Source organism: Cupressus sempervirens, chromosome 11, assembly GCF_028749045.1.
Source record: "Cupressus sempervirens isolate cs-2001-9-10 chromosome 11, ASM2874904v1, whole genome shotgun sequence".
Classification (NCBI taxonomy): Eukaryota; Viridiplantae; Streptophyta; class Pinopsida; order Cupressales; family Cupressaceae; genus Cupressus; species Cupressus sempervirens.
The window spans coordinates 337,076,533-337,220,711 of NC_143128.1; the positions used below are offsets into that span (position 1 = coordinate 337,076,533).

At 34.2% G+C, this 144,179-nt stretch overlaps 1 pseudogene; it reads right to left on the minus strand.

Moving 5' to 3' along the window:
• Nucleotides 1–55,632: 55,632 nt before the first annotated feature.
• On the minus strand, nt 55,633–118,677 carry LOC149529460 (uncharacterized; annotated as a pseudogene).
• Nucleotides 118,678–144,179: the final 25,502 nt, after the last annotated feature.

Consider the following 144,179-nt stretch of genomic DNA (forward strand, 5'->3'; position numbering starts at 1 on the left):
AATTAGAAGGGGAGTACTTGATTGGGAAAGGTACATTGAGGAAAGTGAGAGGTAATAAATTATAAGATGTTATTGTAATACATTATTTCTTAATCTTCAAAATAAATTGGTTGTAAGTTGTCTATTTTTTTTGTAGAGGTGCTCAAGAGTGGGATGCACTACATTTGTATATTGCAAACAATCTTGATTGGATGACGGTATGGATTGAACGATGTCAACATTCTAGTCACACATTAACATGGGAAGGTGTATCTTCATTGGTTAAAGAAGCTCATTGTAATGGAGATTCCAATGTTACACAAAGGGAAATAGATTTAGCACATGGTTTAAGAGATTTTCAGGTATGTACAAATTTATTAATCACTCGTATGTTTATCAACTCACGATACAATAATTTTGACATGTTTCACATATTATTGTAGGCTAAACACCACAAGACTATGTTTTGTAATGGTCAGAAATTTTGAGTCAAAGTGTTGGACGACACAAAGAAAACTTGTGATTTAGGAATAATTGTAGTCTTCCAAGTGACTAATATTTCATCTAGAAATGACTTACATCTTCGAGAGTCTAAAAATTGATACTATGGCATTTTGGATGATATACTTGAGTGTGACTTTAGTTCCTTCAAATTAGCACTCTTCGTTGTCAAATGGTATAGGCTACAACTTAATCCAAATGATCCTGATAAAACTATTATTGAACATGATAATGGATTTACAATGGTTAATACAAGGTCATTTGATCCAGTTGGGGATGACCCCTATGTTCTTCCAAGCCAATGTGAGCAGGTATTTTTCTCAGAGGTTCCACATAAACCGGGTTGGTCATTTGTTGTTAGACATGAACCAAGAGGAAGGCCAATAAAGTATAATGCGATGGAAGAAGAAGATACTAAAGAAGTAGAAGATGATGTAGATGGTGATCATGATCAACAGTTATTGGATGATGTTCCTAACATAAATTCTCATGAAGAAGGAGAAGAAGATGATGATGATGATGTTGCTATTGATGATGATGATGAAGATGATGTTGATGTTGATAATGATGATGTTGACGACAACACCGACGATGATGGCGAGGATGATGATGATGATGACGAAGACGATGATGATAAGGATGATGATGATGATGATGATGATGATGATGATGACAAGGATGATGATGATGAAATTTAGAGGTATTCCATCAATCCTTAATCTATCTAATAATCATTTCTTGATAGAAATATATTTGTCTTATATATATGGTTACATAGTTTATTCATTATCTATTTAAAAGCTACAAGTTTCAACTACAAATAGAATACTGCTAATCTGAATTAACTAGTAATATAAATTAATAAAATAAAACTATTTAAAACACATATTGATGTGTGAATGTATTGAGCCTTATTTTCTTTCAGGTCAAAAGCATTTGTAAGTGTGTAGTTTAGAAAAGGAAATTCATTAAATATCTATAAAAGGGAGTTGTACTTAGAATAAAATTCATAGGGAAAACATAATATAAGTGCTTACCCAATTTGTTGGTTAATAATTCTACCTCTATAGGTGATGCATAGACCCTAGGTAGACTTGTAATCATTCATAACAAGAGGGACTTCCATAGTGTTCTCACAACACCAACCAACCATCTTTATAATATCCCTCTCCTTGATCCAAGCCAACTCCATAACCTATCAGAGTGCACACCAAATCCTTATGCCACCTTAGGTTCTACATCTTTGGAATAATCCCATGAATGTCCCTTAATCCATCCAATGGATTCATCCAAGCAATCTAATCAACAAACTATCAAATGCTCACAATGCCTCAATAGGTGCCAAACTTGACTTCAACTTAACTAGGTGTTTCCTCCACCTCTACACACATCAAAAAACTTCATATAGCATGTCCGCAAGGTGACTAAGCCCTTAACTCATTAGCTGATACAAAAACCCAGTTTTAACCCTTCACTAGGCCTACTTCCCTACTAGGCTTATAATGTGAGCCCAATTTAAGTGTTATATTGTGTACCTTTTAGTGTTTTAAATTTTTATGTGATGCTTATGATGGATTTGATTATGATTATGATGTGATTATGCTCATGATAATTGAATTACATTTGCAAGAAATTGAACCCCTTTCAGGAGCATCCGACACAGTCTCATGGATCGATAGGTATAAGTCAATACTCCTTATAGACAGTCTATTTAATACACTTGTCAATAGTAAGATTGATGTCTTTTAAGATCCCTCCCATTTGTAGGTACCAAGAAATAGGTATTTGTCAGAAATGTCTTCCTCAAGGGAGGGAAATATAGGAATAGAAGAGGAAAGTGAGACATGCAGTTTATCTAGAACAAGAAGATTAACTAGAGGTCAAAGGACTAGAAGGAAATTCAATAAATGCATGAAATTTTTCCTTGCTTAAGGGGGGTCATGTTCTTATGATGATGAGATGGAAGGTGACATCAAGGTTCCCTTGAGGTACCAACATCTACAGAAACATTGGGTACCCAAGGAACGTCCTCCAATAAACACCGATTTTTGTGTTAACGAGAGAATATATCGCATAGCACCATCATCATTACATGGTTTAGGCCAATTTTCTATGGATGACATAAATGTGTCTTACAATAAATTTTTTGAATTGATGGAGTATGTTGGACCATGTTATGATTACAAAAGTTGGATGCATATTGCTCAATAAAAAAAAATTATGCGTAGGTATGCCCTCTCGGAAAATTATATACAACAACAAGACAATAATCAAAGTAAAAGTGTGGCTATATACATTGATGGAAGGCCAAAAGAAACAAGGAATATTGTGGGTTTTATAAATAGTACATGACCTGGGTCAACTATAAAGCAACCCAATTGCATATTTGAGGTGCACGAGGGAAATCATGTATTCATCTGTGCGATAAAATCAATACGTGCAGGGGAAGAGCTTCTTATTGATTACAATTTGAACTGCATAGATACAAATGAGGCTACTATCATGGGGGTGGTACATACTATTAAACCAACTTCTAATCAGTGACTCCAACATACCATTTAGTCAATAAATTTTTGGCTAACATTTTTATACTTGATCTTTGACATAGGGGCACAATATGGAGCAATCGCCTAGAGGGGATGCTGGCGATGTTCTCGGCTCATCTAAACATGAGCAAGTAAAACTCATTGTAACTGCACAAACTAGATAGAAGAAAAATGTTATTTTTTTAATGTTGTTTTCTTCATTATTTTGGATTAATTTTGATAATACTAATACTATTGTTGTCACAGAGGGCCAGTGGTCAGAGGGACGGAAAGGAACTTGTAGTCCCTTAGCAACCCTGCCCTGAGGAGGACCCTTTCTATATTGATTTAGCAGAGATCGATGACCCGATTAGTTTGATTAAAAAGTTGCTAAAGAAAATTGGTAGAGAAATTATATGTTTGGCAACCATAAAGCCTACTACTCAGGAAATAAAAGATAGGGGATCTGAATTGTTGCACACCTCTGAAACCTTAAAAGTAAGTATTAATGAAATTTTTAATTATAACAAGAGTTCAATAATAGTTTTTATGTTATGCTATTTTATGGCATTAATTAAAATATGGATGCGTTGTCTTTACAGAGTTTTTTGCATGATTTCGAGCCCCATTCCCATGATGAGGGTGCTGCAGGTGGTTCAGGTAGATCGCATGTTCCATTCCCCACTTGTGTTTTCCACTAAATATATATAGGAATGATCATAATCATTGACAATACATGCTCGAATAATCCTTTTTTTTAATGCTCTAACAATCTTTTCCATGCTAGTCCACGTATTCTATATTAATGCATTCTCTAACAATTTTATTCTTCAGCTTCAAATCAATTGAATCCTATGATGACGCTATCTCCATCTAGGAAAACCACAAATCTCTTTCCAACTGCTGAGTCGATAACATGTAGCTTACAGGCATTGACTGTTGCATCATCTACTAGTACACAAATCCCTCTTTTTCTCTCTTATGACAGCAACAAACAATTTTTTTTTTACAATTTTTTAACATCAATTATCATTTGTTCTTTTATACTTCATGACAAAGACTTATGAAACTTATGAAACTTTTTGCAATAGGAGCTGCAACATCATTTCCTAGATGTTCCTACGTTCCTAGTATGGGAACGGTGAAGGATGTCATATTGATTGTCAGCAATGATGAAGGCATTCCATTGAAAGTAGCCAAAGTTCTAGGTACTTTAAAGTTATTATTATTCTATAGTGATATAATAGTAATTTATTTTTTGATCATGACCCCTCCACAAAATGGAATTATGGAAAGGAGGAACACATCTATAATGGATTGTTCTAAAACTGATGATGGAGAAGAACATTGCTTTGAAACACTAGAGAGAACCTATCAGTACACCTATCTATACCTTGAATTGAGTACAAGTGAAGAAAGATACAAATTCCACACCTTTTGAATTATGGTATGGATACTCACCCAATGCCAAATATTTTAAGGTTTTTGGAAGCAAGTGTTACATTATTAAGGACAACAAAAATGGTAAAATTGATGATAAAAGTGGAGGTATATTCCTAGGCTATTCCACAAGAAGTAAATATTATAAGTTTTTAAGTACTAACACTAACAAAGTTGTGGAAAGCGCAAATGTAAATATTGATGAATATATAGAAGTGCATGAAGATGAACCAAATAAGGAACCTAGAAATTATAGAACCTTATGTACTAGTGCGAAGACATGTTTGCTAATGTTGATAATTCTACAAATCAAGTTGCTAATCAACAAGAATCACTGATTGTTGAGTCATATACAATGGATTTTGAGATGCACTCAAGAGATGAGTTACAATTAGAAGACAAGGTACATTATGATACTATGATAATTTTACATGAAAGTAATGCTAAGTTACCTAATAGAGAAGTGCATAGTGAATTTGAAATGGAAAGACCCAATGTAGAAAGGAGAGTAGAACCAAGGTTGTCAAAGTATGTTAGAAGACATCACCCTGCTGGATAAATTATTGGAGATAAAGAAGATAGGCCAATGGAAAGGAATAGATTGAGAAATGACACATGTTTATTAAGCATGCATGAGCCTAAGTTAGTGAAGGATACATTAGAAAATGAAGACTAGAGTAAAGACATGAAAGAAGAGATTGATCAAATTGAAAAGAATAGAATATGAACTCTAGTACCCAAACCAAAGAATAAGAATGTTGTTGGAACCAAGTGGGTGTACAAAAAAAAAAACTAGATGAGAATGGTGAAGTTACATGGAATAAGGCACAATTAGTTTTCAAAGGATATGCACAAGAAGAAGGAATTGACTATGGAGAGACATTTTCACCAATTGCAAGATTGGATGGAGTAAGAACTTTGCTTGCTTACTCTGCATACAAAGGATTTAAGGCTTATCAAATGGATGTTAAGTCAAAATTTTTGAATGGTATACTAGAAGAGGAGGTTTATATAGAAAAACTTGAAGGATTTGTTGATCCAAACAAAAAGAATATGGTCTATAGATTACACAAATCTTTATATGGTTTAAAGAAATCTCCTAAAGCATGGTATGCAAGGCTTCACAACTATCTTGTGAAGATCGGTTTTGAGAAGATTGATGACAACAACAATCTATACTTGAAGACAAAAGGAGGTAAAGAAAATTTAATAGCTGAAATATTTGTTAATGATATCATATTTGGAGGAAAAAATACATTGTGTAAGACATTTGGAAATGAAATGAAGAAAGAGTTTGAGATGTCTATGTTTGGAGAGATAAATTTCTTTTTGGATTGCAATTGTATTAGATAAAATATGGTATTTATATCAATCAGTCCACGTATGTGAAGGAAATCTTGAAATTTTTTGGTTGGAGGATTCAAAACTAGTTAGTACTTCTATGGTGATAGGATACAAACTATCAAAAAATGATGATTTTGCTAAAGTAAATCAAACATTGTATAGGTTTATGATTGACAAAAAACAATATGTAGTTGATAGAAGACCTGACATTGCATTATCTATTGGGATTTTTGCAAGGTTTTATGCAAATCATAAGGAAAGTAATTTAATGACTAGTAAAAGGATCATGGGATACCTAAAAGGAATAAAAGAATATGGTCTAGACTACAAGAAAAATGACAAGTTTGAATTAAGAGCCTATACATATGTTGAGTGGGCTATAAACATTAATGACAAAAAGAGTACAAGTGGTGGGGCATTTTTCTTAGGAAAAATATTGGTCACCTGGACCAGGAAGAAATAAAATTGTATTTCATAATCTACTATCAAAGCTAAATATGTGGCTACTGTAGTGAATTACACATATGTGGTATGGATCAAATAGCTACTCAAAGAAATAATGGAGGAAATTACTGAACCTGGTACTCTACTATGACAATACAAGTACTATAGATATATCTAAGAACCCTTTGATGCATACAAAGACAAAACACATTGCAATCAAGCATCATTAGTTGAGAGAGATGGTTCAAGACATAGAAGTGAGAATGGAATATGTGAATACAAAAGAACATAATAGTTGATATATTCACAAAGGCTTTACCTAAGGATGCATACGAATATCTTAGTGGTAAACTAGGGGTGGTACCCCTATCCAAAGCTATTTAAGAAGCAAGAGTAATGCCCTACATCAACTGAGTTGGATGAAATATTTTACAAATTGATGTAGTGGATCTTACTTTAGGACTTTCTTGAAGTAAAGAAGGAGTTGAAAACAAAAGATTTACAATCATATGCAAGGTGGCAGAGGGAGAACCTAGATTGATTATATCTGCATATATAGATGAAATGTCTTTGGCATTATTGTCAAGGAGGGAGATATAAGAGAAAAAGGGAGAATATAATAGAGAATATAATAGAGAGTTATACCTAAAACTTGAAGAATGCATTAAGGGAGATATCAGAGAGATCAGATCTGAGAAGGAAGGAAAAAGATTGTCAAAGAGGGATAAGATTATATGAGGGAAAATTCTGAGATCAAAACATGCAAAGGAAGGCACACATACTAATAGAGGGTGAGATTTCAATAAAAGGTATAAAGTTTCTTTTTGGTATTGTTGTTGGTATTGGTTTTCCATCAATGCCAAAGAGGGACATTCTTGAAAGGAGATTGTTGAAGTGAAGAAGATTGGTGAAACCTATGATGGAACAATCATTATTTTGTCACTCATGTCAAACCTACTACTGGTTGGTGAGACAATTTCTTACTTTGGTCTAAATACTATGATTTATTTGATTGATGAAGAGGATTTGAAAAAAAAGGATAACAAGAGAACCTAGAGAAAGGTTGAGTTATTTGGTGTATAAAAGGAACACTAATACCAAGCAAGACATTGATGATATAGTGTACTATTTATCTACTTAAGGCTATAATGAAAGGATACTTGAGAAAAGACTAGAATAAAGCTAAGTAAAGAAATGTGTCTACCAAGCTTGACTAAGTAAATAATGGAAGCCAAGAAAAGTCAATGCAAGCTAAACAAAAAATTAGGTTAAGCTGAGTAGTAAGTTTACTATGTGCCAAGCAAGAGAAATATAGTTGGTATAGAGTGAAGAAATTTAGTATGTTTTAAGTTCCAACAAAGACTTAGTGGATGCCAAGCAACCTAGTGTTGGTCGAGCATTAGAAGATAGTGTTTGTCAAGCAAGCAAAGTGTTATTGTTGAGTCCCAATAAAATATGCTAGATCAAAGATTTAATGAATCTTATCTGAAAAATTTGATTTCTTGAATTGTGTGAAACATGTGGAAGATTACAATGATGAGCTGGTTGCATAGAATTCATGATAAACTATTTTGAGAAAAATTTGAAAAGGATTGAAGAGGAAGTTTCTAGAAGGGGATAGAATGGAAAAGTAGGTAGATTCATTGAATCTTACCTAACCCTAGAATGTATGATTGTGGTTAAGTGAAAAATGACCTAAATCCTCTATATAAGAAGATAGCAAGCCTGAAGCAACAATTGTCATGTGCGAGAACCTAAGATAAGAAGTCTAAGGTGTTGCTTCATATCGTGCCCTAATAGAAGAGTCTACAGTTGGCATACAAAGAAATAAGGCTTAAGGTGATGAAGGCTTGAAGGGTGAACAAGCTATCAGAGACAAAGAGGATGAATTACAAGTAGAATGGAGGATTGTATGTGAGATCTATAATTTTTAAGTGAGTTGTAATTGCTATCAGATCAAGTCCTGATGTTACTCTCTAACAATTGTATTAGTCTAGATAAATCCTTTGGACTAAGGTTGACCTAACATGACCATTAGTAAATCCTTTAATAGGGTGAAATTCTAGTAGAATGTTCTAAAGTCCTCTAACAAGGCTCACTCCTAACGGGGTGATTGAAATCCTTTAACTAGGTCACATTTAGAAATGTGCATTGTAATCTTTAATAGGGTTGGCTACTCATAGGGCTCACTTCAAAGGAGTGAAAATTGCTAGTATGTTACTGGTGGTTTTTTCCAAATTGGGCTTCCATGTAAAATCCTTGTGTCAAAATGTGTGATTGATTTTGTGGTATTGCATGTTTACATTTTTGTAAAGTTATTTTGACATAGGAAAACAATATGCATATGTTTAAGAAATTGAATGATCAATGCATGCATATGAATAAGTTGCAATACTATTTTTTTTTTTTTACATTTGCACCTTGGATAACTAATTCACCCCCCTCTCAGTTATTCTAAAGTATTTCAACAATACCTTTACGTAATCTCCTCATACACTCCATATTTTTGCCTTTGTTGTCTCTCATTTTTCAATCATTCCTCTCTTGTTCTTTCCCATGATTGTAGATGCAAATTACCCTACAAAAAATAACATGAATAAAAAAAAAAAAAAAAAAAAAAAAAAAAAAAAAAATCGTGATTATTTTATGCTCAATCACAAGATACTAACATAAATAAGATGTTGGCACATGGAAAATATCAAATTTAGCATTTTCAAGCACAAAAAACCTTATACTTGCATACCTAGTATAAGAAATGCATGTGAAACAATAGTAGAATATGGTAGACCACACTAAAACATCATAATAACCATTGATATGTTGTTTTATTTTTTGAAGTTGATGAAAGATCAACCCCATAGCTCCCAACAATCACCTACATGCAAACACCTATAATAGAAGAGAGAAGCAAAAAGCTGTGGAAGTTGAAATTACTAGATCCATAGATGAGACATTCTTGATGAGAAACAAATGAAATTACTATTATCAAATGTGAATAGGATAATAATTACAAAGAGAGATCATCCTTATAAAGGAGACTAAAACCCTCAAAAGGTCTAGCCTAGGTTGCATCATAATAATTAATAAAAGAATGAATTATTAGATGCCTAAAGTTTAGCTTAAGTAGACTAGAGTTAGTTAGGAAATATCTAATTACTCTAACACCACTCCTTAAGATAAAATTAGGGAGTAGCTAAAAACCTAGAAACTACTGTAGAAGGTAGATGTGGGTCTAGGAAAGAAAGCTTGACGAGGTACCCAAGCACACTTAAATCTCTGAAAAGAGGAGAAATAGAGAAAATCTTATGTAAAAAACCCTACTCCAAAAAAAGATGGAAAAAATGTTAAAAGAAACTAGTGAAGGACTAAAGAAGCCTCCAAACTAGGGAATGTACCAAAAAATGGGAACAAAAGATAATCAAGAAGAACACTGGTGAAGCATGTAGAAGTTGCAAAGCTTTGTCAAAAGTAACTGTTGATCTAAAGAAACTCCACTAAAATAGAACTTGACCAGGTAGAGAAGACTATAATCTGCATCAAATCAATAGACACACAAGGAAAAATAAATAAACTTTAAGATACAAATGACATGAAACACCAAAGTCTAAAGAGATGATCAATCAAACATGGAAGGCTGCAACCAAAGTAGGAATGAAGATAAGAGTGTCTATATGGTAAATGATCCATCTCACTGAAATGCATAGGTACCCAACCATTGCATTCACCTAGTACATAGGAACAAAAATTGAATACATAGATCACTCCATCAAACCAAGGAAGCATGAGAAATAATAGAAGAATCCCCCTAATGTAGACAAGGGTAAGGTGATAGACAACTAGAAAAGTGGGCCAAAAGAACTACATGTCAAGGAACCATGATCAAGATGCAAAACAGAGTACATATATGTGTACTAAGGTGATCAATCTTAGACATTGCATGAGGCTAATGTTAAAACATCAAACCCCCATGAACTTTAATCATATTAGTGCATGTACAATAAGGCACAAGATATGGTGAATCCAAAGAATACAATAATTTACACGAGTGTCCTCAGATGAGATTGCTCGAATCAAAAGGAAAAATAAGGAAAAACTACTGAAAGGAAAAATATAGATGGAGTATGGCACTTTATCTTAGTGCATATGCAAGAATGTATAAAAATAATGTCTAGATAGACTAGAAGAGACATAAGACTAATATAATAGATAGTACAAGTCATGCTAAATCATCTGAAGCAATGATATCGATCCTCATACATAAAATAACCAAGATATCCACTAGAATGCAAAAATGCAAAAGACTAAATAGAAGGATCCTGAAGAAAAATTTGGAAAAACAACCAACATGACTAGAATGATCCCAAAAATACCTTTCTAACAATATAAAGATTTTGCAAATTAGAGATTGGATGCTCAAGATAGTTCTCTCAGAGTGCAAAATTGTACTCATGACTTTGATAGCAAAAAAGCCATTAAAAACAGATTAAAACTAAAAACTAACTATATAACTATGATGCCCTTGGAACTAGCCTTCTGACAATATCTCATTTTTGGAGAATGGAGTCCGTATACCCAAGATATGAGCAAAAATGCGAAGGTAGGTCCAAAAAGAGCCTGAAGAGGTGGTAGAAGTGCTGATGTAATGCTAATGTTAGCAAATGACGGGCATAAATTTGATAGTCAAACAATTGCTCAGGCAAAAAAATGGCTATAAAATGATTGTTGGAAGAAAAAAATTTCAACTGTCGAAAAAATGACAAAGATGTCAAAATGTTGCCAGTAAAAGAGCCGGTGCTAGAGAAAAATATCCAATGGCCAAGAACATCATGAGTTTGAATAACTTGCTAATAAAATGTTAGAGAAAAAGGTTAATTTAATTTAATTAAGTTACAGTTTCTCCCTTCTTAAGATTTCACTTTATGTGTTTTTTGCATTCTCTATTTAATAATTAATTAGTAATTATTAAATAGCTTTTACCTTTAGTTTACCCTTTGTAGATTTTTAGGTTACCCTTTCGGGTTTTAATCTCCTTTTATAAGGATTGATCTTTTGTAATAATCTTCATCTCTTTCATTTGTAAGAATACATTTGCATAATTTTTAGAGAAAAACCCTTGCCTCCTCTCATCTTTTTCTTCTATGACAAGTTTTTTTACATGCAGGTGTTTGAGAGCTTTGTGGATTTGTATTGATCAAATCCTTCATGATATCAAAGCTAGATCTACTATAGCTTGTTTGTTATTTGGAGAAAAAGGGAGAATGATGGTTTAACAAATCAGATCTAGAGTTTTTGGGTATTTCTTAAGAAAATAGGGTGGTCACTAATTTTTGGAGTAGTTTGAGGCTAAACAGACTTCACGAATGGATCTAGCAGGCATCAAAACCCTTGTTCTATATAAAGTTTGTTCATTTTGGACAATGTTGATTCAGGAGAAAAATTTAATTTTTTCTAGAAGGCCATACAACCTCTTGCACACACTCTGAGGTATTTTTTTGTAAAAAAATCTTTTTTTTTTGCCGCAGCAATTAAAAAATGGCTAGCAGTCACCAAAACTACTAGTGGTTGTGGTAACCACCAGCGATAAACTGCTAGTGGCCCCACAAACCGCTATGGCTCCTGTAACCCTCAGTAGTTATTTCTAGCCACCACTACTTATCTGGCCACTATAGCTAGTGCAGCCACCTCCATCCCACCACTGCCACTGTGGCTCCACCACCCAAAGTGCTATCAAGTTGTCACTCCTTCGGTGGTGCAATTTTTTTGAAAGTTTTTATTTATTAAAAAAATAAATCTTCTTTAATGCATTTCTAGAAGCCCTATTAGTTTTTTCAAAATATCTCAAGAATACATATATCATTTTTCAATCTAAAAATACTGCCAAAAAGTTGGTTCTAAGATGGAGACAATGACGTAGGAGTTTTCTAGTTTTGATGCAATTTGGTTGCCTATTTAGGAAATCAAAGCTAGGTGTTTAGTTTTTCCACTCTAGAGGGCATACCTTGAGTATCTAAACTCCATTTTTCAAAAATGTAATATTTTTGGAAAGATAGTTTAGTACTCTTTCTAGAAATACTAGTTTATCTTCCAGATTCTTCTCCATGCTCTTTCTATTATGTTTTTTCACTTTATTTCACTATGGTGGATATCTTGGGTGTTTCAAGTTTGGGGATCATTTTCATGGCATGGAATCTCTTCTTTTGAGTTGTATTATCTTTTGTAAAAGATCTTTTCCCCTTTTGATCATTCTTCATATCATTTGTAAGCATGTTTATGTAAACACACTAAGATAAAGTTTCACTCCTTGTATTTTCGAGATCTTTTCATCATTTTGACTTATTATACTCACACTACATTATAAAATGAAATGGGGGGATAGTTGTTTTCCTTTTAGTGCCCTCTTCTTTTGTTAAGTGAGTGTCCCTTCCATGATATTAGCCCCATGATGTGTCGATGACACATGCCTTTATAGGTGTTTGTACCTCTTCCTCACTATTGATGTTCTTGGTTCTTTCTATTTTGTAAGAGATATTGGACCACTTTCTCAGTTGCCTCTCACCTCACCATTGTCTACATTAAAGGGGTTCTTCTATCATTTCTCATGGTTCATTGGTTTGATTGATCAACTCTTCAAGCTTTGTGTTTTATGCCATCTGTATTTTTGAGTTTAGTTGTTTGCCTTTGTTTGCCTCCTAATTCCATGTAGATTATAGTATTATCTACCTGACCAGGTTCTATTTTAGAGGAGGTTCTATAGATTAGTGTTTTTTTTTTTTTTTACAGAGTTTGTGACTTCTTCATGCTTCATTGATGTTTCTTCATGATCGCTCTTTGTTCCTATTTTCTGTAACATTTTTGTAGTTGGAGGCTTCTACAGTCCTTCACTAGGTTTTCAACTATTTCTTTCTGGAGTAGAGTTTTTCCCACTAGGTTTTCTCTATTTCTCTATTTCATAGAGATTTGGTTGTTATTGGGTACCTCATTAGGCCTTGTTGTCAAGAGCCAAGTTTTCTTTCAGCATTGCATTGTAGTTTCCTTGCTCTTTTTGCATTGTTGCTCATCTTAAGGGGGGGTGTTAGAGGAAAAGGTTAATTTAATTTCATTAATTAAATTAAATTTTCTCCCTTGTTAAGATTTTTATTTATGCACTTTTTTCATTCTCTATTTAATAATTAATTAGTAATTATTAAACTTTTACCTTTTAGGTTACCCTTTGTAACTTTTTAGGTTGCCCTTTCAAGTTTCAATCTCCTTTTATAAGGATTGATCTTTTGTAATAATCTTCATCTCTTTCATTTTTGAGAATAAATTTACATAATTTTTAGAGAAAAACCCTTTCCTCCTCTTGTCTTTCTCTTCTATGATAGGTTTTTTACATGCAGGTGTTCGAGGGCTTTGTGGATTTGTATTGATCAAATCCTTCATAAAAAGGAGAAACCAAAAAATCACGTTCCAGTGATAGTTGACAAATCAAAAACCATATATAAAAGGAAAATCAAATGCCTTCTTCATTTTCAAATCCAAATGATGACCAAATCTACATATTCACCAAAACATAGAGAGTCATTAGTAGTTTGAAGGGCCCAAAGTGGGCATGAGAGACATAGATGGCTATAGGAACCATTACTTCCTTCACCACAAAAAAAGAGTTTCCCTCCAAAATAAAGTGTAGACAATAGGAGGCATAAAACACAAACCATCTCTCAAATGGAAAATTACCAATTTTGCAAAACTATGAGAATAACAAATACTACTAATGAAGGGGCATCTATTGCCTCCTAAAAATTTGTGGCCATTGACATGCCACATGAAATACTTTGGAGATAGTTGCTCAAAAAAGGTCGAGGTTTGCAAAAATACCATCATCATTAGTGAAAAACTACTAATAATGCTAGAAAAGGCATGGAAATACCAAGTACCACCTGATAATAGTTCCAAGCCATGGAGCTAGGTAGGCCATTTGGTAGATGATAAATCTTCATGCACTAGAATCCTACAATCCTGCGTGACATGAGGAGTTGTTCATCTGAGAAGGAAGTAGGTAGAATACTATAGACTATTCTATCCAACCCCATTCCACTCAAGCCACCCATGTCACTAGTGCTCAGGTCACTTGATTCATACAAAGAAAGCCCATTCCTCACATATCTATCATAAGTAGGCCCGATTGGATCAGTTTCCCTCAACAAATGGCAACACCTCTCATCAAGGCAAGGATCATCTTGAGGAAGACACCTAGAATACCACAAGCTCCAAAAATATTTCCTAACACAAGGCAATGAGACATCCATGTTAGTAAGTTTTTCAAAAATCTCTTGCATCCACCACTATAGGTGATGTCAGCATGAGACCCAAGCATCAATGATTCACCAAAAAAGATAGACACATGGCTAGGAAAATGAGGTGATGGGCCCACACAACTTGGGATTGTAAAGTCCCATACTCATTAATGGGTGTAAAAATTTCCATAAAAATTCAATTCTTCCCTTGAAATCATGGGTGTAATAGGAATGATCACCAAAAAAATGAAGCCTCATGATCAAAAGACAACAAAATGCCTCCACTGTCGCCCAAAGTTTTGCCTTCAAATTTTTTCCAACATAAGAAAAATGTTTTATCATCCTTGGAATGTGTGTGGTACCTAAGAAAATGGAGGCTTGACATGCACCATCACCAAAAAAATATTCTGCCAAAGTTTGGTATAACAACCCCTAACCACCCGTTCATGCCCATAAAATCCACAAATGAAAAATGGCTAATTAGGAAGAGGATCAAGAAATCTGTTGACATGAAGGACAAAAAAGTGGGCCTATACATAAAAAAATCTGATTTGAGCTGATAGTTGGGCTTGTTAGGTGCGAGGGGCACGCTATCATAGGCCAAGCATACAAATGAATCTCCTTCATGGGTTCTCCAATCACTTTGAACCCTCAAAAGAGATGTAGTATGATGGAGATTTGGAGTGGGTTAGAGGGATTAAACTTTTTTAAATAAAAATTAAAAAAAATCACTTCCTCATTTTGCGTGCCTAGGCTAAAATGACTAGGTGTAAAATTTTTTTGCCTTAAATTTTAAAATTGTCCAAACTAGACATATTTTATATGAAAATGGGGTTTTTAAAGTGTTTTGAGCTCAACGATGATGTTTGATTGGGCTCAAACTACTTTGAAAAATAGGTCCTCTTAAAATCTAATACAAAATCATGGTCTCTTTGAACTCCTCACACCCCGCTCTTCCAAGATTCCCTTTAGCAAATCCATCAATATTAGATTTCAACAAATCCAAAGAAGGAGATCTCCATTTCACATGTTGTCTCTAGTCATCTTGTTTAGTATTAGTTCCTTTATCATTCATAGGATTTCTTATTTGAATTTCATCATTATTTTTATTCTGGGATCTAAAATTCTCTTTAATGGCTCTAATAATATTTTGACCCACAACCCACTTAGGAGTTTCTTTATTTCTAAAAATTCTCTTGTTCCTTTCTTTCCAAACACCCCAACAAAGATGGGAAAGAGAAATCTTCTAGAGAAAACCAATTTTAGCTCCTTTAATAGGACAAATCCAATGCGACTGAAAGCAGTCATCAATAGTGTTAGGTTGAACCCACCAAATATTTCAATATTGGAGGAGGGAACCCCAAACGTTCTGGCTATATTTGCAATTCATAAAAATCTTTCAAATCCATCTTACAAAGATAACATCTATTCTCTAACTAAATGCCTCTTTTTGGCAAATTTTCTAGGGTTAAATTTTTTATTTTGAAGCATAGGCCAAAAGAAAATATTAATTTTAGGGATTAGACCCTTAATCCAAGCTCTAGCCCACAAGAGGTAGTTGACCTTATTCTCAGATCTAAACATAGAAGAGACCTTGAAATAATCAACTTGTTCAATCCCCCATACCATTTAATCATCCTGATTAGGATAAAGGCTACAAGAATTAAGAGAAATTTGAATGTTGGAAAAACTTTGATTAACCTCAGCAATATTTACCCAACTATTGATAGACCAATAATTCTCCATAAATTCTCGAAATTGTTATAAGCATGAACATGGATCTTGCATGCCTAGGGCATAAAATTTCTAATGGCGAGCTGCATATACAAGTATGAGACCAAGAACATCTTAAGTACATGATACACACTTGGATTTCACCAAAGGCCATCAAATTCCCATGGTGAAATCCTAATATATGGAAAATTATTGGTGAAACCCTAGGTATGACAAGATTTCTAAACAACTTCTACAAAAATGTTGATATCTTGAGTTAGGAGATTGATCAAGACCTCAAATCAAGTGAATTTGGAAGATGATTCATGCACCTTTTTGAAAATTTAGGTTAAAAACCCTAGTACATCCATAAAATTTTTTACATGTTATTACAACATCATTTTGGCAGGAAATTTGAGTTATTTTTATTGTTTTAAATGTAAAAGTACATGATTGTACCTACCACCCACCTGAAAGGGATTATGTAGGATTTACCAATGGTCATAATAGAATTTTAAACCATTTTTGGCTATTGGGAATCAAAATACAAGATTTTGTAATTTTCTTGTAAAAGTTGCTTGACAACTTTTGAGCGATTTTGCATTTTATGCAACTTTTGCAAATTGTGAACAAAATATGTTTAAACCTTAACTAAATGATCCAACTAGGATCAAAACATGCCAAAAAAATGAAAAAATGAAATATCCTAATATTTTAAGTGATTTGACCATGGTTGACCATAGTTGACCAAGGGCTTATAATTGTGCCAATCTTGGAACTAGGCCTTACAAGTAGGTCCAAATGCTTAAAAGTTAAAACTAACCTATCCTATAGGTTCTTAGGAATTTTTAGATTCTTTATTTGATGTAGGTACTCTTGCACCACCAAAAAACCAAGGAAGCATAAGAAACAAGAAAATAATCCCCCCTAATGCATAAAAGGGTGAGTGATAGGCAATTGGAAATGTGGGCCAATAGAAGTGCATGTTAACAAACCAAAATCAAGATCGAAAAATAATACATATGTGTGTACTATGGTAATAAATCTTAGACACATGATGAGGCTAATGTCACAGAAGGGGAACTCATTGCACAAAGGAAAGACATCAACCCCCATGGCACTTTAATTAGAGTAGTGCATGTACAATAAGGCACAAGCTATAATGAAGCCCAAGAATACAATAATCTGTATGAGTGTCTTTAGATGACATTGCTTGAATTAAAAGGAAAAAACAAAGTAAAACAACATAAACAAAAATATAGATGCAATATGGAACTTTATCTTAGTATTTTTGCAAGAATGCATACAAATGATGTCTATAAAGACTAAAAGAGACATAAGGTTGATACAATAGATAGTACAACCCATGACGATTCATTTGGAACAATAAAATTGATCCCCAAGCATGAAACAACCAAGATATCCAAAATAACACAAAATACAAAAAATTAAATAGAATGTTCATAGTGAAGAATCTAGAAAAAAACCATCATCATTGGAAAGAGCTTTCCAATGATATAAAGAATTCCCAAATCAAAGATTAGATGCTCAAGATTTCCTCATAGAGTGAAAAATAAAAATCCTTACTTTGACAAAAAAAGCTATCAGAAAACATCAAAACAAAAAAATTACCATAGTCACGGGCTTGGAACCAACTTTCAGTAATATCTTGTTTGCCAAAAATAGAGTCTAGATGAGCTAGATATGGAAGAAAAGCCACAGATAGGTCCAACAGAACTAGAAGGGCTTGTGGGGTATATTGATGCACTATTGACATCAACAGGTGATGAGGCCAAATTTGATGATCAAATAGTCATCATGGCACAAAAATATTAGAAAAATGACTAGCTCATCACAAAAAGTCAATCTACCAAAAAATAACAAAGATGACTAGAAAAAATCTCTAGAAAAAATAAATAGCTAGAATAATAAAAAAATTAAGTGAGAAAGTGGAAGCCAAAATCGGGAAAATAAACCCAGTGGCTGAAAAACACTATCTATTAAAACTACCTTCCATAAACCATGGTCCAATAGTAGATACCACTCTCCTCAATACCAAAACCACTGCCAGTGCCTTAAAACCACCCAAAAGGTGATAAACCTCTAACCAATAATCTCACCTTTAATAATCCACAAAATTTATAAATATGGATCAAGAAATATGGAAGAGGTCAAAATAGGGTGCACAAAAACTAACATAGTAATGAAGGAAGGTGGCCTAAGATGTGTCCTAGTAGCACCAGATGACACACAAATCATGGAACATGAAACCATATGAAGGAAAAGCTCTAAAAATGCTCGAAACAAAAGCATAAATCACTAAAAGGATTAAGTGTGCTATATGATTCACCATTAATTTCTCCAAGTTACCATAAGATGTGGACCATGTTGACCTCATGATAGGGAGTACGAGAGCTCACATGGTGCATATCTAGGAAGTTGACCAAGGATCTATCACAAAAAAAAAGTTTCAACTGCTAATATGGGCTTTGAGGATGAGGATAATAAGTAGGAAGTTCTAATGCATGCCCAAAAAACATACTTTAGCCCCCCAAAAATACTTCCAATGTGTCTTTCAAGATTTGTGCATGGAACCAAAAACCATTATTAATGTCAACCAAGATTGAAGCCTTTGACTTGGGTGCCAAAGTGGGGCTTCTATTGTACCAAAAGAATGATCTATTATTTCTTGATACAACCACTCCAATTATAGTACATAGGAGGCTATTAAGCCCTTATTACAAATCTACAGGGAAGTGCTAATTAAATTTTCAACAATCTCCCCCTCAGCATTATTTGAGGGTCTGATAATTCAAACCCATCACAAAGCTCTAATACCACTTATTAGAGTGGGGTTTTACTTACACCAAAAGACTAACCTATCAATTCTTGATACAACCACTCAACTTATACTACACATGAGGTGATTAAGCCCTTGTCAAAAATCTCGAGGGGAGAGCTGGATAAATATCTAACATGGGGTTCCATAGCACAAATCTCTTTGCATGGGCATAGAAACCAAGGGGTGCACCCTTAAAGGTGCTAATGTTTCCCATGTGTAGGATGATCCTATTAGTGGTTGGAGGCCAAGGTGTGCATAGGCATCCTTGTGATTTGACAACATCCTTTCAAGCACTTTCACCTTGGCATGTGCTCTTTCTTTCTTTCTTTTTTAAAAATGGGTGATTGCAATTTGTATGTACTTTTTGAAAGATATTTTTGTTTCAAACAACAATTTTTTTTAAAAAAAGAATGCTACCAAATTTTATTTTTTGAAAAAACAATTGACACATTATAAGTCATTCCCAAGTCAAATGACTTGGGTGCAAAATATTTTTTTGCCTTTGATTTCAATAGCATCCAAAATGGACATATTTTACATAGAAATAGGGGTTTTTGAGCACTTTGAGATCAATAGTGATGTTAGTTTGGACTCAAAGTGCTCCAATAAATAGTTCCCTCCTAGGTCCTATACAAAACACTTCTAAAAATTGAAATCCTCTTAAAGAGAAAACATAGATCTAAAACCAAGCCAAACCTCTATGAAATAGATAAGGGAATGAAGATTTGAAGCTTTGATACCATGTTGAAGTTGATGAAAGATCAACCCCATAGCTCCCAATAATGACCTACATACAAATACCTATCATAGAAAGAGAGGAGAAAAAAGCTATGGAGGCTGGAATTCCTAGGTCTATAGATGAGATATTCTTGATGAGAAAAAATAGAAATTTCTATTAATCAAAAGTGAATGAATCAATAAATTACAAAGAGATATCAATCCTTATAAAAGGATATGCAAAACCCTTAAAATAAAAATATTTGCTACATGATAATAATTAATAAAATAATTAATTATTTGATGCATAAAGTTTAGCTTAAGTAGAATAGAGTTAATTAGAAAATATCCAATTACTTTAAAACTTATCATTCATGTGTTTTGACCAATTCATAAATTCAACTGTCTCAAATTTCAATTCCTTTACAAATTGTTGTTTTGTTGACACTCAGTTATCACTATATTCTTCAGCTTGATCAACATTGTGTAGCTCGGTCCCTACTATTTTCTATCTTGCTCAACTTATACTAGCTCCCTCAACCTTCTCTATGCTCAGTCACTACTTTAGTTTTCTCTTCATCTTTCAAGACCATAACTATCACTTGGCTAGTACTATTCTCTCGACTATCTCTTAAGTACCTTAATCTTCTTCTTTAACTTCTTTATTGATATAGTGAACTATCACTTGGTCAAGCTTAGTGTTATACCCAACAACTCTTCTATACTCCAACTCAAGTGATATAAAACTTTACACTATTAGAAAATGTGTTACAAGTAAGGTTTGACATTAATGACACCATAAAAATTGTTCTAATTATAGTTTCCAATACATCCTATCCTTGGAGAATTCATCAATGTATTGCCTTCTAAGATATTTGGTATGACTTCTCCTGGACTAGTTGATTTCCATATTGAGCTTGTACCTAGAGTCTTTTTAGTTTTGAGAGCTCTATATAGAATGGCCACTAATGATCTCAATGAGCTCAAGATTTATCTTGAGAAGATTCTGGATAAGGATCATATTTGTCTTAGCATTTCTCCTTGGGCCACACTAGTTATCTTCATAAACAAGAAAGATTTATCTCTTTGGTTGTGTATTAACTATAAACAATAGAAAAAGTTAAAGATAAAGAACATATATCCACTCCCCAGGATTGATAAATTTTTTGATTAACTACAAGGTTCCATTGATTTAAAATTAAGGTACCACTAGTTGAGAAGTGTGGAGAGTTACATCCACAAGACAACATTCAAATGAGGCATGGTCACTATAAGTTTGGGGCCCATTTGGTTGCTGGAATATGATCTAGGAATTCGAATCTAAAATCCTTGATTTGAGATTCTAGAACTTGAAATCCATATTATAGTTTCTAGAATTTATCTAGGGACTATTTGGTTCAAATCCAATTTTTTTTGATATTCAAATTTTGTTATTCCAAGATTGTTTGATTCAAAATACAAATATATGGTTAAAAAAATGAATATAAAAGTTAGAAAGAGAAAGGAGATTCATATCTCCAATTTGTTCAAGGACCTGTTCATGGTGTTTCCAACTCCACACATGCTGAAAATGTCGATGTTCATTGCAAAATAAAAATTCAAGAAAAAGTTAAAAGAAATGAAAGAAATTAGATATGTGTGGTACTAGTTATTTTATTTAATCCAAACATATGAGCATGTGTAACAATAGCTGAAAATTCCCCACCAATAAAAAAAATTGTATTTGTATGAATTTCTGCAATAATATTTCTAATTTATTCAATTGGAACCTGCTAATTTTTATAAAATAACATTCAAAGGGTGCCCAAAGTAAATGCAAAGGGTATCATTTCTCAAAAATCCTCCTTCTTTTGGTTACACCTCAATTAAAATTTCAAAAATATGTGCAAAAATAGGTGCTCCCAAATGGGAATCTAGATGTCAAACCCAATTAAATTGCACTTTAGTTGAAATACTTATTTTCAAAAAATGGGAATTAAAACGAGAATTCCAACAAGTATTTTGAGGGGAAAAAAATTCTTGTTTTGGGGGTCAAATGAGGATACCAAATCCTCATTTCCTTGAATTCCAATTCCCATTTTGTAGATCAAAATTGTGGATTAGAGATTTTTGTGAATTCCAAATTATGATTCTCACTCAAATCCGTGATCCAAATGGACCCTTCTAATAGTACCATTTGGTGTCATAAATGCTCCATCTTTGTTTGTAAGCCTCATGAATGGGGTATTATATACTTACCATGATATCTTTGTGATAGTGTTCCTTGATGATATTTTTATTTACTCATGAGATGAGAAAGAGCATAAGGAGCACTCAAGATAGGTTTTACATACTAGTACATCTGAGACCATTTTTTGACCATTATTGGTCAAAATTTTGACCCACTTTTTGACCAAAATTCGACCAAAGTTGACCAACCCATTGGTCAAAATGTTTCTGGTTGAAATTTTGACCAACCTTCTGGTTGGTCAAAATTTTGACCAATACTTTGGTCGAAAAACGTCCATAGCCATTGTGCAAGTTTTGTCAAGAATTGGTCAAAATTTTGACCAAACAAGGTAGAAATTTTGACCAAAGAAGGTAGAAAATCTTGACCAAGAAAGGTAGAAATTTTGACCAATGAAGGTTTCAAATTTTGACAATTGAAGGTGGAAATTTTGACCAATGAAGGTTAAAAATTTTGACCATTGAAGGTAGAAATTTTGACCAATGAAGGTAAAAAATTTTGACCATTGAAGGTAGAAATTTTGACCAATGAAGGTAGAAATTTTGACCAATGAAGGTAGAAATTTCTACCAATGCGTGTGTGTAAATTTTTTTTAGGCATTCTATAAAATAGTTCACATGCTTTGCGTATGATATGAGATTTTGCATGCATCCTGCACTCTCTTATCCGGCTGATGATGGATTATAGAGAGTGATCTTAAACGATGACGCTAAAACACACACAATCAAATCCAAAATGAACTTGCATTACAAATGGATTGTGGAAATCTGATATTGTTGATTTTGCATGCATGTCTACCAGGACAATCATAATATGATTGTCCTGGTAGACATGCATGCAAAATCAACAATATCAGATTTCCACAATCCATTTGTAATGCAAGTTCATTTTGGATTTGATTGTGTGTGTTTTAGCGTCATCGTTTAAGATCACTCTCTATGTGTAAATTTTTTTTAGGCATTCTATAAAATAGTTCACATGCTTTGCGTATGATATGAGATTTTGCATGCATCCTGCACTCTCTTATCCGGCTGATGATGGATTATAGAGAGTGATCTTAAATGATGATGCTAAAACACACACAATCAAATCCAAAATGAACTTGCATTACAAATGGATTGTGGAAATCTGATATTGTTGATTTTGCATGCATGTCTACCAGGACAATCATATTATGATTGTCCTGGTAGACATGCATGCAAAATCAACAATATCAGATTTCCACAATCCATTTGTAATGCAAGTTCATTTTGGATTTGATTGTGTGTGTTTTAGCGTCATCGTTTAAGATCACTCTCTATAATCCATCATCAGCCGGATAAGAGAGTGCAGGATGCATGCAAAATCTCATATCATACGCAAGGCATGTGAACTATTTTATAGAATGCCTAAAAAAAATCGACAGTAACTAATATGCTTCTTCATTAATATGCCCGATACAATAAGAAAACTTGGCAACTGTGCACAACAAGTTATACACTAAAAGGAAATCATTTAGGAGATATAGAATTTGAACAACCATATGTTAAGATTCTACAATTTGTATCACTTGCCCGAGTCTGACAGTTGAGAATAAGTTCATCATCCTCCCTATAGTATGTTCCAATGGCCTACACATCCACAAAAGTTCCAGCGTCTCAAATTTGTAGAATATGAATTGTCACTCTCCAGGTCAGCTCGCCAAGTCACTCCCACCCAGTCACCTCAGTGAGTTGACTCTTTTAGTCAGCTCACCAAGTCTAGTGTTCAAGTACGCACGCCAGGTCGACTCGCCAAGCCAGCCCACCAAGTCATGTCACCAAGTTGACTGTTCGAGTAGGCTCACAAAGTTGACTCTTTAAGTTTGCTCATCAAGTCACCCCACCAAAGCACCTCATCAAGGTTAGTCTTTAAGTCCACTCACCAAGTCAGCTCGCCAAGTCGCCGCACCAAGTTGACTCACCATCTCGCCTCACCAAGTGGACTTGTTAAGTCAGCTCACCAACTTGCCCCACCAAGTCAACTGTTCAAGTATACTCACCAAGTTGACTCTTTGAGTTCGATCATCAAGTCACCCCACCAAAGTGCCTCATCAAGGTCAATCTTTAGGTCCACTCATCGAGCTTTCTCACCAAGTTAGCTCACCATGTCGCATCTCTAAGTGGCCTCGCTAAGTCAGCTTGCCAACTTGCCCCACCAAGTTGCCACTTTAAGCCCACTCACCATGTTAGATCGTCAGGCTGGCTCCCCAAGTCAGCTTGCCAAGCTGACAATTGAAGTACGCTTACCAAGTCGACTCTCTAAGTTCACTCACCAAGTCCGCCCCCTAGGCCAACTCTCCAGGTCAGCTCACCAAGTCACCCCCAATTGCCCCACCAACTCACCACTTTAAGTCAACTCGCCATGTTAGCTCACCAGGCCGACTCCCCTAGTCAGCTCGCCAAGCTAACAATTCAAGTACGCTCACCAAGTTGACTCTTTATGTTCGCTCACCAAGTCTGCCCCCTAGGTCAACTCACCAAGTCACAAACTTATGTTATCTTGTGTAAACATGGTTGTTAAGTTTTGTTTTGCCAAGTCTTGTACTTGTGCTTATCTAGCATTTTAGGAGATGTTCATACTCTTGACTAACTTATTTGGGCTCTAATGACCAAAAAAAACAATTCCAAACTCCTTTTTCCAATCACTTTCCAAACTAGCTGTATATTTCTTTGCAGCCCTTTTTGTAATTAGCCCTCCTATGTAGGTTTTTGATCATTATCTTGCAAACTTTCTTAACAACCTACAAGACAAACAACAATTTAGGATACCCATTTGGACTATGTAAAGGGTTTTGGTGGTTTAGACCTTTGATACTGCCTGTACAACACATTTCCCAAAAATAAGGGTTTTGTGGCTTTACAAAGATCTTTGCAGTATCCTGCAATGCTTTTGACCACTAATGTCAATAAGTCATAATATTAGTAACAATTATGAAGCTATCTATTACTGATACTAACTCAAATAAAAACCACTGCACCAGAGAAGACCTATGAAGTATACTTAAGAGTGCCCTTAGCTATTTTTAATACATTTGAGGACACAAATGAATAGAAAAGAAGCATAAAATAGATATCTTCGCTGCTACTCATAATAAACAGAAGACATACTCAACCATGGTTACATGATATAATCACAATGTTACACCCATTAATAAATAGTATGAAATTCTTGCTATAACAATAATCAATATAGTCTTAATCAAAAACAATAATTAATGTTACCTCAAAATAACCAATATTTAAGAGAATTATATGAGAGCTTCTAAAAGAAGAATGATTTTTCACCACCCACACCACCCAATTAGCAAAAGGAAATTCGATGTAATAATGTGATCAAATGTATATAGAATGGAAATATCTCCAGACTAAAGGCATGCTTATAGGTTACAAAAAAAAGAACCTAATGCCCACACTTATTCTCAATATGGTAGAATGAGTTGCAATCAACTCTATTGCTCTGATAATAAAACTTCCTAGAATAGACTAAATTACTCAGAAGTTTCATAGACATCAGATTCGGTAGCTGTATAACTATTATTTAAAAGGAAAAGCTTATAATGCTCCAACAACAAAATTTACAATATCTTTGTATTGATTGGTATCCATGTACATTTAAATGAAGCAAAAAAAATGAAATTGGTACATATAAGAACTTCTAAAGATGAAATTTATACATCAAGCACCAATATAATTCTAACAACCAATTCCAATGGCACACCCCCAACATCACTTGAGGAAAGGCAACACAAAATTAAGTACACATACATCACAGACTTAGGAATTAAATTGTAATACAATAGTCCCATAGAAGAACAACCATGCACTAAGTTGTGTCAACGAACCTAGAAATTCCTTGTGGCAGTGGCAACGCAACAAATACAACATTCAGTTGATTTGAGAATCCATTTGCTGAAGGGTTCACTGGCTGGCCTTGACTCTAATTTGTCTGATACTGTGGTACACGTTGTCACCTTTTCTGCTCCTGATTCTTGGGCTTGTCACCTGAAGGTGAACTTCCTAGTAGTCTTTGAGAAGCACTAGGTGAAGGTTGAGCCTTTATTGCTTTATAATAATAATTTTTTTGCCTGTTCTGAGGATATCTGTTTGGGTAGGAACCATTTGTCACTGTTGCCCACTGCTGAAGTTTCTGGAAAACTTCTTCTACAGGAGGAGTGGAGGAGGCATCTTTTGGTGCCTATATCGACAATCAGCTCCATTCGGATAGATACCATGTTTATACCTATTAAACAGTAAAATTAAACATTCATTTAGTACTATTACCATTTAGGTTCCAAATATATGACAGAAAAATCTTAATCACTAGCATGAATGTAAGAAATATTCTTGATCAATGATTGGAATCATAGCACAATCAAAGACGAAAATGGTAATTCAATATATTGTAGACAATTATTTCTTAATCAATCCTTTCTTGTAATTATCTCTGACAAAATAGGATAAGCCATATTCTTCAACAAGACACTAGCAGAAAACTGATAAATCATTAGCAACTCCATAGGACTAAATTACACCATGCTTGTTGTAGAGAAGATAAATCAACATTCAAATCACAATGGAAATATTCATACCTTTAGTGACTTAAAAAAGTGAATATAGCAATTCCAGACCTATGCTCTTGTCAACTAAATCATAGTTTGCAAAGCTATATATATATATATATATATATATATATATATATATATATATATATATATATATATATGAAAATTTGGTATAGTTGCAGATGCATGTACTGAACAAACTTTTAAAACATGGCAAACTAAACATAATTAAAAATGAGAAAGCTGGCAAATGCCTCCAAAGCAATAAAAAATGATATGTCCAAAATCGATAGAATTTAGAAATTGTCAACTGAAATGCTCATATTTAACCAAATCCAAGACCTCAAGCCAGTGGATATCATAATGCATGAGTGTCCAACAAAACAGTTCACAGCCCATCACTGAATAGATACTAAACATAATCCTAAGTAAAACTCACCAGTGAGCTAGAAGATGGGGGTGTCATAGATGCTGTAGGAGGCCTTTGTGCAGGAAGAGGCATCCTCATATTGTTCATCTGTTATAAGAAAATGACCTAGCAGTGAGGAATGAAATAGGAAAAATAGTCACATGGATAACAAACATGCACAAACAACAAAAAAAATAGATCGACATGCAATAATCAATGAGTCTCAAACATAACAGGGTCTTGAGAAATGTGATTGCTACAACAAAACACCCATCATCGCAACGAAACTTGTTTCAAACTGAAAAAATTGCTCAAATACAAATTACATAATTAAAATTTCAAAATTAACTTACTCCAACTGCTGTCACAAAATGATAGAGTGCACATTTTACAAAAGGTGCTCCAAATGGATACATAAGTGTTGTGCAACAATTCTCGCAGTTCACATGTGCAACCTGATTTGCTATTTCAAATGCACGTTGTCCACTGCCAAATTATTATAAAAATCAATAGGACATTTCAGAATAACATATTACATGTATTTTCCATCTTGAGTTTCATTAAAATGATTGCAAGAAAAAAGGTCTTTACCCATCAAGCTATAGATGACTTTCACCTAGCTAATCTCACTGACATAGATAATGACAACACAAAAATGTTAAAAAGAAATGATTAAAAAAGAACAAGAATATTTAATGCGATACAAAATTGTTTGATGATATAAAAGTGTGAATTTTACTTTGTGGGGGAGAAATAATAAAAAATATTTCATTCCCACTTGAACCATCCTTAGTGAGGAGCTGATTCAAAAGATGAGACATCTCTCAAACAATCTAAGAAGACATTTTCAGATAGCTTAATCGATCCTATTTCACTAACATAGTTGAAACTTGAAAAACTTGGACTTGAGAATAACTTGGTAGGTCAAATATTTAAAAACATAGGACTCTGCAAAAAACTCAGCAATTTTCTTGAAAATTTTCATATACAGAAATGTTATTCCTCAAAAACACACATTACTAAATTCTTTTTGCGTACTACAATTTTTCATCATATATAAAGCAAAAATAGAATTTAATATATATCATTGACCAAAAAATAGCTATAAATGAGTTAAGAATTATAAGGCCACTTTCATTAGCCATATCAAATGTAGAAGTTGTCTCATCTAAAGAGATTATTAGCAAGTTGTGCAATAATAACATCTTAGCAGGCATGCTCAAGAGTTCTATCCATATTCCCTGTTGGCCCCTTGTAATCAAAAAATTTATTTGGATTTGGGAGTGGGGACCCCAATATGGGATCAAGGAACAGTGCACCTTGTAGGGGTCTAAGGGCAATGGGTGAAATATTCCTTCTAATAGTTCTTACTTGGAATATTAAAAATTCATAAAACTATCTCAAACAAAACCCATTTTTCACAGTCATGAAGGATTTATGCATCATGCAGACATTTCTTAATGATAATACCCTTGTTGGCAAAATAGTCAATTACTTCTACTAGCTGGAAATATTCTGGCAGAATTACTAAATTTTTTAAGTGACTAATACAAGGGGTAAACATAGAGATATAAGATGTGAAAGCTGCAACATACCAACCTGCACCTACTTATTTATCATTCAGTGAACTCCAAGAATCCACTGGCAATGCCCAACTGGCTATAAAAATAGTGAGTTTACCTGTAGTAGGAATAGGTCGAACATGCAGCAATTTCTTTTCAAATTGATTCTTCAATAGTGCCTTGAAAATTGGGAATTGTTTGACCTATTCTGTCTGGAAATTGTTATTGCAATCCTTTCCCAAATATTCATAGATAGATGATTTTCCCAACTCCAATTTCTATCTTAAAGAAAAGAAAAAAATTAAAGGAAAAATGCCAAAAAGAAGTGATTTCTATTGGCAACTAAGATAATTCCCAATGTTTCATTCATAGATTTTAATTATCAACTTGGGTTTGCGTCAATCCTTAGTTTTCCAAGGGTTTTGTCCTAGAAAAGCAGTATCTAAACTTGCAAAGCAAAATTTATAGATAGATAGATGATTTTCCCAACTCCAATTGCTAACTTAAAAGAAAAAAAAAAACATTTGAGGCAAAAAGCTGTGGTTTCCATCTTGGATGACAAGAAGATGTGATTTCTATTGGCAACTAAGATAATTCCCAAAGTTTTATTCAAAGATTTTAATTATCAAAACAACACTTCCTAGTTGCCATAACATTTTAATGAAAGGCATGGTCCCACCAATCAACATAATGAGCAATTAAAATAATAATTGCCGGGACTTAAGCTTTTCAGGCTATTATTTGAATATTCATTCATTCCCTTACTATTCAATTAATTTTCTAACCTTGGGGAATTAAGAGTCCAAATTTGTAATTTAAGCTCTTTCCCTTGTACTTAATTGTTCATTTTATAGTCCTATAATTCCTTGGCTCCATATCAGGGACATTACAAAGGGCAACCAAGCCCAAATGAAGGTCTCAGAAACCTCTACCACCAATAAAAATCTTGTTTCTTTTCATTGCAAGAAAAACTCCCAAATTTTTGCATTTACTCTGGAGTTTTGTAGTAAAAAAAATGTCAAATGTTTTTCAACAAATTCTTGGAAAGTTTTTGCAAGAGTAATTAGACTCTCATTTTGATTTGGGAGTACTCCCAAGTCGAGAAAAATTGGTGAGTTGTTCAATAGAGATCTGAACTATCTAGTCAATGAAGCACAATTCTTCCAAAGCCAAGCTTAGAATATGAGCAATCAATAACGGTAAGGCAGTGCTTCCTTAATATCACCTATCTCTATGTTGTTTGCCATGTTTTTGCTGTTTCACCACCTTTGACCGCCTAGGAAGATCTAAGAAAGAATATTTTTGTTAGAATATCTATTGCAATTCTTCTACTAGTACAAGTAAAGTGAGTTTTATGCTCTCACCTATAATAATTGTCTAGCAAATTATAGTTACAATGATGTGGCTCCAAGAATGGAAAGGGAGAAGTTTCTAACCCATGTTATCAAGAGCATAAAATATCATATCATAAATGAAGAACATAAGGAAGGTGCAAATGATCATCTCAAAAATCCAATTGCAATAGATAATGTTGAATATGAGGAGCTGCAACAACTTGATTTGGTAAACAATGTAGAGGTTGTACATGTCTTGGGAAAGACCATACTAAGACTGCCAATATGAAGATATTTTTTTTGGAATACTTATTTATGAATATCATTTTCTTCATGACAACTATCAATCCACTATTTCTACCTGGAAGGTACCACCAGATCATCTACTTCAAGTTGGAATTGTATATGAAATCAAGAGTTTAGTGCAAAATATTATGTAATACTAAAATAAATGGTTTGAAGATGGACACGATAGATATTTCAAATTGTATCTTTGAGTCTTCAAGTAATAATTTTCTACTAATAAAGTTTATTTCTTAGAAAAAAAAACTACAACATGCAAAAATAGAAAGATGATCTTACCTCTTTAATACTCTAAAGCCTACTCCCTTTGTATCTTGGAATCCCTTGTGTGTATGAATCAGTAAATCCCCATACCACCTCTATCCTTTAGTTGGATACAATGAAGCTAAGAAGTAGGGGGATGACCTTTCTTCTTGCCCCCTTTGGCCTGAATAAAATACCTAAACAATTAAGTCCGTTCATTGTAGCAATTTTTGGAGGGCAATCAAAATGATGAAATGTAGACATGGCTGGCAAAGAGAATTTTATTGGTGACTTGGATGTAGCCAGTCATGGAAAGAAATCAAAGTCTAGCTCACAAGTTTGCCTCTGAACTTGGTCATGAATCATTTCCAAAAATCTTCAAGAGAGACTCTAATAACAAAGGGTATACCAAGCTATCTGGTAATCAAGCCATGCTTACGCAGCATTTTAAGGTATCTAATGGGGATGTGAGTTAGGGTAGATCATAATAAATTCAGTTTAATGAATTATAAGCTTGGATCCTGAGATAGTGCAGAAACGTTGTCGAATATCTAAGGTATGTATTACTTCATCAGCTAAATTTTAAATAAACGTGTTGTAATTAGAACATTGGGAATTAGGCACTGTAGCATTACCAAGGAATGAGATATGATGGATAGGTTTCGAAGAGAGAGCATGTTTGAAAAGATAGCCAAGGGCATCAGCTACTAAAAAAAAAAGGAATAACCTGGGAAGCAATATTGGCAGATAGAGTTTTTGTGAGTGGCATTGGAGGGGCAAGGTTTTGTTGACAAAAAATCTGGCATTATCATCAATGAGCGTGATCTAAAATTTTGATAGTAAAATTTGAAGTGTGTTGTCATTCTCAAGAGCTTCTTTCAATGCAAATCTTGTGGTTCATAAAAAGTCTATTTTCAACTATTGATGATTGACAATAACAGTAATGTTCCTTGACAAAAAAATTGGGCATTAGCTTCAATGGAGGGATAAGGTCCCATTGACAAAAATACTTGGCATTAGCATCAATGAAGAGGCAAAATGATAAAGGGGGCAGAAAAACCAAAGCAAATAAATGATAACCAATTAAAAGAGAACAGGAGATTATAAAAAGAAAAATCAAAGAACAGGAAAAGTGGTAAAATACTAAAACATGATATGGTGGGGAAATAATAAGGAGATTTCTATGTTGCAAATAATACACTAGAACAAAATGTAAAAATAAATAATGGAAACATAAACTAACAAGATTGAGATTACAAAATGGATATAAAGACTAAGATTACATGATGGAGATATAGATGATTTCTCCTTTTAGTTCAATATACATGCACAATAAATGATTTCTTCTCTTCATATCCTCTTCATAACATTTTTTACAACATTTACCATTCTTTTAACATATTTTATATTCCCACTCTTCCTCAATTGGTTATCAACTGTTTCCTTAGGTTTTTGTGGTTCCACCACTCATTTAGCATCTTGTGTATACATATGGCTTTTTTTGGCAACCTTTTTATCATAGTCTTTTCATAATGATAGATTACAAAGTGTGAGGCAAAAGTTGATAGTAAATTTTCAAGTGCATGGTTACTTTCCATCTATTACCATTTTTGGTTTTCTTAATAGAGGGCTTTCCATACCCAAGTCATTTTTGCAACCTCATTCAGAAGCACAAGTCTAAGATAATCTCTATAGCTAAGAGTGAGAGATTGAACAAAAGCAATTCTGCCAACGATGTCCTTTTAAGCTTTAGAGCCTAAGAGTTAAGGATTCAAATGTACCCATTTCACAAAAGTTTACCTTTTAGACTAAGGGCCTAAGAGTAAAGGATTGAAAAGTACCCATTCTGCCAAAGTTTCCTAGGGCATGATCCCAGCCTCATTGCTTATTGCATTGAGGGCCTCATATGTGATATTTGACCTCTACTGAGCCCATTCCCAACCATTCGACTACAGGGTGGACTAGAATATTTATAATCATGTAGCAATATTAGCTTCGGCACATAGAAGTTAAAATCCATGGCATTAAAACAAAAAGCAGAAGTATCCTTAAATGGTAGATTAGAGTCGTAAAGGTGCCTTTTAGTATCTTAGTCTTTTGGATTTAGTTTTTAAATTTTTTTCCTGTCTCCTGCTCATTTTTCCTAGCTGAATCTTACTATCAAGACTCAAAAAGTCTGCTCATAACCCAAACTCCAATATAATTGAATCAAAGTTATGATTACCATAATACCTGCTTGGTGTGCCACCAACAATATTTACTCTTCCCTTCAACATGGAAACCTGGATATATTTTAGAAGATTGATGTCAATTGATAACTAAAAGCAATAATATAAGACATTTAGGCAAATTGACAATCGATTGCAACATCTTGTAAAAGTTCAACCCACAGATAAAACTAAGTAGATCAGATATTTATATCTGATCCAAAACACAATTTGCAAAAGGAAATGTTATCACCAATAAAAGGAAACACACGTGCATATGCATGTGCTTGAACTTTGTATATACACTCAAAGACTTAGGTCTACATTTAAACAAGAAATTCAAAAGCCTTCTGAAAAAATCAATCTTATCTCAATTTAGATTATGAAAATGAAAGCACAACTTTTACTTCTTTACAATGACTGATACATATCAGATCTATCCATTCAGAATGGAAGGCAAATAAGACTTTTCAATGAGGTAATATCAAATAATTTCTAAGTATTCAAACAAGAAAATGAACTACCTTACTCTATGATTTGAAATAGTGAATATCAAATGAGCCATATAGAACAATCAATGAAAATGTTCTAAGTGGTCAAGCAAACTGTCAAAACTGCATAAAGATCAATGGTATGTAATAACCCCAACTGGGTATGGCTTCAATAAGCACCAATTTCCTTTCCAATTTAGTTGTTTGACATTTCATCAAAAACTTTGACAATGACTAACCCTCACTGTTATGCAGTTTCTTATGGGATTTTTAAGTGATTCTTCTAGTTTGAATTTTAGATAATATGTTGGAAAGAAATGATAGTACTAAAACTTCATCAAACTAAGCCAATTCTAAATATGAGAATCAAATTTGTAATGCTGAATGTACCAATGAAACTCATAAAATTGAAATGCGAATAACTGATATCAGGAACAGTGTAATAATCCCTGCTTGCTCTGATCAAGGAGATCAAGTTTGGGCTAGAAGTATTTTGTCAAATAGTTAGCATGTAACCTAGGTCTTAAGCTTGGATACTACTGTAAGAAATCACTCATGGGAACATAGTAACAAGACCAAAGGAATCTGAAAACAATATGAAAACTCAAGAGATAATAGTTCTAAATTTTTATTATTCTCCATTACAGCAGAGCTCGTACAACATTTAATCTATCCGAAACCATGAAGGAGCAATCACTTACTGTATCCCAAGAAACTAATCTATGTTTACATTACTAACACAAGTTACCAACAGAAACAAATGATAAAGAGAACTTGGTATAAATCACAGATAACAGAGGAACTATGCTACTATTTACGACATGTCTTTAATGATCTCAGTTCGGGGCTCCTAACTCCTAGTTACTCCAATGTGCACTAGCTACTATTAATCTATCACAGTGTGGTGTCTTTGACCTGTGAACTCTTTGCAACTGAAGCTATCTATGCAGTGTGTCTCTTGGAGAATCTTGGAGTGTCAGCCAACTAGTACTCTCTTTCTTTCTCCTTCACACACCACCCTTTTAATGCTACAAGGCTCTGATGTTGCACATGACTAATGAAAAGTTTCTTTGTGGAAAATTCTTCTTGTCCTTGGAATGATTTTGAAGAAAGTTTCTTTATTTCCACTGTAGTTCCATCATGAAGTACCCCCTACATTGAGCAAATACATGAAGAAAATAATTAAAACATCAAACAATCCTAACAATAGAAGCTACAAAATTAAAACATCAAACAATACTAACATAAGGCAGAGATAAAAGATAGTGGAACCACATTGAGGTTGAGGATTGGGGAGAAGGATTCGAGATACAAATAAACAATAGAGAACATAACTTGTAGTGAGTCACCATAAACATGGCAGTGAAATTAGACAAATGTAGCGCTCAGCTTGGTAACAATCAAAGACTACTGACAAAGAGGCAACTAAATTGGTCCAAGCACTAGAAAAACACAAGGAGTTGTCTCCAACCAAATTTGCGGACAATTAACCACTAATTTTTAGTCAATAAGGATTAACTCCTTAATTCCTCTCACCAAGTTAGCTCTCCAGGTCATCTCACCAAGTTGACTCACCATCTTGTCTCACCAAGTTGGCCTCTCTATGTAGGCTCACCAATCTACCCCACCAAGTCACCTCTTTAAGGCCCCTGACAATGTCCCAAAGTAATGGTCTATTCCCAAAGTATTGGTCTATTCCTTCTAATAAAATCAACTTTGCCGCTTGGTATTAGGAGATGATTTCATAAAATTTATCTATAAACCAAAACTGTGATAACATGACAAAATAATTAGCTCCTCCGACTGGTTTGGAAAATTTAATTTAAACTCCTTATAGAAAAATAAATTTTATAATCAAAATCTACAAATCATGTGTATTTGTTCATTGAGATTTTCCAATTAGAATATGCTCAAGAATGAGCATTTACAACTATTAAAAATATCACTAGCCCATGTTAAGCATAATGATCACGGTATTCAAAAAATTGTTAAAGGTGGGGCTGTGTAATAGACTACTTGGGTTGGGAATTCATTAAAGATGATAAATTTGCAATAATGCATTAAACATTGGAACCTTTGATTATTTTCTTCTTTGGAAGGTGAAAAGATCTAGCAAGTGACCTTAACATAAACCTGCAACAAGATTATCCATTGGCACATTTTATCAACATTGGTTAGGATGAAACATAAAATAGGGTTTGAGTTACTTTATTGGGTTTTGCTCTGACTTACATGAAAGTGCGTCTATTTGAAATCTCATCTTCATCTGCAAGCTTGAAATACCCAAAACTCCCAATGTATCCATGCTTTCTATAATTATTATAAACTTTGGTATATATAGAAGTGGTGATGTGACCAGGTTGATAAGGATTCAATGGCCATAACTCTGCTCTTCTTCCTATTTTTCTCACAGTCTTGAGCACCATCTTCTGATCCATAGACCCAACAACTATTATCTTGTGCATGCTCATCTCTATGTCCACAGTTTGCACAACTGCAGAGTTTTATGATAGAATTATCAGCTAAAGTTTGAATGATTTAACATATCTTATTTAATACCCTCCTTCCTTAGTTTCTCCATATTGATATTTTCTTTAGCAACAGTTCAAACAACAACAATTTTCATTCCACACATTGTAGCACTTGCAGGACTCATTCCATGAGCTGAGACAGTAATGATAAAAGTTTTAATGATAATCATATAACCTTTACAATATCAAGGAATGGAGCATCCTCAACATTAACAGTGCCCAATTTATTTAATCCACTAATAAATGCTCCCGCCAAACCATGTACACATTCTACATTTTTTTTCAATCCTTCCAGACCATGATAGATTGCATACATAGAAGATATATTGTAATTAATGCCTGTATCATGTAGATATTTCTAGTGGCATTATCTTGCCTGATGTGTTGCTCCCTTGTCTACATTTCCATCCTTAGCACAGGATTCCTATGGGAATCCACATTAACTCCAATAATCCTCCTAGACATCATTCATTTTTACTCTTAAGATGTAACCAAGCAATATAAATTAGGGGCCCCCATAGTCCAGGGGGACACCAAATCTTTGAGAAGACCCAAAGATGATATCCACCCCAAATTGTTTTGTGCTGGTCTCATTTTTAGCTTGTCACATGTTTCCCCAGTAAGACTCTGTGTTGCCTCCCATTATGACTCTAGTGCCCATCGGATAATGCATTGGTTTTTGGGAGATCCTGGGTTCATTCTTTACTTCCTTCGTAGTCCTTGACCCCAGTTAGAATCAGTTGTTGCCTTGTTTTTTTAAGACACCAAAAATTAAAAATTTTCAAGTAATTTTCCCTCTGTATGGGGAAGTTTATAAAAAATCTTAACTTTCACACTTATCCAACCTCAAACCTTAACTTTCACATGTTTGGAGCATTGATCAAATTGGTACACTTGAGATCATTGCTTGGCAATCCTTGGCGAAGGAAGGCTCATTCCTTTAATTGTGAACTTATTGGTTGGTTGCAAACCAGCCACACCACTCTATAGTTTTCCATAATAGTAGAGAGTTGGCAAGTTCTTCTTGGCCAAGGCAGGGAGAGTTCATAGTCTCAGACTTGTCCAGGCTTCTTCCAGCCACTTCTGAGGCAATCTAGACTGAGGCGTTACTCAAAATTCATGCTAAGACTATAGACCACTCCTATGCTTTGAATAGAGTGTTGAAATTGGTCATATTAGAATGTATTTCACAAATTCATGTTATGGGCAGCAGTAGTCATGGATCATTTTAGACCTACCACATGCGAAGTGTCCATTTTATGTTAGTTTGAGCTTCACTTGGTTTCAAGAATACTATAATATTCTCTACTTAACAAGGCCAACCACATGAAGGTGGAAGCTCATCTGGCCTCACCTCCCTCCCCCTAACATCAATTTAAAGTACCCATTATCATCTAATTACATACTTCATTTATTGATTCATCCATTTATGAACTATAACATTCAATCAATACAATCACATAACATTCATTAATATGATATAAAATTCATTAATACACAATACTAATCAAGACTTCATTAAGACATAACAATATTCATTAACATAAAATAAAAATCAGTATTAATATGCATCATTCATACATAATTACTTAAAATAAAGTTCTTTCATTATCCAACAAGGTTTATCAAACAAGATTTTTAAAACATCATTTCTTCTTTTTGTTTTTCTGAGCTCTCTTAAGAAAAGCGCTCATAGGAGCATCCATATCTACATCATTCTCCTCCTCTTCTGGCATGTGTAATGTCAAATTACGATGGCTCCTTCTCTTTGCAGGAGAAGGAGGTTGTTGCACTAAAGGGGGCTATGTTGCAAGAACAAGTGAATGGGATAAATTGGCATACTCTTTTTCTTTTTTTAACTATTACTAGTCTATAATTAGGTGCTAGTACAACATAACATGCATTTTTCTTACTTGACAATGCCACATCATGTACATTAACATTTTGATCCACTACCATGTCAACATGTTGAACACTTGGAACATGTTCCACTCCTTCGGCATGATGTTGAACATGCTCTGAAATATTCAAAAAAAGGATACACGTCAAATTGCAATTGAAGATGTTAAATTTTATTCATAATTGCATAGTTAATTTCCAATAGCAAATTAATACCTCCACCACTATAATGCACATTATGGCCTTCGTCACGAGCAGGTTCTATGGTAGGATGTGAAGGCTGCAATAAAATGTTATGCACATTGTTATGTAGTCAATTTACATTCAAAACTAATACCAAAAAAGAAAAGGATCAACTATTTAATTTCATTTACTTTTCATCTAACCAATTTACCTATGAGATATCATTTAGTGAATTGGATTCTTGGGCAAGGCTTACAAATTCTTCACGTAGGTGTGCAGCCACAACTTTATAGCCTTCCTTCAAGGCAAGTTCTCTATCTTCATCTGTGACCTCCACATTGAATTCCGTGCCTTGTATTTTTTGCTTAATATCATCAGTTTTGTATGTATGGTTTCACTAGAAAAAATTGTTTGCAACATTATATTTAAAAAAATTATTTCATATCATTGCTTCTACTTACAACTCGAGACTGGAGATTCATATAGCCACCAGAGCCAAGTTTGTGTTGGCCAAACTTTTCTAGTCTCACTTTTGTAGCCACAGATGTGTCCTGCAATCTATGAACAATTTCAAACATCTTAGATTATATATTTACAAATATGAATAATTAGTGCATGATTACAATGTACTTAATACTATAATGACATACCTCTTTTTGCCCTGTGTTGCTTCATTATCTCTATCTTCACATAGCCTTTTCTCCTTTGCATCTTCTATTTCATTCCACTCCATTGGTGGAATCATAGCAGGATGATCGTACTTTGGGTTATCCTTAAGAGCCCTTCTATATTGATCCCTCACAGTCTTTATATGCTTTGCTACTCTTTTCAGAAGTAGGCCATTGTCAAAAATGTTTTTTCCAAATTTATCGTCAAAAGATGCAATGAGCTGATTTTTTAATTCCACAGCTTGTAAATTCCACCTATTTAAAAACAAATAGATTGTTAGATTAATAACTTTAATATATTACAATAAATGGAAGGAAAGAAAAATTATGTAGCAATGATATGAAACTACGTACCTTTTATGTATGGTGGGTCCAAATAGTCTCAATGTCATATGAAAAAGATGGTCAAAGAAAACATTATTACCTACAAAAACATAAAGGATTTATCAGTCCAAAATGAGTAATATAAAAATAAATTAAATTTACTCTTTAAATAAAAACAATTTTAAAGCACCTGGAAGCTTTCATTCTTTTAATGGAAACATAGTTTTCTTATTCAGCAATAATGTCCCTTCATATGAACCGGTACTAATCACACGAACTGCTCCAGGAAATGGATCAGCTTCAGCAGTACTACTCTCTACTAGTCTATCAACTGAAACATCATGACAATTAAAGCAGGCACCAAATGAATTAAAGCACACTTATGGATATAATCAAATTGAAGAAATTGACTAGCAAAAATGTTTTTTCCTCACATTCCATTAAGGATTGCATGTCCTAGACTGCATGTCCTATTTTAACAATCAGATTTTGCAATAGCTTATAAGGATTTTATGAGTAGTTAGTTTAGAAGAATTCATCTCTCATGAATGGAACATATAGCAATCATTGCATCTAAGCAGGGTCTTCACATGAATGCAAAATATGTATGTATTTATGTATGCATGGTGTGTGTATGCATGTGTTTGTGTGTATGTAGGCTTCTATAGACATCATTTAAGCACTGATATGCTACTTCATTGTTCATCAACTTGTACAAATACATTACAAAATATAGCAAAACAAGGTTTTACCAATTCTAGTGGGCATAGATGAGGATGTCTGCATGCCCCTTGTTGCTGACGATGCACTAGGCAATAGTGGACCGACAACTGAAGGAGGAGTCTATACTTCATCATGAGTTGAAGAATACAATATTTTTAGTGAAGACATTTGCAATGGATAAAGATCAAATGGAATACTAGCTACAAATGTCCACAAAAAAAAAGTAAGTGTTATAATGTTGATGAAAACAAACAAAGTGTTACTTACATGAAGGTTGTGCACAATGACCATCACCATGTTCACCATGTGATGTCACAAATGGCACAAATGTCTATACAAGTACACATAAAATTAGAGATCATGATCCATAAGATAGTATAAAATATTCATATCTATTGAACTTCTATTATTGCTTTAGTTGAATTATTGCTTACCTGCAAAGATTGGATTCTACGGCCTAATTCTATTCTCAGTGCCTCTTTCTCCTCACTTCTGTCAGCCTCGATGATAATGTTAACAAGTTCATTAGTGTATCTTTGCTTGATTTTCTGGGTGATGAACACAGGGTTAGTACTAAGGGTGATGTTATGTAGATATGAAGCCCGTATTTCAGATCGCATTTGATCAGCGGTCATTCTAGCTTTTTCCTATCATTTGTGACATCAAATATTAGTAAAATTTCATCAAAAAAACTCCAAAGCCATAAAGAAAAGAACATAATAATATGACATTTGTTTTCATATTAACATTAAAATTTACAATATTTAATGTTTACCTATACTGAAGGTGTCTGAGATGGTGCATCCATATCGCCCTGTGAAAAAAATTAGTAAGTCTTAGAAATCGGTAGCGAAATTAAAGTAATAGACTTACCAAAAAAAAATATTAATAATAAAGTAGATTGTATATGTAAATCATTTGTCTTAAGTTAAAAATTTAGTGTAACTAATGTGTATATTTAAAAAAATATTTGACATGTTTTACTTAATGTTTATATGTGCACATATGGTTTAGAAAAAAAAGTTTGGTTGTACAAGACCCCATCATAGTTGACATTGATCCTAGTTGGACATTTCATTGATCATCACAATCTTCATCCATGTCATCATCATCATCATCATCATCATCACCATCATCATAGTTGTCACTTTGATCATCGTCGTCACCACCACCATCTTCATCGCCATCATCATCTTTATCATCATCATCATGACCATCATCGCCATGATCATCACCATGATCATGATCATCATCAACATCATCATCATCATTATCACCATTATCATCAGCATGACCAAAATCATCACCATCTTCTTCATCTTCATCACTGGGTAATTGTTGTTCCTAATAATCATTTACTTCCTCTTCTACTTCTTCAATTTCTTCTTCTTCGATCACATTATACTTTACCGGCCTTCCTCTTGGGTCATGTCTAACAAAAAATGACAAACCTGGTTTGTGTGGAACACCAAAATAAAACACTTGCTCGCATTGGCTTGGAAGAACATAGGGATCATCTCCGACTAGCTCAAATGACCTTGTATTAATCATAGTAAATCCACTATCATGTTCAATAACAGTCCTATCAGGATCATTTCGATTCAGTTGTAACCTGAACCATTTGATGACAAATAGAACTATTTTGAATGAATTAAAGTTTCACTCAAGTATATCATCCAAAATGCCATAGTATCAATTTTCAAATTGTTGAGGATGTATGTCAGTTCTAGATGAAATATTGGTGACCGCAAAGAGAACACTTATCCCGAAATCACACGTTTTCTTCATTTCATCTAACTTTTTTGTGCAAAATTTATAGCCATGGTAGTACATAGCTTTGTGGTGTTTGACTTGCAATTATTCAAACATGTCAAGATTATTTGCATCGATATGTGAGTTGATATTAAACTTATGTGTGATGATTAGTAATCTTATGCGTACCTTTGTATCTCTTAAGCCATATATTAGATCAAGTACCATTTGTGTAACATTGGGATCTCTATTACAATGAGCTTCTTTAACCAATGATACAACACCATCCCATGTTAATGAGCGACCATTTTCTTGAGACTGTTCAATCCATACTGTCATCCAATCAAGATTTTTTGCAATATACAAGTGTAGTGCATCCCACTCATGACCAACTATAAAGAAAACAATTACACTAGTTACAAACAACTTATATATATTGATGATGAATAATAATTATTAAACTTAAAAAAAAAACTTATAATTACCTCTCAACCTCCTCATTCTACCTTTCCCCATTAGGTACTCCCCTTCAAATTTGTCATTAGAGTTGGGATCCCAAATGCGATCTACATAGATATTTGCTGCAAACTTTGGAAGATATTCAGTAATGTACACCATGGTCTGGTATATCATATATCCCTGTATCATAGAACCCTCAGGACATGCTCTTTGTCAAACCAAGCTCTTCATAAATTTCAAGTGCCTCTCAACCATCCACATTGATCTAGCTTGTACAGGTCCACACAATTCAATCTCCTCAACTTGATGTATGAGGTAGTGTTCTTGAGCATTGAAAAAGGTTGGAGGTAAACACTTTTGCATTTCACACATAAGCAGTGGAATTTTTCTCTTCCAATATTTTATATCTTTTTTGTCAATTTCTTTAGATGATAACCACCTAAAAGAGATTCAACACGTAAAACAAGATAAACGAGATTTCAAATAAAATTTTACAATAGATTTAAGAGAAAAAGCTACAAATCTAAGGAAAAACACTTCTAACCTCATGCATTTTCCAAGATCATATATAATTTGTTTAATACTGTTGTCAAACTGTTGTGGAAGGGATAGAGGTAGGATGAACTGCAATCATTAAAAATGATCTTTTTAATATATTATTAAATAATGCAATAGGTAGTACATTCAATCTTAGAAATATGCTATAAATAGAGAACACGACTTACCTTGACGAAGGTATGCCAATCATGTGTTTTCAACCCTGGCCCAAAATCACCTTTCTTTGATAGAAGAGTGCTTATATTTGCAGCAAATCCTGTTGGAAATTTTGTTTTTTATTATGACTCCTTTTAATGCATCACTTTGTTGCTCCGTTAATAACCAATGAAGGGTACTTGTATTCATGTAGTCTCCATTACTATTTGATTCAATGGAAGCTTTTAGTGCATGATTGGATTCATAAATGTCGGTACAGATTTTGGCAATTTTTTTCTCTATCATGCCTTCCATCCAACATTTTCCATAGTGTCTCTGTTACATTCTTTCCAATATGCATAGCATCAGAAAAATGCGTAATTCAGAGATCCTTGTAGTACGGTAACCTACTAAATTGAGTAGGATAACTTTTCATTCCTCTAGGAAGTTGGTCATTGATGCCTTGACGACCTTCACAAGCATCAATTACAACATTAATAAATATAAGACGATATCAAAATACAAATTTTAAACTTCGGACGACAAATTGGATATTACCTCGACAATTTAGTCGATCATATTCCAACTTCCATAAATGAGGTGTCATTCTTCATGGCCTTGATGATGTCTCTTCTTTTCCATTGAAAAGATGTTTTTCAGCAATTTGATACCTATGATTATTGTGGAGAAAGTGTCTAAACTCATCAAACACCTACTTTCTTAAAGTTTTCGAATGACGAGATTTCATCTTTGGACCACAAACTGGACATGCAAATTTTCCCTTTGTCTAAAGACCTAAAAGATCATGTAGAAGTGGATCATGCACAATTATCATGCGCAACTTAAACATTTGATAGTAATTTGTAAGCAATATAACAGACCAAAAATATGTGATATTAACAATATACCATACCACAAAAATGAGTTAGCCCAGGGGCATCATGTATTGTCTATACAAGCATTGCATGGAATTGAAATTGTTGATGTCCTATCAGTCTAGAGATGTCATACATAGTGATGCCATTCCATAACTTCAACAACTCGTCAATTAGGGGCTCAATATACAGGTTCATATCTTTAACTTGGTATTTACCTAGCAATTGAATGAACATAAACATTACATTATTATTATGACCATTTTCATGCACTATTTATAAATTAATTTAGATAACTATAAAATGAAAAAAATACCTGGCACAACCATTGACAACATTATGTGCTCCCTCTTTATGGACATCCAAGGAGGAATATTATTGTTAATAACAAAAATAGGCCACACTGAGTAAACATATCTCATATCTCCATATGGATTGACACCATCCGCTGCCAATGAAAGCTTCAGATTATGAGGTTCTTCTTTAAAATGTGACCATGTTTCTTCTATCTCTTTAAATGCAGAACCATCGGCAAGCATTCGCATAATGTCATCCTGAATTCTATTGCACGCATGGTAATCCATAAATTGTGCCAAGCTAGCGCACCTGAATAACTGTTGAAGATGTGGAATAATGGGAATGTACCGAAGAACCTTGTGAGGCACTTTTTTTGTTATTTGATCTAACCAATATCTACTACTATGAAAATTAGGGCATTCTGTTGCAAATTCATGTTGTTTATGATATAGAATGTGATCATTGGGACATGCATGTATTGTTTGATACTTCATTCCAATCTGATCCATAATGTTAGATAATTCTCGGTACGAACGAGGCAAAATGTTTGATGGTGGTAACAAAAAATCACTAGTCAACCTACAACAACAAATATGCATTGTTAATATAATGAATAGTAATTGTATGCTAACATTGAAGATGAAAAAAATGACATAGCTTAGCATACGTGACATTTCTACATTGGATATACCATTCATAACCTTTAAGTTCACCAAAAACACTATAGCTAAGAGTAGAGTTGTTTGGGAGCCTTCGTATAAGGGCTCATGTGCCTTCTCAAGTAAAGGTATATCAAGACCATCTTCATCATCATTATCAGATTCACTAGTACCATCATTGTGAGCCTCTTCATCACTTGCCCCAATACCATCTTCTTCAATCATGTCCTCTGGCACATTATCATCTTCTTCCATGAGAGTGTTATCCTCAGCTTGGATATTCACACCTCCATGTTCCTCCAATACGAAATCCACATTCAGCAATGGACGAAAATCATGACCCCCTTCAGCATGACCATGTTGCCTACAACAACTCTGGGCTATTGTGATTAGAATTCTTTGAGTATTTAACCCTTTACACTTTTTGCAAGGACAATAACATTTATTAGGTTTTCTTTGGAACTGAGCCCACAATGCAGCCATTGTCTCATTTTGTTCAGTATTCATATTATCAAGCGTGGTCTTTCTTCACAGGAAAATATATCTGCAAATAAATTGGAAATTTTGTGATTAATGTTTATATCTGCAAATATGGTTTTTCTTGATTATTGTTTTCAAATGTAACTAAAATGATCCTATGATTTCTAGAAGGCATAGGTGTTTGCAAAATGTGGATTTATAGACAATGTATGTTAATTATTTCCATTTAAAAGAGTATGTTAATTAGGGAAGGATAACTTATTAACAAAATCAAAATGTTGAATACAAAATATCTACACAAAAAATATCCAACAGTGTATCTACAAAAATTAGAATTGCTATAATCTAACACATTTAAACCTAGAATATACTGACTACAATTGCATTCAAAATAGTGAAATATTTCAATGCATCCTTGGTCTTTTGGTGAAGTTGAAAGTTGAAATCATCCATAACGTAAAAAAGAAAATAATAAGTGATTTCCTTCTTATGATAAGTTTGAAGTACTCACATTTATTTTAGTCATCTCTAAAATCATTTATTTTTTGGAGATCTCCCTATGTTCAAATGATTTCATATGGAATGTGGGGATGCTGGCTGGTGGCCCTAAAATTCTATGGCGTTAGATATTATAGGGCTCATATGATCAACATTAAACATTAAACGATTAAGCAATAAATGATTGAGCAAAGCCATTGGATTAAACTAAAATGTTTGTGTTTGTAATGAAGAAAAGAAACATGCACCCACATGCTTCAACTAATTATGTACCAACAAATGCTTTGGTAACTGAGCACTACCACATGTAACAAAGGTGACATTATTTGTGATCTACTTGGTTTGTTCAAGGGATTTCAAATAGAGATGAAATATATGCATACAATACCTAGGTTAGTTGTGGAGAAGTATACAAATATAAATTGCTTTATGGTTGAAACTAATTTGGCATGCATGGAGGTTATTTATCCTAGAGAGATATTTATTCACCATTCTTGGTTATGAGGTTAGCCAAGAATTTCTTGAAAAACATGCTGAGGTTATGTTGGTCTCACCTAGAGATAAGGAAGCATAAATATGGGGGACTTATAATGAGAAATTTAGACAAGGGAATAATTATACAAATGATCTAGAAAAATGAAGGTAGAGAAATTTGTGGAAAATATTAGAAAAAAGGAGGTCATTATCAAAGAATAATGGGAAGTGATGAATAAGGGAAGCAAAGTTTCAATAAAGGTTCAATTGGGAAGCACAAGCATAAAACCAATCAAGGACAACATTACGAAGAGTGTAGAGGTGGTAGACACACTTGATATTTTGGCAATAAAAGTTGAGGTTACTCCTCAACCTCACAAGGTTACAAGGAGTTCGGACTCCTCCTACTGCTAAGCTAGAGAAACTAGCTAAATAGGGACCTACAAGAGCTACAAGGAAGAAGGCAAAGGCATAATGATACAGGGGCATCCAGAGATTCCAATTATTTTCAAGATCTGGGATTCTAATGCACTTTAAATGATTTTTTTAATAATGTTGGGATGAGTCTTAGTTTTATATAGTTAACTTAATGATGTAATTGGGGGTTATAAGTTAAGAGTTTTGAATAAACTCCAAGATACTTTACTAGTATCTTTAATATATTTAGAATTATAATGAGTCAGGTGTGGGAAGTTAAAAGTCAATTTTAAGAATTAGTTATTGGGTTACCTTCTTTTGAATATCTTTAGATAAATGTAATTAAAGAAACCTGAGAGGAATATATATAATTTTTCTGAATAGTAGTAGTATGAGAAGATTTGAGAATCAAGGAAAGTGGAGAAACAATGTAATCAGGAATGGAATAATGGTAGAATTTAATTCTGTTCAGATCTTTTGTTTCTTCATTGTTCTTATGCACATTTCTATGTTCTTAAATTTTTGAATCATCATAGATGGAGTAAACAAATTTTATGGAACTATATTGTATTCAAAACCTGCGCTAATTGCTATTTGGTTTGAAGATACTAAATCTATTTATAATTTCTCTGTTCTTACCTTGGTGGCTGGTCACGATGAGTATGAAATGGTTTAACAATAGTTTAAAAGAAAGTTGTGATTGAAGTCAACACCAATTACAATACAATTTCAAAGATCTCAATTTTTTTTTGCTCCAACTCAATTCTTGGTATCGGTTATTGGTTTCAAGAAGTTAAATATTTGAATATGAAATTGGGGTATGCTTTATGATACCGGTTTCTTTTTCAAGATTTGGTTTTAGTTCTACTCTAGATTTAAATAGTCCCAATTTGGGAACAACAGCAGTCTAGTGTTATACATCGGGTTTCTCTTTAAAATTGATTAAGCAATGATTAAGTCTTAAACATTCTTATGCATTGAAACCCAAAATAGTTCCAGACAAACTAGTTTGTGCATATTGGATTGAGTATAGCCAGATAATGGAAGATGGTTTAATGTTGCCGAGAGACTTGTTGCCATAGTCACAATTAAAAAGGGAACACATATCATTTGTAATTCGTATGGATGTTAGACTGTATTGAAGGGATTTTTAGATTGGTCACAATATGTAAATTGAATGTGTATTTGTAATGACAGTGACGCCATTTAGAGGGACCCGAGAGAAATCCATTTTGCAGAGGTATGTCATTGAAGAAGCCATGCCATTGAAAATATTAATGGTTATATTATACTAATAGAATTACAGGACATAATGAATTTGAAATGGACTTTGTTGAAAGAGTTTATTGTTTGATGGGAAACAATTATAGAAAGATGTTCTTAGTATTCAGTTGCATTACAATCTATTTACTGTCATTTAGTCCATTTAAATTTTGACTACTCAAAGTTCAAAATATTTTAAGTCTCAATTCAACATTTGGAAAAGGAGTGAGACAATTAAGCTATTGTATTGTATTGGAGACATTATTGTCATTAGCAAATTAAAAGTTCTTTTGAATCTCTACTTGATTTTTGCAAAGAAGAATAATGAACCATGCAAATTTGAATCACTGAATAGATTCTCTGCATCACATAAGGCCCAAGACTCAAGAAAGCTAAGGTCATAGAATAGAAGAAGATAGATAAAGGTAGGAAATTTTTAAGTTAAAATATGAAAATGAGGAAGAAGAAGAAAAAACATCAAAACTCACACAAACTAACATTGAAGAGAAAAAAAGAAAAGAAATGAAAACTGAATTTGAAAAAGATAATTGCAAGGATTAAGAATGAACGAAAACTAGATCAAACCCAAAGATGTAACTAATGATGTTAATTAGTTCTATAACACTGTTAGAAAACCTACAGGGAACATAACCTACTGTTGGATCATAACCTACAGCATATCACATTTACCATTGAGCCTATGCAACCTACAAGGAACATTGGAAATTACTTGTGTGATCTTACTTGCAACCTTAGCATGCATGGAATTTTGATCAAGAGAGGATAATATACTCCAATATTTTATTTTATGGTTAATATGGTCATAAAACACACATCAACACTCCCCACATACAATGATTTTACAGTCTAGATTATTGTCTGGCACATTTGTTGTTGAGGAGTTCTCTGTCCTAGTTATGTTTCAGTGAAGAAATCTATATATTTTATATATATCAACATTCTTGGAACTTTCTGTGTAATAACTTGGTAGTCATCCCCTGAAAGTTGAAGTTATATTGATGTAAGATATGCCTGGCTGGATACTACTAGATTAGGGTTTTTTTCCTGTATTGAGGACTATCATATGTTTACTGCCCTAAAATATGCCACCATTTAAATTTAAGTAAGAAGGATGCCCCTTGTGGTCTGCAAAAGAATCCCATATTAACCTTCTCCATGTTTAAAATTTTATAGAAAAGCATTTATTGCAAGTGCCAATAACCTTGAACAACTGCATTAGATTTCTCCATGTTCGGAGGTTGTTGCTTTGTAGTGTTTTGATTCTATGGATTGTTGGCTTTTTTGGTCTAGTCCTGTCTCACTATACATTCCCTAGTCTAGTTCCATGGTTGAAACTAAGTGTTTCCTCTTCTAAAGGGCTTATAGAGAATTTGGTCACATAGATCTGCCTGTGAATAAGGAAAGTGTTGGTTTGGGGCCTTCGATTTTGTTTTTCTCACTTCTATCTACAGATATAGGTGGTTTACTGACAGAAGTGAATGTTATCAAATTATTTGTGTGCTTGAAGACATGAAATGGGTTTCCAAGAGAGTTATTTACTATATTTTCCTATATCTTAAAGAGTATTTCCATTTCCTCCATTTTTGAGTCTCCAAGGACAGAAATAGAAATGATAAGACCATAGTTGATGCCATTATTAACATAACATCAAAGCTAACTGATTAAAGTGTAAATATTTAGTGATACAATAAATGCTACAAAAAATTTAAAATGTGGAATTGTACGAGTTAGTGCCAAGCAATTGATTTGATCCTCAAGACATTGCTGGAACTATTGAAAATTGTAGCCTGGTCATGAAATTTATGAGAATAATTTACCAATATCAAGAGATATCAGTAAAAGATGAAATTGCATCCATTTCCCATTTTAAAACAAGAGCATCAACAGAATTATCCAAGCCTTCACCCTACATTATATCTTCAATAGGATGATGAGTTATCCCAACTCGATGATCTGTTACATATAGCCAGACCCACTCTAGGGTCTGACTAATTGCTCTACATTGATGGGTTGATTTGAGATCATAAGAGTGTTGTTATCTAATGAAAGAGGATTCTCTACACATATTAAAAGAGATAAAACCCATGACTACACTGGCAAGGGTCTGTGACTTTATCAGCATTAAGTGATCTAGCATGAATGCCACCAGCATCGATGTGAAGAGGTTCAAACTTGTGAGCACATTGGATAAACAAGGGTACAATTGATGTAGATAAGTTTTATTTGTGAATAGAATCTGTATTGAAGAAAATGGGGTACATAATTTTTGTATCAGTTTACACAAACTCTAGCATAGTTTTAATTGTGTGAATTATTTTGAACTGTCTCTTTTCTATAATTTTTCCATTCTTTCACCCATTGGCTAAATGGTTTCTTGAAGACTCTACAAGATTAATTTTTATGAAAACAATTAAAAGCGAAACATAGGGAAAAGAGGCATTGAATAATTGAGGAGCTATAGTCAAAAGAGAAGCCAATATAGTGGGGCCACTAGTATCACAATTGCTTGAAGGCTTGTTTGAACTAGCAGATTCTCATTTTATGGATAAGTGTTGAATAAAAATTATTATGTAATTGTGAGAAGCAAAGAATCCATTATCAGCTATCTCAATAGATTTTTGCATTATGATGTAGGTGATGGATGCTTAAACAGGGGAATAGAAATTGAACAAATGTTAGATGAACTGGCAGACTCTCTGGAAAACATTAAAGCTATGGTGATGGAAAACTGGTGCAAGCCAGTGGTTGATCACCTTTGTAGGAGGTCAGCTAAATCAAAATTGGAAATGGCAAAAGCTCTTGCAAAATTTGATCTTGATGATAGCCGTAGAGAGTCATTAATTTATGCACATGTAATAGAGGCTTTAGTTGACATCCTGAAATCGAGGCAACTTGAATCAAAGCTTGCATCTCTTAAAGCTTTGGAAAACCTTTCATGCCAATCCAAAGCATCAAACCTATAGTTGGGGAATCCACCATGAAGCTAGCCAATGGCTAGAAGATCACAGCTTAAAATAGAGGTGTCTAGAAGTGAAAAGAAAACTCCCAAACCAATAAACAGAACATCCACACAAGGCATGTAAGATTGGAGCCCCTGAGGAAAATTATATGTTATGAATTCCAATCACATTGAAGATGATGTGTTGAACAACAAAAAGAAGGAGATATAACAGAGATAGAACCTTACTATTCCGACAGAGGTTGCACTAAAGCTGCCAAACACTGCTGGAACTCACACAGTAAAATGCTAATGGCATGTAATCTTCAAACCCTTCCTCTGCGTGTAATGGCACCACAAAATGTAGTATACGACAAACATTAACTGCACAACCTTTCTTTTGGTCACGCAAGATTGAAATTAGGGTGCGGCAAAGAGCTTGTTTTTAATTTTGGGAAAGTGTAAGTTCGCGTTGGTCAAAATTTTGACCAAGACGGGCTTCTAGTTAAAAAAATTATATACAATGCCTGCATAAAATGACCAATTTGACCCCATTTTTTTAGATGGTCAAAAATTTTGGTCTAAAAATGGGGTCAAATGTACTAGTGACAGTTTAAGGGATAATCGGTTATATAGAATATTTTTTGTGTACATTCTTCTAGTCAAAGATTTGATATTTAGGGAATGTCATTTTAGGTGATGGGATTTCTATGGACCCTTCAAAGATCCAAGCCATTTTGGGTTGGCCATAACCAACCACTATGAAAGAAGTTAGAAGTTTCAAGGGTTTAGCAAGTTATTTCTAAACATTTTTTTGAGGCGTTTTTATAGTAGCACATCCTATTCCCTATCTTCAACAAAAGGGTAATAGTTTGAGTGAATATAGAAGTGAAAGAGTGTATTTCAAGACCTTAAAAAGATACTCACCAATGCATCCATCCTTGTAGAAATAAAGTCATTCTATAGATTTTACACTTTGTACATATGCTTCATTAGAAGGTTTGGGAGTAGTACTAATGTAACATGGTAAACCTATTGCATACGAGTCTAGAAAAATTAAGACTCATGAGCTTAATTATCCCACTCATGATCTCAAGATTGTATAAATGGTGCATGTACTAGTAAGGTGGAGATGTTTCCTTTTAAGGCATCAATTTGAGTTTCATTTAGATCACCATATCTTGTAGTACATATTCACACAACCAAACCATAATGATCATCAAAGAAGGTGGATGGAGTCCCTTTGCAAATATGATTTTGATGTCCACTAAATTAATGGAAATGGTAGTGCAATTGCAGATCCACTATGTAGGATGCATCATGAGGTATTTTCTATGTTTGTAGATATAGGTTGAAGGGATTTTATCTTGCTCCATTTACATGAGGACGAGTTCTATGTAGTTTTTTTAGATGGTTCAGTCCTAAAAACCCTTAGAGGGGAATTTTATTGACTATTCACTAGATTCTAAGGGACTCTTACATCACAAAGGACACATCTATGTACCTTCTTAAGGAAGCACCATATATAGTTCATTCCAGGGTTAAGAAGATGCATGTAGATTTGAAGTGGTTGTATAACTAGCCAGGCATGAGAGAACACATAGCAGAGTTAGTAGCTTGATTTTTGTAATATTAGAGGGTAAAGGTGGAGCACTGGTATCTAGGTGAATTAATTCATCTTCATGATATACCATGGTGGATGTGGGGCATCATTTTTATATATTTCATTATTTGTCTCCCTATTTCATCTCACTTCCATGATTCCTTTATGGTGATGGTTGATAAGTTGACCAAAGTGTATAACTCTTCACCCATGCAAACTACCCACATAGCTCTACTAGTGGCACATGTATTCTTGAAAGATATTGTCAAGCTCCATGGCATAAATTATAAGATCATATTTGATAGGGACTCTCTTTCCACATCTACCTTTTGGAGGGAGTTGTAGACAAAATTGACACTAAGCTCAATCTTAGCACCATTTATCATCCAAAAATGGATGGGAAGATAGAGAGGGTTAACCAAGTGTTAGAAGATATTCTTCATATATATGTCATGGATCACTAGTCTAGATGGGAGGAGTATCTTCACTTGGTCTAGTTTTCCTATAAAAATGGGCATAACTTCCTATCCTTTAAAGGTGGAGTCAATGCTAGAGTTTTAGATTAATTAAGTTAACTTTAGAATTAGATTTAGGTTAATAGTTTGGTGAATAAATGATAATTTATTTTTTATGTTATTTTATGGGAAGTTACATTCCTATAGATGGTTATTCATTGGAATAATGGATTATAAAGTTTGCAGTATTCATTGTAAAAGTCATCAAAAGTAAATGAATACAAACACTAGTAGAATTTTGGAAAATAAATGACTACATGACTAAAAATTTTAGTCACAAGACTAAATACTTTAGTCACATGACTAAAAGTGATCAAATTCTAGCAATTTTTCATAATTTATAAGTAAAGTGACTAAATAAATGACTAGTTTGGTCATTAGGTAAAATCATAATGTTAGACAAAGATAATTGATTAAATAAATGATCAAATAAATGACTACACAATTGGTCACTAATAATTAGTCACCCAAAAAATTGAACAAATGAATGATCAATGATTTTTTTATCATATTAATATATTATTTATCTTTGTTATAACTTTTATTGCTCAGTGATGGAGTTTTTGTCCTATCAATACATCATTATTAGTTAACTTCCTCAAATATCCTCTCAACTCATATTGAACTAGAAATATATTTAAAATCACCCCAATCTACACTTAAATTCCACAAAATCTATAAAGATCTCCTTAGACTCTATCTATGAACTCTTTAAATTTTATTTAAACATTAACAATTTAGGTGAGAGTTGTTGAGTTATAATATCTAATATTTCATTCTACTATAAAATTATTAGTCCATTTCTATCATTAAAGAATTTTATAAAATATGCATAACTTATGTCAAAAGAATTTCATACTTTTTGCTCGATTTTGCCAAAATAAGAACTTATTATATTAGGGTATGGAGGCTATCAAAATATAATGAAAGGATATTTTATCATATTTTTGAAGATCTCTCTCTCTCATTTCCATATTAGTAATGTATCCTTATTATTTTCTTCTAAATATTTTTCTTTCTATGATCATATAATATGCATAATTCATCAAAAATATGTTGCTTTCTCCTTGATTACATGCCAAAATAAGATTTTTATAATAAGTTATATACAAAAAATTAATAGCTTTCATGAGTCTTATGTATGTCAAGACAAAGGCTAGGTTAGTCATAGAATTTTTCATGATTTATACTAAAAATTAAATGTAATAAAACACTAAAACACTTAAGAGACATTGATTAAGCTATAATTCTCAAGCATGCATCTTTATGTTTAGGACATTATAATTTCTTAATTACAACTTTTTAGGTAATAACAATATTTTATGTTAGCTCTTTTGATTGATATTTTGTAAATATGAATATATATTTAATTTTAAACAATAATATTAGTTTATCTTACTCTTATATATATGTGAATGATAGTGCTCTAGGCACTCCACCTGAATAAGAAATCAAAGCTACAGATCCTTTGTAGACTGGGAATCTCGAGTTGAAACAACCAGTTGTGGGTATGAAGCAATAGATAAATGATGTTGAGTCATAGATAAAGGAAGTCAAACAATAGGAAGGCAATGCCAAGCAAGCAGAACTTGAACCAAAACTTGAACAAGTGAGAGACAATGAGTCTGAAATTATTTTTCAAGATGAACCTATTGAAGAACTAAGAAGAAAAGAGTCTGTGTTAGCAAAATATGTGAGAAGACATCATGCACCTGAACTTTATCATAGTAAAATTTTAACTAATTACATAGTTAAATTAAAAGTCATAATTATATGATAATATTATTTACTTTAATTTTATAAACTTTCTTTTAAAATTTAGAGATCCTTCATTCCCTTCTTAAAATTAAAAATCCACTTAAATAGAAATTCCCTTCTTAAAACTAGTCCTTAAAAATCTAGAAGTTGCTTTTGAAAACAAAAGTTGCTAAAAGCAATTATTCCATTTTATATTGAAAAGGACAAAGAAAAATACCATAAAACAAAGTCACTTATCAAATAAAGCTCACTAAAAACCTTTAAAAAAACAACTTAGGTAATAAAAGAATAATGAATCAATAACATATAACCATTATCATATTCTTTTTCTTTTTTTCCCAAATACCCAACACTAATTAGGTTCATTCTAAATTTCAGAAATGTTTCCTCTCTTTTTTAAGATTGAAACTCTTTTTCCCCTCTATTTTCTACCCTAAGCCTAATTTTTGATTAGGGTTAGGTATATTTTATAACCTCATTATTTTTTGCCCTTCACTTGGTAATTTTCCACGGTGCATTTCTTCTTTGCTTGTCTATTTTTTTAAAACCTAATATGAGTATTGTTTGTTGTGAAGGAAAGTTACAAGGCAATGTGAGCATGAAATGCAAGTGATGGAATAACCATGGAGGTAAGCACATATTTTTGATTCATCTGATTAATGTGTGCTACTCTGATTTCATTTTTAAAAAAAACATATATATCTTTATTTTTAATTGTTTTCCTAAACCCCTTTTTTTCCTAAATGTTTGCAGAGCTATAGAAGATGTTTTATGTTCAAACAGATTGTCAATTTCATTTTTTTAATGGCATAGATACTGCATTCATTTATTTATTTTAAATATTATGCATGTGTATTTTATATGACGTGTGCTTCAGGGTTGGGAGATATACTAAATGAAAATATGAATGCCATGGTACAGGCATGCAATACAGATGGTCTAAGGCTACAATGAGCCTTTGAAGGAAGTCATCTTATTAAGATTTGTGTCCCAAATTGTGCTTCTCAATGGGACAAGGTTAAAGTGTTAAGGAAAAATTAAGTTTTTTTTCTTTAATAGATTTAAACCTGGACAACCATGGGTGATTTTGTAAGTACAGAGCTTTGCGCACAAGGCTGGTGTAGTAGACAAAAGGCCATGACTACGTAGGGATCACGTAGTGTAGCAAGGTTTAGAGGAAGTATGTGTGCACTGGGTCATGGCGGCTAGTGGCTTTACCCAGTGCCACAAGGCTGAAGCCCTTTCCACATACCCGCCCATGGTATCTACCACAAAAAACAAAAAAATAATAGAGTTTTTTAGATTTTTTTTTTTTAAAGTTGTTTATGGTTAAAATATGTAATATGGACATGTAATTTTAGAAATATAGATGTCTGACATGTTTTTGCCTCTATGATATGTACTTCAAATCTCAAAATTTTTTTTGATTAAGAGATATTCAATGTGTAGTCCTAGTTATATATCTAACTATATAAAAGTAACTATTTTTTAGACTCAGCTTGCTACTAGGATTCATAGAGTAATTATAGGGTTCCAAATTACAAGGGCCTTGACTTTGTGCCATAATCAAACCATTTATTCTACTACTCATGCAACACTTGCTCATAAAACTACAAATCTAGTGTTCTTATTGTTGTTGTTCATCAGCATAGACAAATCCAAACAAGCCCATTCTTGGAAATAGAAACTCTATTGTATTTGGTGAGATAGGTAATTTATCACTTGATGTCCATATACTATTATCTGATGAATACATAGGAAGGCCCCAGTTTCCATATCTTTCACTTTTCTTACTAGGCATTCTAAAGGTGTAACCATCAAGTCATGCATAACCATCAACTAGAGTAGGACCTTCAGCATCTACATCACTCTACTTAGACATGAATCAGATAGAACCAAAACTTGGGGTGGATCAATAGCATAAGGTCCCATCCAACTTCTTCTAGGATTCTCTTTGGCTATAGGCTAAAATTTAGGAACAAATTTCTTTAAAGAAGAATTTTCAACATCTATGGACTCCAATTACATTGTAAATATAAAATTTGTACCTTTGGCCTCTACACTAAAATTTCTTGATTTATTTATGTGTTGCAACTAGTCAAAATATCCATAGAACTATTAATAATGTTTTCATCTAGAAGCAACAGAGCTGATGGATGTGGCCTCACAACCAAGAAAATAGATCTGCACAAAAATTATAAAGGATGCCACTATGTTGGTTTTTGTTATTCTGTGAATCAAGTCCTCAACAATTTGATGTCATTCTACATTTCTTTTATCTTTTCTAAGATGATACTAAGTTATTAATAGAGAGGTCTAACAATTCAGCAAGGGATGACACAACTATCTTTGTATTCCAATATGACAAACTCATATTAGTAAGCTTTTTTATTGTACCATGATTCTTGGAGAATTTTAAAAAATTGAATTTCCTAGTCCACCCTTGGGCATGAAATCATGATTCTAGATACCCCAACTACTTAGTGTGAGGTTAGGGAGAGCATAAAATGACACTCCAAGGCTTTTCTTTTTAGTTGTATTTCTCCTTGGCATACTAGACTGGCATTTCTAGGACTAGGAAAAACTGAAGAAATACTTGTACCAACTAATGAATGCATAGGGTTGGAAAATATACAACCAATCTTAGTAACTATTGGACCTTGATTTGCATTATGGTTTAAGCCCATGTTATCACCTAGTGAATAGTTCTTTCTAATCATAGAGATTATTGAATTCTCAAGTGGAAGTTTACCTTAGAAAGCAGTTTATGTGTAGGAAATTGAGATATTTGGAATATCAAAGATGCTTTACTAGATTCATTATTTGTAGAGAAATAGATTGTGTTCATAACAGAGACATCCTCCGACACAGGTTTTAAAACAATGTACTCTTCATCATCTTCAAAATATAGCTATCCCTGCTACTATATTTTATTTAAATTCACCTACATACCCAGTATTAGGTATGCTTGAAATACCTTGGTCAGATTCAACCACCTCTTTGGCTATAATATGTCAATTTATAGATGTCTTGTCATCATTCATATTCCTAGCCAGGTAAAACTTTCTAGCCCCTTTATCATAGGTATATCCTCTTCCAATGTGATTAAATGTAGTTCTAATGGTTTTTTTTACAACCAAGAGTTGCTAAATACGGACCTACTATTCCTTTTTCTCCCTCAACCCTATTTTGGTAGGGGCTATTGAATAGTCTAATTTATTTTGGAAAATAAGAAGAGGAACAATTCTTTGCAGCTCAATTTCTTCCCATAATGTAGTAATAACCTTAAAAATCATTTGAGAGTTACCCACACTAGTAAAGAAGATAGTAGCATTCAAATCCTTGCTCCTGAGTAATTTGTTTAGAAGTTTATGAACTATTTTGAAAGAAATACCTTGCATTTTCTTTCTTTTCACCCTCTTCAATTAAAATTGTCACTTCTTTCTGGAAAGGAAACCACTCCATGAAAATTAACAAGCTACTAGAGACATCATTCACATCTTCACATCTATGCATTAGGAAACCTACAAACTCAAATGCTTACCAAACCCTCTTCTTGCACAATCCCAAACCTTTTTGAAATAGTCTTAAAAATTTTAGATCTCAGACTTCATGGCTGCACTACTATTTACTAAGTTACCAAGCAACCATTTTCTAAGAATATGCACTCTCATTTTATTATAGAAATCAAGGTTAAAAAATATGTTCTTAGCTGATTCTTCCAAATAAGAAAATATATCATAGTTACACCACCTTGGGGGATGGGGGGATGGTGGAACGGGGGTAAAGTTTCTAGGATGGAGGGATAGAGAGGTCTAAATTTGGGGATGGTGGGGGAATAGTGGTAGGGGATAGGAGGGTGTGTGTGTGTGTGTGTGTGTATATGGTACTTTAAATGCTAGTTATGGAAAGATGTATTGCAATATAAGTTATAAAGATGTAAGAGAGTAAATACTTCAACATTGGATGGAATTGGACAATCTAACATTGGACGTAAATAGTTGAATCAACAAATAGTCAACATCAGGACATCCCCCATCCTTGGTAGAGGTGGTGGAATCTAGTGGTGCCACTGGGGATGGGGGGACATATTCCCCAAGTCCCCAATGCATCCAAGTCTTTGAGAGTGAGGCTAAGGGTGGGGGGGTGGTGATACATCTTTGTTTTTCTATGAAATATAACCTTATGCTTTTTTTTCCCCCTGTGCCCCTTAGCTTAAGTTTGTATGCTAATACAATAAGGTAGTGATGATAAAATAGATATGATAAATTTAACATTATTTCAATTTTAAATGTATGAATGAAATTTCACAAGAACATCCTCTAGTTTCTTGATTTCAATAAAAGCACCCATGCAAAACCTTTAGACTTCCTAAGGGAGTTTGAGAAAGGCATGAAAATGGAGGTGAGAATGAAAACATCTCAAACAATGTCACTCACAAATCTCATGATGATTTTCTTGAAACACAAACTAAATCCTATGCGATTGAATATGAAGTAGAAAATATAGAAAAGAAGATAATGATGCAAAAATTGGACCAAGAATTATGTATGGAATGAGGGAAGAGGATAATAAATTTAAATGATCTTTCTCACTTGTTGAATAGTGTAGACAATGTAGGAAAGAAAGAGTCTAAAAGACATTTTTTAATTGTATATTGAGTGTATGTAACATAGTTGAGTGTATACTATCATTCTTTTTCAACTAAAGTTTAGTCAAATGAAGTGTGTAATTGTTCTAATTTCAATGTCAAATATGCTTAAAATTGATATATGAATGCAAAGAGTCCAAAAGTCTACCTATTGAATTAAAAAAAAATGAGTTAGATTAGTAGATCAAAGTATTCTGAATCATCATAATGATGATGGGAGAGCTTGAGGTTGAGCTTGTTGGTTGGGCTAAAATTTTTGGATCTTGTTGACTGAGGCATTCACAAACAAAATAGTGATAGACAACAATATTTGTACCTTCCTTCATAAGAACAATTTCCTATCTATCATGAAATAAGTCAAATTTTGGTGATTCCTTTCTACCTGCATAAGAAAAAAATACCATCTCTCTTTGGGAATCTCATCTAAAGGAAGTGAGAGGAAATATATATGATATGATGCCTTATAGATATCACATATCAACATAGAGTTAGTATTGATCTCAATGCCATAGACCTTGCAAAGAATGTCATCTATGCCTGATGAAGGATGGTTACACTTCTCACATGGTGGACATTGACTATTAAAATTCTCAACTTCTTTTATAGAAATTGAAATTTTTCCACTCACAAACAAATGAAAACTTTTTGTTCTGCCATTCAGGTGAAGAGAGAATGAGGTACAACATAGTCTCAAAAGATTTTTTTTTTGTGATTTAGAACACATTTTCCAAGTATTATGAGTACATAAATCCTAGTATGCCCATGTTTTGTCTTCAATGGTGTCGATGTTTATGTTTCATCTTTAGCCTTCATTTACTAAAGAACAAGGACTATAATTTATTATTGTATATGCTCTTTCCAAGTAAGTAATGTGTTACACGCAAAATAATTCATGAAGTATGAAAGTATCTAAAGTATATGAAACTCCACACATTATCGTAGTAGTAGAAAAAGCTTCTAAACCAGTAATGACTATTTTTGAATGCAACAAAATTGCTCAAGTTTGTTTCCTCTTCAAATATTAGAATCCATGTTAAATGTTTATTCATTGATCTTTTGAGAATTATTTCTTAACATTTTAGATATATATTAAACTCTTCTTTTCAATAACCTTATTTAGGAAGGTCTAGTACTAGTGTTGGTTAGTTATAATGTTGATGTCTACATCTGCGTAATTGTTTTCAATATAAGGATGAGTTTGTTCTAGTCATCTGTATGCCCAGTTTTCATAATGAACTACTAGGGATATAAGACCAAATTATTCAAAGTTGAGTAATATATCTTTTTCTTGTGACCATGGTTCTTGATTCACCTCTAATGTACATGTATGTTAATATTACTCAGAGATGGTTTTGCTAATATTCCAATCTCCTAGGAAGTTTAATTCACCATGACTTCATCCTCTTTTCCAAGTCCCAATTATTTCTTAGCATGAACAAAGTCTACAAATCTTTGGCAGAAAACATGTGCATTTAATAAGTAATTAAAATTTCACAAGATAGAAAGAATTATCAAGCTATTATAAGTCCTAGGGTTTCAAAAGTTCCTTCTTGTGCACCAAACAAAGGTGATTTTTCTACAGTGGAAAATAATAATTTGTCATCCGCTTCTTAAAAAAAGAAAGTAGTTCCCATTCACTACATCCTATTGATCATGCTAGATGACATTTAAGAAACATCTATTATATAGTAGCAAACAAAAAATTCACCTTAAGACACACCAGATCTGGCACTTCAAATGTTTAAACAATAACTTAATTATTTTCTATATTAATACTTTAGCCTTATTGGGGCATCATTTTTTGTAAGCCTATTACTGGCTAAGTTCATATCCTAGATATAAAGTATTAGGTTTTTTGTTATTCTAGCCTCTATAGGTTTCAAAAATTCCATTTTTTTGTCACTTATATTTCAATATTATCATTTCTCTCCAAATAACTAGTACTATCATCTAGTTAGTTTGAACAACCAAGCTTTGATATGTTCAATCTATTGGGTGACCATTTTGTTCTTGATTTAACATGTTGTAAGAAACTAGCTCTAAATTATACTGTAGTCTTTCCTATTTGACTAGTCATTATATTTTTTTGATGAGATTTGTATATGTGTAGAGGATGGGAGATGGAGGTTTACTCGGGGTAGGAAAGTAAAGGAAAATTCCTTCTCAGGTCCTTGATGCATGATGGCTTTTGCATCTAACAATGCTTTAGTCACGAATGGAATAGGGGTTTTTCTATTTGTATAAATTTGAGTATATTCAACTTCATTATAGAAATCTTTGAGTTTGGAAACATTTCATGAATTTTTTTGTAGTTGGGAAGAGGTGTTGTCTTCTATTTCCCATTTGTGCTTGATGTTTCCCATACCAATTGTTAAGGTGTAGAGGATCATAATGGTACTTTTGCATTAATTTGAGGTGAGCATAGATAGCATTTCAAGGTTTTTTGGTCACATTTTGCAAAACAATTACATAGTGGCTATAAAGAAGAGTGTTGTTCTACAGAGAGACCTAGAGACATACTGTAGATATAATTGAGTTTATGATGGTAGAAAGATAATAGTTGTTTATGAATAAACAAACATTAGAAGAATTTGGAAATATTTCAGTTCTTGATTTCAAAAGGTTGGGTTATTCTTCCATTTTCTACAATACAACACACTTTATGCATGATAAAGGTGCTTAAGGCATAATCATTGTGGACAGTAAGCAATATCTTATCTTCTATACATCATGTGTGGCAAAGATGCTTCAAATGTAATAACTTTTTGATCGTAAAAAGTTATTTCTTGATGATTTAGGAAAGAAGTTGATGTCATGAAAATCATCTACATAAACACTTAATAATTTACTAAATAAACTATTTCACAGTCTGGGTAGTGCTACTATTGGTTATGATATGAATTGGTTGGTTTTTACTTTACTACTACTATTAAAAATTTTCCTTTTTTGTTCCAAAACTTTATTATAATAAGGGGAACAAGTCACATGTTATGAATTTGATAATGAAAAAATTCTCTTGATCTTTATATTATGTATTTAGTAACATCATTATTCTTTAAAGGGTACTAGCTCAATGGAAGAGAACCTTCTTTATAAGTAGGAGGATGGTGGTTTGATTCCATCATGCCCTAATATGATTAAATTAATGATTAAATAAACTAACACATAAACTACCAATTATGCTACAAAAGTATACTACCAAATCTACTAATATACTACCAAATAAATCACTAAATAAATTTCTAAATAAACTATCAAATAAAATACCAAATAAACTACCAAATCAACTACTAAATAAATTGCTAAATAAAATATCAAATCAACTACCAGACATACTACCAAAATTACCACATAAACTACCAAATAAACTACAAACTAACAACAATAAACAACTAAATCAATGACCAAATCAATTATTTAAATAGTTTAGTCATAAATTTGGTTGGGAGATAAATGCTTGACAATAAACTACCATTGGTCATGTGATCAAAATTAGTCGCATATCTACAATTTTTAGTAGTTTATTTAGTAATATATTGTTGTTTTTGTACTAGTGAAATCTAATTGCATCTAGTTGACTATATATAATATATATATTATAATGATTGTTTAGTTTTTCTAGTGGTTACACTTTTATTTGGTATTAGAGCCATTTTGTTCTTTTGTGGTATTGATGGCATAAAGTATGCATAGAAATTTTTTTATTGGACCAATGCATATTTATACTAAGTAAACATTTAGGGTATTAAATACAATGATGGATTGGGCTATCCTTGCCTAGCATAATGTTGGGTTAATGTGACTATGGATGATGGTAATTGTTTTGGTTTCACAACACATGTCCCATTTTTCATTGTCAAAAATGAGGACCCACCTTTTCTTCTTTTGAGTCATGGGAACCCACTCCTAAGAACATGGTGTAATCTCCCAAGATAGCTTCGAGAGAAAGACTAGACTAAACTACGTATCAAGATTAGAAAAAAAATGCATCATTCAAATTTGGAAAGAAAAAGATAGATTTCAATAGATCTAAGGTAAAGTGTACACACTTTCAAACCTGTGCAAGGTGCATGGCTTCATTAAGTTCCCTTTTGCTAGCATGTGCCAAGGTGTACATCTATGCACCATGCACACATGCACACCTAGCTAATGTACACAAATTTCTTGATGTGCTCACTCCCACCTATAAATAGTCTACCTAGGTCTATTCATTATGATCTTTGAGCCCCTAGAGTGTGCACCTTTGCACCTTCCAGAGTTTGCAAACACTGTAGTGACTAAGAAAGGTATAGACCTAGTGCACATGTACACATCTTGTGCACCTACTTAGGTGCACAAGTGCACAACATGCACACCTCCTCCTTGAAAAAACATGTACAACATGCATTTAATGCTATTTTGTGCCCAACTCATAGTGTGTAGTTGTGCATCTTGTGCACCTATGTAGGTGCACAATTTCACATGGTCCACATAAAAAATAAATGGAGTCCCCACTTAGCCAATTTAGTACACATTGTGCATGCTGCATACTAGTGTAGGTATGTAGGTGCGTAAGTGTGCACCTTGTGATGTTTTTCACTTTGAGTCATTAAGCATCATTTGGCTTCCAAGTAATAGTTTTTTGATGTTTTATTTTTGTGTAGGTTACCATGGTTTCATCATCTTCCACAATAGATAAGATCACACTAAAACCTATGACCTTTAATTTATAAGGAGTGTCTAAGAAGTCTTGGTTCATATATTTGCATTCAAATGTCAGAGATAAAGAGATTAGACATATAGACTAGAAACAATTCTTGGCACTTTGTGACAAGACCCATGAGAGATTGGAGATGGTATTTTCACTTATTTAGAGTGGGTTGGTAAACACACCATCACACCTAGTGTTAGTTCAATCATTAGAGTTGATCATAACTCTAGAAAAGCATTACATACCTAATGAGAAGGTTCTATAGAGAAAAATTGAAGAAATTTTCTTGGATATCCACCTATACAATAGAGAGAGTATTCCACCTTCATTAGGAAGATGAATATCAAGAAATTATATATGAGAGTGTAGACCATTGGAATTTAGAAAACACAAAACAATCCAATTACATAGTGCAGGAGAAGTACCTAATCATGAGGACCTTACATAATGGGCTAGGAAAAGTGGATATGACATGAGTATATATGATTGCAAATATCAAATATTACATTGTGCTCCTAAGAAGAGTAATGAGACTTCCTACAATAGGTCATCTAAAGACATGGATGGTTCGCCTCATATAGAAAATTAGGACAAGGGTCCACAAGATCAACTAGGGCACCATTATTAGAAGCTCTTTGGATGAGAAACTTACCTTAGTCCAGACTAACACTCGATTCTACATGATATCATATGTACTCTACCTACCAACAACTAGAGAGAAAAATATCTGGGGCTTGTAAGGAGGGAAAACATACAAGACTCCAATGTGTGACCACACATCATGTATTTGTGGCTAGTACAAAAGAATCTTTTAGATGAAAGACCCAAGAATATAATAGTGAATGATGCCTTCATCTTTGCAATAATCTAATTCATGGAAGGGGATTACATGAAGAGGATTTCAATAGAGGCATCAACAAGGGTAATACAAGTGGGTTGATATTTCATCCAATTCAACATGTTCACTTAAATCTAAGTGATTGGGACCATCCTTCACTTGAAGAAGCTACCATGTTATCCATTAGATAGGATCATACTACTAGAGATTTCTTGAAGCAATTAGCTTCTTTGTATGATAGGGTTAGGAAGAAGTGTAAAAGGACCTTAGCATGGTCTATCACCATTAGGCTTTACAAGGTGAAACAAAAGACAAACATTTTCACATATGAGGTGGAATGGGAGAAGTACACTCTAGAGGATTACTTAGTGTCACACCATTACTTTGATAACATAGGGATGTTATAAAATGTTACAGGAAAATAGTTCATTCTAGATACTTCTATATAAGATCATTAGTTGAACTATTTGGATGAACATGAAGTCTAGATTAGGGACTATTGTAGGATGAATATGGCATTAGTGGAGAAATTTTTCAACCTATAGATACCTCTTAAGGTGTTGAGTAAGGATAGCCCCAATATCTTAGATCCCACCTATAATAAAGATAGGATCTTTGAGTGCCCTATAATGAATGCAAATATGAATTGAGAGGAGAATGATGATATGCAACATTAGGCTTAACATGTTGTTGATCTGACAAGGGAATAGGTATGAAAGGACTTCCACTTAGATGTTGTGCCTAATATTTCAATATTAAAGGAATTGACAAGGCCAAAGATAGGGAAATGGATTAAAGTTACCATCACGACTTACAAGAAAAAGTCCCTGGTTAGAATTGAGATGATGTAAAGCCATCAGAGGGATGTAGTCTATATCTATAGGAAAGTAAAGTCTAAGGGAAAGAAGAACTATAAGGCCATAGAGGAAGAGGAAGTGTAGGCTAAAGAACCTCTGTCTTGGTCATAAGCTTCTACATTAGTTCCTAAGTGGGGTAGAATGGAGATACTGGTAGTCAAAGTGAAGACAATAAAATTGAAGAAAATAATCAGTTCTTCACCTTAGATTCCTAAGGTTGTAAAGTAGGATAAAGATGAAGGAGAACAAGAGGATGAGAGTTACTATCTCCCTTCGAATTAAAGGAAACATTTAACTAGGGATGTTGAAGAGGAAGGAAGGAGAAGTTCAATACAAACACCCCCAAAACATAGGAATACCTGATTTACATAGAAGAATCCACAGATTAGGAGTAGGAAGGATGGATAGATTCCATAGTAGGGGAGGGGTCATATTAGTTTGATCTTTCATACTTTGACTTAATGCCTATGGGGACCCATTTGGTTGAAGAAGGATAAATAAGGGATACACCATGCCAAGATACATTAGATGATGATTGAAATATGTTTCCTCCACTCCCATGTGGTCTAATAGGGATACCTCCTTTACCTTCAAGAAATCTAGAGACATCACCTCTATGGTTTGTAGCAAAGGAAACCATGGCATTGCCTCCTCTAATTTTAGCAAAATAGAGCTAGACAATAGAGGATGAGGTATAAGTAGTGCATCACACAAAGGCATCTCCTAAAAAAAGACACATGGTTGTGATAGAGGAACAAGACTCCAATGTAGAAAAACCACTCTCCTAGAATAATAATAGACACTCTAGTGGTGGAACACCCAATAGTAGAGAAGACCTTGGAGAAGATCGATAAGGGAAAAATGATAGTAACCACGACAACTTTGTCATGTAGTTAGTATATGTCTCTGATGGGAACTACTCCAACATGGCTAAAACAAAAAGTAGAGACCTAATTGAGGAGGCATATAAACGCTCCTACGGAAGGGATGGCTATTTTTATAGAGATAATAAAGCTTACAATTCCCATGAAAGAGGATTTGGACCAGCCAATTTTTATCATGAAGAATAAGCAGCACAATTTGATGGCACATATAGCCATTCCTCCTCCTCAATCACATCCAAAAACCATCACCCTTCAAGATTATTAGATGCAAGAGGTCATCTTGGGGAAGGCTACCAAGGACACCTTTGGAGAAAAAATCTATTCCTCCACAAAAGCTTAAAAATGTGGATGTGTGTACCTTAATAGGTCTCACAGTCAAAATTGGTGTCATGATTGTTTATAACTTGTAGTTTGCATCAATGGTTAACTAATGGTTTAAGTTTTGGGGTGTTTTTATGCACTAAAAATGAATTTTTGTGTGTTTGATGATAGTTTAACAAGTAGAAATACATGGAGAAGGCTCAATTCTCATTTTTAGAAGCTTTAGATGCTTGAGTCCCATCTAGATTTATTTTTCTTCTTATTTTCTACTTCTACTTCATTTTTAAGTCATTGTGGAGGCTTATGCAACATTTAATGGATAAAAATAAAAGTGCAAGCCTACTTAGCACCCAGTACAGAGTCTATTTTTTGGTGGTATAACACTAGTGTTTTTCGCATGTTTTTTGCAAGAAAAAATTCCTAGATCATAAAATTCCATGAAGGAAAGGGTTTACTATAAATATAGAGATGTAATATGTATTCAAGACTAGAACTTTGATGCAATAAAGTATGTTATTTGTGTTCTCATTCTGTTTATAGTGTCTCTTGCTGGAATGAGCATTTCCTTTATGGAGTTTTTTGTTCATGAATAGGGATGGAGTGAATAGTCTTGCTATATTTTAATGCTCATGTGATTATTTAATTTTTTGCGTTTGTCATATTTAGTAGCATAATTCCTCTCTTGCAATGAATCATAGAAAGGATCAGCTTCTAGTTTTTGCATAGTATTATGTCCTGTGTGCATGTACATTTTGTGGCTACATGATTTAATAAATCATGAAATATCATTTTTCCATTAGTTCCTTTGATGATTTCATCTGTAGAGTTAAGGATGTGCTCCTCCTAATTTCATTAGACTCCTTGGTCCTTTTGAAAATTTGATTTGTTGATGTGTTGTTAGTATGACTTATGTCCATTTAAGAATTTGTTTTTTAGCAATTTACTTTGACTCCTTGCTATCCTACTTCAATATTTTTATTTTGAACTTGTGGTTGGAATAGGAACTCATATAGTTGCATTATTATAAATTAACATTCATTATAAAATTTTAAAAAAAAAATGTACATTCATTTTTGGTGACATTTTCCAAGTACTGTGGACTTCACAGATACCAGGAAAGGCCTCCTTGTGAACACAAACATTTATCTTCAATTGAGCTACCCAATCAAGTTGAAAAATAACCATCTGAAATGTTGGAGTTGGTTAATTTGATCAATTTTTTAAGAGAGAAATTTATAATGGTTTGTGTCATTTTCATCATGCAAAATGACTTCTCTATAATAAAGTTTGGAATACTACAAAAAAAAAAAACTTATTTATTCATTTTGAGATTGATAAAGATCCATTATTATTACTCATTACTACAATTTTTCTTTATCTATTATTTTTTTGGCAATTTCATTCCTCTAATGGAATACAATCCTACTAAGGTTTTTGATTGTTCTATCAACTACATGTATTGTTCCATACACTGGTTAATATTGCATTATCGATCATTTTTTAAGTTTAGTTTTTGAAGGATGAGTGTATCTCTCTTGTCCTACGTGTAAGGTGTGAAGAAATTTGAAGAGAAAAAGTAATCATTATTTGGATAAGAATAGAATGGTGTAGAGTTAAGAAAAAATATGTCAAAATGTATGAGATTTATTAGTTGGATTTCATGGGAAGAGAAAAGTGTGAACCACATGGAGCCTAATTAATCAATTTTGGACATCTTTTGTTGGCCAAATAGGAGATCTACATATTTCTTGCTAAGTTTCTTGAAGTTGGCTAATCTTGTATAATGTGTGATATAGGGAATTAAACAATGGTTTGGAAGTTTTTATTTTATTTTGATACGTCCATTTTTGTCAAAAATCTTCTATTTATATTTTCTTGATTTTTTTTGTAGGGAATGAAAGAAAAAAAATTGTATGTTTATTTTTAATCATATTGCCTCTTTTTTGAGGTAGTAATGGGTGATCAACTTGATGGAATTTGGTATTTTGGAATTATGTTTAATTTAGAAATTCCATTGTATTCATAAGGTGCAATTTGGATGTATAATATTGATTATTTGTGCATATGTCACATAATGAAGATTAACATTGTGATATCATAAAACTGATTATAACTATGGCAATACTTTCTTGTCTTTTTAGGGCCATGTTTGATATAAATGATAGGGTTATTGATGAATCACATAATTTTTTATATAGATAAAGAGTAACATGATTAGAGGTGTTTTAAGGTAAGAGGGTGTGTGTCATCTTGAGGTATCTTATTTCTCATAGATGGTTATTGAATGAGAAGCAACTATTTGTGTCCTGATGGGAACACAACCCAAGAATAGAATGGACACAACAAAAAAGGGAAATTGTATTAACTAAAAAAAAAAATCTAGTACATTCAGTACAGAGAAAATAAACTTCAAAACATGCCCTAAGGGCTTACAATAGCATAAATGTGGAGATAATTTCTCCTTTCAGTACCTCCTCTCAAACTCCACTAAGAACTGCCTTTTACAATGCCAGAAATCCCCTTAAATAGACCTCGAAGGGTTAAGGACTAGGATTACATTCTAGAAAGTGCTAGTAGGCATCCACCGATGAAATAGAAGGTTCCAAAAGTTGCGTTAGAAGTTGACGCAAATCTAGAAGAATCTAGAAACGGTAACTGAACTTTCGGGAGGCATAACTTTTGAACCGTAGCTCCGATTGATGAACCGTTTACATTTTTGGAAAGCTCTTGAAGTGCTCTATAGCCCTATGGATAGATTTTCTTGTCCCCCATTTTTTGGCCCTTTTCAAAGTCATTTAATGCCCCTAACCTAACTTTGAAGCATTCTTAGGAGGTCTCCACAACCCAAAAAACTGTAATAACTTTCAAACCGTGGGGCCTTTTGACTTGATTCTTTTTTGGAATGCTCTAAATTACAATTACATTCATCTAGCCAATTTACACCTCCTAGTTTGCCAAAATGATGGCTCAATTACATACTCCTATTTTTTTGGGATTTACACGAACACTGATAGTGGAACTGTGAGAGTTGGAACCTTTATTTGGCCCAAATGGGTATCCAAAAATGAAAACACATGAAATAGAAACTAAGTCTAAGTAAATTTTTTGGGTGACACAGGATTGCCCTTATACCTTTGGATGCTCCTGCATCAGACACCCATGGTAGATTGAAAAGTGACAGTGTCACTTTATGAATGGTAGAGGAAATCCCAAATGGGAAACCTCAGCTGTTGAAATCCAAGTTGAGTCCTCGATCGATCGTCCTTTCCATTTGACCAAATACTCTTCATACTGCCTATTTCTAGTACTCCTACCCACACGATGATCTAGAATGTCTTCTATCTCCTCCTTCTTAGAAGTAGGAATTGGACATGGCTCTAATACTGGCTCGTCATCTGCACCATCATCATGATACTCTATTAAATTTGCAATGTTGAAAATAGGAGAAATGTGAATACCATCTGGCAGCTCCACCTCATATGCATTTCCTGAGTCATGTTTCTTCAAAATTTTGCAGGGGCCAAATTTCTTCATTTTTAGCTTGTTGTAAGTACCAACTGCAAATATTTCTTTTCGTAAGTGCACCATGACTAGATCCCCTACTTGGAATTCCTTATGTCTTCTCCTTTGATCAGCCCTAGCTTTATACTCTTGATTCATCTTGGTAATGTGTGCCTGAACCTCCTCATGTAGACGCTTGATATGTTCAGCAAATTCTTCCACTTTAGCACTTGTCCTCTCCCCTTGCTCTATCTTACTCAATTCTGGTGCAGTCCTTGGGCTATTCCCATATACAATTTGGAATGGTGATTTTCTAGTACTCCTATTTATAGAGTTATTTTAAGAAAACTCTACTTGTGGTAGAATAAAATCCCATACCTTGGGCTTATCCCCAACTAAACATCTTAGCAAATTGCCCAGACTTCTGTTTACCACTTCTGTTTGGCCATCAGTTTGTGGGTGATGCACGAAACTGAATTTCAAGTTTGTTCTTAACTTTTTCCATAATGTCCTCCAGAAATACCCCACAAATTTAGTATCTCTATCAGAAACTATACTCCTTGGAAGACCATGTAGTCTTACCACCTCTTTGAAAAACAAGTCTGCAATATGGACAGCATCATGAGTTTTGTGGCATGGAATGAAATGTGCCATTTTGGAGAACCTATCAACCACCACAAATACTGAGTCATTACCCCTTTGTGTCCTTGGAAATCCAAGAACAAAATCCATACTTATGTCCTCCCATGACCTTGATGGAACATGTAATGGCTGATATAGGCCAGTGTTGTGACTAAATCCCTTGGCAACTTGACAAACCTGGCAACCCTGTACAAACTTCTTCACATCCTGTGAAATTTGAGGCCAAAAATAATGTTCTCTAAGAATGGAAATGGTCTTATCTCGACCAAAATTTCCTTCCATCCCTCCACTGTGTTTCTCCTTAATCAGATTTTCCCTCATGGAACTCCTTGGAATGCACAATTGACTACCCTTGAACAACATGCCATCCTGAATCAAATAGTCTAACCACTTGGTTCTATCTACAACAACAGGCTCCTTACAAGCTTTCCATGCTTCAACAAAATCAAGATCCTCAGGGTACAAATTCTTGAGTTCATCAAACCCAACTACTTCAACCTGCATTACTGTAAGCAACAACTATCTCCTACTTAGTGCATCCGCAACCCTGTTAGATTTTCCACTTCTATGCTTCAACACAAATGTATAGCTCTGCAAGAACTCTACCCACTTCATATGCCCCTGATTCAATTTACCTTGGCTATTTAGGTACTATAATGCCTGATGATCAGTATACAAAACAAATTCCTTTGGCAATAAATAATGCCTCCATTTCTTTAAGGCCTGAACTATTGCATAAAACTCTTGATCATAAACATAATACTTCTTCTTTGCATCATTAAATTTTTCACTAAAATATGCAATAGGCTTACCTTCGTGGCTTAATACAACCCCAATAGCACTACCACTAGCATCACAATCCACCTGGAACACTTTTCTAAAATCTAGAAGTGCCAACATAGGCTGTTCTGTCACCTTCTTCTTCAGCAATTCAAAACTTCTCGCAGCTGCTGCAGTCCATTTGAACTCTTTTCTATCCCCTCTTATTGTATCAGTTAGGGGTGCACATATGCCAGTGAAATTCTTAATAAAATTCATGTAAAAACTAACCAAACCATGAAATGATCTTACCTTAGTAGCAAACCTTGGAGTAGGCCATTCCAAGATGGCTTTTACCTTCTCTGGATCCATTTTGAGACCTTCAAGTGATATAACAAACCCCAAATAGACTAACTCCCTTTTTGCAAAGATACACTTCTTTAGATTAATTAACAGTTTCTCTTCCCTTAGCCTTTCAAGGACACTACGAATATGCAATAAATGTTCTTCCAAAGTCTTGCTAAAAATTAAAATATCATCCAAATAAACAATAACAAATTTTCCCAAGAACTTCTTAAGTACCTCATTCATGAGCCGCATGAAGGTGCTTGGGGCGTTCGTCAATCCAAAGGGCATGACTAACCACTCATAAAGACCCTCCTTGGTCTTGAAGGCTATTTTCCACTCATCTCCTTCTCGAATCCATATCTTGTGATAACCGCTCTTCAGATCTATCTTTGTGAAGTACTGAGCTCCACTCAAGTAGTCCATAAGATCATCCATCCTTGGCAAAGGAAATCGGTAATTGATGGTTATCCTATTTATAGCTCGAGAATTTGTATACATCCTCCACTCTCCATCCTTCTTTGGTGTGAGTACTATAGGTACTGCACATGGACTTAGGCTCTCCTGAATCAAGCCCTTCCTCAACAGCTCTTGAACCTGTCTATTTAGCTCCTCTGTTTTAGTAGGAGTCATCCTGTCTGTAGCCTTGTTAGGAAAACTAGCTCCTGGGATTAAATCTATCTGATGACTGATTTTCCTTACTAGTGGCAATCCATCTGGAACATTATCAAAGATAATATCTCCAAAATCACCTAGTAAATCTGAAACTTCAAGTGGTATTTCACTACTACCTTCTTTATCTTTCCTAGGAATCAAAGCATAGCACATCTGTTGATGTTTCATGCCATCTAAAAACTTCCTTCCATCAACAAGAAAAATCCTAGCACTGCTACATACCTTTTTGCCTTCCTTTTTCATGGGCTTTAATTTGTGGCAAACTCCATCCTTTGTTAGAGAGTATGTGTTTGCATGACCATCATGTATTGCATGCCTATCAAACTGCCATGGTCTACCCAACAATAGATGGCAAACATCCATCGGAATAACATCACAGAGAACTTCATCATGGTAACTCCCAATTTTGAATTTTACTAAACATTTTTCACTTACCAGGACCTTATGATCATCTTTTACCCAAGCAATCTGATAGGGCTGGGGATCTTTCTCCCTCTTGAGCTTCAGCTTAGAGACCATGTCTTCTGATACCAAGTTATCAGTGCTACCACCATCAATGATCACGTCACAACATTTATCCTCACACTTGCATCTAGTACGAAACAAACTCCTCCATTGTCTTGGTTCAATCTCACCACTTAGTAGGACTCTTTTATTTACCAAGGCCTCTCCTCTTTCTGCATCCTCTAAATGTGATGATTGTGCATCCTCATCCACATGAGCAACCCTAGCTTGGCCCTCAGCTCTCCTATCTATCCTTCCTTGTCATTAAGGGCATTCAAAGGCACGATGACCTTCTTCATTACAATGGAAATAGGTACCACAGAAGCCTCCTCTTCCTTGTCCACATCCTCTACCTCTTCCTCTCTGATTTCCAAATTCTTGGTCATGGGAGCGGTTGAAACCCTCATTCCTCTGGTTCCTGCTAGTACCCTCATCTTCATTTTTATTTTGGGTTTCATTGTGGCATCCAGATGACCTACGGCTTCCCCTTCCTCCTTGACCGTGCCCTCTTTGTCTTCCTTCAAACCTTTTATTCAACTTCTCTTCAACTCATAGGGCAAACTGGTATGCCTCTTCAAAGTTGGTCATTCTTACCAGACTTAATTCCTCCTGGATGCTAGGTCACAACCCACTAATATAACAAGCAACCTTCTCCTTATTTGCTTCTGCATGCCCTACTCTAATCAAGAGTCAGTAAAACTCCTCTATATATTCTTGGACTTATCTTCCTACTTGCTTTAATGCATGCATCTTTTTAAACAAATCAAGCTCGTAGTCCATCGAGATGAACTGCTTCTTCAATTTGTCCACCATGCGATCCCACCTTGTGATCTTCTCCTTTCCTCTTTAATTTCTTTCCAATTGGACCTCTTGCCACTAGATTTTGGCATGGCCTTTCAGTTTGGCCTTTGCAAACTTAACCCTATCTGGGTCCTTGATATCCTCATACTCAAAGTATTCTTCCAGTTCATTGATCCAATCGATCAACTCATCTGGTTTCAGATTTCTTGAAAATACGCCCACTTCAATTGTAGGTCTTTTCCCAAACTTAGTAATGGCCCTAAAAAGCCTTTCCTCTGCATGATTCAAAACTTCCCCGTCAAATTCCCCTTCAGGTCCAATTTCATCTTCTTTGTTGTCATCTTCACTGTCGTCACCTATGGCCATAGTTGCTCCTCTATAGAGCTCCTCCTGCAATGCTTGTACCTGCCTTTGGAGGGCTCTAACCTCCTTAGGATTAATAGCTTTGTCCCTTCTACCACAATCTCTTCATGGAGGCATCTTCTTAACTCAAACCCACAACCACACAGTCCTGGTGCAAGCTACCTCACAGTCGGCGCTCTATCTACACACTCAAGAAAACCTGCTCTGATACCACTTGATGGGAACACAACCCAAGAATAGAATGGACACAACAGAAAAGGGAAATTGTATTAACTGAAAAAAATAAGCTAGTACATTTAGTACAGAGAAAATAAACTTCAAAACATGCCCTAAGGGCTTACAATAGCATAAATGTGGAGATAATTTCTCCTTTCATACCTCCTCTCAAACTCCACTCCAAATTGCCTTTTTCAATGCCAGAAATCCCCTTAAATAGACCCCAGAGGGTTAAGGACTAGGAGTACATTCTAGAAAGTGCTGGTAGGCATCCACCGCTGAAATAGAAGGTTCCAGAAGCTGCGTTAGAAGTCGACACAAATCTAGAAGAATCCAGAAACGGTAACCGAACTTCTGGGAGGCATTACTTTTGAACCGTAGCTCCGATTGACAAACCATTTACATTTTTGGAAAGCTCTCGAAGCACTCTATAGCCCTATGGACAAATTTTCTTATCCCCCATTTTTAGCCCTTTTTGAGGTCATTTAATGCCCCTAACCTGACTTTGAAGCATTCTTAGGAGGTCTCCACAACTCGAAAAACTGTAATAACTTTCAAACCGTGGGGCCTTTTGACTTGATTCTTTTTCTGGAATGCTCTAAATTACAATTACATTCATCTAGCAAATTTACACCTCCTAGTTTGCCAAAATGATGGCTCAATTACATGCTCCTATTTTTTAAAGATTTACACGAACACTAATAGTGGAACTATGAGAGTTGGAACCTTTATTTGGCCCAAATGGGTATCCAAAAATGAAAACACATGAAACAAAAACTAAGTCTAAGTACATTTTTGGGTGACACAGGATTGTCCTTATACCTTTGGATGCTCCTGCATCATGTCCCTATAAAGTTAGGGCTTCAAAAAATTCAACCCTAAAGAGAAGATGGGTCTTTAATTATTTGTGTTCTTGAAGAAAAGAGAGGGATTGGCATCATGATTGTTCCTTCAAAGAGTGAATAATGGACATGATTTAGTTGGTGATATGTTGAGTAATAAATGAGGAGTTAGACACACTCAGATGAGATGTGGACCTTTTAGAGGATGGAAATCTTATGAGAATGCATACCAGTGGTGATTGTTTCCATAATACTAGAGGAGGCATTATATATGCTCATAGATGTGGAATTTTTGAGGAAAGGAATATCATGTGCAATACTTAAGGAGGAATTATATACACTTAGATGAGATGCACAATTTTAAAGAAAATGTGTTTTATTCCATAAGGGAGATGGAAAAGCACACGTAATGAAGGTCCACATTTAGGATTTCTAGCATGAAGATCCACTGATGTAATCAACTCGGTATTTCTTGAGAGAGCAAAGAGGATTGGTGAAGGTATTTTATTAAAGTCTCTAGAAGGCTAGATTGATAACCTTTGAAACTTCCACTCTTTCTTGAGTTAATGTAATAAGAGGAAGAATGTTGTAGTTTTACATTAATTAACTTGTCTTTAGATTTATAATTAGGTTAATATTTTGGTAAATACACAATATGTTATTTATTTTATTTTATTTTATGAGAAGTTAAATCCTCATAGATGGTTATGTACATGAATAATGGCTTATAAAGACAATATATTCATTGTAAAAGTCATTGAAAGTAAATGAAAATGAATTGTATACAAATCTAACTAAATCATGTTGCATCTATCCAATATTAATCTTATAATGAGTGTTATTTTTGTAATGGTTAAACTTTTAGTTAGGCATTTAGAATGAGTTCCCATGGGCTTTCCTATATCCTTTTATAGTTGATGTTGTATGTGGGTGCTTGTATTTTGGTTATTTTTTCTCCCTTCCTATGACTTTCTTGTTGGCATTATTTATCAAGTTTATAAGTACCCTTCTTTTGGAGGTAGAGAGGCTCATTTCTAGGCTTGGAGATCTATTGGAGTAAGAATTGTATTGAACATTCTCTTCTTCTTCTAGTGATCTAACATCTTGTGCTTGGAGGTTTTGGTGTTCTTTGACTGGATTCCTCTCTTTTGGTTGTTTTTATTTCTTTAGATCCACCTTAGTGTCTTGGTTCCTTTTAGCCCTTTACTTAGGGGTATATTTTTATTGTTTCTTCTATCTATTATAATACTTCTTCCCTTTTAGTTTGGTTACTTTTGGTTATCCTTAGCTTCCTTTATTTTGGGTCTATAGTTTCATGGAGCCTTCTCTTCATCAATATTTAAACGTAGCCTTGCACTGCCTTCTTCTTCCATCGGTCCTACATTTTCTTTTTTTGTGAGTTATGATTCCTTTTCTCCTTTTGTAGTGGTGACTCCATCAACTCCAAACAATTTTTTTCTATTCAAAAGAATTTTTTTTTGTTCTTGTGAATCCCTTTCTATTATCTTTTGAGTTAATGTTTTTGATTAGATAAACAGGTTTTACAGGGAACCTGAAACTTGAAAGTTAGTACATAAGAAGGCTGATAATAAGTGTGATAGCCCAGCCAAAAAAGTATAAGTTCAAAGCCTAATAATAAGCATTAAGCCCAGCCAAAGGAAAGAGTTCTAAGAAAAGACCAAGAAAAGGAAGCAAGCAAAGCCACAGCCTAAAGCTAGAACAAAAAGCCAAAAGATAGCAATAAAAAAAAGAACAGGTGAGAGTTATTCCTCATTCTTTCTCTCCAGATCATGCATCACCTAAGTAGCCTCAAAGGCCAATTGATTCTCCTCTATTTCCATCTATTGTGCCCCTTTGATTGCCTTGGTCCTGAGTAGGAATGGAGTTGTCCTTTGCAGGGTCATCCTCTGTTCTGGCCTCATACCTATCATTTCCATCCTCATCATCGTGCATTTCTCTATCTTTGATCTAGCCCATGAGAGAGATGATGTTGTTGTTGATGGAGCTTAACAAGGAAAACATCTAATTTTCAAGGTTGTGATTGTTGTTTTCGAGGTTGTGTATCCTCTGTTCTGCTAGACTGAGCTTGTCAGCCGAATCTATCCTCTTGTTGGCATCCAATCCTTTCCTTGTTGCCTTAATATGTTTCACCTAATCTTTAACCTCCTCAAGCTCATGGAAAAGCCATTTGATTGATCTAAAATTATCAATCATGCTATTGTGAGCATTATTTAAAAGGTTTATCCCTGTCTCCTTAGCTCTATCTGAAATAACCACAATCGTCGTATCATTAATTCTTCTAGCCGCTGCTCTTCTTGATTATCCATGAGGATTTGGAGATTCATGGCCTCCCTAAAGATTCCCTTTTTGGTGGTCTTGACATTGAAGTTGATCCATGCTTTCCTCCTGTCATTGGTCTGCACTTCCCCTTCCGCATACCCAACTTTCTCCTCTTTCTACTCCTCAGGGTGGAGATGGACAGGAGAAAGGGGCAGCACATATGCCTCCTCAAATTGAGAGCGCACATCCTCCAGACTCTCCCTCTTGTGCTTCTTCCTTCCACTTTCCTCCTTTGTTTCCTCTTGCGTCTTCTTAACCACCTCCTTAGACTCTAGATCCTCCTCTTTGTCGTTACCTCCCTCCTCAGCCTTCTCAGCCTGCTTCTACCTGAGATCCCTAAGGCTTTTTCTGCTTGGGGTTATGGGGGAGGGGGATTTTTTAGCATGGTAAGTCACTTCTTTCCCTGAAGAAGAGATCCTACCTTTCTTAGAACTGAGGCTCTAAATATCATCTGAGTCAGAGGAGTAACTAGAACTTCCAGACTCCACAATCTCTGTCTAAGGGGGGGCATTGCTAATAGTCTGAGCTTTGAAGTGCTCATGGATAAGTAGCAGCGACCCCTCATGCAGAGCCAGGTTAGCAATGGGCTTCTTTTTGAAGCTATCCATCACCTTACTCATAGAGGTTAACAGATAAAAAGGGTTTGAGCTCTATCAAACCTTGGGTTCAAAGTGATGTACTTGATAGCATCTTTTAGAACATGCCTCCACTGCTTCTTCATGGAGTCAGGGACATAGTAGGTGTCAATTTTTTTCAACGCCTTTAGTTCCTTCTCACTCTCCACAAAGTCCCTAACCGCATTAGCTGAGAGCTTCTTATCCCTAAAGAATTTGAAACCCTTGATAGGGATCTCAGTGACTGCCACAATCACCTCCTCTATTATCTGAAAGTTGATGCCATTCACCTTAACCCTACCATCCTTCCAAGACCCCACCATACTATTGGTCACCTCCTAATCAAAATCGTGTAGCTTCATGAAATAATTGGCTACCCCACCCTCTTCAAGCTTTTCCCATACTTTCGGCCTACTTCTCCATTTCTCAAAGCCCCCCACCAGCTCCTTTCTGCATCTCTTGCCCACCATCTCCACACACTACACACCCACTTTACTCATGTGCTCTTCACTCTGAGACTGGACCACCGAGAGTAAGCAAAGAGCAGAGAAAAATAACTCTGTTGTTGCCCCTAAAAAAATTGCAATAAACAACCCACAAAGCATAGAAATTAATCAATAAAGGATATCTTCATTTACAAATTCCCAAACTTCTATTATGAGAAGTACCCTTATATCTTAACCCTTTCATATTCATAATTAAAACTTGATATCCTCTGTACTTCCTTGGATTTTATCCAAGTTGATCAGACACTTGACGTCTACCGACAAACAAGTTCTGGGAAGCCAAGTCATTTTTTGGTATGTGCCGACCCCTATATTTGCCAACTTGTCAGCAACCGGGTTTGCTTCTCGAAAAGTGTGGGTGACGTGGAATTTATTGAATTTGGAAAGGGTCTCTCTAGTCTCATTAATGAGATTTGCAATCATCCAAGATGGATATGAATTGCCATTGATGCACTTAATAATTTTATTCGAGTCCCCTTCAAGCCATAAATTGGTGACCCCAATTTCAAAAGCCAATTTAACAATATTGCACGCTGCGTTGGCTTCTGCAAAATGATTTGTTTGGAAATCCAACGGGAGAGAAAAAGCCATAATTTTATCTCCATTTTCATTTCTAACCACACCTCCACTACCTGAGGATCTAGGGTTATCCTTGGAGGCTCCCTCAAAGTTGGCTTTGTGCCAGCCTTTAGGGGGGAGGAGCCACTTGGCTTCATGTCTTTTTCCTCATTTTATCTTTTACCTTCTCCTTTTTCCTGCCTCCTATCATAAAAGCTCCCCGCTTCCTCATGGAAAATTTTTCCTTTATATTACTAAAGATCTTCCTTCCAACAACCAAAGTTGGCTCGTCCCTATCTCTAAAAAATTGATTGTTTCTCTCCTTCCATATGCTCCAATAGAAATGGGGCAGGAGCTAGGAGCTGATTTCTTGCAAGGCTGACCCATTTAACATACCTTGCCATTGGCTAAAAAAGTCTAGAAGGTTGGAAGGAATGCATCAGCTGTGGCCAAGGTCTTGGGTGAGGAAGTCCTAGATAGTCCTGGAGTAAGAGAAAAGAATGAACAAATGATTACTTGTCTCTGACTCTTCTTTACATAAAACACATCTGCTAGGCATGATATGACCTCTTTTAATGAGATTTTCCTGAGTGAGATTTTTGTCCTGAAGTGCCAACCAAAAAAACATGTTGAATTTTGGCATTAGGCCTGGGAGCCAGGCCCTCAACCAAGGGGGGGACACTTTTGTACTCCATAAAGCAGAGTACCCAGAGGCCCAAATAGAGCCCATTGGCATTATCCCTCCAAACTAGTTCATCCTTGTTGATGTTGAGGGATAAAGAATTAAGCATGATCATAATTGGTTTAAGGTCCTCTAAGATAATAGAAAGGTCCTTCCATCCCTGTTCAGTCCTGTAATTACTGACTTTGTGCCCAAAGAGGTTGATGCAATCATTAGCCCAAACACCATATCTAGGGTTATTAATGAGGGGGCCCTAAGAAAGCCAGCAGTCCAACTAGAATAGAATGTTCTCTCCATTTCTCAGCTTCCAGGAGACCTTAGAATTAGCCAAGTCCTTGGCTTTTAAGAAGCCATTCCAAACAACTGAGCCTCTAGGGATGTCCTCATTGAAAAGAGGACCTTTTTAAATACTTGTTCACCATAGTGCCTCTCCATTCCCCCATGCTACTAAAGATGTGCCAGATTTGCTTTGCTAGGAGGGCCTTGTTGATATGAGTGAGCTTCTTGAGTGAGTGTCTTTTGAGTTAATGTTATTCTTGGTTGGGTTCAATAGATTAATAATAAGTTATCTAATTAGAACATCAATACTTACCCACCTATTAAGTACTAAATATGTTTAGTTTTTAACAAAATTTAAACCAATAATTTCCTTATGGAAGATTTTAATAAGATGATCTAAATTCTTAGCATGCATACTCTCAACATTAGCACTAACCAAATCATTTTTATGATATTGCTATCAGAATTTAACTATGTGATTTTGAGTCAAACTCATTGAACCATGTTTCATGAGTAGTGATTCAACATGAATCCATCTCTCATAAGAATAAATGGAACACTTAGCACTCATTGGATCTAGGTGATGCTCATAGGGGTGAAGCACTGGGACTTCCCAGGAGGTCACTCATCCTAGTACTACTCCAACCTAAGCACGCTTAACTACGAAGTTTCCTCCATGGTTAAACCCAAAGCTTGCAACCCCATTTGCAAAACCTTCACCAAGTGTTGTGACTTATGAACCATTCATTAGAAAGCCCCTTAAGCTCATCAATTGATAAGTTGGAGATAATTTCCACAGTAAGTCAAATTATGATATTGCTATCAGGATTTAACTGTGTGATTTTGAGTCAAACTCATTGACCCATGTTTCATGAGTTGTTTCCTCCATGGTTAAACCCAAAGCTTGCAACCCCATTTGCAAAACCTTCACCAAGTGTTGTGCCTTATGAACCATTCATTAGAAAGCCCCTTAAGCTCATCAATTGATAAGTTGGAGATAATTACCATAGTAAGTCAAATTATGATATTGCTATAAGGATTTAACTATGTGATTTTGAGTCAAACTCATTGACCCATGTTTCATGAGTAGTGATTCAACATGAATCCATATCTCATGAGAATAAATGGAACACTTAGCACTCATTAGATCTAGGTGATACTCACAAGGGTGAAGCACTGGGACTTCTTGGGGGGTCACCCATCCTAGTACTACTCTAGCTTGAGTGCGCTTAACTACATAGTTTCCTACATGGTTAAACCCAAAGCTTGCAACCCCATTTGCAAAACCTTCACCAAGTGTTTGTGCCTTATGAACCATTCATTAGAAAGCCCCTTAAGCTCATCAATTGATAAGTTGGAGATAATTTCCACAGTAAGTCAAATTATGATATTGCTATCAAGATTTAACTGTGTGATTATTAGGATTTAACTGTGTGATTTAACTATGTGATTTGGAGATAATTTCCATAGTAATTCACAGTTATACTTGAAAATATAAATGGACTAATTGAGACATAATAACGGTTTATCACTTTACAAAGAAACTAATATCCCATAGCATTTGGATCACAATCCCTAAGGGCAAACCTCAAACCCCCAAATAACCAAAAGTGATAGAACAATATTCAAGTATTATAAAGAAAAAAACAATTTACTTAAGTAACTAATTCAACTATATAGGCATATAAAATAATTCATATTTATATATTTATAAATTTAAAATTTAATGAACTAATTAATTTAATATTTATTTAAATAATAACTAACATTTTAAATAACCATAGCAATAATAAACTTTAATTAAAAAATAATGAAACAACTACTCATATAAATAAATAAGAAACTTCATTTATATCAAGTATAAAATTTTGGGGAAGGTTACCCCACATAAGAAAAGTTTGAGAAAATTTTTAAAAAAAGAAAAAAACATTAACATGGAATTCCCTTCTCTTGGAGTGGTCCACACATGACCACTAAAGTAGAGAACATAAAAAGTTTAAAATATTATTAAAAATTATAATTAATGCATGGAAAGTAAAACATCAAATACAAATTAGTAGGATTGTCAGTAGAATCATTTTATTATTAAAACTCTAAATACTATGCAACTAGCCTACACACATTTTAAGGTCTGAAATGACCACCACAAGTTTTCATATGCATCCATGTCACTATGGAAATTAGGATTTAATTTCAGTTTCCAAAATAAATAAATAAAGAACAATCTCCAATTTTTATTTTATAAAATATAGAATTATCCCATTCAAAATATAAACTTAAGAGGAAAGGTTGGGCATATAACATGTCAAATATATATTCTTTATATTTTATTTTATCTTTCTTTTTATTAGTAAAAGGCCAAGGCCATATATTATATTGATTAAATAAAGGGAAAATACAAAAGCTCCATTTAAGCAAGCACTGGTGGGAAAGAACGAAGAAGAAAACCTCTAGTCTTGCAAGGTACGTTTGTCTTAAATATTTACATAACTGAAATGGCATACCCTAGTAATATCTAATGAGATTCTTATACCATTGTCTTTATTTGTGGACCATGGTCCTATTTTATTAAAGATCTAAAAGGGGCATACCCTAGTTTGCATATTTTCTTAAAGGAACATGCTTTTTAGATAACAAAGTGGATGTTTGGCTTCCTCAAGACCCTTTGTGGCCACCTCATTTTTATTTCTGCAATAACTTGATTAGCTATTTTTTTTGTGTTGAATACTCTACATAATTCAAAAAAATGAATCTCATAGAAGAATGTTAGCTTTGTCAATCATTTCATAATAAGGTTTCGTGGTGTGATGAGGAAAAGTTTTATATTTTGTTTCAATTAGATATCATAATTCTTGTTTTAATTTCTTCATATTTATTTCTAAACTTTGGTTTCTATGATTCTCTATTTCACTTAATTTCTATTAATTTGTTTCTAACTTTGGCTTCTATTTAACTGTCTCTTTGTTTCTGAACTTGGTCGCTAAGGTTATGATAACTTGAAGGAAAAGGTGTTGAGTTTTAATAATTTTAGGATGATAATATTTAGAGATTTGGTGACGATTTTTCCTTGTATTAACATTACATTTGTCTAGTTCTTCCTTGCTCTTTTTTAATTTTTTGGGGTCCAGGTAGTGCTTCTTGTTGGAGAAAATCTAGTTCCATAAGTTTTAAATGAAGGTGTAGGCATTGTTTTGTGGTGAGAAGATTTATCTAATTTGAATAAATCTTGTTGAAGTTGATGAAAAATTAACGCCACAGCTCTTAAGAATCACCTGCATACAAACACCTATCACAAAAAGAGAGAAGAAAAAGCTATGAAGGCTAAAATTGCTAGATCCATAGATGAGACATTCTTGATGATAAAAAAGAGAGATTGCTATTATCAAAAGTGAATCAATTAAATTAAAAAGAGATCAATCCTTATAAAAGGAGATCAAAACCCTAATTGGTAAAACCTAGGTTGCATGATAATAATTAATAAAAGAATTAATTATTATATGCCTAAAACTTAGCTTAAGTAAAATAGAGATAATAAGTGACTTAATTAATTAAATCAATATGATTTAATTAATAAGAAAAAACTTTATTACTCTAACAACCCCCTTAAGATAAACTTAGGGAGTAGCTAAAAACCTAGAACTACTATAGAAAGTAAATTTAGTTCTTGACAACAAAGCCTGATGAGGTACCCAAGCACAACCAAATGTTTGAAAAGAGGAGAAATAGAGAAAACCACATGGGAAAAACCCTAATCCAAAAAGAGATGGAAAATATGCTAAAAAAAATTAGTGAAGGATTGAAGAAGCCTCCAAACTAGGGAATGTTCCAAAAGATAGGAACAAAATATGATCATGAAGAACACCATTGAAGCATGTAGAAGTTGAAAAGATCTATCAAAAGTAATTATTAATCTAAAGAACCCCCACTAAAATAGAACCTAACTAGGGAGAGAAGACTATAATCTGCATCAAATTAGGAGGCACATAGAGGAAAATAACTAAACTAGAAGATATAGATGGCATGAAACACCAAATCCTAAAGAGCCGATAATTTAGACATGGAAGGTTGCAACCAAAGTAGGAATGAAAAGAATACTATCTATATGGTAAATAATCCACCTCACTTAAAAAAATGGGCACCTAGCCACTGCATCTGCCTAGTACATAGGAATAAATACTTAATACATAGCTCACTCCATTGAACTAAGGAAGCATGAGAAATAATAGAAGAACTTCCCCTAATGCAAACAAGGGCGAGGTGATAGGTAACTAGAAAAGTGGGCCAAAAGAAATGCATGTCAAGGAAAAACAATCTAGATGCATAAAAGAGTACATTTGTGTGTACTGAGGTGATCAATCTCAAACATGTCATGAGGCTAATGTCATAGAAGGGAAGCTCACTTGACAAAGGAAGATGAAAAATATAGACAAAAAATCAACCCCCCATGACACTTTAATCATGAGTAGTGCATGTACAACTAGGCATAAGATATGGTAAATCTAAAGAATACAATAATCTATATGAGTGTCCTCAGATGACACTACTCGAATCAGAAGGCAAAATAAAGCAAAACTACTGAAACAAAAATATAGATGCAATATGGCACTTTATCTCAATGCAATTGCAAGAATGCATACAAATGATGTCTAAATAGACTAGAAGAGACATAAGACTAATATAATAGATAGTATAAGTCATAATGAATCATCTGAAGGAATGAAATTGATCCTCAAACCTAAAACAACCAAGATATCCACAATAATGCAAAAATAAAAAAGACTAAATAGATTATGCCTAAAGCTGAATTTTAAAAAAAGCCATCACTGAAAAAATATCAAAAAGATCTTTCCAACGACATAAAGAATTCCCAAATTGGAGATTGGATGCTCAAGATATGTCTCCTAGAGTGCAAAATTATACTACTACTTTGATAGAAAAAACAACCATAAAAAAGAACCGAAACTAAAAATAACCTACACAACTAGAGTGGTCTTGGAACCATCTTTTTAGTGATATCTTGTTTGTGAAAAATGGAGTCTAGATGAGCAAGTTATGGCCAAAAAACTACATGTAGGTCAAAAAAATCTTGGAAGGGAAAAAACTAAAAAAATTATGACTTTGAGTATTGAAAAGAGATTGTTTGAAGTGTATAATCTATAATGGAATAATAATTAGTTTGTCAATAATGTCAAACTTACTACTTGTTGGTGGGATAGTTGCTTTTTGGTCTCAATGCTATCATTTCGTTGATTAATGGAGAAGATTTGAAAAGATGACATAACAAGAGAACCTAGAGAAAGGTTGAGTTATTTGGTGTATAAAAGGACACTAAGACCAAGTAAGATATTAATACTATAGTGTATTATTTATCTACTTATAGTTTCTAATGAAAGATTATGCAAGACTAGCAAAAAATATAGTAAAGAAAAGTGTCAGGCAAGCCTTGCTGAGAAAATAATGCAAGCCGAGTAGAAAATAGTAGAAGTCAAGTGAAAATCAATAGGTGCCAAGCAAAGAAGACAAATAGTGGAAGTCAAGTGAAAGTTAGTATATGTTGAGTAAAGTTTAGTTGATCTTGAGCATCAATAAACTTTAGTGATTTCTGAGTGAACTAATGTTGGCCAATTGTCAGGACAATGTAAGTGTCGAGTGACAATAAGTAGTGTTAAATAAAAGATTTGATGAATCTGAGATGACTAATTTTATTTCTTGAATTATGTGAAGAGTAAGGAAGATAAATATGATGAGCTGGTGGTACAAAATTCAAGATAAACCATTTTGAGGTGAATTCAAGGAAGATTGTAGAGGAATTTTCTAGATGAATTCAAATGGAAAAGTGGGTAGATTATTGAATCTTACCTAACCCTAAAATGGATGATTTTGGTTAAGTGAAAAAAGATCTAAATTCTCTATTTATAGAGATAGTTTTCCAAAAGTAAAGGTTTTCATGTGCAAGAACCTAAGGAAGACAAGAAGTCTAGGGTGTTGCTTCATCTAGTAGCTAAACAGAAGAGACTACAATTGGCATACAAAGGAAGAAGGCTTAAGGGGATGAGTGCTTGAAGAGTGAACAAGCTCTTAGAGCTAAAGAGTATGAATGCCAAGTAGAATGGAGGACTAAACTTGAGATTTATAATCTACAAGTAATTTGTAAGTTTTTATTAGATAAAATCTTGCTGGTTCTTTCTAATAACTATATCAGTATAGATAAAATTCTTTGGATTAAGGTTGAACTAACAATCATTTGTAAATCCTTTAACTGGGTGACATTCTAATGGAATACTCTAAAGTCCACTAACAAGGCTCACTCCTAGTAGGCTAATTGAAATCCTTTAACCATGTCACATTTAATAGTATGTATTGTAACCTTTAATAGGGTCGACCTTTCATAGGGCAATACTTCAGAAGAGTGAAATTGGGTAGCATGTTACTGGTATTTTTTCCCAAATTGGGTTTCCATGTAAAATCCTTATGTCAAATTGCATGAATGTGCTTATTATATTTCATGTTTACATTTCTGCAAAGTTATGTTGACCTAAGTCAGTAACCTACTAAGTTAAGGTATTGTATGATCTAATGGATGCATGGATGTTAAGGTTTTATGGATATGAATCTGTTAAGCACTAAAAAGTTTTATTTGTACATCTAGACCTTGAATAACTGATTCAACCCCCTCTTAGTTACTCTAAAGAATTATAACATCAGGATCCATACCAAAATACCTTAGAAAGCATGCCTACCAATACCAAAAATCACCTTGAGTAACATATCAGCTTCATATAGAACTGTCTTGATTTATGTACAAAATTTTAATTCACATACAAAAATCTTTATTTACATGCAATAAAATCCTGATCCATGAACCAAAAATCTTGATGTGTGTCAAAAATATCAATTTATGTGCAAAAAATCTTTAGTTACATGCCAAAAAACTTGATCTTTAGATGAAAAATCTTTATTTGTATGCTAAAAATCAAAAAATCCCTACCTTGGGAAATGTTCCCTTTCTAGAAGCAATAATATTTTGCCTCAGAATCCAACTATGTCCAAATTTGACAAATTTTATATAAAAATATGGGCTTTTGGGTGCTCTAAGTTCAATGGTGATGTCTATTTGAGCTCAAAGTGCACCAAAAATTAGTGGCCCCCCAGATTCAATACAAAAATTCTTTGAAAGCCATAGATCTAAAAATGGATGCCATATCTCTTAGGAAAAAAATATGGGCATGAAGATATGGAGCTCTGATACCATGTTGAAGTTGATGAAAGATCAACCCCACAACTCCCAAGAATCACCTGCATACAAACACCTATTACAGAAAGAGAGAAGCAAAAGCTATGGAGGTTGAGTTCCATAGATGAGACATTCTTGATGAGAGAAAAGAGATATTTCTATTATCAAAAGTGAATCAATTAAATTACAAAAAGATCAATCCTTATAAAAGGAGATCAAAATCCTAACTAGTAAAACCTAGGTTGCATGATAATAATTAATAAAAGAATTAATTATTATATGCCCAAAGTTTAGCTTAAGTAAACTAGAGATAATAAGTGACTTAATAATTAAATCAATATGATTTAATTAATAAGAAAAAACTTTATTACTCTAACAAATCTTACTTTCCTCTATGCTCTAGTTTTTATTGAGGCTTGACTATTTCCTTCTCTAAAAATATGTTGAAATTTATAGTCCTTTAAGTTTTCTATGTATAAAAGAGTGTAACTTAGAGTTTAATTTCTAGTTGGGAGTGTTTCTTTTCCTATGGGTTTTTAAGATTGTCTAGGAGTCCCCTTCTATTATTAGTGTTTTGATTCCTAAATCCAAACTAGTGTTGACTCCTTTACTAGAGCTTCTATTTTATCTAGGTTGTTTGTCATTTCTATTAGTGGTTTTTGTCTTTTGGCTAACCAATTTCCCTCTTTTGAGTGGATGATGCATCCTAATCCAACTCTACCTGGGTTACCTCTTGATGCCCCATTTAAGTTCATCTTTGCCCATCCTTTGGGGTAGGTTCCCATTTACACTAGGATCTTGCTTGCTTATTTGATTTGGTATACAACAATGATGGGTTTATGAGGTTTCCTTAGTTTTTCCTCATTTATTACTTTCTTTTTGAGAATGATCCTTCCTCTTTGCATGTGTTCCTCAAGTTATAATTTATTAATTCAATTATACTAGTTTCTACTTAGTTGAAAAAGGATGGGAAGGTCATTTCTTCATTTAAGAAGATTATTCTATTCTTTTCTTTCCATATTTCCTTGAGGAGGATGGATGGAGAGATTTTCCAAAAGATATTATAGATTTTTGATGAGCCCTATTTGGTTCAACTGTGGAGGAAGTTAGCTAAGTTAGCTGGGAATGCTATTTTCCAATTTAGTTTTATGCTTAGCCATTGCCACTTGGTTTTAGAAAAGGGGCACTAGAATATAATGTGTTTAGTTGTTTCTAAATCTGATTTGCATAAGGGACATCTTGTAGGGCCTTCAAATCCCATGTCATGATCCCTCCTAAAAAGGAATCCTACAATTATAACTAAATAAAAATATATAGTAATAGTTCATTATACTATTTTGACAAACTATATAGAGAAATATTTATAGTCCATTTATTATTAGTATATATTTTTCATAATAATATAAATTTATATTATTCATATTAATTATAAATTTGTCCCTAAATCAATACGGATAATGAAGTAATATTAATTATAAGTAATATTATTCATATTACTTATCCCTATTATAATACATAAACAATTAATCCCTAAATCTAATAAACATTAGATAAACAAAATATCATTACATAAAATTAAATATAACATATTTGATAGGACTCAACCAAGTGGCAAGTTAGGTCAAGGGACATGGCCGGTCAAAGATTCAAAGACCAATATTTATATGATGTCATAATCATCAAGTTTTAGGAGGGATATAGGAGGAATATGAAGGAGAAGGAACTAAAGGAATTGAACACATATTAAACACAACTGTAAATGGTCATCAAGCTTGACAAAGAAGGTGGTAGCAGATCATTGCCAAAATACATTGGCCAAAGCGTATAACTTTGATTCACATTGATATCAATAAAAAGAAAGGACATTGGCCGAATCATGTGGATGAAAAGGAAAGAACAAAGTGTATTAGGAAGGGAGGCATGAGCACCATCATTGGGTCCACATTGGCATAAAGTGAGATATGGAATGAAGGAAAAAAGCATATTTGATATCGTGGATGAAAGCTAAGACATTGCAAGACCAAAACATAGTCACAAAAGTCCCAATAAACTTTGCCAATACATAAACCCTAATGAATTTGGGGAGAATTTATAAAGGGACTAAGTTCATAAGGAAGACCAATAGATAAAGAGGACATTGATAATAAGATTGAAGTTTGATTTTATCAATAAAGTAAAAGGGGCATAAATCTATAAATAGGAAAGTAGTACAACTGATATATTATTAAGAGAAATTCCTGATTGGAAATATATTTTATCTTATAAGAAGCTATCATCTTTTATATTTAGATATATTACTCAAGAATTTGGAAATCATTACAAATTTTACATATTTTCAAATATAGAATAAATACTTGAGACTATACATAGAACCTTAATCCAAAATTAAGAGCGTTTGGAAGTAAATTCAAAAAGGGAACATTGCAAGTGGCATTAGAGCATCTTTCTTGCTAGCCTATGGAAAGTAGTTAAAATGAAAAAATACCAAAGAGATCAAAGAGCATTAGAAAGGGAAGGAAGGAAATAGTCCACCAACACGAACAACCAAATAAGCAATGAATTAAAAACTTTCATGGAAAAAATAAATTGAACTACTGAAACACTCATGGAACAAACTGAAAGAAATGCTTGAGCTATAACCAAGAAAAGTGAAACAAACCAACTCCTCTTAGAAGACCTTCATAATATGAACAAAAATGGGAGAGATACAAATACTCACCAATCTGAAGATGATAATTATAATCAGTTGCATATAGGGATAACTTTAAGGAACCCCTCCCTCCCAAAATTTATAAAATTGTGGCGAATCACATGTCATTTGGGTGAAAAAAAAATTAATAGTGTTGGTGAATTATGCGTCAATGGATGGATATTTGGTGGCAATTTTTTTAATAGTTTAGACAATTTTTATAAAATAATGGCGATTATAATTTTTGTTTTTAATAAAATTATTAATATTGATGACGAATTATGTTTTGAAAAATGGATATTGGTTGGTGAATATTTTAATAACTGATACCTTTTTAATAAAAAGGTGGAAAAATTATTTTCCAAATAATTGAATTAATTTATTTGTTATGGCGAATGGTTTTCATAAAGTTATAGTTGGTATGGCTATTTTCAAAAGATGGGAAATAAGTAGCCTAACCTAGCATACCAACTTACATAAATTATTGGCCACTACCACTATAATTATATTAAATGTATTATTTGAGAACTCAGACCATCTGATGATCCAAGATCAATGGCTAAGGTTTAATTTCGGCCAACATTTCTTGAAGGAAGAAGAATTGTCGAGGTAGTCACCAGAATGTTGACACGTATCAAGGTAAATTGTATGCAGAGTAGAGTGCACCTGGAAAGAATTAAATTCCATGTCAGTGATAGTGACATTCTCTCGCTAGTATGTGAAGCCTCGACCTTGTTCAAGTGTCTGGAATGGTGACATGTTTCTGTCCAGCGTGTATCACTTAAGTTGTAGGAGATAGTATATTGATATCTTGTCACTATTAATTACAATTTACAATTGGCATTTTCCATCGACGAAGCAGCTTCGTACACATTACAGGACATGCCACAGTCCACTAGCAGTAGTACTATTACTATTAGTCTTAATTACAATTGGGCTTTTCCATCAATTAAATGGCTTCACACGCATTACAGGATAATGGATGGTATTAGTGTTTAATTACAATTAGCCTTTTTAGAATGTACTTGCAATTATGTTCAAGATTTGAGAATATTTGCTAATTTAATGTAATTGAATTGGCAGTTAGACAGAAACAAACAAATAATCCCTGGTACCCTGCCCGCCAAGCTTATTTATAGGCATTTGAGCTAATTCTTTCATCATTTCTCATCTCATTTTTGGTAGTCGATAGGTATAGTTTGTTAATTGTTTGTTAATTGTTTGGTGTTAGTTTGAACTTTGTAGTAAAGATGGACAACCCTATTCACCTGAGATGCATTTTGGAAGAGGAGCAGAAGGCCTTTCTAGGTCGCGTTCCTGAGGAAAATCTCTTGTCAATTTGCAATGAGGTTGTTCCATGCTTTGGTGTGAAGTTTCTTATTGCTGCTATCAAAATGGTTCTGGGGTGTGAGTTTTTGAAGAATGAGAATCGGTATCGTGTCAACAGTGACATTACGTCACAATTTCTAGCCTCCCTGCTTGACCTCGGAGAAGCAAGGGCCAAAATTCTACTACTCCTACGGAAGATTTTTAAAGTAGTATATTTGGGCGATGACATTGAAATTGTCACTCATGCAGTTTTAGGAGTGGGGATCCCTTGGGCGGGTGAAGTCCACAAGCTTCTGGAACCTGGCCAAAATGTGGTCCTGCAACCATTTTTACTGGGCTTGACTGCTGGGCAGTTGTAGCACCATAGGAAATGCGCAAGAATTGGGTTGAATTTTCTTCGAAAATAGTTTTTCCTGGATGAAGTGGAAGATGGCAACAATTGGCTACAAGAACTCACAACCATGGTCAATTATGGTGGTTTCTACAATGAATAGTACAATACTTCTAGAGTCTAGGGTTTTCCCCCAATTTTGTCAATTTGTAAATTTCAAGAAATATCAATGAAATTTCTCGAGTTTCAGTTCCATATAAAATTGTATTTCATTTTTTTAACTTCTTATGCTTACTTATGCAACATTGCAATATTTTGCATTTTTTAATTTTCCATTGAATTGTTTATAAAAGCCTATGTGAATATAAAATATTATTAGTAAACTAATGGAATCACCTAGTTCCATATTAGTTCTATAATCTAAAAATTTCATTGATATACCAATGTTTGCAAAAGGTTTATTAATTTGCATATCAAATTTTGGTTAAAATAAATACAAAAATTTACTAATTTTAACTTCAATTAAAATAAATTTTAATTAGGTACAAAATAATTTAAATATTTTATTAGAATATATATAATTATACAAATATAAATTTAAAATAGTTTACTAAATTATTTAATTTTAATTTTTAATAACCAAGTTAGTGAAGAAGGTTCTAATCAATCCTTCTCTAGATTTAAAATTGTATAATTTATAGATTATTGCATATCAAAATGTTATCAGAATCACCTAGCTTAGGATTAACCCAATAAACTCTTTTTTCTCGAATTATTAATTTTTTTAATAATATAATTATTTTTTATTCAATTTACAAATTGTGATATTGAAATCTATGTAAAAGAAAATTTATGTCAAAAAGTATGTAAGAATCTAGCCGAAAATAAATGAACATGGAGGTAGCCTCCGAGAAAAGAGGTCTTATAACACTAAATAAAAAGAACCAATTATCATTCAGATAAATAGTATAGATAATATATGAGAATAATAAATTTATATAAAAACTTTAGAAATATTTGATAAAAATAAAAATAGTTCATTTTCATTGGTTGGTTGATTCTAAACTAATTCACTTATTGTGCAAACTGAATGCAATAGTACTAGCCTACCGGCAAGTACAATAATATACTAACTATACTCGTAATTTAATGGGAGTGGGACCCACGACCCATGGGGCCACCACACCATTCACCGGTGCCGTTGGATGTTTATAGATCAACAACCGAAGTTGAGTTTCGAGATGAAAGGAAAAAGAAACCCTGTCATTTCAAACGTGTCCCGAAAACATGACACGTGTCACTAAACTCCTTGGTCAACCAACAAATAACAATGTAGTTTCAATTTGGTGATGACGTGACACTAACACGTCTAACTCGTGATGTGAGTCATCCTGATACTTGACTACCTTAGTTAATGGGAGTGGGACCCATGACCCACGAGGCCACCACACCATTCATCGATGTCGTTGGATGTTTATAGATCAATGATTGAAGTTGAGTTTCGAGATGAAAGAAAAAAGAAACCTTGTCATTTCAAACATGTCCTGAAAACATGACACGTGTCACTAAACTCCTCGGTCGACCAACAAATAAAAATGTAGTTTCAATTTGGTGATGACGTGACACTGACACGTCTAACTCGTGATGTGAGTCATTCTGATACCTGATTACCATAGTTAATGGGAGTGAGACCCATGACCCACGGGGCCACCACACCATTCACCGGTGCCATTGGATGTTAATAGATCAACGAACGAAGTTGAGTTTCGAGATGAAAAGAAAAAAGAAACCCTGTCATTTCAAACACGTCCCAAAAATATGACATGTGTCATTGCTCAATTAACACATTGACATAATCACATTCCACTTGCAGTTAGTAGTGACGTTATGAATGACATTAATACATTATGACGGGTTAGGTAACACTAGTGGTCCACGATTCCACTCACATTTATATTGAAAGTTTACTGTGTGACAAGTGTATCGACTATAGACTATAGAGTACAGATTGTGCAATTTTGGCGCGTTAAGTTTCTTTAATTTTGCAGTTATACGTTGTTTATAGATTTAGAAATTAGAAAGGGTTACAAATTACAATTTACAAAGTTACAGCACAACAAAGTTACGGATTCTTAATTTTTGGGTTAAGGATTGTGGTCTGAGGAAAGCAACAAACTACAGTCTCTAGACTCTTAGCTCTTTGCAAAAATTGAAACTAAGGGCAATGTGAATGTGAATGGGTAAGTGTAACTACTAAAATCCTAAAAAATTACATCCCGCATTTTAAATTTTACAACTTTACTATTTATATTATATAAAAAAATTTAGTTTGTAAGGTTTTAATTTTGAATCACTCCTGTAGGCTTGTAGCTGTGTTTAAATATTTACCACGATGGGCAAAAAAAATACCAAGAATAACATGGGCAAAATAACAGAATTCCACAATATGCTTAAAACACCAGGTTTCAGTGATTTATTCCATGATATACATGATCCTGTTATTCATGGAAATAAGGGTATAATGGAGATAATATTTGCACTTGAAAACAAGTGGAACGATCCAAATAAGGCTTCAAAATTTTGTTCATTTAACCCTAGTGTAAATGCAACTGCAAATAAAATTGCACCGTGGCTAGCTGGGTCGGCACACATGGCATTACCTCAAGTATTCCCTTGCCCATAAATTGTTATGCTCTGCACCAAAAATTATGATGAAAATAGAAAATTAATTGTGAATAAAATTACTCAGGAGGAAATTTTGTCCATAACTGAGAGTGAATTTGCTAGTCTGTTGAACCTAGAGTTTCAACAACAACATTCAAACGTACATATTGACCTGGGAAAGCTGGCAAATGATTATGAAAAATTAGATGCAGAACAGAGAGATTCTTATATCAGAGGAATAACAAGTGGTTGTAGGCTGAGTCCAAATCACATGCCTCCTTATGATTTTGAATTTTTTGTGCCATGGGCACAGGACAATATTTCCTTGCTAGCATTTTGTTTGGGATTGGATAGTAACAAACAAGTGGATGCCAGCATTCTTGAAATGCTTTATCATATTCATTTTAAAAAAGAACTAGTAAGATATTGTTTTATTGAGCACATTGTTCATTGCATGCAAGATCAATTACTAATGATTCAAAGAGGTTCAAACAAGACATTTAGATTCACAACCTACTTGTGCTATCTTCTCCTAGCAAAGCATCATGCATTATTTGAGGCAAACAAGCTTTGCAGTCAGACTGAAGGCCAAAATCCAATATATGAGTGGACACCTCATATAAGGATGATTGATAGTAGAAGGAACTACAACAATTTTGTAGACTTCTTTTTGGCACCAATGTACCATAAAATTACAGGCACTCCAATGCCTAGATTGCTTATTACTTGTAGAAATTGCATTCAACTCAGAAGTGAACTACAATTGGCTGACTTGTACTTAATGGAAGAGTACATTGTGTTAAGGTTTTACGGTTCATGGGTAGAACCCTACAAACTTTCAATACATGTAACAGAGAGGGTATTTGCATTGGAATATGTATGACAAATGGAGAGCACAAATGTACTCTTTCATGGTCAGCAAAAGAAAATGATATTTCTCTCCTTGCCATTCTCCTTTGGAGGGTTCACATTTGAGAGAAGAGGATTCAAAGTGGCAGAAGCCTTTTTTTCAATTTTTCAATTTGATGTTGACAGTCACTGGCAGTATGATCCACTGAACATAATTGGAGCAAGGCTTAAGGGCTTTGGGAATTCTGCAAGCAAATATCAACATGAAAGTATGCCTTTGATTGAAAATTTTAAAAACATGGACTCCTGGGAGGAGGTCAAAAAAAAGATGGAGAAATATGCTGCTGAAAATAATATGTCAATACAAGAATTGTCATCACAAATAATGGCATTGCACAAATAGAAAGGAAAAGTGTAGGGCATGACATTGTCCAATTTCTATAAGAAAGCTGATAAACCATCTACAAAACCTATTCCAAAAGAGCTAATGAATGATTGTATAGATGTTGGATGGAGTCAAAGAAAAATTTATCAATTTTGGGAAATGAGGAAGAATCTCGGTGAGCCAAAGGCCTCTTTAGATCGTGATGAGGCTGAAGAGGATAGAATATTTGACGAATTGTGGAATAAGGAGCATCCAACTAAAGCACATCACAATGATACTAATGATGATTATGATGACCAAGATTCTTTGAATCCCTCATCCAGTACACAAATTCAGAGAGGAGTTGATGCATCCACCAAACTTCTATATAGCAAAGGGGCAAAAATTGCAGAAAAAATGGGCTACCAAGGTTTTGGTGGTCTGGGTCCCAGTGGAGAAGGGGTTTGGTTACCACCTCAACCACCAGCTGTAGCACCAAAACATGGTCAAAAACCAAGCCTTGGGCATGGAGATCAATCATCTACTCAGTCAATTCCATCCACATTGGATTCATCTTAGTTAATTAAATTTGTTCCTGCTTCATTTACAATTCCACTTCCAAGTACTCAGATTCAATTAGAATCAACTGTCACTCCCACAGATGTAGATATCATGGGTACAACTACAACTAGTGGTCCAAAAAGGACATTGTATATAGATGCAAAAAAAATTGGTCCCGGAGATCAAGAAAGTGTAAAGAAGCAGAAGGTTATGAAAAGTATTAGTAGTACTACTAGTACAACAACACCAATGGTGACTGTAAGTCCAATAATTGCCCATCCTTCAGGGAAAAACCCTCAAAACAGTCCACAAACCCCACTAATGGGTCTATGTGTTGGTTATCCTCATGGTATTGGTGGAAGCTCATACATAAGAGCAAGTGCTACTGCTATTTCACCATTCAAACATTCAATTGTCTCACAAAATCCTAATTTTCGTTACAATGAATTTGTAACTAACTATAAAAAATTAAAAAAAAAGAATAGACAAAATAGTAAGACAATGAAGATGGAATCAATTGCTACAGCTCATGATGCAAAACCTGCAACCAACAAGCTATTTCCCACATATGACCCAGATAAAGATATGATGGAATTCATGGTTGTTATGCCCCCAGCTAGAGATAACAATCCACCAGAGAGTCAGTTAGATCCATCTGAATTTCAAGTTAGCACCCTCCAAATGGATTTATCCAAAATTAAAAATGTGGACAAGATAAATGTGTCCAAAATGACCAACCAAGTGGTTTACAGTTTAGTGATGAAGTTGAAGAGAGACAAAGGAAAGCTTCAGGGCACAATAGATAAGTTAAAGGCAGACCTGGAAAATGTAAAGGTAAGTGAGAAAGTAGAAGTAAACAGATGCAAAGAATTAGAGAAAAGGATAAAAAATTCATCTTTTGGCTCTAAAGAAGCAATTGAACAACAAGAAAAAATGGACGCAGAACTGAAAACTCTGAGGGAAAATTTGGAAAAAATGGGAAAAAAACTCCAGGATGAAAAAGAATCTTCAACAAAGTTATACAGAAACTTGGAGAATGCTGCAAATGTAAACAATAAGTTAAATAAAGAATTGGAAAATGAGAGGGTAAAAACAAAAGAGTGGGAAGAGAAAGCAAAAGGGTGGGAAAATAAAGCTGAGCAAATAAGAAAACATAGTGAACACCAGTACTCAGAAATGAAACAAGACCTAAAGAAGGAAAATGATACTATTAAAAAATATGAAAACGGCTTGAATGACCATGTAAATAATACAGTAAAGCAAATAAAAAATTAATTTTGGGGGAACATAAAGACTTTTGCTGATAGGTTGTGTGATTGGTTTGAACTCTACGAAGCTCTTATAGATGTTTTTGGGAAGCTGAAAGAGAAACTTGAGGAGAACAAAAGTTTTGGTCAGAGATAGAAAATTGAAAAGCAAATTATGGAAGAAATCAACAGCACTACTGACAGGCATTTGGCAAGCAAAGGAATTCAAGACCGCATTGGTTCAATAATAAAGGTGACCTCTGTATTTCATAAATGTAAAAAACTAACAAAAGCAAAAGAAGTTCTTGCTTTATTTGGGCCAAAGCTTGCCAAGATGAACAATAAAACAACAAAATTGATATCTCTTGGTTTACCGAGTCCTGGACCTGATTTCTCAACAACGGGTTTCGTTGGAAGAGAATTTTACAAACAAAAGTTGGAGGACCAAATAACCTCTGATTTAGGAAACCTTCCTCAGTACAAAACTCATGAATGCATTGCAAAGTGCATCAAAACATTCAAAAATTTGCATGCACTAGTGGAACGAATATTGTTTGAAACTTGCTCTTCCAATTATGGAATGCTGACGAGAATGCAAGTCATTTACCATAACATCAAAAATTTTGCCCTTCCAATCGAAGAAGATTGGAGCATACTACAAAAACTTATAGTTTGTATGTGAAAGTACTTTCAGTTTCAATCATCTCTATATCTTTACTATATATGAATATCTTTCATATTATCCTACATACTACAGTCTAGACTCTAGAATTGAGTTTAAAGTAACAAGTTTGAACTTTGTTTTTTGAACAGGATCAATGTTGCAGTCTTGCAGATGCTATTGCCTATGCTAAAATTGCTAATTTACTAAATCATCCTATCAAATGCAAAAATGTACAACTAAGGTTGTAGAGATGTTTTAGACTTGTAGATGTCTTACTAATTTAGATTTTGAGACTTCACATTAGGCAAATCGACCTGAATCTATTTTTGCTCCCTTTTTTCTGTAAAAGGGAATTTAGGGTCATTGTCTTACAAGAATTGTACCATATTAGCTAAATATTGCAAATGAAAACCATTAATAATTATTAATTGTGGAATTGAATCTATGATTCTATCTAATTTTCATGTTTTCCAATTCAATGTATGTTGAATAAATGAATAAAATAGAAAACAAAATTTCATTCAGGAATTTCAAATTCAAATATGAATGATCATTGATGACATGATAAACTACACTCTACAGTAATAATACTCTTTGTTCTCAAATTTTAATGACGAAACATAATACATTCTAATTTCTTGCTTTTCTAAAATGAAAATTGAATGATAGGATATCATATAGTAGTTAATAAGTTCAAAAAATACCTATTGGTTGCCACTACTAATTTAGCAAAAATTTCCTAAATTTTCCAATTCATCTCTATGTCATCATCATCATCCAGTTCTGGTAGTCTAGCTGCTTCATTTTTCTCTTCATTTTCATTTGTGTCTTCTTCAACTTCAAGTTCACTCTGACCTCCGCTTCTATGACTCGGACTCCCAATCCCATGGCTAGTGCCACTACCAACTATACTTGTCCCACTTGGAGTCACTGTAGGAGATTGGTTAATGGTGTTGCCCAGTCCCACCCGTCTTCTTTTGCATCTTTTCTTCCAAATTTTCATTTCTTTTTGAAAAGGAAAAGTATTGACATTATACCTAGATGTGTATACCCTCAAGCATGATTCCAAATTCTTGTCTAGTTTGTTTCTTAGCTTTGATTTTAGGAAGCCCAAAGCACTAAAAACTCTCTCATCCTCCACTGAACCCATTATCATGGTTTGACATAGATCAGAAAGCTTGAAGTACTCTAAAATTTCTTCACACAACAATGTGCTCTATTTTAGTTCTGTCCAAAGCTTTGTTGCCGAGCCCTCTTCATGTGGGTTACACATTAATTGATATTGATGCTTCATGGTCCTTGCAAAGGTTCCTGATTGCTATCTAAGAAGACCCTCATCTAATATTTCGTTGATAGTCACTCCATTGAATTCTATAGATTTGCAAAAATCCTTTATCAAAATCAACAGTCTTCTACGATAATCTTCCTTATTGTTGAAGGACCAATATTGAGGAAACATAATTGCCATGGCCTCAAGCAGTTGATCATATGGGAATCGTGATATTATTTCAGAGGAAACTCTATAGGCTATGTCCCTTGCAGTAGATGCTATAGAATCGATGATCTTGGTAAACTCTTCCCTTGTAACTCTTGTAGCTCGCTTCTTTGGGGCACTGTAGTACATTGGTATCTGAAATCCCCTTACACAAACACATAAATCTCCATTTTCAATGATCTTTAAATAATTATCAAGATCGTCCAAATCTGTTAGTTTCTGTTAGTGATTAAATCTATCATCAGATAAATTTAGGTCAGTACGATAGAGACTATCGAGGGCTCGACATGACATTTTACGCAACTGAGCATATTCTGCAATATACATAGCTCTTTGCTGGGCTTTTTTCATAATTAACCTCATTTCTTCTAGCATGGGAAGAAGAGATGCCAAAGTCAAAAGTGTCTCTATATTGCTTAACCTTCGAAGCAGGTCGCCACATCTCTGATTTTTTGCATTGTCCTGATTTTTGTACATTAGTCCAATCAAAGATTGATATTCGGAAAATCCTCGATGTGCTGGTCTGTCCAAGGAGATCCATCTGGTATTAACATCTTTTAGAAGCTTGTTTCCATTGGTAATTCCATCAGGAAAGTGTTGAAATTCCCTAAAATGCTTGGGACTTCAACAAAAATATGCATACAACTCTCTTACTAAATCTTCAACCTTGTTTACTGAAGGAAACTTCTTCACAACTCTAAAAGCAAGATTCATCCTATGGGCCATACAGTGAATGGCAACAACATATGGTGAACAAGAAGCCTGCATCTTTGTGAAAAGACCATTCCTTTAACCTTGGATTACTAAAGCTCCATCCACTCCGATGCAGAGCCACACCTTGGAAAACTTAGGAGGAATCAATCAAAACAAACTCAAGATTGGATTAATCAGATTCAAAACAAAACTTTGAAAATAAATCCCCCAAAATTTCTTCTTGCTACCTCCGGATAGACCTGCACTCAGACATGAATAACTTTTGAACCAGAAAATATTTACTCAATCCAACCATTGATATTTTGCGTAACTAGGTTTCAAACAACATATAAAAATTTGAGAGAAATCCAATGGTGCATTTGGGAGATATTACCCATGCACTGAGACTAATTTTCTATAGACATACTGAATTCGACCCAAAACTAAAACTTTTTTTAATCTTCTGCAAACTATCAACTTGTTTCCAGTGAGAAGATAAGAAAAATCCGTTCAAAACTCAAACCATCAAAAACTTGCACAAAGACAAAAATAAAAAACATTCCATATCTCTCCAAATTCGATTTTTCTCTGTCTTACATAGCCGACTGGCTCTCTTTTTAAAACTAATTTTCTTTTCCTATTAAAGGATGTGAAACGTTTTCTTCTTATTTTAGAAAAGAAGAATGTCTTCTATCCAAAAAAAGGATAAGAATCTGAAACGTTTTTTCTACCAATATTAGACAGTCTAAATCAGGAATATTCCAAAAATTGCCTACTACCTATTATTGGATTCTAAAAATCATTAAACACTCCACCTACAAACTAAAAAAAAACTATTCTAATTTAAGATCCACACACCTGGTCTTAGGTGGCTATATCTGGAGAGCTTATCGAACTACTACTCCAGGTATGCCACCACATGTAGGATGTTAATACAAACTTCAAAAACTAAAAGCATTTAATTCCCTATTACATTTTCAACAATGTTGCCTCCTATAGCGTTTCTCTTCTCTGCCACTGCAGCACACTCCAACACAGACCAACTTCTTCGCTATTATCAATTCATCCATAGCTCCATATTCAATTAAATTTCTCTTTACTAATTGAAATAAAGTTTCTACTATCGCATTGTCTCTCAATTTAGCAACAAATAGTAGATGTGGTTGACGGACATTATTCTGTATAGTATAAACATGCATGCATACCCATGATGTATTATCTATTGCCGTAACTTCATCTAAGGACAATGCAATAAAGCTTGATTCTTTTATTTTTCTTTGTACATCCTCTATTTCAACCTGCGCAATACAACTTGCCCATTCCCATCCACTGTTTATCGACCAATGACTGACAGGATAGTTAGGAACTTTCAAAAAGTGTAAAAAACCACTCATTTCTGGATAGTCTATCATTGGACGCCCTCTGCTCAAAATATAGAAAATATTACTTAATTGAACAACTTTTCCATGTTCTTCTACTTCACTTGCTTTTGCAAAAATAGCATTAATAGAACCTTGAACTTCATCAGGCTTCGTCTAAAATTTCTGAAACATATAATATTCTTCAGCATTCCTTTTATGTTGACATTGCTCCTTTGTTTTATATCTTACCACTTTTATTTCCTTACCATCTATAGTTGAGGTTTCGTAAATCTTACCAACATGTTTCTCTATGGTGTCTAGTTTAAGCTGCAACCACTTTTCCTTTTTATACTTCCAACTACAAATTACACATCTACATTCTACTGTTGGCTCACCTACAATTGGATTGTCCATGGGCTCAATGAATGGATACTTTGCTACTCAATCAAATTTAAATCTCCTAGCCATCTCCCACAGACGATCAATTTTTTCTTTTGATTTTCCTCTCCCTTTAGTGTCACTGTTACTGTTAATTGCACCATCATCATCACCAAAGTGGATTGATTCATCCTGGTACTAGTTATTTACTGGATATTCTTCTTCAAGGTCATCTTCATTACAGATATCATTTTCTGCAACTCTGTCACCAGATTTATTAGGCTCCCCAATTTGTTGAATGAACTCCTGTGTAGGTTGAGATTGTACAGGCTCCTCTGATGATGTACCTGTAGACACCTAAATTTGATTACACCGCTTTAGTAATCCTATTTAGTTATCTCTAAAGGCATCATTAATTAAATTTTTATTTAATTAATCCTTTGCCATCCCTAGTTGATTAATTTAATTAATCATCTATAGTCCTAATTGATAAATCAAATAACCTATTATTTATCAATTAAATCCTATTCTTCTATCTAATTCCAAAAATCCCCATTTATTAAATAAATCTATTTGATAAATAAAATCTTCAAATCTAAAAACCCCTAACTTATCCCTAATCCTCCATTTAGCCTAATCCACCCCATCCACCCATACTAACCTAGCTTAGCCACTAACTCACCCAACCTCATTAATGCCATCCACTTGCACATTTCTAACATCTCTAATCTAATCCTAAACCCAAGCCTAATCCACCCCCTAATGTTGTCACATTCCTTAAACAAGTTTAAGACTTTCCTAATCCAAACCAAAGTCTCCCCTCAAAAATCCCAACCACCAAGTCATGAGTGCTCTTACAAACCATAAAAGAATCTTACAAGCCCACTCATGACTCTTACATCCATCTTCCACACTCTTCCCTCTTCCACACTCATTCCTCTTACATCTCTCTTACATACTCAACCCCACTCATTATGCCTTTAACCAACCCTTTACCCTACCCTCTCACACTCATCCTCCTTGTGACAAGTGTCACCTTCTCATTGGTGCTAAACAAACACAATCCATGTGCTCCCCTTTGAGTGCATCTTAGCCCTCCTTAACCATCTCCCCATCCTTGCATCTAAGCCCTCCATCCCTCTACCCCTTGGCCTATAAATTGGATCCCATCCCAAGCCATTTCATCAAAAATCTTTGAGCTAAAGTTACCATGCTATTTTGAGAACCAAAGCCATCAATCTTACCCTTATAATGCCAAATTGAGAGCTCACAAAGCTACCAATTTTCCATTACCCACCTCCATTGAAGTAGCTTTTGAGCATCTTGAGCATACATCCACATCAAAAGGACACATCTACAGAATCAAGAAAGCATGGAGTGTTTTCTCTTGTGAAGTTTGCACTTTTTGTTTTTCTTTGCTTTTCTTTGTCTAAACATATATGTGAATTTAGTTTTTTGGTTTGTGAATGTTTACTTTATTTGTTAATGTTCTTTGCATACTAAATCTTGTTCTACAGTACCTTCCTTACTTTGACCAACATTGTTGCATCTACCCCCGCCAAAGTATGAAGATATATTTTTGCATTTCGTTGGCCTCTTTTTGACATCTCCACCTTCATTAGTCCTACTCCTCTTCTTATTTAAATTTGATTGTGACATCTCCATCAAATTAAGGCTGCAATAAAATACTATGGACTCGTACTCGTAGTCGTTCTGGTTCTCTACTGATCGCAATACTATGAAGAAGGCTCCTTTTGGCATGTTTCAATAATGAAACTCATGTTTTAAATAGACAACTACAAATAAACTATTTTATTTTGGTGAATGGGCTGACCGTTACATATGATAGGAAGTAATATTTGGCGAAGCCCGCATAATTTCAAGTAATTGAGTGGGCGAATATGGCAGAAATTTGGGACCCCATTGTGTGTGATGCATGGCGAATTGGGTCCTAGGATAAATAAAAATTTCACATAGGAAAATAGGAATTTGGCGAATGATGATCATCGAAAGAGACACTCAATTAATTTCATGGCGAATAAGAGTAAACATTAAAGAGAAATATGGGCGAAGAACCCGACTACCAAACTAAAATTACATAATAATAGTGGCGAACGTTCCAACCACTATATGAGTATTTTATAAAATCTAGGTGAACTGATCAACTAGTATATGGTGTTTTTTTTGCCAATTTCTAAAGCCCAATTGAGACATATTCGCCATTTGGTGACTAATCGCCACTAAAAAAATCCCTGGTTGCATACACTAGAATTAGAATGTAGACCCACGAGACCCCCTTTCCTAACTAGAAAAGAACAAGAAGAGGAGGATGGGTTAAATGAAGTAAATAATATAAATGACATTATAAATGAGTACTCTAAAATTGATCCTAGACTTAGGAGGGAGATACCCTTTAAAGATTATTGTGATGCTCAGATGAAGTCACTATTGTAGACACCTAAATATGATTACACAATTAGGTAATCATATTTAGTCATCTCCTAGGACATTATTGATTAAATATTTATTATTTAATTAATTGATCATCATCCCCTAGTTTATTTATTTATTTAATTAACTATAGTCCAAATTGATAAAATCAAATGATAACCCAAAATTAACTTATCAATTAAATCCCTTTTCCTCTATTAAATTAAATAAATTCTCAAATCTATTTAATTTAATCCCATGTACTCATTTTATTAAATAAATCATTTAATATAATATCTTGTAGTGCTTGCCCCTAGTTCCCATTTTGTTATCCTTATCGAACTCTTTTAGGCCAATTTTATGCTTGATGTTTAGTAGCATTATTTTCAGATTTAGTTGATTACATGATGAGATTACTTGATACTTTATATTTCTGATGTGCATGACGGTTATCACAGTGTTTGTAGTTATTGATGATGATTAGTTAGATGAATTATCATATGTGTTTTCTTATGGATACTTACCCCATACTTGCATGTGTATGATGTGCATGTTTTTTTCTTTATGTATGGTGTTTTTGATGTGGTTAAGGAAGGGAGTCGTAATCACCTGCTAGTCAGGATCTACATGATGCACCACTTCCTACCATTTCCTGTTTAGTTTAGAATATTGTGCTTGTACATGCATGGATTTTATGTAGGTTGTAGGTACCAGGTATCGACTTTCCTGAATTACTAGGATGAGCATACCCTATCGCATTATCTCAATGGTAAGAGAGGTGTAATGCCCCGCCAAGGGATCCAAAGAATTTCACTGAGTTTGCCAAACAAATTTTTTTAAAAAACATGAAAGTAAAACCATTCATAACATTCATGGAAGAAATAGTAACATCCAACTGAAAGCAAACATAATATAACAAATTACATTCTTTAAGAATCCCTTAACATTGTAACACATCTAATTATAACTATTCATCTAACATCACATCCTTATGAAATAACAAGGATACATCCAACATTCTTAAACCATATACAAGTGTCCTTTTTGTAATTACATTTTAGTTTAGCTCAATTATCCTCTGTACATGATACAAGGTATGAAAAGCTTAAAAGAATAAACATCCAGGCAAATAAAATACATCATCCAATATTAATCCATGATGAAATTAAAGTAAATGAAACCATATGTCATAAATGATACATCATCGTCATAAAGATATAAACATCCATCATAAAAGATAACCATATATCAAAAACATAAATAACTAAGTGCACAGTTCCTCCCAACTATTAATAGCATCATTAGACCATCATGGATCTTAGCCATCCCTCCGTGCATAACATTCCAAAGCATCAAAGAGATCATCGGCTATTAATATAGTAGGAATGTCACTCCTAAAACATCCTACTAACATGCAAAGTAAAACATAAGATAACATCATCATATGCAAATCATCAATGTGAGAAACATACCAGTAAATACATCCATCATAAGGTATGCCATCTATCATAATGCTCCAAGAACAGAATGAAGATAAATACCAACCAAAAATACTCCAGCCACGGTGTCTCAGACAGATCTCAAATGATAAGAGTGGAAAAACACTACCACCCGACCACATGGAACCTAAGTGGTCCCTTCCCACCGTGCTGAGGAGATAATCTCAAGTCCCAAATAGGATATCAATTCACAAGCACAAATCTCTATAAGTCCAGGAATTCTAAAAGTATACTAACTCAAAGGTTCCATCACACAAAATTGACATCTAATTTCCAGAGGCACACAATGACATGTAGGAAACCTACTATGCAAGCGAAAAAGTGTCATCACATTTATCATGTACAAGTTATCCTAGTAGTTAGCTAAAATCCACGGGTCCATACTGATCTCGTGCGGCCACTAGTATCCTCTCATATTGACGAGGCATACTATGGAATGCAAGGTCGCAACCATGCATTCTCTCTACTTCCATCCTAGTCTATACAAGCACTCGAGGCATGGTCGAGAACATCAAACAATTATCTTTTTAGATTTATTTAATCCCCATTTAGTGTGTAAATATTATCACTTATTAACCAAACTTACAATGAGTTACCCTAGCAGCCACTTAGGGCTCTGGCCCCCATTGCAAGCCACTTTCTGACACTACAAGTAGATTACCTACCCTAAGCTCATGGAATCATAAATCACCACAGTCTTGTACAAGTGACTAAAAAGAAAATCCAAAAGATAATCCATAAAAAGAATCATCAAATATCCATGATAAAAGCATCAAATATCCACAATAAGAATCATCAAATCTCCAATATAAGAATCATCAAATCTCCATGAGCATCTAAAAAGCATCCATAGAAAATTATGACCACAACAGTTCTCTATTGGCAACTGAAGGCATCATTGATAATCAAAAGTATCCATTGGTTCTCAATAACCAAAATATATCTCAAAATAAGTCACAATATCCATTGGTTCTCAACAAGCAACCAAGAATATCTCAAAATCATACTGATCGAAGACTCCAAAATGGTTGAGTTAAATATGTCACAACATGACATCATCAAGAAATAAATCCACATTTCAGTCCCATCATGGTGACTAGAAAATAATCCAAAGATAACTGATTAATGACTCAAAAATGATTAGCTCAAGTATCTCTTACACATACATCTTAGCTTCACACATGAAGATTGATGAACAAATACAAACATTTTATAGAGCATACGATCACATTACCATGGTTGGGTTTATCAAGATCGAGACCAATTAAAATCAACATGCCATCACATTCATAACCCTCGAGCCTTTGGTAACAACCTAAGACTGGTCAACAATAGTCAACCCAAAATCCAAAACAAGAAGCATAGAAAATACACGATGCAGAAACATGTTTTGGTTTACTAATATCACATGAATGAGTTAAGTGTAGAGGTTTTCAGATTTCTGTTTGCAAATATACTTCAAGTGTCTTGAGTTTCATCATTTGACCTACAAGTCAACCCATTTGTTCTCCGATAGCATTATCCTAAGAATAACTTAAGGATAATTATTTACTCATTAAACTGATCATCATTGACCCTTAATCAACTTGTTCTCTTTATTTAACTATGATCCATATTCTAATTGATTAACTCTTCTTTAATGTTACTTGAACTTTTCACCATAAATCAAGGATCATTAATCGTTATATTATAAGAGAGCCAATTATCAATTTTCGAATAAGAGTATTATAACTTTATTAAAATGATCAATTTAATCAATCAATTAATATAGGTACACCATCCATGACCTATTACATTCTAATAATTTTCAATTAGAAACTTAATTAAGTATTACTAAAGTTTGAATCTTTTAATTTAATCGTTATCATCGTTGACAACCATATAATATCTAAAGTCATAAAACTTATCAACTTCGATATAGATAATCTACAATCTCATTAAAAGAATTATATCAATTAAATCTCTATTACATAACTTAATTATTAATTAAACCTAATTAACTCTTATTAATTGATTTAATTAATAGTTGCATAACCATAGCAACGTTCCTATTAATATCTATTGACTAATAACTAACTAGAATTATGTAAGATTAAGGTCAACTATAATTCAATACTCAAATGATCCTATTAATAATTCAATAATAATAATTTGTTAACATCTAATAAAAAGCTATATTGAGAATCTTATTAATAAATCTTTAATGATCACATTTGTCATACTTTCAATGAATACTAATATTCCCTTGATAAAACAATTAAAACTCTATTATCAATTAAATCTAATTAATTTTACGATTAAATTAACTAGTAGATATGTCAATAACTACATGATTATCAACTAATAATAGTTTCGTTCATTAAGAGTCAACTATGTATCATTCCATCAATGTTCAAATTATTACTTTACTAATAAAAAATTATAATAAATTTTCAATATTAATATCTCAACTAAATACCTCCTATATTGGTTGATAAATAGATGAATTATACTTCTTCTACTATTAATTGATCTTAATTAAATTAGATTAGTTAATAAATCATATAAAACTAATGCATAAAAATAAGATTCTACTAAGGAAAGATTTCAATAATATCTTTAATTCATTCCATGCTTTGATATATATTATTTTTGTAAACTTTAAGCATAAAGAACTCTTGGTTATGGGAAATGGAGAAATATTTGTCCTTGAATAAAATAGTCCCAGTATGATAGCCATATCTCCCTAATGAACTGTTGGATTGGGCTGAAATTAAAATATGTTGAAGAGGGCCAAGTTTTGTCAATTTTGACTGGAGCGATTGAATAGATTCGATCATGATAAAAAGTTATGAATGACTGAGTTCGGGTCTATCCAAGGGGCAGCGATAGGGCAGTTTGTGATGAATTAAGAATTTCTCCTAAAAGGGTAATTGTTCTCTAAATTTACCCATTCATCCATCTAATAGGTTTGTCCATACGCATTTGAAAATATAATTTGATAGAAAGATTACATCTAACCATTCAAATTTTCAACTTAGAATTTCTATTTTAATTTCAAATCTTGTCTATCTAATTTCACAATATAAATTCGAACCCAAACCCGATTAAGATCTAATTTCTTTCTCATTTGGAACTAGGGTTTTTCTATTGTTTTCTTCTCAACCAAATAAAATATCTAGATTCCAATTTCAAATTGTAGATTCAATCACAAAGAGTATTCATACACATATAAAAAACACGATGAAGACAGGAAGAGAAATAGTGCAAAGAGAGTATGTGAATATCACAAGTGCACCTGGACACTGATGCTGAATTTGCCATGCCTCAGAAGTCCATAGAAAATCCCTTCCTTCTCCATCATTCGCAATTCTTCCAAGATCCAAGCCAACCGAATCCTCCAAGTGACTAGAAGTGCTAAAAGGAGCATAGAAGCAAGTAGAAAATATATGAGTATATGAATCTTCTCCAATGCATGTAAGCTTTGAAGATTTCATTTTAGCTTGTAGCTTGTAGCTTGCATTTAAGCTTGTCCAAACATATTAGGAGAGCCTCAATTTAAAGGCCTCTAAGATGCATCTAGAGTGTCTCTAGAAACAACTAGAAGATAAGCATGACAACCAAGCATGGGTCTTTTCCAACCTTCTAGATAAGTCTTAAGGTTGTAGACACCATGTGCTCAAATAAAATGCTAACTTGTAAGTGTAGACAACTAGTGCATTCTTAGAGTGCAAATTTCTGTATTGTCTACATGACAACTCCCGAGAATTTGCCAACTCCTATGTGAGCAAATATTAAAATAATGCACAATCATTAATATAATATTTACTTTACTCTTTCCAATTTAATTAATTAATTTATTAAATCTCATGCACTAACTTTAATAACTCCACTTTTCAATCTTAATATATTTATATTTTAATCACATGAAATCTAGAATCTTTTAATAATTTTAATATATTTTTCACTTTTAAATTTCATTTTCCAAAACCTAATTGCTAAAATATTTATTAGCTTTAATAATACTATTATTTAGTCATTTATTTAAAAATGAACTCCAAATATATTATTATTAAAATACATTTCAAATTTAAACTTTAAACTTTTATTTTCAAATTTAATTATTTTATTTAATTAATTTTCTAATTAATTAAATAAAATAAATATTAAAATACCATATTAATTTTTCATTAAATTAAACCATTAATTAAATCTTTTAATTAGGCTTAATTAATAGAAAATACATCAAAGACTCTCAAGGTAAAAATATGAAAACCCATCATGGCCAAAATACCTACAAAATCAAACCAAGGGTTTAAATCATGAATTACGTTATCCAACGTATTTAGAGGGTACTCAGCTCAGATACTTGTCCTAATTTTTTAATTAGAACAAATGGCTTAACGGGTTAGAATTTGGACTTGAGAATTTATCTCCCCTCTCTTATCATTGAGATAATGTGATAGGGTACGCTCATCCTGGCAATTCAGGGAAGTCGATACCCGGTACCTGCAACCTGCATAAAAACCACACATGTACAAGCACAATATATTAAACTAAATAGGCAATGGCAGAAAGTGGTGCATCGTGTAGATCCCAATTAGCAGGTGACTATGACTCCCTTCCTTAACCACATCAGACACACCATACAAAAGCAAACACACAAAACAAACACACACACCATACACATGCAAGTATGGGGTAAATGTCTATAAGAAAACACATATGATAATAAATCATCTTACTAATCATCATTAATAACTGAAAGCAATGTAATAATCATCATGCATACATGAAATGTAAAGTCTAAGTAATCTCATCATATAATAAACTGAATCCATAGCACAATATCTAATAGTCTCAAAAGAATGTTGCTAACCAACAGCATAAAACTAGCTCTAAAAGACTTCAACAATGATAACAAAATGTGAACCAGGGGCAGGAACTACAAGAGGAGAGATAAATTCTTAAGTCCAAATCCTAAACCTCTAAACCATTTGTCCTAATTGACAATTAGGACAAGTATCTGAGTTGTGTATCCTCCAAATGCATCGAATGATGTTGATTTGTGATTATAACCCTTTAGTTTGATTTTGTATGTGTTTTCTTTGATGGGTTTCGTATGTTGTTTTATGAGTCTTTAGTGGATTTTCTATTAATTAAGTCTAATTAAAAGATTAAATTAATGATTTAATTTAATGGAAAATTATTATGATATTTTAAATATTTAATTATATTTAATTAATTAGAAAATTAATTAAATAAAATGAATTAAATTTTGGAGATAAAAGTCATAAGTCTAAATTTAGAACGTGATAATATTTAGTTAATTTAATAATAATATATTTAGAGTTCATTTTTAAATAAATGCTAAATATTATTATTATTTGAGTTAATAAATATTTTATCAATTAAGTTTCTAAAATTAATTAAAAAGTGAAAAGATATTAAATTATTAAATTCTATATCACATAATGCGTGCATGAGTTTAAAATATGAGAAATTAATTTAAAAAGATAAAACAAGTATATTTAATAAGGATATTTTAATTGCATAAAGTTCGTGCATGATATTAAATTTAATTAATTAATCAAAAGTCAAGTGAAGTGAAAAAAATTAAATAAAGTAATTTAATAATTCATTTCATGTGCATGAAAAAGATTAATGCAAGATAAAGAAAAGAAAAATAAAAGTTAATTTAGAGTTTGAGTCTTGTGAGCAAGGAGTCCTCTCAGGTGAACGCACAATTAGTGCCCCGATTTGAGGAGAGAACTCCTTATCACCAATTGAGGGTTCATTTTTGAGGGACGCAAATTTTGGGAGCAAATTGGGAAGTGAACTTTGGAAGGGTATTTTTGAAAAAGTTTCAGAGAGAAGTTTTTGGGTAGAAGTGAATTCTCTCACAATTTTTGGGTGGTTGCGCATTAGCATCAGGCTCAGTAGGGTCTTGTGTTTCAACCACTAAATGATTTATGCAATTCAATACGTTCTATCTACTTTGTGCTTTTAAAAAAATTGTTTTCTCAAATCTTGTTGCATGAATCTTGCCAACCTTCATTCTAAATATTTTTCTATTCAATTTCATCTGTAAATCCAAATTGAAAAATTATTTAGAAAACCTCATTCAACAATTAAAAGAAATTAGAATTAAATCGGATTTTGGGTTTGAATTAAAATGGAATTGAGAAATTTTAAATTTAGAAAAAGGTTGATTTTGGAAATGAAAATCCTAGAATGAAAATTCGAATGGTTCAACTTATTTTTCCTATCAGTCTAAATTGCAATAATTTATTAAAAAATTATATATAAATATAATAATAAGTTATATATTATTAAACCTTAATAATGTTGAAGGGGGTTTGTTTATAACATAATCTATATAAATAATTTTTTTTTAAAATATGTTTTTACACATATTGAATCAGAGTGGGGGGGTCTTGTTTTTATTTTTATTTTTAAAAATAAAAAATTATATATATATATATATATATATATATATATATATATATATATATATACACACACACACACACACACACACACATATATATATACATATATATACATATATATATATACATATATATAAATACATATATATACATATATATATACATATACATATATACATATACATATACATATATACATATACATATATATATATATACATATATACATATACATATATATATATATATATATACATATACATATATACATATATATATATACATACATATATATATATACATACATATATATATATATATACATATATATATATATATATATATATATATATACATACATATATATATATATATATATATACATACATATACATACATACATATACATACATACATACATACATATATATATATATATATAATATGTTGGGAGGGGGGTTTTACCCCACCCCATCCCCACTCACCTACGCCGGCGGCAGTCGTACCCACTATCGCAGGCCCTGCGATAGAGGTAGGCTGCACGACCTTTTTTAATTAACCCAACGGCTTATTATATGCACTGTGCAAGTTGTATTTAATTTAATTTTTAAAAATTATTAACTTTATTAATAATATTTGTTAATAAGTTTAGTAATATTGTTAATTTTTATTTTAATTAATAATATTTAATATTTAATATTACTTAAAATTTTTTATTATTAATTATTAATTTAAATATTAATGCATAGATAAATTTTAATTAGTTTTATGATTTATTAATTAATTAAATTAAATTTAAATTAAGATTGGTTAATAATTGGAGTAATCTAATAAATTATTAATCAATTTAAATAAATGGGTTATAATTAGGTCAAATTAACAGGGGAGTATATTTAAGGAAAGTGAATTCATTTTATTATGATAATAATTTTTAATAAATTAGAATTAATTCATTGAGAGATCATTAGTTATAATCTTAATGATTTAAGAAATTCAAACATTTACCCATAGAGTATTTTAAGGAAATTGATTTCAAAAAAATTATTATAGTGGTAAATGATGGATTGTTTCTACTTGAAACATACATTAAACTGGAAACTGGAACCTTACATTTAGTTCAGCTATATGTTTTTGAATCAAACCAAATTGTGAGATTATGATGTTTTCTATGTACTATCTATGTTTTGGGGTTTCGAGTTGTCATAACATTGACCAGTTTAGGTTGTTACTAGAGGCTTGGGAGTTATGAATTTGTGATGTCATGTTGATGTTTTGATCTTAATCTCTTAGCCAAACTATGGTAATGTGATGGTGTGCTCTATGATATGTTGTAATCACTGGTTGTTATCGCTTTCCAGTCTTCTTGTATGAAGCTGAGGTGTATGTATATGAGGTACCTGACTAAACCATTTTTGAGTCTCGATCAGTTATGTTTGATTTTCTTTCTAGTCACTTTGAGAGGATTGGGGTGTTTTGAATGGTTTGTTCTTGATGATGTCATTTTGTGACATGTTTGACTTGACCATTTAGAGTCTTCGATCAATATTATTTTGGGATGCATTTTGGATGCTCATTGAGAACCAATGGATGTTGTGATTTACTTTGGGATGTTTTTTGGTTGCTCATTGAGAACCAATGGATATTGTGATTTATTATTTGATGCCTTTTAGTTGCTCATTGAGAAGTGTTGTGATCATTATGATTGTCTTTTGGTTCTTTCTAGTTGCTCGTGGAGAATTGGTGTGATTATTGTGGATTATGTTTTGATGCTTTGCAGTCACTTTTATAGGATTGAGGTGATTTTATGTGATTATTGATTTGTGCTTTTATTGAGCCTAGGGTAGGTAATCTATATGCAGTGTTGGGAAGTGACTTCCAATGGGGGATGGGGCCCTAAGTGGCTACTAGGAGAACTCATTGTAAGTTGTTTTAATAAGTGAAAACATTACACTAAATGAGAGTAAAACGAACCTAATAATATAATTGTATGTTCTCACCCATGCCTCAAGTGCTAGTACAAACTAGGATGGGAGTAGAGAGAACACTTGATTACAACCTTTCATTTCATATTATGCCTCATCAGTACGAGAGGATACTAGTGGCCGCATAGGGATCACTAGGGACCCTAGAGTCTTAAGCTAACTGCCAGGGTAATTCCTACATGATTTGTACGATGACACTTACTTGCTTAAATAGTAGATTCCTACGTGTCTTTGTGTGCCTCTGGGTCTAGATGTTGATCTATGTTGGAACCTTTAAGTTAGTATACTTTTAGGATTTCCTAGACTTAGAGTTTATTTGTGTTATGTGATTTGATATCCTATTTGAGACTTGAGACTATCTCCTTAGTGTGGTGGGAGTGGACCATTTAGGTTCCATGAGGTTTGGTGGTAGTGCTTTTTACTCTTACCATTGAGATCCATCCGTAGTCATTGTGGCTAGAGCTTCTTGGGATGCTTGCTTATCATGTTTAGATGATTTTATTTACTAACACATTTCCTTATATTGATGATTAGCATGTGATAGATGATGTTATCTACTTTGTAGGATCATATTATGCTTTATTCTAGCATGTTAGATTTTTTTATGCATATGTTGTAGCATGTTTTAGGAGTGATGTACCTATTATGATAGTACCGATGATTTTTTTAGTGACTTGGGATGTTATGCATGGGGTATGGATAGGGCCCATGATGGTCTAATGATGCTATTGATGGTTGGGAGGAATCGTGCACTTAGTTAGTTGTATTTTATGATGGATAGTTGTATTTCATGTTGAATGTATATATCTTTTATGATGGATGGATGTATCATGTATGTTATTAGTTTCAGTTATTTTACTATACTTTGTATCATGGATTTGAGGAGGATGATGTATCTTTATTTCTATTTCTACATATGTATATTCTTTTAGCATTTCATACACTATGACATGTACAGTGAATGATTGAGCATTCTGAATTAATTTGCCAATAGGCATTCAAAATAAATGTATATTATGGACTTTGGACTTTCTGTTATTCTTTTTTATGGATGTGGTAGTTGTTAGACTTAGTATTAAATTAGATTTAAATGTAATTCAACATCATGAGATCCTTAAGAAATGTAACCTATTATGTATGCTTTAGTTGATTGTATGTTATTGCTTCCACTACTAGATGTTTGATGTGTATGTTGTTCTTTCTTACTTTAAAAAAAAAAAATTGTTCGCAAACTTAGTAAGACTTTAGTTCATTTCTTTTAGGTCCTTTGGTGGGGCGTTACATATCTAAACCCCTAAAACATCCCTAAAAACTTATCTTTATCCCTAATCCAATCCATTCACCAATACTAACCTCACTTAGCCTCCTAACTAACCCATCCCATCAAAGCTAAGCCACTTGCTACCTAACCCATTTTTAAAGCTAATCCTTATTCCCCCTCCTAAAAATGTGCATAACTTTAAGCAAGGGTTAAGACTTGCTAACCCAAACCAAAGTCAAAAAGTCTCCCATCCCTATCCAAGAGCATTAATGGCTCTTACATGCCATTAATGCCTCTTACATGCCATTAATGCCTCTTACATCCCTCTTTATTACTTTTACATGTCTCTTACACACTCAACCTCCCTCATCACTCCCTTTAACTAACCCTTAACCTATCCTCTCACACTCATCCTCCTTGTGACAAGTGTCACTCCCCTATTGACTCTAAACAAGCACAATCCATGTGTTTCCCTTTGAGTGTATCCTAGCCCTCCCTCACCATTATTCTATCCTTGCATCCTAACCCTCCATCTCACTACCCCTCAACCTATAAATAAAGCCCTTCCCTCTCAAAATTCATCAACCACCTTCATGCAAACTTATAATACTCTTTTGAGAGCCTAAAAACTACCAAAATACCATCATAATGTTGAAATCCCTCCATACCTCCATTGTTGAAACCCTCATCTAGTAAACCCCCCACCTATTGGAAGATTGAACACAAAGTGAGCATACATCCCCTCCCAATCTAGGACATAGCTTCATCATCGTGGGAAGAACTTGAGGAGTTTACCATTCTTGGTCTACTTTCCTCCATGGTGTCCTCCTTGGTCCTATCATAAGTGTTAGCTTGTTTAGTTATGTGAATGCTTTCATTTATTAAGTAGTATTCAATATAGCACTACTAGATTAAGTGATACAACTATCTGATAGGAAGAGATAGATACACCAAGATAAGGGACTAAGAGAAGAGATAAATAAAGTGAGTCTTCCAAAATTTGATGGATCAAAAAGAACTACAACACACTGATGAGTACAAATGTTGGATACATATCTTTCCTTAAATCCTATGACAGAAAAAGGTGGTATCCAATTTGTTGCCCTTCATTTAATAGGAGTAGTACAATATTGGTGGCAACATGGCCTTGGCAACTAGGGACATAAAAAAATTAAGAGTTATGATGAATTCACCCAAAAACTCATAAAGTGATTTGATCGAATAGACTTAGAATGGTACTTCAAAAGATTAACCCAACTTAGAAAAGAAGGATTAGTGATGGAATTTTCTAGGGAATTTGAAAGGTTATCAGCCAAGGAACCTAAAATATCACAAAAGAGACTCACCTATTTATTTATAGATTGGTTGAAGGAATTAATCAAGAGCACAATGGGAGCACATGAACAAAAAAATTTAGAAGATGCAATCCAAAAGGCATTAAAATTTGACACGCACCCATCAAAGAATAGGTCTAAGAACCATGCGTCAAGCAAATATTCTAGAAATTATGAAAAAGAAAGAAAACACTCTAAGGAATTTTAGAAAAAATAGTTATGTTACCATTGCAAGGAACCATGGCAATGTGGCCATAAATGCAGAACAAAGCTCAAAAGCTATCATGACAAACTAAAAAGAATTTTTTTTAATGATTTTATTGCAAGGAAAGTTGGGAACCAGGAAACATATATGGAAAGAGAATCTGAGTTTGAAAAATGGATGCCGCACTTGATGAGGAAGTAAAAGGAAAGATGAACAAGAGACCTAAATATAATCAAGAGAGTCATAAAGATGCAAAGGACCAACAAGAACTAGATGAGTTGCAATTCTAGAGGTGATTCAATAAAGAAAAGTAAACTTTATATATATATATATATATATATATATATATATATATATATATATATATATATATATATATATATATATATATATATATATATATATATATATAAAATAAAGAATAATTAGTGAATCTAATTACATCCTAAGTAGACCACCTTGATGGATGTCAAGTGCTTCCATCAAGGTCGAGAGGGCCAAAGTTTTGCTCTTGGGCTTAGGTAGGATATTTAAGAGAAAAAATATTTCCATCTAAGTAGATCACCTTGATGGATGCCAAAGTGTTGCTTTCAAGGCCAAGAGGGCCAAAGTTTTGCTCTTGGGCTTAAATTGGGAAAATAATCTTAAGATGGACATCTAAGTAGACCACCTTGATGGAATGGTATAATATTTTCATCAAAGCCAAGAGGGCCAAAGTTTTTCTCTTAGGCTTAGATTGGTCAAGTTAAGAAAAAATTGACATCATGTCAACTTAATTCAGTTAAGAATCTGCCAAGTAGACCACCTCAGTGGATGATTGATGTCTTCCATTGAGGCCAAGGGGGTAAATTTTAAAATGATTACTTGTTCTTGTAGTATTCATGATCAATAAAATGTACTAGGGAAATATGTTTTGTAGATCATTCCCTTTACTCTACTTCATTGTAAGGAATAAATTATAAAGGATCAATACAAAATATATGATATATTTGCATTGTGTATGGTTCATGTCTTCATCTGTCTACATCATGTTTGCTTTGTGTTTTCATTCATTAAATATGTATATCTAATAAATTTTCTAGGTCTTTTGTATGAAATACATTTTGTACCCATGAAGAAGCCTATGTATGAGTGATATTGCTCGAGGAAAATTAATTTTGAGAAGGGGAGACTATCATGACCCCTCCTAAAAGGGAATCCTACAATTATAACTAAATAAAATTATATAGTAATAGTTCATGTTGTGGTATCCACAACACACACCCCATTCCTCACTAGGAATGGGGACCCCCTACTTTTTCTAACTCTCAAACTCATAGTTTGGGAGTCTGAAGAAGAAATCTTGGTTAAATAAGTTGAAAAAAAAATCTCATGCGCACACATATCGAGGCACATATGCATGCAAAGAAAGAAGGAAGGGAAGTTATAAAAACCCCCTCCCCCCTTTGTTTTTTTTTGTTTTTTGATGTTGAAGAAGTAGAGCTGAGGAGGGAAAGGTATGGAAACCTTCCCCCCTCCACCTTTCACGTGACCTAGCACTCTCGCGCGTGTGACTAGAAGAGGAAGCGCGTGATGCAGTGCTGCGCATGCCCTTTTGGACACGTGCGCGCTGCAGCACTGCGATGCCCTTCTGGGCCATGCACACAAGTCACTGCTGTCACACCCTTTTTGGACACATGGCAGTGGGCTGCTGCATGCGCCTTTTGGGCCACGCGGTGGCTGCCGTCGCTACACCCTTTTGGAATTGTGGTGGCATGCCATTGCATGGGCCTTTTGGGCAGCACACGGCTACTGTCGCGGTGCCCTTCTGGATGTGCACATGCGACGGTTGTTGCGCCCCTCTGGGCCGCACATGTGCCGCCGCCGTTGCACCCCTCTCAGACGCACGCGCTGCCACATTTCAACCACCATATTTTAAAAAAAAAAATTATTATTAATTTTTTTAATAAGTTAAAAACCCAAAACCCAAAATATATATATATATATATATATAAAATAACTAAATAAAATAAAATCACAACAAATAAAAGCAAGATGACCCACTGCAGGCAATCCCATAACTCTGCTCAAGAGAATGATTGAATATCCAATGTCATCCTTCATGTATCCTTGAGCCATATCTACTTCACTGATTGTATTTCCCCAAGGTGGCTTCTCAATGAAGTATGAGGAATATATGATGTCGATGGCCTCCAAGTGATGATCCTTATCCCATCTCTCAATTACTTCATATGAAGCCTGATAAATTGATCAGCTCTAGATAAGTGCAAAACTCTCTCGATATTATCAGGTCGTAGATCTAAAACCACTTCCCCAATTACGCTCTTTACCACCCTTTCCTCGAGAGCAAAATGTCAAGATAAGGTCATAATCAATTTAGTTGATTGAACGGTCCCAGGATGTGATGCCACATTTACCAATCCAGACTGGATTAAGGTGAATCTCAAAGAAGATCTTTCAGTTGGGTTATTACAAACCCTCAAAAATTCTCCCAAGTCCATGTGTCCAAGTTCTGTGTCTTTGATCTCAGAGTGTTCATTGTGCAATCATGACTTTGGGGTTATGCCTTGGAACTTGTGCACAACAGGCTTTGCTATTGATCTAAATGTGGATGCCATTTGATTATATTACCTGTATGTCACAAAGAAAAAGAAAAATTTAATTACTAGATACATATAAAACATTTCTAGAATATCATTTAAAAAAAAAATGTTTTATATGTATCTAGTAATTAAATTGTTCTTTTTCTTTGTGACATACAGGTAATATAATCAAATGGCATCCACATTCAGATCAATAGCAAAGCTTGTTGTGCACAAGTTCCAAGGCATAACCCCGAAGTCATGATTGCACAATGAACACTCTGAGATCAAAGACACAAAACTTGGACACATGGACTTGGGAGAATTTTTGAGGGTTTGTAATAACCCAACTGAAAGATCTTCTTTGAGATTCACCTTAATCCAGTCTTGATTGGTAAATGTAGCATCACATCCTGGGACCGTTCAATCAACTGAATTGATTATGACCTTATCTTGACATTTTGTTCTCGAGGAAAGGGTGGTAAAGAGCGTAATTGGGGAAGTGGTTTTAGATCTACGACCTGATAATATTGAGAGAGTTTTTCACTTATCTAGAGATGATCAATTTATCAGGCTTCATATGAAGCAGTTGAGAGGTGGGATAAGGATCATCACCTGGAGGCCATCGACATCATATATTCCTCATACTTCATTGAGAAGCCACCTTGGCGAAATACAATCAGTGAAGTAGATATGGCTCAAGGATACATGAAGGATGACATTGGATATTCAATCATTCTCTTAAGCAGAGTTATGGGATTGCCTGCAGTGGGTCATCTTGCTCCATTCATGGTTAACTTCATTGAAACCATCAAACATGCAAAGATGCCACTAGATTAGGCCACCACACTTAGTGAGAATGTGTGTGATTAGTTGCAGATAGTAAAGGACAAGAAAAAGTTTTATTTGACTTCTTATGTGGTATATCTACTTGTAGCAAGAGCCACTGACTATCCTGGGTTGTACAAAAAGCGCAGTGTGCAGGACCCTAACATATGGCCGTATATAGTTTATCCTTAGCTAGTTAAGAAAAAGATCTCGCTGCAAAGAAAAGAGTACAGGATTGTGAATGATGCCTTTATCTTTGCCATCATTCGATTCATTGAAGGCAATTATGGAAAGAGATTGTCTGATGAGGCCAAGGCACAAATCAAAGCTCTCAGTGCATATTTTATCCAGTTCAAGACATTCACATACATTCAATTTGGTGGTGCATCTATCCATCCAAAGAAGTTGCCAAGGTACCTAAGTGACAAGTTGGTTCTAATGGAAATTTCTCGGCAAATTGAGTCAGCTTATGAGAGGATCAAGAAACAATGAAGGCCTTGTTGGGATTGGCCATTTGTAATAGGAGCATACCAGGTAAAGAGAAAGTAGGATATCCTGACTTTCGAGTGGGAATGGGAAAACTATCCTTTCGAAGAATATAACTCTCCCCGACCATTCTATGACAATGTTGGTAATGTGGAAAATCTGGTAGGAAAAGAGTTCTACCATGAGGATGCCATTGAAGATCATTGGATGAATGCCACAAATGACTATGATATTCATATCAGGGACTATTGTAGAATGACTTTGTATTTAGCAGAGAAGGCTCTCAATTTGACCATCCCAGATGAGATAAGGCTACAAGATTTGTAGGAGCTACTAGATTTCTTGTTCAATATAGATAAAGTTGGTGAGAGGCCCATTCTAAATGCAAAATTTTATAGGGAGGAAGGAGATGATATTAATCATCGAGCAAGACATGTCATCAGAATGACAAAGAGTTGGATCAAGAAACCCTTTCCACTTGATCTGATTCTGGACACAGTGATATTCCATGCATATGCTCACCTAGAAAGGGTAAAGGAGAGGAAGGTCACAGTTCCTATCTTTACACTCTAGTCTCCTATCAGGCTAGAAATAGTCTACTAGCTTGATCATCTAGTGGGATACTACCATCCTTCAGAGAAGAAGAAAGAAAAGAGGAAGAAAGCCTCTCCTCAGAGGATCCAGATAGAGCATGTTTTAGAACATGCCCCTTTGCATTAACATGAATTTACTTCCCAAGACCCCTGAGACCTTGGAATTTCTCACATCTAGGTTGATTTTCCATTGCCTCCTGTTTTGTCAAGCCAACAAGAAGAAGGAGAGATTCCAGAGACATCCATTCATCTAATGCATGAAGAACCCACTTCTCCTATGGTTCCATAGAAGCAAAGGAGGGTTAAGGTTAGAATGAAAAAGAGGCAGAGAGTTCATAATATTAGTGCCTAGATCAGATGAGGATGAGATAGAGTCAGATCAGGAGGAAGAACAAGTGCCTTTACAAGGGAGAACTCGACTTGCCAAAGCCACAAAATTGGAAAGAAAGAAGAATGTCACAAATACCCCACCACCCACCCAAGTTGAAATGATAGGGCTCTCCTCTTCGAAAGATGAAGTATAATGATGGGTGAATGAGCAAAGAGAGCTAGGTGATGATATTCTCTCCATTTCAGATTTTGATTTCATGCCAATCGGTATAGAATTGGCTGAAGATAAGATTAGAGATACTCCTACAGGTGAATTTCAACAGCAAGATTGGATGTAGATGCCACCTGAGACACAAGGTCCTCATCAAACACCCCCATCTTCACCTCAAGATATGATGGTAGATAAGGTTTTAGTAAAACCTCCACCTCCAAGTTTAGAGGAACATGTTAAAAAAGAATCATCATTACAAGGAGAACCAGAACCAAGGACTACTAATGAGCCATCAAAAGAGGCACATGTAATGGAATGTATACAATAGCCTTCCTAGGAAGTTGAGGATCAAACTACGGGATCTACAAAAATTGAGACTATAGAAGAAGAACCCTCACAATAGGAAACTCCAAGCAAAAGTGATAGAGGGAAGGAGGTAGTTGAACACATCCCTTCATCATCTAGAGCCAAGGTTATAGAAAGAAATATCTCGAGATAGTTTCGAAAGGAAATAATGAGAAGTGCTAAGCATCAATTCCTTGCTTCAGAGGATGATATTTGTGACATTGCAGAGATTTTGAACAAGCCTGACTCTCCATTACAGGATGCAACACCATTTGCATTCATTACCACTACTTGAAATCAGGACTTATTTGCACAAGTGGCTCATCCTTTGAAAGGTACAGATGAAGAAGCTGTCAACCTTCAGGACTATGAAGTGAAGGATATCATGTTAGGGAAGCCTACACAGGATACTTCTCGACAGATGATGACTATGGGAGTCAAAGAGGTTCTTAACCATATGGAACATGATGAGATTGAAATTAGAGCACTTCGAAGGCAAGTTGAGATCTTGAAAGGATATCTAGCTGAAGTTATTGGTCCTCTTGATTCTGAACACCCTGAGGAGACTTTGATTACCATTCTTAAAGAAGGGGAAGGTGTATGTCTCAATCCATTCTTGAGAGCTTTTCAGGATTGGCGAGACAACCTTGAGGATATGGGTGTCACTATAATTACAAGAAGTTTGAAATTATTACATGCTACACAAGATAATGTTGATAAGATCATGGCAATTTTGAGGTAGGACTTCAACATCATGGATGAGGTACGAGTTTGGAGCAAGGATTTGCAAATTCTATAGGCCATAAAAGGACAAAGGTACCGCATTTTGATTAATGTATATACCAGAGAAGAGCAAGACATGATAGATGATTGGATAGAAAAGATTGCAGGGAGAAATAAAGTGATGGAAACATTGTATGATGAGATACATAGGCTCAAGGACCAAGATCGAGAGCGAATTTTGGAAGCAGAAAAGTTATATAGTGATGCATGCTTGGATATTTTTGAAGATGAAGAAAGAGAGAAGCTTTTACTAGTTGAGGTAGTTGTAGAAAACTTCAAAAAGACTTTAGAGGAAGCATCCAGTGATGAAGACATTAGACAAGACTTCAAGATAGAAGAAGCATTGTTAGAGTTGGATACCAAACTCAGGGATTTCGCAAAAACTTAAATTGAGGTGGACAACTATAGAGAGAAGTTCAAAGATAAGTATGAGGCTTTGGATCTTCCCGATGCTGCTAAGATTACTGAGATTATAGAGAAATTTAAGGGCAAACATCCAAACATATCTTTAGGATGAAGATGAGCAAAACCCAGATGCCAGAATTTCAATTTTGACACAGAAATTTTTTGAGATTTTTGACTCAGTCGAGGTCTGTAGGTCCACATCTCCGTAGCTTCATAATTTAGAGGTGCACTGACAGTTGACTGCCACTTTCAAAAATATCAGTTTTCATGCATTGGAAATGCATTTTGATGGAAAGTTAACTCTGACACACATCAAGTGAAGGGCCAACTTCTATTTTTGGTGTCTCCATGCACTTCTACTTCGACTGATGGCTTCCTCCTACTTTCTCTCTCATGCTTTCTTTGTTCTTGACATGTAAAGGGCTCATGCATCCAATTAATGAATAAAATATGGATGGAGTCCCTCTAAGAACTAGTTAGATAGATAGTTTGTATATATTTAGTTTGTTTTTATTGTTAGAAATTATTTTATTGCATCAAGATATCTCTCACTCTCAACACAAATTGAGGAGACGATTTCTTATAAATACCCCATTGTAAAATGTAAAAAGGGCCACCATTATTATGCAATAAAGTTATGCTTTTGGTGCTAGCATTTGGAGTGTAGTTATTCTTGCCTGAATGTGTCATTATTTTGTGGATTTTATTCATGAGATTGTGATTGAGCCAAAGGTTTATTGCATTGTTTTTGGTTGTTGGATCTTTTAGTTATGGTGTTTGCTATAGATATATGAATTCTGTTGACGTAACGAGCTTGAGAAGAGATCACCTAATTGTGTCTACATAGCTTTTTGTTTCGCATGAGTGCACTTTCTGTGGCCTTGCGATTTGATGAAGAGTGAAACATCATTCGATTTGTTAAAGACTCTCACCAACAATTGCATCAGTGGATTCTAGGAAGCACTATTCCTATTTTCATTGGTTTCCTACCAATTTCTTTGAAGGTTTAACTCATAGCGTGTTGTGTTTTGTAGCTTATGTCCATTTAGGAATTTCACTTTCAAGTTATTTGATTTCATGTTATTTGCTTTCAGTTTAGCTATTTTCTTTGCTAACCCCCCTATTAGAATAGGACCTTATAGAAGCTGCATTGTTAGAGTTGCATTTATTGAAAAATATAAAATACAAAAATATTATTCTTTTGGTGTGATATTTTGAGACAGTGAACAGATTTTACTTGATTCCAAGGTAAAAGAGTTTTTGGAACCAGAGAAGGCCTCCTCGTGAACATTCACAATTATCTTCTACTGAGCAAATTTTGGTACATCACAAGACAAACACTGAACCTTGGAGTGAGTCCTTAAAAATATTTTCTTTTCAAGAGAGTAATTACATTACAGATTCTTATCATTGACCTCGTGAAAAATAAACACCCAACAAAAGTGGCACTAGAAGGAGGGTCATACAAAGAACATACTATTGGAAACAAGAAAGATTTGATCAAGTTTCAAAAATTTTGCACCGTTACAATAATCTACACTACATAAAAAGTTCAAAAATCACTTTTGAAATTTTTAGGAATTCAGGTCCACAGCTCCACAGGTCTACAGATCTGTAGGTCTACAGAACTCTATGATCTGCAAAATTTAGAAGAAGTGAGGAAGTGTAATTATGCAGAGGTGTGCTTTACCCAAAATTGATACATGCTGGAAGATATTGATCCTAGATCCCCATTCCAGTGAGCATTAAGATCTTCACCAAGTGCCCAAGAATTTCTAGAGCTTACTCATTTTTGTAAGCCACGTAGTGACAGAGGAATACCTTGAATTCAACCACTTCCATTTGACATTTCATCATCTTCTTCTACTCCACCACCCATTCAACCACCAGGTGGACCTCCACATATTCCAACACTCCCATCACCATTCCAGCCACCTTTAGGTCCACAAAATCCGCTGATGGCCTTTTTTACAAACACAGTTGATTCACCCCTTAGCTTGAGAGGTGCCCTCCATGGCCTCCCTAAGAATCTCGAGAAATTTTGTCCAAGGTTTATTTATGAAGAAACAAGAACTGTCGAAGATCATGTCAAGATTTTTAAGGAAATTTGCAATGGAAGCAAATTGCCAATGAAGATGTGGTTCTTTGTTTATTCCCCTACTCTTTTGGGGAAATTGCCTTCAATTGGTATGTGAACCTACCACTAGGATATACTGGAGACTAGGACACTTTCAAAAAATCATTTTTGGAACAATTCAAAACATTCATCAATCGAATAGTGATACATCAACAATTCATATCAATAAAATGGGACCCAACTGAAACAGTTTCATGCTTCAATCATCATTTTTATATGGCCTACCGCAAGTTGGAAACACCATACACAATTCTGGTTGAAGCTTCTATTCAAGTTTATTTCAATGCCATGGATCCTCTTACTGTGATTTTTTTGAGAAGACTTCCTACAGCAAATATTGACACATTGGACAAAGTCTTTGCAAAAGCAATCATGTTCACAAAGAAAGCTAATCCTAATGGAGGGGGAATGATGCTTCCTACGCAAACAGTTCCTACTATGCCAACGATTCCTTTGGGAGCACCCACTGTACCTAGTCAGTTCATACCTATGAACCTAGTTCCATTACAATAGGAACTCACTCCACAAACTCAAGCGATAACATATCCAGGGTATGAGCCCTCGAAATAGCCTTCTTTGAACAAAAGGCAATGGTTCCTGTGGAATTAGATAACAATCTCCTTTTTGAAGTTGGTCAAATGAAGAAAACCATGTCAAAAATGAACAACGAATAGAATCATCTTAGATTTTCTCAAGGACAAAGTAACAACTTCCAGAGAAACAATGCTGGCCCCTACAACAACAATTTTGGTTAGAATTACAATAGGAACCTCAACAATAACGGTAACAACAACATAGGAAACAATGGGGGAGGAAACAACTTCAATCCTCCTGATCACAACAATGGCTTCCAAAGACAAAACTAACAATGGAACACTAGATCAAATAATGGAAGCATTCCTACTGATAACAACAACATTCAGTATGCTGACATTAATCAATATGATGATAGCCAAAATATGCCTAGCAACGATGGTGCATACTACAATGGTAATTAGGATGTGAATCAAAACCCACCAATGAATGATAATACTCATCCTATTCAATTCAATGCAATGCTATTAGAATCTTACAATTCTACACAGAATATAAAAGTGAAACAACAGGCAAGTGAAGAATTCTCATTCCCTTTTAGTCAAGAACCCGATCTTCAACATGATGAGATGTTTGCCTTTCGGAATGATAATCAAAGCACATATAATCTCAGAAATAAAAAGGATTCCTTGACCGATGGAATCCCTCTTGGTTTGCAACCAACCCCACCTAATCCTAGAGAAAGCAACAATCCACCATCGGTAAGGCTAGCCCAAGGAGGACCATAGTATTAGAATCAAGTAAACATACCAACAATACTGAAGAACCCTATCTACTGAAAAATATAATGAGGTTGAAGACATGAAGAAAACAAAAGCCAATATGTCCATGTTCGACATGTTGCAGAATTGTCCACAACAAAGAGAAGCACTCATGAAGACACTGGATAACACAAAGGTTTCCCATAATATGAATAATGTCCCTCAAAAGACGGCGCTACAACAAGTAAATGCTGTAGAAGCGATGCCTACTATGTTCAAGGACAAAGTCAAGGTACCCCCATTTTTGCTGAGCATAAGGATATATGGAAAGAATCTTCACAATTATCTTATTGATTTAGGAGCTTCGTGTAATGTGATGCCATTATCAATAGCTCAAAGGCTAGGAGTTAATCCTCAACCCTCTAACTGAGTGGTAATACAGTTGGATAAAATAGAGGTGAAAGTCATTAGAGTATTGAAAGATGTGCGGATACAACTAACAGTTGATCCTTGGATCCAAGATATTGTTGACATACATGTGGTTGACATCCTAGAAACATACAGATTACTCCTCAGCAGAGAATGGACAAAATGTCTTAGAGGATGGTTCTCTATAGATTTCACTCAATTATGGTTACCATGGAAAGATTTTAACAATCAAATCAAGATTGATGCCGAGCCCAAACTGAAAACAATGATCACATATTACAACGCCCCAAATGAGGTAGCATTCTTACAATCTAATTTGGGTTCATACAAAGTAATGGCATTGAACATGGTTCCAAACAAGACATCTCAAGACCAAAATGAAGAACCTAAGGTATCGATACCTAAAAGTGAGATCGTGACACAATTCATAGAAAGTATGGTGACTAATCTATAGTGTTTAGGAGAGGAAGCTGACGCTAATATCCTCCTCCTTCTAGGATTTTGTCGGTTGCACAAAGTTAGTCATTCAGAGTTCAAATGTTTAGCATGCCAAGAAGCAGTAGCAAAATTTTTGACACAAATAATGGGAAACAAAAGTACAAAGACCTCAAGTGATGAAATTATCCAAAGTCAAAATTCAGTGAATTCATCCAACCTTGTTAAGCAAGCTGAAGAGGAAAGTGAAGATTTAAATGTATCATATAGTGATACCTCTTTAGATGGTGAAGGTTTATCTTCTCCTCCTCTTGGGATGATTAAAGTTCAGAGAAGAAGATGATATGTTAAATGTAAAGGATGGACCTCAGTAGTCATTCATCCTGAACCTAAAGTTAAACAAATCACTGAGCTAATAGGGGAAATTCAAGAGAAGCAAGAAAAAACACACTCTTCCTCTATCCATGGGGTATGAAGGAGATTCATCAAGCACTACACGAGAAAAGTTACAATGGATGCCCAAGAAATAGTCATTCAAGGCTCAAGTAAAAGAAAAGTTAAGGACAAATAAGCACAAAGTCAAAAAACTCAAGGAAAATGTAGTTTGGACACTCCGCTTTGATGGTTCTTGATGCAAATTAGGAGCCGGTGCAGGTATTGAACTAATCAACCCAAAAGGTAGGTCTTTCTATGCCGCATATCGATTGCAGTTTAGATGTACTAATAATGGCACAGAATATGAAGCCTTGATTCGAGGACTTCTCTTTGCATTGGAAAATGGAGTCACTGCTCTTATAATTAAAGGAGATTCTCAATTGGTGATAAGACAAGTAAATCCATATACTCATGCAACGACAGAAGATTAATCGCTTATAGGAAAAGGGTATGTTATATAATGAATGACTTTGAAGCTCTGACCATCAAATCCATTCCAAGAAGAAAGAATGTGATAGCAGACGCCCTTGCTATTTCAGCCAACACTTTACAACTAGTAGAAAAAAAAAAGTTGAAAAGATTCTCAGTTGAATTAGTTACCATTCCTGCCATTCCCAACAATATCAAAAACTTTCAGGTCTTCCAAGATGATTTGTAGTGCCTCTCCCATTTGAATTTTTTTAGTCGTCCTGATGGATGCAACCTTGCTGATCTTTTGTTGTGATGGGATCATGATTGTGACCCTGAGTGGTCTACACCATTGAGGTGTTTGGATTTATGTTTCTTTATCAGTTGCTTTGATTATGCTTTTGACTGATCTTTGAGATTATGATGTGATTTTTGGTTCACTGAGGTTTGTGCCAGTGGTTACCAGGATCAATGTGGTATGATGAGGTTGTTTCGTGATTACCCTGAGATGTGTGCAGAGATTGCACTATGTTCTATTACCATGCTACACTCGACTAGGTTCCTGTAGCAGTGGTTAGTCATGTTTATGAATATGGTTGCTTATGTGTTTTAAGTACCTTTTTAATGCAGAGTAATCAATCTTTATTAAATGCATTAATGATTAGAAATGAATTGTTCATGTGGGATTATTTGGTTATTTGTTGCAGTCATTTACCTTGTTATATTTCTGATTAGAGAGATATTTGTTACTCATGTTATGTTTATATTTGAGAGGACCCGAGGGTCAGATGTTACACTTTGATTCCAGTATCATGAATTTTAGATTACTAAGTTGTTCAGTTAATCATATTGCATGATGATGCCATTTTGAGATGATAGTGTGTTTTATGATGATATCTGGTTATCTGGTATTTGACATACCTCTGATTTTGTTATGTGATGGATTTAATGTTATGGTTAATTACTTCATTCCTATTTCGTTATGCTTTATGTGAACGTGAGTGATGTAAATAGATTATTTTAATATAATTAAATAAATGGTTAAATTAGGTGATTTAATGCATTTATTGCTTCGGCTATGTTATTATATGCAATTGCACTTGATCGTGTTGTTTAGTGTGCAGGATTATATCCCTAGCAGTGGCACATGGAGTTAGTGATTCAACCTTTCATATTTTACCAATGTCGTCCTTGTATGGTTGACGTATCCTTTATTAAAATGTTTAATTTAAACCTTTCAGTGATTATTAAATCCGAACTCATTGCATTATGTGATTAGACCTGTAAGCGTGTCTGTGCATTTAGAGGTTCGCATTGTCGCGAAAGTTGTTTAAGGTGATTTTTGTGTTTTTGGGTTTCCAAGCTTTTTATTTGATTTATTTTAATTTTTGGCAGCTTTGCCATAGATGAATTCCTATTTATAGGAATAGCCTATTTTCGTTTGGGTCGATTTAGTGTTTAACTAGGTTGGCTGGTTATTTTCCTTAATCGATTATTCACTCGAAAAGTGAATAAGCATCCAAAAAGGAATTTAATTCCTCACTTCTCACTTTTGAATTGGAAAGTTGGAGAGTAAAACCCAAAATCCTCTTCATGAGGATTTACTGTTTTGTTTGTTGTGGGAGCTACGAGCGTGGGATCGTCGCGAGGTTGGGCTCATTGGATCCAGCTCGGGGAAACCTTGGATTGCCGTAATTTTTAGCCACTTCTGCAGGCATTTTATTTTCTAGTTTAGTTTTTCATTTTGTCCTTTTGACTGTGAGGTAGGGCTTTCCTATTTTATTGTTTCTGCTTCATTTTCACTTTTGTTTTTGGTAGCCATTTGTTTGGAGGCTGAGAACTAGTGTTCCCCTCTATTTCTGTATGTTAGTTCTACCCAATTGGGCGGGTATGAACATTTCTCTATTTTTCGGGATGAGGGTTTGGGATTTTGCACCATTATGCTGGCCATTTTTGCATACGGTGTCCGATTCCATTTATTTTTGGATTTTTGGGGCTTTTGAACCCAAAGGCCAAATGGGTTTTAATTTTGAAGTTTTCCAAATTTTTGAGATTTTTACCTCGTTTTGCATGCTACCCTATTTTCTCGGGTTTTCTTGGCACAATGTGGGTCGTGGTCTTGGATGATCCATTTGGATATCAGTCAGACCACTTTTGCACTTTTATGTTGCATTGGGATGCATCTTGCATCCGTACTCCTGACGTTGTGTTCGGTTGAGTGATTTTATACCTGTTATGGTTTCTTTTAGACCTTTGCTTTTGTTTCGTGAACGCTAGGATTCATGTAGAATCCATACTTTCGAATTGAGGCTGATTGAGTAAGTTCATGACTTTTGTTCTTGTTACATCATTGGGATTCGTGTAGAATCCATACTCTCAGATTGAGGCCAATTGAGTAATTTTATGATGTATGGTTTTATTGGCTTTGGGATTCGTGTAGAATTCGTCCTTCCTGTTTTGCTTTTAGTTGGATGTTTTCTTTGCATTGTGTTCACATTCCTATCCTTGTGTTATGATCTTCGTGATGGTGGTATGCCACACACGAGTACATCTACGTACATTTGTCGAGTGACTTGCGAGCCTCGATCTTTCGTGGTACTTTCGAAAGTTGTGATCATTGGGGGTTGGGATGGGAGTATGCATGCCCATGGGCACTTGTCGTAGAATGAGCATGGGTAGGGTAGGGTAGCATATGGAGGGGGCTTCTATCTCGCAACCTGGTGACCTTAGTCCCATAGGGTTGGCGGAGAATAGGAAGTTTTAAATAAGTGATAACTAAACAAAATGTGTGATTGGTAATAAAACTTAAGATAATAAAATGGTACTTTTGTGTATTGGCCTTCCGTTGAGGGAGTTGAGCTACACAGATCCAAGCTTGGGCTTTTTGATGTCAAGAAACTCTCCATGATGTCAGCCCCTACTTAGCAGCCTTTTGAGTGTCTAACCAGGACCTGTACTCCTTGCATTGTCTTAGGTTCTTGGTTTAGCCATCATACTGTCTGGCGTGAGTGTTAGCGAAATTTTAGGATTCTGCATTTTACCCCAGCTCAGTGTTTTTTTGATGAGTGGTTATTCTTGAACCCTCATCTTGTTGTGGTGGTTGCTGGCTTTTGTTCGCATTTTTCTTTTGGTAGTGGCATTTGGAGATTCATTGGTTGCCAGAATTGTGGTGAAGTCTTCCATTGAGATCTTTGTGATCCCTGTATGATATTGTCATGTGCATTCATACTTGTAAAAATAAAAATAAAAAAATCTTGGCTTGATTTGAATCCTTGTTTCCAAGGATCTCCGGGTGGGGCATTACATCTGGTATTAGAGCCCATGTTCAAACATTGGGATCTCTGTGTTATGTTGCCCTTGTAGTTGTTGCTGCATTGGTTGAGTGCGAGTGTCTTGGTGAGAACTCGTGATCTTTTTTTTCTTTGGTATCTACTTGTGATGGACTTGCCTGTCCAGTAGATGTGACTAGAGTAGTGTGTGGAGAAGGAAGTGAGTCTTCCTGGTTTTGTGAGTGGTATCGATTTGCCTTGTTTGGTTGGTTGCGTGTGTGACCCTTTTTGGATGGAACCACTGATTGGTGTCCATGTGTTGGCCTTGTGTGTCTCTTCTCATTTCTCCTCGTGGAGTTAGGTGCATGGTTCCTTTCTTTCTCCTTGTTGTAAGTAAATAGATGAATCTTATTTGTGATTCTTTATTTTGTTGATTATAATAATGAAATGGTTACTTTCATTGTAAATAAGTGTTTATTTTGAATCATTGCAAAGTAGTAGTTTTGCATTACATCCTTGGGTTAATGACTTAAGTCCCCAATCTGATTACTTCTTAAGCTTATAGAAATTTGTATAAGATAGATGAATATCTAAATGTTGCATTGCATGGAAATTAGTGTTTCTGCATATGCATGAGATTACTGATGGTTTACTGTTTGATGTGTGTGAGTGTCTTCTCTAACATTGCTAGGATGATGTATTCCTTAGCATTGTGTAGTGATCTATCCCTCTTGTGTGACTGTCCTCAGTCATCACCTATAACGTGATTTGTTCGATACCTTATTTTATCGGCTAGAGGTACTTTCCTCATGTTGTTGGGCTAGCATTAGTTTTCAGTATTTTCCTCTCTTGGAGTAGTCATCAAATTTTATCTATCACTCTTTTTGTGGCAGTTGTCACATTTGACTTATTGTTGAAATGAGCTCTTTTTGGTACTTATTGTTGGAATTGACAATTCCCCCACTTGGGCTTTTTGATTATGTTTCATGATGACTATTTTGGATGTGTTTCACTACTGCCTAGTTGTGTGTTGTGACTCTATCATGTTCATCTCGAACCTTTGGTAGTACATACAAGGGATAATATCATGGAGAACATGCTAGTGTTTCTTTGTTAGATTTAAAGTTGTCATTGTAATTGAATGGTTTAAAAGATGAGTAAATGAAATGTTATTTTTGAAAGAAATTAAAAGGTATGTACTTGCTTTATGGTGACTCTTGGACCCCTACTTGAAATCTTTCAGTTTCATTGTGCATTAGTGCTTATATTATGTTTAATTAATGAAATTATGAAAGAAGAGTAATGATGGTTTCTATGTGTGAATTACCTTTCATTCCATGTCATATGTTGTTTTGGGCATGTGTGCTCTTGTGTGGATTTGGACGCTTTGTCTGTCGCTTGTCTTGGTGGCCAAGGCTGTTGGTTTTGTCTTTGTTGTTTTGATTTGAGTGGTGGCTCAGATCATAGGTCTTGGTCTCTCTTAGCTTCTTCATGTTGTAGTCCTTGTCGATATCTTTTTGATGCTTTTGAAATGGATTCAATCTGAGTCTCGATGTGAAGCTGTGGCTTCTGGAGTTGCTGATCATTGTTCTGAGTACCTTTTCAAGTAGAGGCCAATTCAATCATGACATATCATATTTATGGCCATTGGAGAAGTTTAAATCTTCATGTTATTCATAACGGAAGAGTTATCTTGTCTTCATAATCTACTAGGTACTTGTTGGAGTTCGTGCTTGGGTTTTTGTGTTTCCTATTGCACTAACCCACCCTTGTGAGGTGTAGTGTGGTTTGTGAGCGTTCCTTGTTGTGGATAATGTTGCCTTATCATTTGGGAGTGACTCAGTTCTTTGATGAGTCTACATTCTCCTTTCTGGATGTTGACCTTGGCACATCTCTATATTCTTTCTCTCTTGAGAGAGTAGGCTAGTGTGGTTATGCCACTAGCTTAGTTAGTGTTCTCTTGTGAGTATGTTGATGGTTGGGGGAATTGTGAGTTCCCCAATGAATCTTGGGCTGATTTTGTGTAGAGTTTGAGAGTGACTCCCTCTCAGTCCTAATACTATATAGTATCCTTCTCCTTAAGCTTATATCTTCATGTGGATTATCTCAATCAAGTTTTCTCTTTAACTGTTGACTTGAGGCTAGACATTGAGTTTAGCTGTAGATTAGGTGTAGTTTTTCTAGCATGGTGCTAGAGGGACATGGTATCGTTGGGCACATGTTACCATCTCATGAGTTGGTATGCAGACATTTCATGATTGTGTCCACTGACAAAAGTCTTTGAACCTTGTGAGAAGTTGATATCTTGTCTGGTTGGGTTGTGTTACCCTAGTTCCCAATGATAGTTGAGCTTTTGTACCTTGGAGAGGTGTTGTGCTCCTACACTTGGTGGTGAGTAGTCTTTTGGAGTGTGTCCTTTTGTTGGTAAACTTTCATCCTCTTTGTTCTAAGGGTGAGTTTAGGTGGATTCCACAATGATCATGTGTGACATGATAGTATTCTTGGGAATTTGGGATGGTTATTCCCCATGATTCCAACTCTTGTTGGAAGTGTGTCTTGTTTTGACCTTGTTTTGTGGTCATGTGGTAGGTGCATGTTTTGTTGGGCACCTGTTGACAAGGTAGAGTGGCTTGTTCCTTACCTTGTATTGTTGATTTTAAGGCTAGATGGTTTTTCCTAGTGCATAAAAGGTTCCTTGTTGGAGGACCTTGTGTCTATGTGACGCCCACGCTCTCATGGTTAACCTATTTGGGGGTTAACGTGATGGGTTGAGTATGTTGGAGTGATTTGGTTTGACTTTTGGAGAGTTTCTTGAGTCATCCCTATTGCTCACTTTTGATTTTGGTTCTTGTGTGTTTTGGGTTCTATTCTTGGATTGCAAGCTTCCAGGAGTAAGCCTAGTCTTTGGGGGGGATGATGTAGTGCCTCTCCCATTTGACTTTTGTTAGTCATCCTGATGGATGCAACCTTGCTGATCTTTTGTTGTGATGGGATCATGATTGTGACCCTGAGTGGTCTACACCATTGAGGTGTTTGGATTTATGTTTCTTTATCAATTGCTTTGATTATGCTTTTGACTGATCTTTGAGATTATGATGTGATTTTTGGTTCACTGAGGTTTGTGCCATTGGTTGCTAGGATCGATGTGGTATCATGAGGTTGTTCCATGCTTACCCTGAGATGTGTGCAGAGATTGCACTATGTTCTATTACCATGCTACACTCGACTAGGTTCCTGTAGCAGTGGTTAGTCATGTTTATGACTATGGTTGCTTATGTGTTTTAAGTGCCTTTTTAATGCAGAGTAATCAATATTTATTAAATGCATTAATGATTAGAAATGGATTGTTCATGTGGGATTATTTGGTTATGTGTTGCGAACATTTACCTTGTTATATTTTTGATTAGAGAGATATTTGTTACTCATGTTATGTTTATATTTGAGAGGACCCGAGGGTCAGATGTTACACTTTGATTCCAGTATCATGGATTTTAAATTACTAAGTTGTTCAGTTAATCATATTGCATGATGATGCCATTTTGAGATGACAGTGTGTTTTATGATGATATCTGGTTATTTGGTATTTGGACATACCTTTGATTTTGTTATGTGATGGATTTAATGTTATGGTTATTTACTTCATTCCTGCGTTGTTATGCTTTATGCGAACGTGAGTGATGTAAATAGATTATTTTAATATAATTAAATAAATGGTTAAATTAGGTGATTTAATGCATTTATTGCTTCGGCTATGTTATTATATGCAATTGCACTTGATCGTGTTGTTTAGTGTGCAGGATTATATCCCTAGCAGTGGCACATGGAGTTAGTGATTTAGCCTTTCATATTTTACCAATGTCGTCCTTGTATGGTCAACGTATCCTTTATTAAAATTTTTAATTTAAACCTTTTGATGATTATTAAATTCGAACTCATTGCATTATGTGATTAGACCTGTAAGTGTGTCTGTGCATTTAGAGGTTCGCATTGTCGCGAAAGTTGTTTAAGGTGATTTTTGTGTTTTTGGGTTTTCAAGCTTTTTATTTGATTTATTTTAATTTTTGGCAGCTTTGCCATAGATGAATTCCTATTTATAAGAATAGCCTATTTTTTTTTGGGTCGATTCAGGGTTTAACTAGGTTGGCTGGTTATTTACCCTAATCGATTATTCACTCAAAAAGTGAATAAGTATCAAAAAAGGAATTTAATTCCTCATTTCTCACTTTTGAATTGGAAAGTTGGAGAGTAAAACCCAAAATCCTCTTCATGAGGATTTACTTTTTTGTTCATTGTGGGAGCTACATGCATGGGATCATTGTGAGGTTGGGCTCGTTGGATCCAGCTCGGGGAAACCTTGGATTGCCGCAATTTTTAGCCACTTCTGCAGGCGTTTTTTTTTTTGGTTCAGTTTTTCGTTTTGCCCTTTTGGCTGTGAGGTAGGGCTTTCCTATTTTATTGTTTCTGCTTTGTTTCTGCTTCTATTTTTGGTAGCCGTTTGTTTGGAGGCTGAGAACTAGTGTTCCCCTCTGTTTCTGTATGTTAGTTCTACCCAATTGGGCGGGTATGAACATTTCCCTATTTTTCGGGATGCGGGTTTGGGATTTTGCACCATTATGCTAGCCATTTTTGCATACGATGTCCGATTCCATTTATTTTTGGATTTTTGGGGCTTTTGAACCCAAAGGCCAAATGGGTTTTAATTTTGAAGTTTTCCAAATTTTTGAGATTTTTACCTCGTTTTGCGTGTTGCCTTGTTTTCTCGAGTTTTCTTGGCACAATGTGGGTCGTGGACCTGGATGATCCGTTTGGATATCAGTCAGACCACTTTTGCACTTTTATGTTGCATTGGGATGCATGTTGTATTCGTACTCCTGACGTTGTGTTCGGTTGAGTGATTTTATACCTGTTATGGTTTCTTTTAGACCTTTGCTTTTATTTTGTGAACGCTAGGATTCATGTAGAATCCGTACTCTCAAATTGAGGCCGGTTGAGTAAGTTCATGACTTTTGGTCTTGTTACATCATTGGGATTCGTGTAGAATCCATACTCTCGGATTGAGGCTGGTTGAGTGATTTTTTGATGTATGGTTTTATTGGCTTTGGGATTCGTGTAGAATCCGTCCTTCCTGTGTTGCTTTCAATTGGGTGTTTTCTTTGCATTATGTTCTCATTCTTGTCCTTGTGTTATGATCCTCGTGATGGTGGTATGCCACACACGAGTACATCTGCGTACATTTGTCAAGTGACTTGCGAGGCTCGATCTTTTGTGGTACTTCCGAAAGTTATGATCATTAGGGGTTGGGATGGGAGTATGCATGCCCACGGGCACTTATCATAGGATGAGCATGGGTAGGGTAGGGTAGCATATAGAGGGGGCTTCTATCTCGCAACCTGGTGACCTTAGTCCCATAGGGTGTGCGAAGGATAGGAAGTTTTAAATAAGTGATAACTAAACAAAATGTGTGACTAGTAATAAAACTTAAGCTGATAAAATGGTACTTTTTTGTATTGGCCTTCCGTTGAGGGAGTTGAGCTACACGGTGTATTGGCCTTCTATTAAGGGAGTTGAGCTACACAAATCCAAGCTTGGGCTTTTTGATACCAAGTGACTCTCCATGATATCAGCCCCTACTTAGCAGCCTTTTGAGTGTCTGACCAGGACCTGTACTCCTTGCATTGTCTTAGGTTCTTGGTTTAGCCATCATATTGTTTGGCGTGAGTGTTAGCCAAATTTTAGGATTCTGCATTTTACCCCATCTTAGTGTTTTTTTGATGAGTGGTTATTCTTGAACCCTCATCTTGTTTTGGTGGTTGTTGGCTTTTGTTCGCATTTTTCTTTTGGTAGTGGCGTTTGGGGATTCGTTGGTTTTCGGGATTGTGGTGAAGTCTTCCGTTGCGATATTTGTGATCCCTACATGATGTTGTCATGTGCATTCATACTTGTAAAAAAAAAAAATCTTGGCTTGATTTGAATCCTTGTTTCCAAGGATCTTCGGGCGGGGCATTACATGATCAACATATACTCGAGTTTATTATGTGCAGTCACCATTTCCAAGGACAAGAGATTGATGATACACCTGAAGACAAGCTTGAGGATGATGAGCTTGCGGATGATGATGGAATCCTTAATTTGAAAACCAATAGCATTCCAAAAGGGATGGTTGAACTTGAATGCATCTTCGACCATGATGAATCAACACTCAATAGAAGGGAAACTCAAGAGAAAGGAATCAAAGAATGTGACTCGTACAATTTAGGTACTGATGAAGAACCAAAAATGGTGCAAATAGGAAAAACATGCAATCAAAAGGAATGGGATGACATGCTCAAGTTGCTCACTAAGTATAAAGATGTTATTGCTTGGAGCTATGAAGAGTTAAAGACTTATGATCTTGAGATTATCACACATGACATTCCGTTGAAACCAGATGCTAAACCTTTCTGACAAAGACAACAACTGGTAAATCCGATAATCAAACCACTGATTATGAAAGAAGTCAAAAAACTACTAGATGCTAAGATCATATATCCTATCCATCATTCTACCTGGGTAGCAAATTTGGTCCCCGTACAGAAAAAGATCAAAGAGATTCGCCTTTGTGTTGACTTTCATAACTTGAACTTGGCATCTCAGAAGGATAACTACCCTCTACCCTCGTTACATGAAGTGTTGCAAATCATTAATGGTTCAAAGATGATGTCATTCTTGGATGATTACTCAGGATATAACTAGGTGATGGTCAATGAAGAAGATAGGCTAAAGACTGCTTTCACAACCAAGTGGGGAACGTTTGCCTATAGAATGATGCCTTTTAGGTTGATTAATGTGGGAGCTACATTTCAACAAGCAATGGATGAAGCTTTCAATGGATTGATAAACAGGTGTATAATCATCTACATGGATGACTTGACTATCTTTTCTAAGGATTGAAGTACTCATATTGCTGATCTAAGGAAAGTATTCAATAAATGTCGTAGGTATGGCATATCACTCAATCCCAAGAAATGCTCATTCAGTGTTACTAAAGGAAAGCTCCTGGGACATGTCATTTCCGAAGTTGGAATTTCCATTGATCCAGATAGAGTTGAGTCTATTTTGAAGTTAGTGCCTCCTCATAGCCAGAAGGAATTGAAATATTTCTTTGGAAAGATAAACTTTGTACACAAATTCATAAGTGGTTTCACAGAGATAGTCCATCCCCTCAATGATTTACTCAAAAAAGGAGCTAAAACAGAATGGGTACCAGAGATAAAGAAATCCTTCCAAGATATCAAGGTTGCCATTTTCACAGCCCCAATTTTGGTAAGTCTAGATTACGGGTTACCTTTCAAGATCTATTCCTTTGCTTTCGAACATTCTTACGCAGGGATCTTGACATAAAAAAGAGAGAAGGAGGATGAACGACCCATTTCTTTCATGAGTTGTCCTCTAAAGAATGCTGAGTTGAAATATTCAAATCTTGATAAATAGTCCTTTGCGTTAATCAAGGTAGTAAAGAAGTTCTATCACTACATACTTAGAAGTAAGGTGTATGCAATTGTACTTGACCTAGCAGTAAAGATGCTTTTGATACAAAATGAACTTGGTGGAAGAAGAGGAAAGTGGATGGCAATACTTCAAGAATTTGATATAGAGATTCAACCTATGTGATTAGTCAGAGGCCAAGGATTATCCAAAATGATCACTCACAACCAAGAAGGAAATCAAAAGGAATTCAAATTTGATGACGAAATTGATGAAGATGATCAAAAGAAGATGGTTGTATCACAAGTTGATATCAATCAAGGTGTGGTGACATATGTGTGGTACCATGATATTGTCTATTATCTCCTACAAGATCAATGCCCCAAGTGGATGAACAGTTCACAACGTAGGGGACTTAAGATGAAATGTGATTCTTACAAGTTACTTGGCAACAAGTTGTATAAAAGGAACTACGAAGGGATTTATTTGAAATGCTTAGGACGTGAAGAAGCTAAGGATGTCCTGGAACATTTTCATGATAAGTATGGTATGGGACACGGTTCAACAGAAGCAACAACTCACATGATTTTAAGATCGGGTTATTTTTGGCCCTCAATATTCAAGGATACTTTTGAACATGTATGTTCCTATCATACATGCAAAACTTGTGCTAACAAAGAGAGGCACCCAACAATGCCACTACAACCGGTATATGAGGTGCACCCTTTCACAAAGTGGGGATTGGATTTCATTGGTCCAGTAAACCCACCGTCATCAACTGGACACGCATTCATCCTTACAGCTACAGATTACTGCACACGATTGATAGAGGCTGAGACTTTTAGAAATTGCATTGTTAAGGTGGTGGCAGACTTTTTTGAAGAACATATTGTTACCAAATTTGGAATGCCATTTGCTCTTGTATGCGATAATGGATCTGCATTTGCATCTGCATTTTTGACACAATGGGCATTTTAAAACAAAGTCATCATTAGATTCTCTTCAAATTACTACTCACAAGGAAATGGAGTAGCAGAGTCTACAAAAAAAAAATTGATCACTATGATAAAATGACTGCTGAAGGAGAACCCTAGGGATTGGCATACACAATTGAAATATGCCTTGTGGATAGATCGAGTTAGAGTGAAAAAGGCTTTGGGTACTTCTCCCTATCTACTTGTTTACAAGCAAGAATTTATATTCTTGCTCAACCTCAAGATTCTTGTTTTAAAATTCATGAGTGGGTATGTGGATGACATTGACATGGAAATGGATGAGAAATGAACAACTGCATTAGAACACATGGCTAAACATCAAGCTGTTGTTAAGAGATGGTTTGACAAGAGGGCCACAATAAAATCTTTCAGGATTTTTGACCTAGTCCTACTTTGGGATAAGGCGAAAGAAAAGCTAGGAAGCCATACCAAGTTTCAACGCTTGTGGACAGGCCCATATCAGATTGCAAAAATTCTTGGAGAAAACACATTTAGGCTAAGTTCCTTACAGGGGGAGTTTCTACCTTTGCCCATAAATGGGAAATTTTTGAAACATTATTTTGAAGCCTTAAAAAAAAAAAGAAAAAGAAGAAGTTAGGTTTCATTTCTGCATGTAGATTAAATTTTCATTTCTGTAATGGTGTTTACTTCTACAAGTGTGTTTCCTTTTTTCTAAGTTGTGTGTTTGTTTTCAGTCATGTGTTTTCTTTTAAAGTTAGGTCAGTCCTAGGGGGTAAGGTGTACTTGGGAATTTTTTTGAGATTTCACTAACCACTCTTTGGTCCATATTTTAGGAGGAGGTATTTCTTTGTCAAAACATTTAGACGATTGTGTGTTTTATACAAACCAAGCAACATACATCTCTTATGGAATAAAAGGGACTTTCAGTCTGGAAATCATAAGCCTAGACTAACAAGCTCTCAACACTTCGCAAATTTAAAAATTTGATGGTGTTAGGTGTTGTTCAATTTCAAGTCAAAGATGACGAGAAATGATCCAAATTCTAACTGGTTCAAATAGGAGGGGTCTCCTTGGAAGGTTGCTAAGATCATTGTTTGGCATAAGAGTTTCTTAAAAAGTTTTAAAAGAGGAACGCAAGGGATGTTGATAAGAGATCAAATCCAAGAAATGACATCGATGTTCTAGCTACACAATCTAAGCGTAGTTAGGATACAAAAACTTATTTAAAAAAAAAAAAGGGATGGTGTTAAGGCAAAAGGATTCTTTCGATCTGAAATGGCTAGAGATGCATTACAAAACGAAGCACCTTACAGTCAAAAGTATTGTTTCATCAAAAAATAACATTTTAAATGGTATGGAGCAATTATGCAAAAAAAAGAGTCTGAAATTAAAAGAACGTGACATCTCGCCAAGAGCCCTCAAACTAATTCTCTTATCTGGTCAAGTAATCGATTGACAAAGAGCCTTTGTGGAAATTTTGAATGAATGAACTGGGAGGGGTGGAAGATTGTTTTGAGTTGACAAAGGAATTTGATTGAGGACATCCTGATACATCAAAGAGAATGAGTACACAATGCACACATTCAGTTTGAAGGTTTAGACTTCAAAAATTTGGATTGCAAGATCATCTGAGATATGCTCGAGGTGTTCGATGTTCGGTTGGTGTTTGACACAGTGGAAGAATGTTTGTTGATGAAGAAATGCCTTGGTCATTTCTTCCTTTTTTTGGAGCTATTTGTTGTGGTATCCACAACACACATCCCATTCCTCACTAGGAATGGGGACCCCCTACTTTTTTTGACTCCCGGACTCATAGAGCGGGAGTCTGAAGAAGAAGTCTTGGTTAAATAAGTTGAAAAAAAATAATTTTAAAAAATTAAAAAATAAATTTATAAAAATAAAAAAAAACTCGCACGCATGCATATCAAGGAACACGCGCATGCAAAGAAAGGAGGAAGGGAAGTTATAAAAAACCCCCTCCCCCCTTTGTTTTTTTTGTTTTTTGATGTTGAAGAAGTAGAGCTGAGGAGGGAAAAGTATGGAAGAAGTTTTGCCAATGTTACTTAAAAATCAGATGTGATGGTGTTACCTTATTGCACATTTTTACGATTGCTAATCACATTTATTTGATTTAGATTAATTAGAGAACATGTTGATATATATATATATACACACACACACACACACACACACACACACACACACACACACACACTTAGCTATGGAATTTTAAGTTTAAAATGTGTTAAGAAAATACTTATGTATTACATTTAATCCTTTTTTCACCTTAAAATAAATAAATTTGTTAGTGTGTTTTTGCCCTTTATTTTTTGGGCATGACATTTTGGTATCAGAGCCCGGTTTCGTAACACTTGGGCAATAATGGGTTCATATAAAATGTGAAAGTTTAAAACTACATGAATTAAATCCACCTTTATAAGTTATCTCAATATATATATATATATATATATATATATATATATATAAACTATCAAAAGAAACAAGAGAAAGATTTCAAGAAAAAATTAAAAATAAAATAATAATAAAAAGTATACTCAAAATAAGCACCTACAGGATTCTGTATTTTGTATGAAGAAAAGTTCAATCTCCTTTTTACAACAGAGCATATGCCTAAAAGATTCTCTTAAAGATCTTTAATGTTCCTTGGAATCATGGGTTATATATAAATAAAATAATAATAATAATATCAACTTAAAAATTTTAAAATTAAAAAAAAAACTATCCTATCCTAAAAGTTGAACCATTAAACTTTTGAGTTTAATTCCACCCCCTATCTCACCATACTAGGCGCAGACTTTGGGGACCAAGGGCAAACACATTTAATTTTTTGACTTTACCTCACCCATTAAGAGCATTCAAACATTATTACCATTCAACTTGGAAATAAGTCAGGTAACATGTTTCATACTAGGGTTATGACTTTAAATCATCCTCCTCCTCTATCAGGCGATCTTACAATCTCACCTATTTTATTTTGGGATTTAATTGATTGCGTTAATGAGAAATTGAGAGCGCAAATGATTAGGCAAGTTTCAATCTGGTTGAAGTGTTAAAGTGCCCTCACGTACTCCCATGTTTTTCTGACATGAACAATGGGGTTGGAAGGTGACTTATGATTTAATTTTCAGCTTTTGAGATGCTAATAAGCTATTGTTTTCTAATTGTTGGTTGTCTAAGTTCATTTAGTCTTGTAAGATTTGTTACATTGGTTTTTCCATATATTCACTAAGAAGAATTTTTTAATTTTCTTATACCATTGGAACATTACCTTTTAATTGTTTGTTATCTATGTTGTATAATTGCTTTTATACTGGAGTCTTGTCAGATTTGTAGATACTGATTTTTGTAAATCTTAAACGCGTGGAAAAACACGTGCAGTTTAATATAGGTTTCAAAAACAATTATATCTATTTCGCATGATTTGTGATTATAGTTACACCAACTAGAAAATAAAATCAATCAGAAAAATAAGTCAAGCTTAAAGAAAAACTATGGTTTCATGTGTAAATTTTGTGTTCAAGTTATATCTTGTTAAACCTAGTGAAATCTATTTTAGGGTTTTAACTATCAATGTTTACAGACCATATGACCAAGTAACATATCACATCTAATTTATAGCAGTCCACCAATGTTTACACTTCATTTCATTTCTTTCTCTGTCTATCAGTTAAATATTGAAAGTATTTCTTTACCAAGAAATTTAGGAAGAAAGATATAACGTACAAAAAT